The sequence below is a fragment of the Armigeres subalbatus genome, chromosome 2 (assembly GCF_024139115.2).
Source record: "Armigeres subalbatus isolate Guangzhou_Male chromosome 2, GZ_Asu_2, whole genome shotgun sequence".
Lineage (NCBI taxonomy): Eukaryota > Metazoa > Arthropoda > Insecta > Diptera > Culicidae > Armigeres > Armigeres subalbatus.
In genome coordinates this window covers 38,341,458-38,485,636 of record NC_085140.1, presented here as the reverse complement: position 1 = coordinate 38,485,636, position 144,179 = coordinate 38,341,458, and the positions used below count along the sequence as shown (strand labels likewise).

General features: G+C 41.4%; 3 protein-coding genes across 42 annotated transcripts in view; 2 read left to right on the top strand and 1 right to left on the bottom strand.

Moving 5' to 3' along the window:
- LOC134218479 (protein bric-a-brac 1-like) overlaps positions 1 to 11,004 on the top strand; it is a 556,397-nt gene extending 545,393 nt beyond the window's left edge. For all 31 annotated transcript variants that reach the window (XM_062697527.1, XM_062697525.1, XM_062697526.1 and 28 more), the window contains 2 exons: positions 9,149 to 9,558; positions 9,639 to 11,004. In XM_062697527.1, coding sequence (XP_062553511.1) covers positions 9,149 to 9,558; positions 9,639 to 10,616 — 1,388 coding nt within the window. In that variant the 3' untranslated portion in view covers positions 10,617 to 11,004. The remainder of the gene's footprint in view (positions 1 to 9,148; positions 9,559 to 9,638) is intronic.
- A 56,618-nt stretch (positions 11,005 to 67,622) lies between these two features.
- Positions 67,623 to 68,595, bottom strand: LOC134214289 (vacuolar protein sorting-associated protein 29). 2 transcript variants are annotated; one of them, XM_062693696.1, is made up of 2 exons: positions 68,423 to 68,595; positions 67,623 to 68,333 (listed from the first exon to the last, which is right to left on the bottom strand). In XM_062693696.1, exon 2 carries the CDS (start codon positions 68,267 to 68,269, stop codon positions 67,721 to 67,723), a length of 549 nt encoding a protein of 182 aa, XP_062549680.1. In that variant the 5' UTR covers positions 68,270 to 68,333; positions 68,423 to 68,595; the 3' UTR covers positions 67,623 to 67,720. The 2 variants fall into 2 exon arrangements, with proteins under 2 accessions (XP_062549680.1, XP_062549681.1); XM_062693697.1 differs by having other exon boundaries at positions 67,623 to 68,303.
- Positions 68,596 to 69,100: 505 nt separating this feature from the next.
- LOC134218478 (serine/threonine-protein phosphatase 6 regulatory subunit 3) lies at positions 69,101 to 141,491 on the top strand. Of its 9 annotated transcripts, none has more exons than XM_062697496.1 (15): positions 69,101 to 69,307; positions 85,206 to 85,301; positions 92,361 to 92,819; positions 116,126 to 116,205; positions 116,282 to 116,726; positions 116,794 to 116,941; positions 119,890 to 120,034; positions 120,102 to 120,243; positions 120,318 to 120,436; positions 120,502 to 120,667; positions 120,734 to 121,069; positions 121,137 to 121,228; positions 121,647 to 122,360; positions 122,421 to 122,834; positions 138,917 to 141,491. In XM_062697496.1, the coding sequence occupies exons 3-15, from the start codon at positions 92,763 to 92,765 to the stop codon at positions 139,248 to 139,250; spliced, it is 3,192 nt and encodes a 1,063-aa protein (XP_062553480.1). In that variant the 5' UTR covers positions 69,101 to 69,307; positions 85,206 to 85,301; positions 92,361 to 92,762; the 3' UTR covers positions 139,251 to 141,491. The 9 variants fall into 9 exon arrangements, with proteins under 9 accessions (XP_062553480.1, XP_062553479.1, XP_062553478.1 ...); XM_062697495.1 differs by having other exon boundaries at positions 84,821 to 85,301; XM_062697494.1 differs by having other exon boundaries at positions 69,101 to 69,388.
- The last annotated feature ends 2,688 nt before the right edge of the window (positions 141,492 to 144,179 follow it).

Below are 144,179 nucleotides of genomic sequence, written 5' to 3'. Positions count from 1 at the left end.
CGTAAAAAATAACCTTATATGTTATGGAAAAAAAACCATTCGAAAATACTTATACTCTTCATTATGCTACCTAATGAATGATCCCATATCAAAAAGCTAATAACATTCTTAAGTTAATGAAAAGTATAAGTTTCGGAATGTATGTGGTTAATGCGATGTATAAGTTTTTTCTCATAAATATCATTGAGCGCCTGCTTTGGCAAAAAAGTATTAGAAATATTAATAATAAATAACATTAAATTTTCTTACGTGTAGTCAACCATCACGGACTGGAGTGACAGTTTATCAACAGACTTCCGCTTGCCTAGCTGCATGATATTATACTCCACAATTCCCATCAGCGTTCGAAAACGATTCTAATCAGAATACGAGAAGAATTGCTTTCAGAATCATCGAAGTATTCCAATCGAAATCCAGAAGTATTCACACTGGATTTCTTTTGGTGTCGTTGAGGGATACCCTTGGGAATATGTAGGGAATACCCTTCATAATCCATGGAGAATTCGCTTCAGAATCTCGCGTTGATTTTCTTCGGAATTCCTCCGGAGTCGTTCGAAGATTTGTTTTGGAATCATTCGGAGGTTTGCTTCGGAATTCCTTGAAGATTTGTTTCAGAATACGTCGACAGTTTGCTTCGGAGTGCACTTGAATATTTAATTCGGAGTCTCTCGACGTACTGCCTTGGAATCCCTCAATGATTTGCTTCGGAATCCCTCGACGAATTGCTTTGGAACCAATCGACGATTCCCTTCGAAATACATCGACGGTTTGCTTTGGAATTCCTCGAAGATAGTGTTCGGACTCCCACGACGATTTACTTCAGAATTCCTCGACGTATTGCTTCGGAATCCTTCGACGATTTGCTTCGAAATCCTCCGATGATTTGCTTCGTAATACCTCGAAAATTTGCTTCGGAATCCCCCAACGATTTGCTTCATCATCTCCGGAGGATTCCTAACGGAATCCCTGGAGGTTTAATTCAGAGTCCCTCGAAGATTTGCTCCGGGATCCCTCGACAGATTGCGCAGATTGGAATACTTTGACGATTTGCTTCTACATCCCTGGAATATTGCCTACGAAATTCCTGGAACATTCACGTTGAAATTGCTGGGGGTTTTTCGACGGAATCTCTGGAACATTCCTGTTGGAATCCCTGGCCCTGGTGGATTGCCTTCAGAATCCCTGGGGGTTCCCTTCGGTAAGTTTAGAGGTTTCCCGTCGAAATCTTTGGAAGATTCTCATCGGAATCTTTGGAGAATTGCCGTCGGAATACCTGAATGAATGCTGCATTATTTTTTTTTCATTTGAGATAGATAGAATATTTATAGAAATATGCAAATATATTCACTGCCTTGGTGGGAACCTGACGGCGATCCATCACATATTGTCCTTTGAGTGTGCGGGACAAAGCCGAGCGCTACTACACTTAGACGCAATAGCCATACGCCATCAATTTGAGTCGATGATTGCTACATCGACAGGAAAACAAACACACTCCGATACTGTGGGCTACAACAAAAAGCACGTGCTTGAGAAAAGATAATATGCATGAGTGTGATTGATCCACAATTGTGTGAAAGTGAGAAAGACATTTGGTGCGGTTTCGGTTCCTCTCCGGAGGTGCAAATCTTACTGAGCGTCTATTCTTCATGTCAGGATCGGCTCACAACAGCGTCTATTCTCCATGCTAGGGGCGGCTAATCATCGTCCGAGTGCCAGCGAGGGATTTTAAGTGAAACTGTGCACCATGGTCCACCGGGAATAAGGATGAATGGTTCTCCGGGAATTTAGTGGGTTTGGTGTCAGGCCCTGCAAGCCAGCCTTTAAAAAAACACATGCAACGAACAATCAACAAGAGAGTACGGACCGGGACCATCGGCGAAGATCACTGCGACGAAAAGGGACTAGCGATTGAAAACTCGGTTCGTGGAACTGCAAATCTCTCAACTTCATCGGGAGCACCCCTAGCAGCGCACATGTTTCACTTATGTTACTGCATCTCTTATGTGACCAGATTTAGTCCCAAACAAGTTGCTGCAACCGATTTTGCCTGACTTGTGCTGCTCGTGACACGCATACTCGCCGATGTGCCCAAGGACCGTGGATTCGGCATCGTAGCGCTGCAGGAGGTTTGTTGGAAGGGATTAATGGTGCAAACGTTTAGAGGTAATCATACCATCTACCAGAGCTGCAGCAACATACACGAGCTGGGAACAGCTTTCATAGTAATGGGCGATATGCAAAGGCGCGTGATCGGGTGGTGGCCGATCAACGAGAGAACGTGCATGTTTAGGATCAAAGGCCAGTTCTTCAACTTCAGCATAATAAACGTCCATAGCCCGCACTCCGGAAGATATAGAAGATAACTGATTATAAGGACGCATTCTACGCGCAGCTGGAACGTGAGTACGACAGCTCCCCAAGCCATGACGTCAAAATCATCATAGGAGATTTGAACGCTCAGGTTGGCCAGGAGGAGGAGTTTAGGCCGACTATTGAGAAGTTCAGCGCTCAAAGGCTAACGAACGAAAACGGCCTACGACTAATTGATTTCGTCGGCTCCAAGAATTGGGCTATTCGCAGCACCTACTTCCAACACAACGGTACACCTGGAGATCACCACTGCAGACAGAATCACAAATCGACCACGTTTTGATTGATGGACGGCACTGCTGCGACATTATCGACGTTAGGGCATATCGTGGCGCTAACATCAGCTCTGACCACTATCTGGTGATAGTTAAACTGCGCCCAAAACTATCCGTCATCAACAATGTTCGGTACCGACGGCCGCCGCCCGGTACGACCAAGAGTGACTGAAGCAACGTGATGTGGCCACTGCATATGCGCAGCATCTCGAAGTAGACTTGCCGGAAGAGAGTGAGCTCGGTGAAGCCCCTCTTGAGGACTAGTGGATTACAGTTAAAGCAGCCATCAACGACGCAGCGGAGAACAACGTCGGGTATGTTGGACGAAGTTGACGGAACGATTGGTTCGAAGAAGAGTGCAGCCAGATTCCAGAGGAGAAGGACACAGCGCGGGCGGTGGCGGTACCCGGCAGAACGTGGAACGTTATAGACGGAAGTGGAGACAGCATAGCCGCCATTTTCAGGAGAAGAAACGCCGCCTGGAAGAAGCGGAGTACGAGAAGATGGAACAGCTGTGCCGTGCTCAAGAAACACGCAAGTTCTATCAGCGGCTTAACGCATCCCGCAAAGGCTTCGCAAAGGCGAGCCATAATGTGCAGGGATAAGGATGGAAGCATCTTGACGAACGAACGTGTGGTGATCGAAAGGTGGAAGCAGCACTACGAGGAACATTTGAATGGCGCTGAGAGTACAGGCAATGAAAGTCAAACCAGAGGAGGGAATGATTACGTTAATTCAGCGGACGATGGAAGCCAACCAACCCCACCTAGAGTTAAGTTAAGTTAAGGATGCCATCCAACAGCTAAAAACCAATAAAGCAACTGGTAACGATGGTGTCATGTCGGAGCTGAGCTCATCAAGATGGGACCGGAAAAGCTAGCCACTTGCCTGCACAAACTGATAGTCAGAATCTGAGAAGCTGAACAGCTACCGGAAGAGTGGAAGGAAGGGGTTATATGCCCCATCTACAAGAAGGCGACAAGCTGGAGCGTGAAAACTTTTGAGCGATCACCATCCTTAATGCCGCCTACAAAGTGATATCCCAGATCATCTTCCGACGTCTGTCACCATTAGTAAATGAGTTCGTGGGAAGTTATCAAGCCGGCTTCGTTGACGGCCGCTCGACAACGGACCAGATCTTTACTGTACGGCAAATCCTTCAAAAATGCCGTGAACACCAGGTCCCAACGCACCATCTGTTCATTGATTTCAAGACGGCATACGACAGTATAGACCACGTAGAGCTATGGGAAATTATGAACGAGAACAGCTTTCCTGGGAAGCTTACTGTGCAAAACTGTGTGAAGATTTCGGGCGAACACTCCAGTTCGTTCGAATCGCGCCGGGGACTAAGACAAGGTGATGGACTTTCGTGCCTGTTGCTCAACATTGTGCTAGAAGGTGTCATGCGGAGAGCCGGGTGTAACAGCCGGGGTACGATTTTCAACAGATCCAGTCAATTTATTTGTTTCGCGGATGACATGGACATTGTTGGCCGAACATTTGCAAAGTTGGCAGAACTGTACACCCGCCTGAAACGTGAAGCAACAAAAGTTGGACTGGTGGTGAATGCGTCAAAGTCAAAATACATGCTTGTGGGCGGAACCGAGCGCGACAGGGCCCGCCTGGGAAGCAGTCCCGACTAGAAGGTCATATCAAAATTATACCATACTATGTTATTATGTTATACTAATTTTTTTTAACAAAATATGTTAGAAACATGGTGCAGGATGTTGTTAAAATATCTAAATTTCTATCAAAAACTGCACTACTGGAAACAAAAAACTATCAAATTATATTACAATTTTATCATAAAAATAACATATTCTGTTAGAAATTTATAACAGAATCAGATACAAAATATATTCTTTCTGTGCAGTTGGAATTTTTACAGGTCGTGATAGGTCTACAGATTGTGATCAACAATCATATTTTTTTGTTTTCACAAGAATATTTTTCGAGAACATGAAATTAACAACATTACAAATAAGGCAACCTTCTCAAATTAAATCAGCGTTGTGATATACTTATGGCTGCGAGACTTTGCTACATCTATTTTAATTGCCTACTGTTGGGCAATTCGGTGTTAAGCATTTTTCAAATCATATTATGATATAATCCTGTTACAACATTTGAAAGGTAATGGTTACTGAGAACAAAATTGTATCAAAATAAGTTATAAATATCACAATATGTTAAAATTGTGTTAAATTTTTGTTATGCTCTTCTAGTCGGGGTGTTACGATAGACGGGGATACCTTCGAGGTGGTCGAGGAATTCATCTACCTCGGATCCTTGCTAACGGCTGACAACAACGTTAGTCGCGAAATACGAAGGCGCATCATCTGTGGAAGCCGGGCTACTACGGGCTCCAGTTAAAAAAAAGATTCACCACCGCACCAAATGTGTCATGTACAAGACGCTGATAAGACCGGTAGTCCTCTGCGGACATGGAACATGGACATTGGACAATGCTCGAGGAAGACTTGCAAGCACTCGGAGTATTCGAGAGACGGGTGCTTATGACCATCTTTGGCGGCGTGCAAGAAGACAGTGTGTGGCGGCGAAGAATGAACCATGAGCTCGCCCAACTCTACGGCGAACCCAGTATCCAGAAGGTAGCTAAAGCCGGAAGGGTACGATGTGCAGGGCATGTTGCAAGAATGCCAGCAACCCTGCAAAGATGGTGTTCGCTTCCGATCAGGCAGGTACGAGACGGCGTGGAGCGCAGCGAGCGATGTGGGCAGACCAGGTGCAAAACGACTTGGCGAGCGTGGGGCACATTCGAGGATGGAAAGATGAGGCCTCGAACCGTGTATTGTGGCGTCAAATTGTGGATTTAGTGTTATCTGTAGATATAAACTAAATAAATGAAATGAATGAACCGAAAAGCTTTCTCAATCCCTTGAGATTCATTAATTTTCCTAGCCTAATTAAATCTCTCTTTAGAAAGCTTCATTGATAAAAATTCAAATTTATCGCGAAGCTTTTGTGTCTAAAAGAAAGCTTTAGTAGAGTTTAACACGTAACCTACACTATTGCAAATTAGCCCTTCTAACGGCTAATCCTCGGTAAGTTACGAAAAATTACTTTTGGTTTTGAATTCGTTTTTAGATACTTTTGAGTTCGCCAGAGCTGACCAATCAAAAAACCGATTAAACCTACCGAGTAAAAACCGAGGTGGAAATTGCGTCATAGCTAATTGCTTCTTACAAATTTATTCTGGTGAAGATAGTTTAATCGTTCAAATCATTTTTAAATAGTTTTTGAAAAGTGACGCTAAGTTCGAAAAGTGAAATTTATGAATAATTTTTTATAATTTCAAGTTGAACTCAAAGTAAGTTCACGAGTTGAATATTGTTAAAATATTATTGATTTCTTTTCGATAGTTTGCTGAATTTTTTGAGTTCAATTGGTTTGACCGATTTGTTTGAGCGATTTTCTTAGCCATTGTAACTATTCAGGTAAGCCTTTTAGTGGAACAATTCGAACATAACGTCAATAGTGAAAAGTTAACCCGTTGAATAGACGTCGTCAAGCCCATCCAACATGAACGGCCTGGTAAGGATTGGGTCACGTGCTTTCCACGCGCACAGTAGTCGAAGGTGGTGCCGGCTAGTAGTGGGCCTGCGGTGGAAAATCGGGAACCCAAGTTATGCAAGCGCTTGCAAGGTGTGCGTCCCTGATTCGTCGATCCGTGGTCCACTTTTTGGCGATCGACGAACGAAAGGCTCGATCCGTCAAAGCGTGAGGCGTAAGAGCAACACCAATTCGCTCTATCTCAACCAACCTCAGGTTCGCCTCTACCCTGTATCAGCCTTCGCGCGAGCCTACGACGAGCACCGAATTCTAATTGGAAACCAGATTCACTGGATTCAAGTAAAAGAACGCAATGACGTCGTTGGAGCACCTCGCCGAAACTCTATGGTCAGATAGACACGTGTATGGATCAATCAATAAGCAAAAACTGCCGCTATGAAACGAACAGATCGAGCCACCGTAGACATGTTCTGTCAAAACAACACGAATAGAAATATGCGTATACAGTGTCGCCGTTGTTTCGATGCGGTGAGTGCAAAATGAGTTACCTTGATTGATCCATTGAAACTGTCTGGATAAAATCCGAAAAATGTACTCATTATAAATATGCTAGATAAATACGTGACGTTACCAGATAAGGTTTAGGTGCAAGGTGCAACTGAGTTGTCACAATATATGGATATTTCGCTCAATTTGGGTCCCAAAAAGGGTCCCATGCAAAGAACTTTTAAATTCTGTTTTATTTAGAGATTGATGTATTCCGTTGAAGTATAAAGTGTTTACCACGTAGGGGAACGGTTCGCCACTTCATCTCATAGCTCCTATTTCCATCCCATCAAAAACAAAGAAATGGAAAGGAATTTGGTTTGTTTATTATTTTTGTGATTTTTTTCAGCAGTGAGCACGCATGTTGACAAAAAGAAGCGTCGAATTTGGCGCCGTATTTCTTTGTTTAGCGATGAGATTGATATATGTACAGTGAGATTGAGATCGGAGCTGTTCCCCTATTTAGATTGAAATTTACCTAAATTTAGTTTTCGAATCTTAAGTTAATTTAACTTTGATTTTTTCTCAGACGTTTTCTGCCGCTCAGTTCTGGCTGACTTCCATTTCTAAGTTTCTTTTTTTAATTACTCTTTTTGCCTTAGTTGCCACTTAGTTTGTCCTGATTGTGTGTGCCAATTTGTTAAGTTTAGATTCTGTCTATAACTTGGCGACCCGCCCTGAGAAGAGTGGTCTTATACCGGGCTTAGGCAGATGAACGGTCCTTCTGAAAAAAAAGTGGTGCTTAAGCCGTTACTTTAAGAACAGAGTAGATCGTAAAAGTGCAATCGTGTGGAGGAGTTAAACATCAGTAAATAATGAGTTGTTTCAATTTCTACTAAACAATTTCTAAACTTTGATTCAGAAATTCACAATTATTATAAGTATCAGAAGGCAGCCATCATTCATTCATTTCATCCATTTATGCTCTGTCCATTTTGCTCCGCAAACAAAATTTTAATCGTTTCCCATTTTCACACTCATATTCTGCTGTCCATCCGTGGGGAACCCAACCGCACAAGGTGACAGAAAGCCAATTTCCTGTATTTAAATACTTGTTCAATCAATTAATTTATTCATAAATAAATACCTGTTCCTCACGTCCCGAAACCCGATCCCTGTACGTATGTTTGTTGTGTGCATTCGCAATCGTATGCGAGCAACATTGATGCGGTTGTGTACAAATATCCGTGCCATTGACTGACCCGGCACGGCACGGCACGCCGTTTACGGGAATGACGCAGCATCCGCCGACCGAGCGGGCGGGAAATTGCCGGAAAATTGAGCGAGAAAATTTAAAGAATTGCCGACTCCACCGGGAAAACTCCAGGTCGGTTCATATTTTATCGCGAAAATAAATAAACGAAAACAGAGTGGACATTATTTCACAGCATAAACCTGGCCGGTCGAATCTGTTTTATTGGTGGCACACGAACGCACATACACTTGCACACATGCCGGTGAGTAATTCCCGCCCCGCTCAAAATGGGTGGTTCAGATGTGTGGTGTTAAGTTTTTTTTGGTCACGAAAATGTCCACTTATTTTCCGGGAGTATAACAGGAAAGGGTACACAGAGGTGGCAGGGTCAGCCAAATATTTGGGCAGGGTTTTTATTCGGTTCCTTTTTGCGCAGCCGAGACTCCACCGGGCGGCGGAACGACTCTCGATTTCATTGACGAGAGACGTGGTCCATATGATTATTTAATGCGATTTAATTCGACTAATGTGAAAAGCCGAAAATGTGCGGTAGTCACACATGAAAGGCCGAGATGGGTGCTCTTTTTTGCCGAACCTGGACTGGTGGTGCCGGTCGGTTTGAACTACCGGTTGTCGTCAATGCGACACGGCTGTGTGGCGGTTGGCAAAGTTATTAATTTATTGGTAAATTTTGTTGTCGGTATTCGCGTCTCGAATACGCTTGGCACAGATCGGATGTAGCGGATTGTGTGTGTGGTCGGTTGATGTGGTATGATTCGCAAGCGGATTTAAAATTTATTCGAACGAATCGCTTCATGTCGGCGATACGGCTGAATTCCTTGAACAAAATAATCATATCAATTGACTTTGAGTAGGTTTCCGAGGAAATGGTTACATAGCAGAAGAATTGCTCGTGAATTGATTTGAGTACACACTTAGCTTTGCTTTTTATAGCTCGCAAAAGTCCGGCATTGCCGTGAATTGTTAGCTGATGCTTAACAAAATATGTTCATGACTCAGCAAACGAATATTATTTTCACTTAGACCTAGGTAAAACGTATATTCTGAAACTCGACAGTTACTTCTTGAAGAAAGAATCCAAACAAGCTTCTAATCTAAGTCTGTTCTCGGCTACGTTTTATATACCTTTAAGTCTTGTACTCATAATGTGTTACCATCAATAACAAATTAACCAATACCATTTTTTCTTCAATTTCAGCTGAGAGTTACCAATATCAGCTGCAGTCGATGTGGCAAAAATGCTGGAACAGCCAAAATCTAATCCACCATCTGCGCTTCCGGGAACGTGGCCCGCTGAAATCCTGGCGCCCTGAGACGATGGCCGAAGCCATATTCAGTGTCCTGAAGGAGGGTCTGTCCCTGTCTCAAGCAGCCCGCAAGTACGACATTCCCTATCCGACATTCGTCCTGTACGCGAACCGTGTCCACAACATGCTCGGCCCATCCATCGACGGTGGAACCGATCTGCGACCGAAGGGCCGTGGTCGACCGCAGCGAATCCTGCTCGGCATCTGGCCGGACGAACACATCAAGGGCGTAATCAAGAGCGTGGTCTTTCGCGATGCCAAAGATATGAAGGATGAGCAGATCATGTACGGCAGACACTCGGTAATTGACCAAGCTTAAACGTCCCTCTCGACCAATCGTCGAAGACCGTATTGCTCTATCTTTCCCCCTTTGCTTTGCAGCCTTTTACGTTCCAAGCGGACAATCCTCTAAACTACGCACCTAATGCCAACGGTCAACTACCCGCCACAGGCGCCGAAGGAATGACGCCCGATGCTTTGACTGCTGCGACGGTGGCTGCTGTGCGACAACAGATGTGCAACATGGTGGCAGCTGCCCAGCATCATCCGGAAGCAGCAGCCAATCTGGTGGGGTTCAATCTGCCCCAACATCACGCTAATCTCAGTATCCACCCTTCGGGAAACGCCGGCGGATCTAGCGGAGGAATTCCCGTCCCCAAGGTAGGCTCACCTGCCGTCACTCACCAATCCCACAGTAACAATGGAGGCTCCGGAGGTATCCAAATTCCACGGCTTGGTTCCCCTGCCGGATCCAGCATACACTCGAACAAAGAACACGATTTGCACGGTCCTCCCGGTCTTAACCACCCGAGCACTTCCTCCGCAGGCGGCAACGTGAACAGCAATGCAACCGTCATCAGTAACCGTTCCGAATCGTCACGCAGCAGCAGTGGCAGCAATCATTCGTCCAATGTCAACCACCACCACCCGTTGACGCACCTAAACAGCGGCAGTCTAAGCATAACCCGCCTCGGGTCGCCGGCCTCCGCGCACGACCTCCGCATGACGACCCCACCGACAGAGGAGAGCCCGCTGGCATCGCCCATGGGCATGGCCCTGGAACCAGCCGTCAATCTGGCCATTGGCGGAGGTGGCGTCCCCGGCGGCGGTCAAGCTCCCGATCATCTTGGAATGGCGCAGTACGGCGGCGGTAGCAAGTCGTCGTCCCGTGCCGGGTACTCTTCGTCGTCGTCGCCTCCGCGGCCGGAACATCTCTTCCAGGATCAGGACATTGCCGAACTGGTGGCTAGCACGAGGGCTGCGGCGGCCGGTGTTGGTGGGTCAAGTAAGGACCCGGCCAGGCCGTCCGTGGCTTCGGCCATTAAGGTCGAACCGATGACCGAGTGTCGTGGCGACTAAATGGGTTTTTGGGGGGTCGGGGTTAAGCGGGTGGGTTAAGTAGGTTTTTTGTTTGTTAATTTCTCAGTTGAAGGATTATTAGTTTAATTTGTGTAAATCTTTTAGGTTAAACAATTTGTTTTTATTTTGTACGACTCTGCCACCTCGGTAGGATCCTTCAGGCATTCTGATTTGGTTGCATAGGAGAGACGATTTCACACATGTTATTTTTTGCAATATGTGATATATTTAACTTTACGGTGTAGGAAGGGAAACTTCCGTTTCTTTAAGAGGCAAGCGATAGAGGTTACATAATTTTGAGTGGGAGAACTATTATTTATTATTTCCATACTTGGGAAAGAAGATAACGGAAAGAAAAAGATAACAAATATGACACATTTAGACCGTACTGAAATTGCGAACAGGAGAAGTAAAAAAAAGGTGAGTGAGAAGACACGATACCAATCACTATAAAACGTGCAATAACAAATGATGACGGAGTTTCACGGCGGATAGAACGAAAATGTGAGGAATGATATTTTGGGGTACGTAGATCGGAGATTGGACAAAAAAGTACATCAAATCTTTTTCAATATTATGAACAATAATGGAAATTGACAGTTTAGTGGCATATGTTTTTCTTGAATGAAGTTTACTGGTCTGAAGTCAATAATATCCAGATCTTTTGTTAACGATTTTTACACTTTCTAAGCGATTTTTTTCATTTAAACAAACGACTAAAATCTCATCTACGAAGTATGCTAAATATTCGGAAAATATTCGAATTATATAATACGATTTTCGTTAGCATGTCCCTGGTAAGCGCGTTATTTGGGGCTCTCTCACAGTTAGTGTGGTAGTATCTTACATAAGATGTTTTGATTTTCTCCATTTGTTTGCAGGCTGCCTTTATTCAACGCAAGCAAAACTGCTTGTAATATAAACAGCAACCCAACTATATCTTTCACCAGCAACATCTATATCTTTCGTATGTTCGAAATCAACAATCACTCGTCCCAAGGGGGCTGAAAAAACATCCACCTGAGAGCCGCGTTGGGGGTAATGGGTCAACATTTTGTCCATTTCACTCAAGACTTTTGCTAGTTTAAATGAGATATTGTGGACATTCGCCGTTGCTTTCTGCTGTTTGGCTTCAAAACCAAAAGTAAGCAAGGCGGCTATTTGAATAATTTTGGTTGGAACTGTAATATATGAAGATTTATAACGATAAATGTGCTCAACCGTAGCATATTAGGCCAAGGTTTGATCCATATACCCTATGTTGATTAATCCTGAGCTAGCCCGACCAACCATTTTATTAAGTTTCTTCAAAATTCTTCATATCAATCTTTAAAGATTCTCTTACCAACCATCGATAACGATCGATGCCATTTCCTGAAGAATTTCAAATTAAGCAGAAGTTAAAACACGACAAATTTAAAACAATCTTTTCCAAAATATCGATACCAATTGATGCCGTTAAAAAGATACGATTTTTCACCGTTCTATTTTATCGACCTGTCAAAATTTTCAACAAAAATAAAAATCTTCAGAAGTGCTTTGAGAGTATTTTTCATATATTGTCTAGACGCAAAAAAGTTAGAACGCTTTTTATAACGAAGTTGGATTTTTCTCCAGATACAGATAAGTTTCCCAACTTCGGAAGTAGTACGCTGGATGTGCCTAAAGATACGCTAAACAACGCATCAATTAGTTTGACAGATAAAACTCGGAAGAAAGTTCGATTCGTAAGTCCCGACTTCCGAATTCTAAGTTGGTGCTACGCCGACAATACAGAGAATTGAACCTGAAGAACTAATGGTATTGTATTTGCACAGAGAACTTAACCCTCATAGTGTGAACAAAAGATATTTTAGTTACCAGATAAAGATTGTCGCTGTCCGGAACATGTTTTGCTGGCGAGGATAGGGGAGCTGAATGTCAAGAAGAAAAATCCATACGATTTTACAGCTTGGTACCCAACATGTTCCGGACAGCAGAACAAAGGGAACCGAAGCGACAATCTTTATCTAGTAACTAAAATCAGGGTTCTTATATCAGGGTTCACTCACTTCGACAGTAGATGGGAGAGACTAGCGCGGGGGTGAAAATTTCATTTTCAGTGCAAAACATAAACAAACTCGGTGGCTGCTCCATATAAAAATCCAAGATGACTGAATCATGTAATTGGCATACTGCTACACCTGTTTGTATTCACCTTGACTAAAATATCTTTTGTCTGAACGCACGATTCATCCTTTCATATAATCTCTAAAAAAAATCATAACTTCCGCATTACTCAACCGATTATGACAGTCAATCCCTCAAAACAATCGGTCAGATCTCTAGTTTCTGGAAATGAGGTGATATTTTGGATTGTCCACTTGGTTCCGGAGATATTCCGGGGTGTCCTGGGGTAGGTTTTTGGCACCCGTGGGAACACTTATTCATCACTTCTACAAATCATCATGCGACATGTCAAACTTCATGATTTTGCATAACATGTTCAAATGAGACTATCTTAGTAGTTTTTGGACAAGTTGGACATGTCCATTAATGTTCCGGAAATCTGGTGCTCCGGGCAAAATGGCCATTTTCGATTAGTTATAAAACCTAGCTTGCGACATGTCAAACTTCATGATTTTACAAAACTAGATTAATGGAGGTCATTTTGGGGGTTTTTGGGCCAGCTGAACATCTTCCAGTCTTCCAGAGTCTTCCGGAATCTTGGACCACCGGGGAAATGGCCATCTTCGATCAGTTATAAAACCTAGCGTGCGACATGTCAAACTTCATGATTTTAAAAAACGAAATCGATAGAAGTCAGTTTGAGGGTTTTTGGACCAGCTGGTCATGCTTGAGGGTTTTTGGAACAGCGCAGTGGGACATGTTTCGGAATCATCAATATGTTTATCCGTGACAGCCCCTCGGAATATTATTTTTAATGACACCAAGTAAAGTTTTGTGTTGAATATGAGGAGTATTTAATTATTTTTTTTAATTCCTTTCTTTATTTGGTAGGCACTCTGTGTTACTTAACCGCTACTGTGCCGAGATCTAATGTGGTATTCTGCTGCCAGAATCCACACAGAATCTATTTTTAGATTTTCCATTATCCATCTCAACGTGAGTCCATTGTGTCCATTTGTCCGTGTCGTGAATCCAATGATCGTTGTATTGTTCGGTTGCCATTTATCCGGGTACGTTGGAGGAATGCCTCCGAGAAGAACAATTTGTCAGTTGTCATCAGGCAGTCGTAACGGTAAGGGCGCTCCCCAATACGCCACCGTATAGGCTACGCATCCGGCGGCTGACGAGGATTTGGTGGAGGGGCTGGGGATCGAACCCATGACCGTTCGCTTGTAAGGCGAACGTGTAGCCAACTACGCTACGGGACCCCCCACCGGAGTATTTAATTGTATACTGGTAATTTGTACTTTTATTTTATACTTGATTAAGTCAAGCTTCGGCAAACCACAGACATTGATTTCTAATCCATCTGACGTCCATGAGCAATCTGCTCTACTTCTCGATATGCACGAGGCCTAAAATTTCCCACCCAACGTAGCGAATACGTCAACTTGACATGATGATGTTGCTGTTAATATTGAATTTCTAAATGTAAGTTTTGCCATTACGGCAATTACAAAATTTGTATGGGAAGGAAAAAATCCAGCTATTAATGGCATGATCAGAAAGAAGAAGGTGTTAAACAAGCAGGGACGGAGCCACTAAGCTTCTGAGAAACGGTTTCATGCGGGCTTGGGGGCTGCTTCCGTGCAAACTAGAATCTATCCGCTATTGAAAGACCGCTGGATAATTTCATCACCCAACTAATGGATTCCGTTAACAATGTTTTTGCCTTTCTCGTACACTAAGTGTACGTAAAGGCTATAATATTGCTTCAAAAACAAAATTTTGATAGGAGGCCCGGAGGGCCGATTTTCATATACCGATCGACTCAGCTCGACGAATTGAGGTGATGTCTGTATGTGTGTATGTATGTATGTGTGTGTGTGTATGTGTGTATGTGTACACATTTTGTAGACACACTTTTTGAAACTTAGCATTATCCGATTTACTCCCAACAAGTTGCATTCGACGAGGAAGAGGAATGCGGTCCCATTGTTTGCTATTGAAAATTGGCTCGATCGGACATTGCATTTCGGAATTATCATTGTTTTTTACCAAGGGTCCCCCCCCCCTTGGAAAAAAAACTTCAAAACCGAAAAATTTTTTTTTTCAGGAAATGGTGGCAATACATTTTAACTAATGCAAAAACATGCAAAATGATCGAAAAAATGTAATCTATTCTCCTAAAGAGCTTTTTGACCTTTCTAATGTGATTCTTTCAATATATTTTATAATGCACGAGAAAGGCATCATCACTGCTAGGTGGATTAATCTGGGTTTTTTCTCAAACTTTGTACAATGCTGAATAAAGTAGCGTTTTGGTTCTTATATTAGGATTCACTCACTTCGACAGTTGATGGCGGAGATTGGCGCGGATGTGAAAAATTCATTTTCAGTGGAAAACGTAAACAAACTCGGTGGCTGTCCCAAACAAAAATCCAAGATGGCTGAATCATGAAATTGACATACTACAACACTGCCCATGATCGCATATTAAATATATAAATTAAATAAATAATAAATTCAAAAATAAAATAAAATAATTTTAAAAATAAAATTAAAAAAATAAATTTTGTAACAATTGCATTTTGGTCGATTTTGAGATAAGCCCATGAATCATCTCCAAATTGCTTATTCTTCCAGCTGCTCAGATGAAATAAGAAAGTTTGTTCCAAAAAACTCGAAAAAACTACCACGATGTTTTGTAACATTGAGCAAAGTGACCGCATAACTGTAACACTAGAAAACTTTATTGCCGGTATGCCATGTGCTGTGTACAAACATTTTCGAAATTAGTTTGCATTCAAATACCAAGTAATGGAAATGTGTCTACCGAAGATTTCATCTGGATAAAGTGTTTGTGCATTTTTTAAGAATTTTTAGAAAATCATTGAAATTTGCATACTTATGCATATCATAAACTTCATCGTTCCATTTCTTCCATGCCTACTTTTGTTGATTGTTACAAATATGCGATCATAGGCAGAACACCTATTCGTATTCATCAAGCATGTATTTTGCTTACTAAAATATCAATTTATGATTATAAATAGGTTTAAAAACACAATAGACCTGTACAGGAGTTCATCAAATTCACTCACCTAATGGATTTTGACACTTGAACAAAAATTCATTTTGCGTTCATTTACGACCCGCTCAAACGGCATAATTTCTTGGGGGAGTTCATTTTGCGTTAGTTTATTTACCGTAAATAAAACATTATGAGAAAATATTGACATATTGCTAAACCAAACCTTGATTCAAGGCTACTATGATGCTGTTATAGAAATCTGTACACAGCATATGGCATGTATGAATCATCCCATAAATATTTTATGGTTAGCGTAAAACTGACAGCTGTCAGGGCATTCAGGCCTATTTGGACTTTTACCACAAGCGCTCTGATCACTCTACCACTGTAGACAATGGAGGTGTCATCTGCGAACAGAAACCGGATGCCGTCTTCTGGAGGATCTGGCATGTTGGAGGTGAGCAGGTTCAACAGCAGTGGCTCGAGGATACTGCGACGCCTGCGACAATATTGGGCGCATTGCAACTCGCTCCGCTGATTGAAACCCAGAATTACATTGCCGACAGGTAATTGTTGATAATGTTCAACTGGTAGCTTGGAAGACTGTAGCGTTGTAGTTTGTACACCAGGCCATCATGCCATACATTGTCCAACACCATCGAGTAAAGCCGGTGTTGAACTTAATCTATAAATTAAAAAAACACATTAATAAAGAATAAAAAATTTAAAAAAAAAATCGAGTAAAGCCATGGTGGTTGTTTTAGAGACTTGTTCTGTTAGCAACTCGGGTCAGCTGGTGCACAGTGGGTCAACCACGTTGTAAGCCAAACTGTACCTCAAGTAAGATGTTGAAGTGTTCGTTCGGCAGACTCAAGTAGCTGGCTGTGAGTTGCCTTTCCAAATAGATGGATAATCCTGAGAGAAGGCTGGACGATAACTTTTTGGAGAGAATTAAGATTAGAATAAAACCAAACATTATTGGAGTACTAGAATGCCTGTTGATGTATAAACCAATAAAGATAAAGATAAAGATAAAGGGAGAAAGGATTCTTCCCAGGCTTCCAGATGACTTTCGCTGACTTCCAGGACGATGGGAAATAGCTAAGACGGAGACAGTGAAAGGTGCTCGAAAAACGAAGCACTCATGTGTTTGGGTTGGAGATTCAGGATGTTGTCGAAACCTGGAGCCTTCAAGTTTTCTACGATTTGATATAGGCCATCAATTCGACAGCTGAGATCTCCAACTCCTTTGAAAATTCGTTGGGAGTAAGATGGATATTGTTAACGGCTGACTCATGATGTTCTGTCCAAAACTGTGCTAGATGACGAAGTGACGACCTATTTCGGGGACCTTCTCTGCAGGAGTTATCAAGCGATCCTTAGAGCAATTGTTGTCAAATAAGATCAAAGGTGGAATGGACCGAGGCTTGGATTTTAGAATTTTGGTTATTTACCAGAACGGCTTAGCACAGTATGGGAGAGCGTGGATCCTATTGGAGAAATCACTATTTCTAAGATCCACCATTTTAGCCTAGATGATTTTTGTCAAGCAACGTGTTTTGAGGGTAGGCAGCCCGGTACGCTGGTGCTCCCTTCGAGTGACATTTCGAAGACGGATCAAATCATTGGAGGGTGTATCAATAGTAAGGGTGTTGCTTACCTGTCAAGCTTTTGGCACAGTGTCTCGAACTTGACTCGACTTTACGAGTACGAGACACTGAAGATGACCTTACAGTTGAGGTCTAAATACGTATATGTAAAAGTATTACGAGGTGGTGGAATGGAATGGAATTGTGCTAAACTCGTCTTACGACAGTGAAAACATTCCACTAAAAAGCTTGAACAGACGCAGCTGCTTCCACCAGTCGCTTGGCGGTTGTAACAGTGGAAGGATTGGAATCGCTCGTCGGGGAGCCATTATGGCTGGATAGTTCACCTCGTTGAGTGCAAGAACACGGTTCTTCTTCGACAGGGTCCTAGTGGAAGCCTTCTTCCGGATTTCCAGGAACTCCGCTCACTTTGGGCAGCTCTTTGTAGTAGCCCGATGTTTGTCTCCACAGTTTGCGCACTTGGCATCAGCCATCTCCATCTTGTCACACTCGTTAGTCGGATGGGGTTCGCCACACTTGTTGCAGCACGACTTCATGTGGCAGCTCCTGGTGCCGTGCCCGAAGTTGAAGCAGTTGGTGCACTACGTGACGTCGCGGTGCACTGGCCTCCCAGTCAACGACGGTGTAATTTATAACGCCGACCAGCTTCAGATCCTGCCAGGCCTTGTCGTGACGAGCGATCTTGTGTACGGCCGCTGGCTTTAGGCCGCCACTTTCGTGCTTGGAGCTTCTTCTCCTTCATGTCGCGGAGTCCTCGCAGCAAATCCTTGAGCGGCTTCATTCCGGGGTGGTCATGAGTTCAGTACTCATACTTATGGGCCTCGAGGAACTTCACGACGGATTGATGGTGGTCCGTCCTTATTTACCTGCATCACTTCCACGCCTTCGCTGCAGAGCCGAAATGTACATTTCAGCCCCTCAGCTATCAGCTGGCGAATTTTCTGGCGCAAATCTGGCGGATCGTCCTTCACAAACATAGGCGGCCACTTCTCCTTCTCCTCTGGCTCCTCCTGCGACAGCTGCAATTGCTGCTTCCTTCTCTTCGGCGGGTTGCCGGCGTCGTCGATAGGCAACGACTAATATACGTTGCTCTGCAAAAGTTGCTTGGAGGGGTTATCCACGCCTCCAGGAGCAGTCCGCTTCGGCACCTTTCCCGCGACCAAGTTGGCCACCCAGTCTCCCATGACGGGTCTGGGAGAAAACAACAATGGCAAGCGCATGAACGAACGAAAAATCTAAGCTAAAACGATCGTGTTGCTGTCTTGAACTATAAATTACGCTTGAATATCTTCTGCTATTTATTAAATATCAGGCGGCAAATTTTATTTGAAAGTTTGACAGCATGCAGCAAGATATTCGTGCCTGCATACTTGAGTGTCCGATCAAAGCAAACACGATTCGATGACGAAGCTGAGTGTCGAGTTGAAGCAAGAGTAAAATGAAGATTTCCGTCCTTGTTCTTCTCTTTTTCGCGCTTCCGGAGAGTTTTGAGCCTTTTTTTCGGAGAGCGCGTGACCGTGCAAGTCTTCGAAATCCATAACTCGCAGCACCCTCGGCATTCATAGAGTCCATATTTTAATTGGCTCATTTATTGGTTGCTTGATTCCATCACCCTCTTTATCATCCATGTCCTTCAAGCAGTTGGATTCGGTCGATGAAATCGAATTGCATCCGGAATCCGTATCCCAGTGCCCAATGCGCGATGTCTCGTGAGTTGACATTCTTCGTGGTGCACACAGCTTGCACACCGTGACCGCTTCTGCGGCCGTAGTCGATAGAACCCGAGCAGGAGCGACGACCTCGATACCAGAAATTGTTATGAACTTGCCTTGCATAAAAGGTAAAATACCAAAAAATAATACCTAAAACAATATGCAAAATTCTTCAGGTATAACAAGCTTAGGTATTTAAATACCAAAAAATGATAATTTGTAATGCGTTTGGTATTGTAATAAAAAAGTATAATATGCCTGAAGTATTTTACATATTATTATTTTCTCAATCTCTTATGCAAGTTCATAACAGAGTAAGGTATCAATAACAGAATTAAGTATTACCTATTAAAATATTTTCTCCTAATCGGAAAGCCACCGATTTTTCTCCAACAACTATATCCCCCATGGAGCTTGATATCGTAATAAGATGCACCTGGCACTAATGAAGCATTGACGTTGAAGGACACAGGCCGGATAGGCGTCGAATTCTCGGAGTGTTTGAGCGGCAAATACTTTGCTGAGTATTCTGAGTCTGCATCTATTTGATAATTATACTAAAGTCTTATTCTGACTCTGACTCTGATTCGGATTCCGAGTTCGATTGTAGATTTGAGTTTCTAAATCTGAGTCTGTTTGATTTCAAAATATGTTAAAAAATGATTCTGTATCTGATTCTAAACCTGAGTCTGAATCTTAGTCTGATTCTGAATATGAGTCAAATTCTGAACCTGAGTCTGATTTTGAGTCTAAGTTTGATTCTGAAACTGAGTCCGATTCAGTATTCGAGTGTTAATTTAAATCTGATATTAAATCTGTATCTGATTTGAAAGCTTATCTCTGTTTTCGAGTATGAATTTAAATCTGTATTTGATGTTCAATCTGATTTTAAATCTGAGTCTGACTTTAAATCCGAGTCTGACTCTAAATCCGAGTCTGATTCTGAATCGGGGTAAAATTTTGAATCTGTGTTTGATTCTGAGTCTAAGTTTGATTCTAAATTTATGTTTGATTCAGAATTTGAGTCTAATGCTGAATTCGAATCTCATTCTGAATCTGATTATGAATCTGAGTCTGAATTTAAAAAGGAAGTTCCGAAGTACATTCTGTTTCAGAGCATGATTTCATTTCCATTGATTTGATTTGATTTGATGATTTGATTTCGATTTTGCGTCTGAGTTTGATTTTGTTTTCGAGTATGAGTCTGATTTTGACTCTGCATCTTGTGTGGCAGTGAAACAGTACTTGCCGTTCACTACATAAATCATATATTCAATTGCTTTGAAACCATCGAAGTAGGCCTAATGTGAACCACAACTTAGAGTCACATCATCAGCAATCAAAGCAATCGGGGAATGTGTAGTCGAACACATTCAGTGAACAAACAGTGCGATAAGGTGTTCCAAGTGGCTCCCGCTTGCAAATAATCAGAATAAACTCCACATTTGGCAAGTACTGTTTCACTGCCACACACATCTGATTGCAAATCTGAGTTTAAATTTTAGACCAATTCGGAATCTGAGTCAAATTCTGAATCTGAGTCTGATTATGAGTCCAAGTTTCATTCTGAATCTATGTTTGATTCAGAATCCAAGTCTGATTCCGTTTCTAAGTCTGATTTTGAAAGTAATTCTTGTTCCGGTTTAATGTCTAACTTGGAATCTGGGTTTGATTCTGAGTCTGATTCTATAGTACTTATGAATTATGAATCCGAATTTGTTTCCAAATTTGAATCCGTGTCTGCAGTGTTGTCCTACACTCAGTGCGAAAAATTCTGCTCTTTGATTTTACTCCATCTAAACGATTTTACAGTCCTAATTAAGTAAGTGCAACTAATAGAGGGATATTTGAATTTTCTAAATGTCATGTCAAACTATTGAAAAAATGCACACCAGAGCCACAGGAGCGCGCGCACTGAAAATACACTCCAGTGAAAACACTCCAGTGTATTTTCAGCGCGCGCGCTCCTGTGGCTCTGGTGTGCATTTTTTCAATAGTTTGACATGACATTTAGAAAATTCAAATATCCCTCTATTAGTTGCACTTACTTAGTTAGGACTGTAAAATCGTTTAGATGGAGTAAAATCAAAGAGCAGAATTTTTCGCACTGAGTGTAGGACAACACTGCGTGTCTGAATCTGAATAAAAGTTTGATTATTATTAGTCTGATTCTGAAGCTAAGTGTGATTCTGAACATGATTTCGAATTGATTCGAATTTGAATCTTAGTATAATTTTAAGCCTGCCTATATGACCAAAAATAGTCTTTTTCGGCCAGAAAACTAGCTAAAATTGTTTGTTGGGCTCTTTGTCTGATTCTGTATTTGAATCTGATTCTGCGTCTGAATTTGATTCTGATTCAGTGTCCGCATACGAATGTAAATTTTTCTTCCAAAATATGGATCTGAGAATGATTTTTATACTAATTCTGATTCTGTGTCTGAACTTCATTTCAAATTCGGATCTGAGGCTGATTCAAAAGTAGATCTTGATTCTGATTCTGAGTGTTTAAACGAAAAGTCGAAAATCGAAACCACTAACCATCGTTGTGTATTGAAATGGCTGCTCTGGGAAAGAGAGATAGCATTCGTCATATATCAACCTGCATGTGTTTGATTCCATGGCCTTTACTTTCTTTCTTAGCCGTACAGTAAGATGCGCTGCTACAAAGCAAGACCATGCTGGAGGTGACTGGGTTAGATTCCCAGTCCGGTTTCGATAATTTTCGGGTTGGTAAAGTATGGAACATGGTGGAGAAAGCCGCCTGGTCCCAGTCGACTTCCGTCCTTCTTCAAGTGACGCAAATCATCAGGGCTTGGCTTCTCAGTAGTCCGAGCGCGATACTTTACTTTTTGGGGTAGGAATGCTGTCCTGTACGGCGGAGTTTTGTTCTTAATTCTCACCTAGACCTACTCTATCTCCCTAGTCCCTACATGATCGAGGCCACTGTTTTCACTGTCCTCGTTGAGTGCCAGAAGTTTGGCGTTTTTTGCACCAGAAAGCTTTCACAGATAAACCATAAAGCGACCTTTCCAGGGTTTTTTTGTAAACAGTGTCTTCATTTTCCACAACTGTATTTCACCAATTGGTTATTTTTCGACTACCGTGAAGTCCACTCCACATAGATGCCAACATGCATTTTTAAATCGTTATTAGGAGCCGATGGGAACCTTTATTTGATTATTTAGGGTTGGAATTATTTTTCACTCTGCAGTTTCGGAGTACCTGTTAACTGCTGTTAATCCATTCTTTATCTTGATCACAACATTTTGCAGACGTTGTTACTTCAATCCAGCTGGATAGTGATGCATTCTAGTTTTTGAGCAACTCTCGAGGACAAATCCCGAGTAGCACACTTGTCACATATCATTCACTGTGACTTATATGCGACCGAATCCAGTCACATTGGAGTTGCTGCAACCAAATCGATCTAAACTGTGCTACTAGGGATTGTTGGTATTGACCCGATTTCGTGGTGTTTTTTTTATAGCGTGCCACATTCCACGAGCATTGGCCGCATTTTTTCATGAACTTGATTTGGCACTGGTATAAAATGAGACCACGATTAAAATTACACGCCTTGCGATTTCCATTCGTCTGTAATTGACCCTGGCTATGTTGTTATATGTAGAGCTATGTTACTTTTCAGAGCTCTGCTTTTTCTACCTTTTTACTATGTTATAGCTTCGTGAACGAAATTTAAAAAAATATTTGCGTGTTTTGCGAAATTGTTCACTAGCTTCGGTCTGGGCCCATAACCTGAGTGAATTACCGGAATGGAGAAAGAAATATTATTGAATGATATATTACTAAGATTTAAGCGTTTAATAGTTGAATTCCAGCCGTTAACATTTTTGTCTGTGGCAGTGTGATTCAGGTATCAATTAAATATATCCCTGCAGCACTGCCGTAATCTGAAAAAGTGACGTTTTAAACATTTTTTGAAAATAGTGTTAACGAGTATGCTCTTCAACAGAAAAATGGAAAAAATTTGGCGCATACGTCACTTTTTCAGATTACGGCAGTGCAGTCACTAGCATAGCTCGGGGTGAAAATCTTCCATTAGTTTTAAAATACTCTCCATGAAGTCGTATATTTTGTTCTCGTCAATTTAAAAAATGTGTAACAATCACTTGCGGTTTCCATTGTTGTTCAATTGAAATGATCGGTCCATAAAATGAAATTTTGAAGAAATAAAATAGATGCTACGCTTGAGAAAAGAACCCAAAATCAAGATGACTATGAATGTACAAAATAAAACTTACGCGAGAGCAGCAACTGCAACAGTTAAGCTAGAGAATGAGGAGAAATAAAAGCAGCAACTTTACTAGAAGTGAAACAAAAAATACATATATTTAATGAAATTGCCTTCTTGTCATGTGGAAACACAACCTCCATAAGTGAAATTTATATAGTCGAAAACAAAACAAAAAATGAATCAACATTTTTAGGCAAAAAATTAAACAAAATTTTTACCCGTTAACGGAAAATACAACGTTTGGCCTAGAGTGTATTTTTCCTTAAAACTAAGAAAATCAAATCTTTTATTTTAGCAAATGTTGACGACTATTTTGATTGTTCCTTTTGACTATTATTTTCGTTGTAAGAGATCAGTTTATGTCCCTAACAAGAACTGAGAAGAAGACGTACCATCCACCATATTCAACCAGGGGAGCGCATGTGAAAAAAATCGACACGTGGGCAAACATGTGCGTTAAGTGAATAAAAAACATAAAAAAGGGAAAAGGGCTACGAGACACTTGCATTTCTCGATCCCCAGTAGACTACACCCAACGTTTCGGACATTACACAAACAAATTTTTGGCGAAAACATCACACGTTCAGTTGAAAATTAAATGAGTTTAGGCAAATGAACCTTTTAGACTAGCAAAGAACAAAAACAAAAGAGAAGAAGATAAAAATCATTGTAACTTTTCGGCCAATGTGTTCAAAAATGAAAAACAAAATTTAAAGGATACAAAAGAGAGTAAAAAAATATATTTAAATTAAATTAAAAGAAAACAAAAATTTTAGAGAAAAAGTGCCTTCCACCTTTTTATGAGAAGAAATTTAATATATAAATTACTTTTAAAAATCGACGAAAAGAACAGAGCAAACCGACAGTGGAAACAAAACAAATGAACCCTGAGGAGACATGCATAAACTGTTTTTATATCTTTAAAAGAAAGTTTCGGCTATCAAAACAAAATTTAAACGTTTCGGAAAATCGTTAGTTTATTTTCATTTTCATTTTATATCAATTGTAGGACAGCATCAATTTGACGCTGTACTTGCAATTCGTTAATTTTGTTTATGTTGGAAGTGCTTATTTTCAAAATGAGAGGTTGTGTCATTAAACAAATATTTCTTTCTAAGTGTGCACTGTGTAAACAAATGACAGGAAAGAGTTGCTATCATTAAAAAAATCCCAGAAATGCTTTCACATCACACATAACACAAGGCAGAAAATTGAAATTGCACAAGCAAACCCATTACGAAACAACAATACAATGAAATAACCCAGCGCAAGACAAATAGAACCAGAAGCTTGAAACATTTTCTCAACACACTTTCATCAGCAAAAACAAACCGAAATAAACAAATATCAACAAAACAGAAACAAATATTGATGTATTATAGCATAAAATAGAAACTCAAACTGACATATTCCAAATGGAAATAATCACCGAATCCAAAATCAGCTCAAACTAGTAACAACCATCCAGAACAGCGCAAAAGATTCATGGTATCATAAATTCTTCGAAAGCATTATTTAAAAAAATAATAAATTGGACACAAACGATCACTATTTTAAAAGTTTTTTGAACTGAGCCTACGATTGTGTAAGATATTAAGCAAGCAAAGTAAAAAGAGTAACCCGTACTCTGATAATGCGAATAGACTTTAAAACAATGAAAAAAACTTTTTGAGTGATTATATTATTTTCTGACATAAAACTAGAGGAACCGAGCATAAGTCCACCTGTTTTCGGTACACGATTCCTGTTAACTAATTTCGTGATGATCTCAGTTAATTCAAAAATCGAAACTAAATAAAATAGTAGCCTCGGTTCCATCTTCCTTATAAACACAATTGAACTCTTTTAGCGGACAAACCATTGTGACATAGGTCGAGAATTGAAATCCAAAACAAATAAAGTCAGAGATGGAAAAGTCTCACTAGCTTAACTCTTGTGTATGTGTAAAGTGGAATAAAGATACATAAAAAAAATAAGAAAAAAAACTCAAGATAGCAAAACGTGTAAACATTCGTTTGCGATCGGAACACTAATGAATCCATTTAAAATAGCTCATGCATATTAAACAAACAAACCAATCGCAATTATGCATTTACCGATAATGTCTTGTCCAACGACTGATGACTATCAGTCTCTTATGGTTTTCAGTTCTTAAGAAGAGCATTCCAGAACGTAGGCTGAACCAAAAAAAAACTATTGTTTTACTAATGAAGAGAACGCCCATCGGTTCAATGCGCAACGTATTTAACACAAATTTGTTTCATAAAAACTGTATCATTTGTCGGACTATTCCTGTACAGATGCTATGCATGAAATAGAATTTAAACGAAAAATAACCAAGATGCAATAGGTTTTTGTTATTTGAAAGATAACTCTGTACATTATTTTTAAATTAATCAAACTTACCGAACCGTGTAATTTATTAACGTTTAACATAACCAGTACATTTAAGTAAGCAAAATAGAAATCCTAATTAGAAAAAAAACAATAGACAAAAACTCTGTAAACTTTCCACGCTCAGACCTACTGTTTTTAATTTATTACACCATGTATTCTATAAATGTTTTAGCATATTTATGCCCAGCGCATACCATACCGAATAGATGAACGAAGTTTATTTTCTTGTTTTTAGTTTTTAAGAACTGCCTACCTAGCTCATTTATTAGTTGAAGACATCGCAACACTATCTTCATTATTGGAGTAAAAGCAAAAAGAGAAACTAACCGATAGGATTTTTTCATTGACCGGGAGGAATCAATATTATAGTGAAAAAAACAAACATACACAAGCTGACATAATATGTGAAATGATTCAAACACAGCAACCACTCACAAAGAACACACAGGTAGTGAAGCAGAAACAAAAGTAAAATTATAATATGCGGTAAGATTTAACAAATGAGTAAAAAATTAAATCGGAACGAATAATGAAACCGGCAACAGGCAAAAAGAACAGAAACGCAAACAATTTATCAAATAATCATTAGTTGGCTATTTGTCACAGTGTACCAATTTATTCGATATGGAATATAGTTTAAAATAATGCAAAATCGAGTATTTTGAATTCCGGAGGTAGCGAAATATCACATTCCTTTCGGAGGATACCCAGGCCTAGGGTTGCAGCATTCATTATCGTTTACTAATGTACGACGATAATCAAGAGACAAGGGAAAGACTCGGATACAGGGTGTAAAATGAGAATTTCAAAATTGGTGACCATCACGAAATCATGTAAGATTTGTAACATTAAAATGTCCTTTATCTTTAAATGGATTTTAAAGATTTATATATCAATCGTTTTGCAAACTCTCCACCAATTTGCCAGTAGTATTGAAACTTTTGAGTATCAACGCTTAACTATTGAAAATTTTAGTTCTTTCATGCATCATGCTTGGTAATTGCCTACTTCTGGGGTATTATCAATTGTTGAACTGAGGTGTATGAATGGGGTGGCCCAGCTGCTAGATAGTGGGGTCCCTGTCCTTGCTCCCTCACATAGTAGGAGATGCTGTTAAAGATGGGTAGTAGTGTCGGTGGAATAGTTCCCTCTCTTCTATATACACTCCCGGTCAAAAGTTTGGGTTCACCCTCGAAAAATATAGGCAAACGTTTTTGGCCGTATTTTCGCCGCCTTACATCCGATTTCGGGTATTGTTAGCTCAATACAAAAATATGAGTAGATCTTGCATCGTAGGTATTTTAAACTAACAATTTTCAATTTCTTTTATTCATGTTGTAAAAATATGTTGATTTTTCTCAAAGTTGAGCCCAGTTCAAAATAAAAAGTGGAACGGAACCCATTTTTATTCATCTTTGAGATGCATTGATGAAATTTCGGCGAACAAATTTTGTTTTATTTTAAAAAAATCAAAATGTTCACTCAAGTGCATGGTATGCATCGGCCAAAATTGAGGTAAAAGCGGAATAATGGTTCAATGTTGGTTTTACGTAGTTTACGTCGAGTCTTGTATACAATCCCAATTTTTTTTGTCTTTATTTTTGTGATTTTTTTTATAAAGTTATAAGTTCATCATCAAACTCTCTCAATTATTTCAAGCCAAAAAAACAAGTTTATCGCAATCTGATACAAGTGTGAAAAAACGAGCATTGGGTAATGTTTTAAACATAACCGCGAGAAGACGTAGGACTTGTATAAACGTAACGTATTTACATTTAACTTTTAAATCTATGGGGTTTATGATTATAGGTATTGATATTGGAAACGACAACTTTCATACTGTGTAGAATTATTAGCGATTTGTTTTTTTTAAATCTTCTGGAAATAAAACCAATAATTAAATACATAATTAAAATTGCTTTGTTTCTACCTATTAACACAAGCAAATGTAGGGCATTTATAGATTTATTATTGATAATAGTATTTAAAGTTTCAAAATTCTGTTATTAAAATTTTCAGACTTGGGCAAAATGTGCTATTTTATGGGAACTGTCCCGTTTCCCATCTCATTGAACATATATTCATCTTATCGCCAAACAAAGAAATACAGCACCACTTTCGTTGTTTCTTATTGCTAACATGCATGCTTACTGCTGAAAAATCACAAAAATAAGAAACAAGTCAAGGAGCAGTAACCCTACGTGATAAACTCATAAAATAATAAAAAATCTAAAAAAATATATATAAAAAAAGTAAAAAAGAAGAGGTTCTGCTAATACATCAACGAAAAATTATTTAATGTTGTGGCTTCAAAGTCAAATTCTAAGTCAAGCTTAATTATATAATTATTCAGAAAAAGAATACCAAAGAATAAAATAATGTTTATTTAAATATTTTTCAGTAATTACGGCGAAATTTTCTAATCCCAAATGGATATCAGCACCATTGCTGATTATGCATCATTTGAATGCCAATGTCTTCTGCGAATGAATGAAAGTTTTTTTTAATCAATTTTCATCAGTGTTGTTAAATTTTTGCTGGGGAATCAGAACTGTTATAGTATAACCCTGTTTGAATGTACGTGTGGTTTAGTACCAACCAAAACTTAACATAAGGTCAGTCATATGTCATGACTCGTTCGCATCCCGGGATGATGTGGATTATGAAACCAATGATTTTCCCTGGATGAACAGACCAAATCTCTCTGGGCTAATTTTATTCTGTTTCATCCACCAGCGCTGCCTTTAGCCGTGAGCTCCGAGTGATGCGATGGGCTATTGCATCGATCGCAACCGACACCACTGCATCAAGCATAGAATGACGAAAAATAATGCGTCCTCTTCTTTCATGCATACTCGCAAACCCACTGGCCCACTGGCAACTGTATGCTGTGTACGTAAACACAGCAAACGAACGAGAAAAAATGCGCGAGAAAAAGCACGTCAGCACGCACTGTTGTCACAAACTGAAATGACTCGCACACGGGAGGCACAGCTTCTTTTATACACAAATAAAATCTTGCGGTGGACTCGAAGGCACATGGCAGTGCATTCTGATGTCCGTGTTAGAAATGCCCGAGATTGATGATATATGAAATTTTTATTGGCCTTGACAAGAATTGAAGTTTTCAATAGCTTATCGTTAAAAATATTAAGTTTCAATGAAATTGGCAAATTGCTGGAGACTGTCCGAGTCGATTGATACATAAATCTTGAAAATCCATCGAAAGTTAAAGCACGATAAAGGCACTAGTAACGTTCGAAAGTACATGCTTGTGGGCGGAACCGAGCGCGACAGGGCCCGCCTGGAAAGCAGTGTTACGATAGACGGGGATACCTTCGAGGTGGTCGAGGAATTCGTCTACCTCGGATCCTTGCTAACGGCTGACAACAACGTTAGTCGTGAAATACGAAGGCGCATCATCTGTGGAAGTCGGGCCTACTACGGGCTCCAGAAGAAACTGCGGTCCAAAAAGATTCACCACCGCACCAAATGTGTCATGTACAAGACGCTAATAAGACCGGTTGTCCTCTACGGACATGAAACATGGACAATGCTCGAGGAGGACTTGCAAGCACTCGGAGTATTCGAGAGACGGGTGCTTAGGACCATCTTTGGCGGTGTGCAAGAAGACGGTGTGTGGCGGCGAAGAATGAACCATGAGCTCGCCCAACTCTACGGCGAACCCAGTGTCCAGAAGGTAGCTAAAGCCGGAAGGGTACGATGGGCAGGACATGTTGCAAGAATGCCGGACAGCAACCCTGCAAAGATGGTGTTCGCTTCCGATCCGGCAGGTACGAGACGGCGTGGAGCGCAGCGAGCGAGATGGGCAGACCAGGTGCAGAACGACTTGGCGAGCGTGGGGCGTATCCGAGGATGGAGAGATGCGGCCTCGAACCGTGCATTGTGGCGTCAAATTGTTGATTCAGTGTTATCTGTTTAGATGTTAACTAAATAAATGAAAATGAATGAACGTTCGAAATCTTCCATTCCAGCGTAACGCTTTCGATTTCCAAAAATCTAAATGACACCCAGTATAGTAAAGAAAGTCGTAAGTCTTATGTCAAAAGTTTTTCAAGCATATTTCTGCTTCATTACACAAGATTTATGTTTCGTTGTCTTATGCATGCAGGCTGTACTAGTTTTTTCTTTTGCTCAGTAAAAGAGTTTTCTGAATGGACATACAGCTGCTTTCGAACATCAGATGAATGGATAACAACCACACTATGTCAGCTATCATTTCATTTCACATTTTCCATTAGTATAGCGACATAATTAACCAAAACTGTTTTGGACAATATTGGGGGCACCCGTAGCCAAATGGTGGCATGCGCTTTCGATCTGTAGTACTACGTTAGTATAGATGAAACTATAAAATCAAAACATCCATACCAATAACCCGTACAAGAGAAAATAACTGAAAGCTGCAGATGTAATATCCGATGATTGTGATTAGGTTGCTGAAAATATTTGTGAAAAAAGGCGCTCAGCGGTTTCATTCGCAAATTACATAATGCTAAACTTGACCATAGTTAACCCACACCAATTGCAGATTTTAATACAGTTTTCATTTGTCTAAACTTTTTCACTTGCAAATATGGTAAATATTTGGAAATAATAAAATAAATAAATCATATAATAGTATTTTTTTAGCATGTCATTTATAAGCGTGCTATTGAAGGAATCTAGAACGCACTCTCACACCCAGTGTGGTAGTATCTTACATGTAACCAATTAGAATCCACGCTCAATGAGATGTTTTGATTTTCTCTATTTGTTTGCTATTAATTTATTTATTTATTATCAGACTAAGGCCGGAGTGGCTTGTGCAATAAATAAAATCTTCTCCATTCAGCTCGGTCCATGGCTGCACTTCACCAACCATGCAGTCTGCGGAGGGTCCGCAAATCGTCCTCCATCTAATCGATCCACCTTGCCCGCTGTGCACCTCGCCTTCATATTCCCGTCGGATCGTTGTCGAGAACCATTTTCACCAGATTACTCTCCGACATTCTGGCTACGTGCCCGGCCGACCACAGTCTTCCGATTTTCGCGGTGTGAACGATGGATGGTTCTCCCAACAGCTGATGCAACTCGTGGTTCATTCGCCTCCTTCACGTACCATCCGCCATCTGCACCTCACCATAGATGGCAAGCAGCACTTTCCTTTCGAAAACTCCCAGTGCGCGTTGGTCCTCCACGAGCATCGTCCAGGTCTCGTGTCCATAGAGAACTACCGGTCTAATAAGCGCTTTGTAGATAGTCAGTTTGGTACGGCAGCGAACTCTATTCGATCGGAGCGTCTTGCGGAGTCCAAAGTACGTACGATTTCCAGCCACTATGCGTCTTCGAATTTCTCTGCTGGTATTGTTATCGGCGGTCACCAGTGAGCCCAAGTACACGACCACCTCTTCAACCACCTCGATTTCGTCACCACCGATAGAAACTCGTGGTGAGTGGCTTACATTGACCTCTCTTGAGCCTCTCCCTATCATGTATTTCGTCTTCGACGTGTTGATGACTCGTCCAATCTGTTTAGCTTCGCTTTTCAGTCTGATATAGGCTTCCTCCATCCTCTCAAAGTTACGTGCCATGATATCAATGTCGTAGGCGAAACCAAATAACTGGACGGACTTCGTGAAAATCGTACCATTCTGTCGTAATCTGACGTTTCGCCTAGCTACTCCTCCGCGTCAGGACCGTCACCGGCCACTGAAGCGATTCTCATGCTTCGACTGATGGAGCCGGTGCCACCCGCTTACCCGGTCGAAGCGGAGCCGGTCCTCCGAAGGGCTCCCACGCTCAAGTAATAGAGCGGAGCTGGTCCACACGTCGGCTCCCACGCTCCGACTGGCGGGTGCGGTGCCACCCGCTTGCCCGGATCGAAGCGGAGCTGGTCCTCCAGGCGGCTCCCACGCTCAAGTAATAGAGCGGAGGTGGTCCTCCAGGCGGCTCCCGCGCTCTGCCGAATAGAGTAGAGCTGTGGCTGCCTGTTCCGCGTCCGTCGAAAAAGTGACGAGTTCACTTACTTTTTTTTTTACTTAAATTTGTTTATTTTTCAATTTTTGTATAGTACAGTATTTTAAAAACAATTCAAGTGGTTGGCCACAAGGCCCTTCAACTTTAGTCTCTTTTTTAAGGTTATTTTCAATAAAATTTCAAAAGATTATCTAGCTTGATTTACCATATCATCCTTTAGGAGGAATTGATTATTTCAGAAATTTGATAACCTAACTACTATGTACACTAATATTTACAATAAAAATTTGATAACCTAGATTGGAACTAGCGCCCTAATTGGAGCCTGATCCGAATGCAAGCAACGGACCCTAAACTTTTCTTTACACTCACCAAAGCGTTCATGTAAGGTTTTTATTCCGGCCAGACGGTGGACCTCGGATGTTCTTGTCCTGGGAGGGTGTTGAGGATCATCCTCAGGAATTTGTTTTGGACCCGTTGAAGTTTGAGGTGGTGGGTTTTAGCGCAGCTCTCCCAGACCGGCATGCCATATTCGATCACAGGGAGGATGATTTGCTTGTAGACAGCAAGCTTATTTTTCAGGGACAATGACGACCGGCGGTTGATCAAAGGGTACAGTAGTTTCAACAAGACGTTACACTTTGTCACCGTTTTGTCAACCTGTTGCCTGAAAATAAGCTTGCTGTCGAGGGTCAAGCCAAGGTAGCCGGCCTCATTGGCCCATTCCACAGTCGTGCCATTGAGGATGATTTTACAGTCCCCAAAGGAGCGCGCGCGCTGAAAATACACTCCAGTGAAAACACTCCAGTGTATTTTCAGCGCGCGCGCTCCTGTGGCTCTGGTGTGCATTTTTTCAATAGTTTGACATGACATTTAGGAAATTCAAATATCCCTCTATTAGTTGCACTTACTTAGTTAGGACTGTAAAATCGTTTAGATGGAGTAAAATCAAAGAGCAGATTTTTTCGCACTGAGTGTAGGACAACACTGCGTGTCTGAATTTGAATAAAAGTTTGATTATTATTAGTCTGATTCTGAAGCTGAGTGTGATTCTGAACATGATTTCGAATTGATTTGATTTTAAATCTTAGTATAATTTTAAACCTGCCTATATGATCAAAAATAGTCTTCTTCGGCTAAAAAACTTGCTTATTCAGCTAAAATTGTTTATTGGGATCTTTGTCTGATTCTGTATTTGAATCTGATTCTGCGTCTGAATTTGATTCTGATTCAGTGTCCGCATACGAATGTAAATTTCTCTTCCTTAATGTAGAACTGAGAATGATTTTTATACTAATTCTGATTCTGTGTCTGAACTTCATTTCAAATTCGGATCTGAGGCTGATTCTAAAGTAGATCTTTGATCTGATTCTGAGTGTTTAAACGAAAAGTCGAAAATCGAAACCACTAACCATCGTTGTGTATTGAAATGGCTGCTCTGGGAAAGAGAGATAGCATTCGTCATATATCAACCTGCATGTGTTTGATTCCATGGCCTTTACTTTCTTTCTTAGCCGTGCAGTAAGATGCGCTGCTACAAAGCAAGGCCATGCTGGAGGTGACTGGGTTAGATTCCCAGTCCGGTTTAGATAATTTTCGGGTTGGTAATTTTCTCGACCTCCATAAAAGTATGGAACATGGTGGAGATTTGAAGTATCTCTGAGAAAGCCGCCCGGTCCCAGTCGACTTCCGTCCTTCTTCAAGTGACGCAAATCATCAGGGCTTGGCTTTTCAATAGTCCGAGCGCGATACTTTACTTTTTGGGGTAGGAATGCTGTCCTGTACGGCGGAGTTTTGTTCTTAATTCTCACCTAGACCTACTCTATCTTCCTACATGATCGAGGCCACTGTATTCACTGTCCTCGTTGAGTGCCAGAAGTTTGGCGTTTTTTGCACCAGAAAGCTTTCACAGATAAACCATAAAGCGACCTTTCCAGGGGTTTTCTGTAAACAGTGTCTTCATTTTCCACAACTGTATTTCACCAATTGGTTATTTTTCGACTACCGTGAAGTCCACTCCACATAGATGCCAACATGCATTTTTAAATCGTTATTGGGAGCCGATGGGAACCTTTATTTGATCATTTAGGGTTGGAATTATTTTTCACTCTGCAGTTTCGGAGTACCTGTTAACTGCTGTTAATCCATTCTTTATCTTGATCACAACATTTTGCAGACGTTATTACTTCAATCCAGCTGGATAGTGATGCATTCTAGTTTTTGAGCAACTCTCGAGGACAAATCCCGAGTAGCACACTTGTCACATATCATTCACTGTGACTTATATGCGACCGAATCCAGTCACATTGGAGTTGCTGCAACCAAATCGATCTAAACTGTGCTACTAGGGATTGTTGGTATTGACCCGATTTCGTGGTGTTTTTTTATAGCGTGCCACATTCCACGAGCATTGGCCGCATTTTTTTCATAAACTTGATTTGGCACTGGTACAAAATGAGACCACGATCAAAATCACGCGCGCCTTGCGATTTCCATTCGTCTGTAATTGACTCTGGCTTAGCCCTATATGTTACTTCTCAGAGGTCTGCTTTTTCTACCTTTTTACTATGTTAAAGCTTCGTGAACGAAATTCAAAAAATATCTGCGTGTTATGCGAAATTGTTCACTAGCTTCGGTCTGGGCCCATAACCTGAGTGAGTTACCGGAATGGAGAAAGAAATATTATTGAAAGATATATTACTAAGATTTAAGCGTTTAATAATTGAATTCCAGCCGTTAACATTTTTGTCTGTAGTAGTTTGATTCAGGTATCAATTAAATATATCCCTGCAGCACTGCCGTAATCTGCAAAAGTGACGTTTTAACCATTTTCCGAAAATAGTGTTAACGAGTAGTACTCATCATGCTCTTTAACAGAAAAATGGAAAACTAGTATGTTGTAATTTGGCGCATACGTCACTTTTTCAGATTACGGCAGTGCAGTCACTAGCATAGCTCGGGGTGAAAATCTTCCATTAGTTTTAAAATACTCTCCATGAAGTCGTATATTTTGTTCTCGTCAATTTAAAAAAATGTGTAACAATCACTTGCGGTTTCCATTGTTGTTCAATTGAAATGATCTGTCCAGAAAATGAAATTTTGAAGAAATAAAATAGATGCTGCACTTGAGAAAAGAACCCAAAATCAAGATGACTATGAATGTACAAAATAAAACTTACGCGAGAGCAGCAACTGCAACAGTTAAGCTAGAGAATGAGGAGGAATAAAAGCAGCAACTTTACTAGAAGTGAAACAAAAAATACATATATTTAATGAAATTGCCTTCTTGTCATGTGGAAACACAACCTCCATAAGTGAAATTTATATAGTCGAAAACAAAACAAAAAATGAATCAACATTTTTAGGCAAAAAATTAAACAAAATTTTTACCCGTTAACGGAAAATACAACGTTTGGCCTAGAGTGTATTTTTCCTTAAAACTAAGAAAACAAATCTTTTATTTTAGCAAATGTTGACGACTATTTTGATTGTTCCTTTTGACTATTATTTTCGTTGTAAGAGATCAGTTTATGTCCCTAACAAGAACTGAGAAGAAGACGTACCATCCACCATATTCAACCAGGGGAGCGCATGTGAAAAAAAATCGACACGTGAGCAAACATGTGCGTTAAGTGAATAAAAAACATAAAAAAGGGAAAAGGGCTACGAGACACTTGCATTTCTCGATCCCCAGTAGACTACACCCAACGTTTCGGACATTACACAAACAAATTTTTGGCGAAAACATCACACGTTCAGTTGAAAATTAAATGAGTTTAGGCAAATGAACCTTTTAGACTAGCAAAGAACAAAAACAAAAGAGAAGAAGATAAAAATCATTGTAACTTTTCGGCCAATGTGTTCAAAAATGAAAAACAAAATTTAAAGGATACAAAAGAGAGTAAAAAAATATATTTAAATTAAATTAAAAGAAAACAAAAATTTTAGAGAAAAAGTGCCTTCCACCCCTTTTTATGAGAAGAAATTTAATATATAAATTACTTTTAAAAATCGACGAAAAGAACAGAGCAAACCGACAGTGGAAACAAAACAAATGAACCCGAGGAGACATGCATAAACTGTTTTTATATCTTTAAAAGAAAGTTTCGGCTATCAAAACAAAATTTAAACGTTTCGGAAAATCGTTAAAGTTTATTTTCACTTTCATTTTATATCAATTGTAGGACAGCATCAATTTGACGCTGTACTTGCAATTCGTTTATTTTGTTTATGTTGGAAGTGCTTATTTTCAAAATGAGAGGTTGTGTCATTAAACAAATATTTCTTTCTAAGTGTGCACTGTGTAAACAAATGACAGGAAAGAGTTGCTATCATTAAAAAAATCCCAAAAATGCTTTCACATCACACATAACACAAGGCAGAAAATTGAAATTGCACAAGCAAACCCATTACGAAACAACAATACAATGAAATAACCCAGCGCAAGACAAATAGAACCAGAAGCTTGAAACATTTTCTCAACACACTTTCATCAGCAAAAACAAACCGAAATAAACAAATATCAACAAAACAGAAACAAATATTGATGTATTATAGCATAAAATAGGAAACTCAAACTGACATATTCCAAATGGAAATAATCACCGAATCCAAAATCAGCTCAAACTAGTAACAACCATCCAGAACAGCGCAAAGATTCATGGTATCATAAATTCTTCGAAAGCATTATTTAAAAAAATAATAAATTGGACACAAACGATCACTATTTTAAAAGTTTTTTGAACTGAGCCTACGATTGTGTAAGATATTAAGCAAGCAAAGTAAAAAGAGTAACCCGTACTCTGATAATGCGAATAGACTTTAAAACAATGAAAAAAACTTTTTGAGTGATTATATTATTTTCTGACATAAAACTAGAGGAACCGAGCATAAGTCCACCTGTTTTCGGTACACGATTCCTGTTAACTAATTTCGTGATGATCTCAGTTAATTCAAAAATCGAAACTAAATAAAATAGTAGCCTCGGTTCCATCTTCCTTATAAACACAATTGAACTCTTTTAGCGGACAAACCATTGTGACATAGGTCGAGAATTGAAATCCAAAACAAATAAAGTCAGAGATGGAAAAGTCTCACTAGCTAAACTCTTATGTGTATGTGTAAAGTGGAATAAAGATACATAAAAAAATAAGAAAAAAAACTCAAGATAGCAAAACGTGTAAACATTCGTTTGCGATCGGAACACTAATGAATCCATTTAAAATAGCTCATGCATATTAAACAAACAAACCAATCGCAATTATGCATTTACCGATAATGTCTTGTCCAACGACTGATGACTATCAGTCTCTTATGGTTTTCAGTTCTTAAGAAGAGCATTCCAGAACGTAGGCTGAACCAAAAAAAAACTATTGTTTTACTAATGAAGAGAACGCCCATCGGTTCAATGCGCAACGTATTTAAAACAAATTTGTTTCATAAAAACTGTATCATTTGTCGGACTATTCCTGTACAGATGCTATGCATGAAATAGAATTTAAACGAAAAATAACCAAGATGCAATAGGTTTTTGTTATTTGAAAGATAACTCTGTACATTATTTTTAAATTAATCAAACTTACCGAACCGTGTAATTTATTAACGTTTAACATAACCAGTACATTTAAGTAAGCAAAATAGAAATCCTAATTAGAAAAAAAAAAACAATAGACAAAAACTCTGTAAACTTTCCACGCTCAGACCTACTGTTTTTAATTTATTACACCATGTATTCTATAAATGTTTTAGCATATTTATGCCCAGCGCATACCATACCGAATAGATGAACGAAGTTTATTTTCTTGTTTTTAGTTTTTAAGAACTGCCTACCTAGCTCATTTATTAGTTGAAGACATCGCAACACTATCTTCATTATTGGAGTAAAAGCAAAAAGAGAAACTAACCGATAGGATTTTTTCATTGACCGGGAGGAATCAATATTATAGTGAAAAAAAAAACAAACATACACAAGCTGACATAATATGTGAAATGATTCAAACACAGCAACCACTCACAAAGAACACACAGGTAGTGAAGCAGAAACAAAAGTAAAATTATAATATGCGGTAAGATTTAACAAATGAGAAAAAAAAATTAAATCGGAACGAATAATGAAACCGGCAACAGGCAAAAAGAACAGAAACGCAAACAATTTATCAAATAATCATTAGTTGGCTATTTGTCACAGTGTACCAATTTATTCGATATGGAATATAGTTTAAAATAATGCAAAATCGAGTATTTTGAATTCCGGAGGTAGCGAAATATCACATTCCTTTCGGAGGATTCGGAGGGCAAGGATTGCAGAATTTATTCTCGTTTACTAATGTACGGCGATAATCAAGAGACAAGGGAAAGACTCGGATACAGGGTGTAAAATGAGAATTTCAAAATTGGTGACCATCACGAAATCATGTAAGATTTGTAACATTAAAATGTCCTTTATCTTTAAATGGATTTTAAAGATTTATATATCAATCGTTTTGCAAACTCTCCACCAATTTGCCAGTAGTATTGAAACTTTTGAGTATCAACGCTTAACTATTGAAAATTTTAGTTCTTTCATGCATCATGCTTGGTAATTGCCTACTTCTGGGGTATTATCAATTGTTGATCTGGGGTGTATGAATGGAGTGGCCCAGCTGCTAGATAGTCCCTGGTCACTGCTCCCTCACATAGTGGGAGATGCTGCTAAAGCTGGGTAGTAGTGTCGGTGGAATAGTTCCCTCTCTTCTATATACACTCCCGGTCAAAAGTTTGGGTTCACCCTCGAAAAATATAGGCAAAAGTTTTTGGCCGTATTTTCGCCGCCTTACATCCGATTTCGGGTATTGTTAGCTCAATACAAAGAATATGAGTAGATCTTGCATCGTAGGTATTTTAAACTAACAATTTTCAATTTATTTTATTCATGTTGTAAAAATATGTTGATTTTTCTCAAAGTTGAGCTCACAAAATTTCAAAATAAAAAGTGGAACGGAACCCATTTTTATTCATCTTTGAGATGCATTGATGAAATTTCGGCGAACAAATTTTGTTTTATTTAAAATCAAATCAAAATCAAAATGTTCAATCAAGTGCATGGTATGCATAGGCCAAAAGTAAGGTAAAAGCGGAATAATGGTTCAGTGTTGGTTTTACGTAGTTTACGTCGAGCGGTCGTGTCTTGTTTAGGTATAACCCCAACTTTTTTTTGTCTTTATTTTTGTGATTTTGTTTTTATAAAGTTATAAGTTCATCACCAAACTCTCTCAATTATTTCAAGCCAAGAAAACAAGTTTATCGCAACCTGGTACAAGTGTGAAAAAACGAGCATTGGGTAATGTTTTAAACATAACCGCGAGAAGACGTACGACTTGTATGAACGTAACGTATTTACATTTAACTTTTGAATCTATGGGGTTTATGATTATAGGTATTGATATTGGAAATGACAACTTCCATGCTGTGTAGAATTATTAGCAATTTGTTTATTCAAAACTTCTGGAAGTAAAACCAATAATTAAATATATAATTAAAATTGCTTTGTTTCTAACTATTAAACCCTTATTTACACAAGCAAATATGGGGCATTTATTGATTTCTTATTGATGATAGTATTTAAAGTTTAAAAATTCTGTTATTAAAATTTTCAGACTTGGGCAAAATGTGCTATTTTATGGGAACTGTCCCGTTTTCCATCTCATTGAACATATATTCATCTTATCGCCAAACAAAGAAATACAGCACCAATTTCGTTGCTTCTTATTGCTAACATGCGTGCTTACTGCTGAAAAATGACAAAAATAAGAAACAAGTCAAGGAGCAGTAACCCTACGTGATAAGCTCATAAAATAATAAAAAATCTAAAAAAATATATATAAAAAAAGTAAAAAAGAAGAGGTTCTGCTAATACATCAACGAAAAATTAATAATGTTGTGGCTTCAAAGTCAAATTCTAAGTCAAGCTTAATTATATAATTATTCAGAAAAAGAATACCAACGAATAAAATAATGTTTATTAAAATATTTTTCAGTAATTACGGCGAAATTTTCTAATCCCAAATGGATATCAGCACCATTGCTGATTATGCATCATTTGAAGGCCAATGTCTTCTGCGAATGAATGAAAGTAATTATTTTTAATCAATTTTCATCAGTGTAGTTGAATTTTTTGCTGGGAATCAACACTGTTATAGTATTACCCTGTTTGAATGTACGTGTGGTTTAGTAACAACCACAACTTAACATAATGTCAGTCAAATGTCATGATTCGTTCCCAGCCCGGGATGATGTGGATTATGAAACTAATGATTTTCCCTGGATGAACAGACCAAATCTCTCTGGGCTAATTTAATTCTTGTTCATCCACCAGCGCTGCCTTTAGCCGTGAGCTCCGAGTGATGCGATGGCTATTGCATCGATCGCAACCGACACCACTGCATCAAGCATAGAATGACGAAAAATAATGCGTCCTCTTCTTTCATGCATACTCGCAAACCCACTGGCCCACTGGCAACTGTATGCTGTGTACGCAAGCACAGAAAACGAACGAGAAAAAGATGCGCGAGCAAGAAGCACGTCAGTACGCGCTGTTGTCACAAACTGAAATGACTCGCACACGGGAGGCAGAGCTTATTTGATACACAAATAAAATCTTGCGGTGGACCCGCAGGTACATGGCAGTGCATTCTGATGTCCGTGCTAGGAATGCACGAGATTAATGATATATGAAATTTTTATTGGCCTTGAAAAGAACTGAAATTTTCAATAGCTTATCGTTAAAAATATGAAGTTTCAATGAAATTGGCAAATTACTGGAGAGTGTCCGAGTCGATTGATACATAAATCTTGAAAATCCATCGAAAGATAAAGGCACTAGTAACGATCGAAAGTACATGCTTGTGGGCGGAACCGAGCGCGACAGGGCCCGCCTGGGAAGCAGTGTTACGATAGACGGGGATACCTTCGAGGTGGTCGAGGAATTCGTCTACCTCGGATCCTTGCTAACGGCTGACAACAACGTTAGTCGTGAAATACGAAGGCGCATCATCTGTGGAAGTCGGGCCTACTACGGGCTCCAGAAGAAACTGCGGTCAAAAAAGATTCACCACCGCACCAAATGTGTCATGTACAAGACGCTAATAAGACCGGTTGTCCTCTACGGACATGAAACATGGACAATGCTCGAGGAGGACTTGCAAGCACTCGGAGTATTCGAGAGACGGGTGCTTAGGACCATCTTTGGCGGTGTGCAAGAAGACGGTGTGTGGCGGCGAAGAATGAACCATGAGCTCGCCCAACTCTACGGCGAACCCAGTATCCAGAAGGTAGCTAAAGCCGGAAGGGTACGATGGTGTTCGCTTCCGATCCGGCAGGTACGAGACGGCGTGGAGCGCAGCGAGTGAGATGGGCAGACCAGGTGCAGAACGACTTGGCGAGCGTGGGGCGTATCCGAGGATGGAGAGATGCGGCCTCGAACCGTGCATTGTGGCGTCAAATTGTTGATTCAGTGTTATCTGTTTAGATGTTAACTAAATAAATGAAAATGAATGAACGTTTGAAATCTTCCATTCCAGCGTAACGCTTTCGATTTCCAAAAATCTAAATGACACCCAGTATAGTAAAGAAAGTCGTAAGTCCTATGTCAAAAGTTTTTCAAGCATATTTCTGCTTCATTACACAAGATTTATGTTTCGTTGTCTTATGCATGCAAGTTGTACTAGAGTTTATTCTTCTGCCCAGTAAAAGAGTTTTCTGAATGGACATACAGCTGCTTTCGAACATCAGATGAATGGATAACAACCACACTACGTCAGCTATCATTTTTATTTCACAATTTCCATTAGTATAGCGACATAATTAACCAAAACTGTTTTGGACAATATTGTGGGCACCCGTAGCCAAATGGTGGCATGCGCTTTCGATCTGTAGCACTACATTAGTATAGGTGAAACTATAAAATCAAAACATCCATACAAATAACCCGTACAAGAGAAAATAACTGAAGGCTGCAGATATAATATCCGATGCTTGTGATTAGGTTGCTGAGAATATTTGTAAAAACAGGCTAATCCACTCAGCGGTAAAGTTTCATTCGCAAATTACATAATGCTAAACTTGACCATTGTTAACCCACACCAATTGCAAATTTTAATACAGTTTTCATTTTTCTAAACTTTTTCACTTGCAAATATGGTAAATATTTGGAAAATAAATAAATCATATAATAGTATTTTTTTAGCATGTCATTTGTAAGCGTGCTATTGAAGGAATCTAGAACGCACTCTCACAGCCAGTGTGGTAGTATCTTACATGTAACCAATTAGAATCCACGCTCAATGAGATGTTTTGATTTTCTCTATTTGTTTGCTATTAATTTATTTATTTATTACCAGACTAAGGCCGGAGTGGCTTGTGCAATACATAAAAATCTTCTCCATTCAGCTCGGTCCATGGCTGCACTTCACCAACCATGCAGTCTGCGGAGGGTCCGCAAATCGTCCTCCATCTAATCGATCCACCTTGCCCGCTGTGCACCTCGCCTTCATATTCCCGTCGGATCGTTGTCGAGAACCATTTTCACCAGATTACTCTCCGACATTCTGGCTACGTGCCCGGCCGACCACAGTCTTCCGATTTTCGCGGTGTGAACGATGGATGGTTCTCCCAACAGCTGATGCAACTCGTGGTTCATTCGCCTCCTTCACGTACCGTCCGCCATCTGCACCTCACCATAGATGGCAAGCAGCACTTTCCTTTCGAAAACTCCCAGTGCGCGTTGGTCCTCCACGAGCATCGTCCAGGTCTCGTGTCCATAGAGAACTACCGGTCTAATAAGCGCTTTGTAGATAGTCAGTTTGGTACGGCAGCGAACTCTATTCGATCGGAGCGTCTTGCGGAGTCCAAAGTACGTACGATTTCCAGCCACTATGCGTCTTCGAATTTCTCTGCTGGTATTGTTATCGGCGGTCACCAGTGAGCCCAAGTACACGACCACCTCTTCAACCACCTCGATTTCGTCACCACCGATAGAAACTCGTGGTGGGTGGCTCACATTGACCTCTCTTGAGCCTCTCCCTATGATGTATTTCGTCTTCGACGTGTTGATGACTCGTCCAATCCGTTTAGCTTCGCTTTTCAGTCTGATGTAGGCTTCCTCCATCCTCTCAAAGTTACGTGCCATGATATCAATGTCGTCGGCGAAACCAAATAACTGGACGGACTTCGTGAAAATCGTACCATTCTGTCGTAATCTGACGTTTCGCCTAGCTACTCCTCCGCGTCAGGACCGTCACCGGCCACTGAAGCGATTCTCATGCTTCGACTGATGGAGCCGGTGCCACCCGCTTACCCGGTCGAAGCGGAGCCGATCCTCCGAAGGGCTCCCACGCTCAAGTAATAGAGCGGAGCTGGTCCACACGTCGGCTCCCACGCTTCGACTGGCGGGTGCGGTGCCACCCGCTTGCCCGGATCGAAGCGGAGCTGGTCCTCCAGGCGGCTCCCACGCTCAAGTAATAGAGCGGAGCTGGTCCTCCAGGCGACTCCCACGCTTTGCCGAATAGAGCGGAGCTGTGGCTGCCTGTTCCGCGTCCGTCGAAAAAGTGACGAGTTCACTTGACTTAAATTCGTTTATTTTTCAATTTTTGTATAGTACAGTATTTTAAAAAACATTTCAAGTGGTTGGCCACAAGGCCCTTCAACTTTAGTCTCTTTTTTAAGGTTATTTTCAATAAAATTTCAAAAGATTATCTAGCTTGATTTACCATATCATCCTTTAGGAGGAATTGATTATTTCAGAAATTTGATAACCTAACTACTATGTACACTAATATTTACAATAAAAATTTGATAACCTAGATTGGAACTAGCGCCCTAATTGGAGCCTGATCCGAATGCAAGCAACGGACCCTAAACTTTTCTTTACACTCACCAAAGCGTTCATGTAAGGTTTTTATTCCGGCCAGACGGTGGACCTCGGATGTTCTTGTCCTGGGAGGGGTGTTGAGGATCATCCTCAGGAATTTGTTTTGGACCCGTTGAAGTTTGAGGTGGTGGGTTTTAGCGCAGCTCTCCCAGACCGGCATGCCATATTCGATCACAGGGAGGATGATTTGCTTGTAGACAGCAAGCTTATTTTTCAGGGACAATGACGACCGGCGGTTGATCAAAGGGTACAGTAGTTTCAACAAGACGTTACACTTTGTCACCGTTTTGTCAACCTGTTGCCTGAAAATAAGCTTGCTGTCGAGGGTCAAGCCAAGGTAGCCGGCCTCATTGGCCCATTCCACAGTCGTGCCATTGAGGATGATTTTACAGTCCCCAGGCGGAACAAGTTTAGGGATTTGGAGTGGGGGAAAATGATGACCTGGGTCTTCGCCGCGTTGATACAGATCTTCCAGCTGGTGAGGTACTCTGTCAGGGCATCCAGGCCTCGTTGGAGTTTTGCCACTAGCGCTCTGATCACTCTACCGTTGTAGACGATGGATGTGTCATCTGCGAACAGAGACAGAATGCCGCCTTCTGGAGGTTCTGGCATGTCGGAGGTGAACAGATTGAAAAGCAGGGGCGCGAGGATACTGCCCTGGGGAACGCCTGCGACGATGTTGTGCGCATTGGAACTCGCTCCGCTGATTGAGACCCGGAATGTCCTTGCCGACAGGTAATTGTTGATGATTTTCACCAGGTAGCTGGGAAGATTGTAGCGTTGTAGTTTGTACACCAGGCCATCATGCCATACATTGTCAAATGCCTTCTCGACATCGAGTAAGGCCATGGCGGATGTTTTCGAGACAAACTTGTTCCGTCTGAGGACGTTGGTAACTCGGGTCAGTTGGTGTACAGTTGACCGACCGCGTCGGAAACCAAACTGTTCCTCGAGCAAGATGTTGAGATTTTCGGCAGACTCAAGTAACCGATGATGAATAGCTTTTTCGAATAGCTTGGATAACCCTGAGAGAAGGCTGATGGGTCGATAACTTTTGGGGAGGAAGGATCCTTCCCAGGCTTCCGGATGGGGATGACTTTCGCTGACTTCCAGGACGATGGGAAGTAGCTAAGCCGGAGACACTGATTAAAGATCAGCGAGAGGTGCTCAAAGAACGGAGCACTCATGTGTTTGAGCTCGAGATTCAGGATGCTGTCGAAGCCTGGGGCCTTCATGTTCTTCGACGATTTGATATAGGCCGTCAATTCGTCAGTTGAGATCTCCAACTCCTCCGAGAAGTCGTTGGGAATCAAATGGATGTTGTTAGCATGCTCGTTGACGGCTGCTTCGTGTGGACTGACGATGTTCTGCCCAAGATTGTGTGAGCTGACGAAGTGACGACCTATTTCAGCGACCTTCTCTGCAGGAGTTATCAAGCGATCCTTAGAGCCATTATTGTCTAGTGGGATCAAAGGTGGAATGGGCCGAGGCTTGGATTTTAGAATTTTGGTCATTTTCCAGAACGGCTTAGCATAATCTGGGAGAGTGCGGATCTTATTCGAGAAGTCGTTATTTTTTAGGTCCACCATTCTGGCCTTGATAATTTTGTGATTCGATTGCAGCGTGCTTAAGCTCAGGCAGTCCAGTGCGCTGAAACTGCCTGCGAGTGACATTCCGCAATCGAATCAAATCTTTGGTGAGTGTATCGATGTTTAAGGAGTTGCTTACCTGCCGAGCCGTCGGTACGTGTTGCTCTCGGGCCGCCGTGATCGCCTCCTCGATAGCGCACAGCTGGCGGTCGATACTTTCCGGCGTCTCCGGACGCACCTCGTAGTCGACGGTGTTATCGACGCACTGCTGGAAACGCTGCCAGTTCACTCGGTGGTAGTTCCGCCGTAACTGCTGGTGCCGATTGACCGAGGAGCCCAGTTCCGCCACCACCGGATAGTGATCCGAACTGAGCTCCTGGTATACAACCGGCTGCGAGACGTGGTCACTCAGGTTTGTTACGTAGAGGTCGAGCGTTGCGTGGGCACCGGACCGACTCAGCCGAGTCGGGGAATCCGGGCTCAGGATCGTGTAGTGGCCTTCCGCCATGTCGTTGCTCCAGATGGTGCCGTTTCGATTGCCGCGACTGTTGCCCCAGGCTTGATGTTTGGCATTCAAGTCGCCGGCAATGATATACTGGCCTTGCCTCCGCGTCAGCTTGACGATGTCCCTCCGAAGGGCAGCCGATGATCCATCGCCGGCTTTGGCTTGCGTTGGACAGTACGCCGCGATGAGCGCGATTGTGCCGACCGAAGTGGTGATTTCGACACCGATGGCCTCAATGACACTGAGCTGGAAACTTGGAAGCAGACGACAGTTGATGTTGTAGCGAAGAGCGATGGCCACACCACCTCCCTGGTCGGCCGGTCGAGTCGCACGATGCGGAAGTCCGGGATGTTAATGTTTACCTCCGGTTTTAGGTGCGTGTCGGTGATGAACGCCACGTCTATTTGCTTCTCCTCAAGGAAACCCTTCAGCTCTATTGTGTTGCTCTTTAGCGAGCAAGCGTTCCGGTTAACCAGGCCCTCCCTAGCAGCCATCTTCAATGATCGACATGCCAAGTGTGAAGACCTGGTCGAATCGGGTTTTACATCCGCGCAGTCGAGTGGCGAGCTGCGCGAAGATCGGCATCAGTTGCTCCGGAGTGTACAACGGGGCAGATTCTTCCGGTGGGACGGCTTCGTTCTCCGACCGCCGACGGAACCCAGGAGGAGGAAGCGGGGCCATTCGCTGGTGGATGGTGCCGACGATGCTGGAGCTTGAACCGATGCAGCTGCCGCTGCCAGTCGCTTGTGCGGCTGCAGCGGTGGGAGTATTGGAATCACACGACGGGGAGCCGGGATAGCTGGAAAGTTCACCTCGTTGATTACAGGAACACGGTTCTTCTTCGGAATGGTCCTGGTGGAAGCCTTCTTCCGGATTTCCAGGAACTCGGCTCGCTTTGGGCAGCCCTTTGTGGTGGCCTGATGTTTGTCGCCACAGTTGGCGCATTTGGGATCGGCCACCTCCATTTTGTCGCACTCGTCAGTCGGATGGGGTTCGCCACACTTGTTGCAGCGCGGCTTCATGCGGCAGTTCCTGGTGCCGTGCCCGAAATTGAAGCAGTTGGTGCATTGCGTGACATCGCGGTGCACTGGCCGATATCGCTCCCAGTCAACGACGGTGTAATTTATAACGCCAACCAGCTTCAGGTCCTTCCAGGTAGTGGAACCGTGCTCCAGATGGATCAGGTAAAGCTGGTCGCGATATTTCCTCGCCTTGTCGTGACGAGCGATCTTGTGGACGGCTACTGGCTTCAGTCCGCAACTTTCAAGCTCTGCTTGGAGCTCTTCCTCCTTCATGTCGTGAAGTCCTCGCAGCAAGGCCTTGAGCGGCTTCGTGCCGGGGTGGTCATGAGTGTAGTACTCATACTTGTGGACCTCGAGGAACTCCACGACGGATTGATGATGGTCCCTGTTGGCCGGCATCACTTTCACGCCCTCGCTGCAGAGCCGAAAAGTACATTTCAGCCCCTTAGCGATCAGCTGGCGAATTTTTGGTCGTAAATCCGGCGGATCGCCCTTCACAAACACGGGCGGGCACTTCTCCTTCCGCTCCGGTTGCACCTGCGGCAGCTGCGATTGCTGCTTCTTCCTCTTTTCGGCGGATTGCCGGCGTCATCAAGCGGCAACGGCGAGAACACGTTGCTCTGCAAAAGCTGCTTGGAGGGGTTACCCGCGCCTCCAAGAGCAGTGCGCTTAGGCACTTTTCCAGCGACCGAATCGGCCACCGAGTCTCCCATGACGGGTCCGGGAGAAAATAACGCCAACGCGACAAACGAAAACGTAAACAGCGAACGAACGAGAAAAAACGCTTCGAAAAAATGCGCGAGCAAAAAGCACGTCCGTACGTGTTGCTGTCTCGAACTCGAATGAAGTGACGAGTTCACTGTCATGCATGCGCTTTTATACTCGAAGAACATGTACTGTTAGCGATGCGGTAGTCGTACGTCATTTCGTTTATTTTATTTTCAATATGAGCATTGTATGCAGTTCAGCAAAATATGTTTTAGATTCGAATGCAGGTGGTCCGTTTTTAGTAAATAATTTACAGAATCATTTTTTTCGTTTTTAATTTATTTATTTTTTATTTCTTGGTTATTATTTTTAAACATACAGAATTTTCATTCACGCTGGTACATATATATACTACAATACTCCTCTCCTGTACTCTTGCCAAAGGTTTAAAATCTGTTATTATGTTATGCTAAACATTGATACTCGAAAATCGAGCATTGTAATTTTGAATAACAATAGTCTTTATATCTGATCTATCAAATCAGAAATTGGATTAATAATCTTCTCCACATATCAAATCTTATATTTTCGATCTTCAAAACCCAGCCTACAATTGATTTCGATCACGCAATCATGAATAGAGCTTGTCAGGCTCTACAACGACAATCTTGTATCCGAATCAGAAAAGGCAACAATTATCTTCTTCGCATATCAAATCTTACTTTTTCAAACCTTAAAACCAAAACAATATTTTGGTCATGTAATCATGAATAGAGCTTGTCAGGCTTAAAAACTTGCATACGAATCTGGAAAAATCATAAAGGATCTCCTCCTCCTTGCATATCAAATTTTACTTTTTCGAGCTCCAAACTCCAAATACCAAACAAAATGATTTCGGTCATGCAATCATGAATAGAACTTGTCAGGCTCTACAACGCCAATCTTGCATCCAAATAATAAAAACAACAATGAACTTCTTCGCATTTAACATCTTACTTTTTCGAACTCCAAAAACCAGCCTACAATTGATTTCGATCCCACTATCATGAATTGAACTTGTCAGGCTCTGCAACGTCAATCTTGCATCCGAATTAGAAAAAAAGCATCAATGATCGTTTTCGCAACCAGCCTACAATTAATTTCGGTCATGCAATCATGAATAGAACTTTTCAGGCTCGGCAACGTCAATCTTGCATCCGAATCCGAAAAGCATTAATAATATTCTTCGCATATCAAATCTCTCAGGTTAGTACTCCGAAAAGCAATCAACAGTTGATTTCGAACATTCAATCATGGACAGAACGTATCAGGCTCTACGCCAATGATCTTCGCATATCAAACCTTACATTTTCGAATTGCAAAAACCAGCCTACAACTGATTTCGCCAATAATGGAAAGAACTTGTCAGGCCTACCATATTTATCTGTTCACGGCTTTTTGAATCCAACAGGGTCACATCTTTATCTGACCACCGCCTTTTCCATCGGGGTCTCTTATTCATCAGACCACCGCCTTTTCTATCGGGGTCTCTTATTCATCAGACCACCGCCTTTAACATTGGGGTCTCTCATTCATCAGACCACCGCCTTTTCCATCGGGGTCTCTTATTCATCAGACCATCGCCTTTTCTATCGGGGTCTCTTATTCATCAGACCACCGCCTTTTCCATCGGGGTCCCAAATTATCGACATCCGTCTTTTTCATCGGAGTCCAGACTCCACCAAAACTTTTATGTTTTACTCACAAGTTTCCATCGTAGATTCGGCATCTACCGTCGACGCCATTGTCGTAATCTGATGTTTCGCCTATAGGCTACTCCTCCTCCGGGTCAGGACCGTCACCGATCACTGAAGCGACTCCCACGCTTCGACTGATGGGGGCGGTGCCACCCGCTTACCCGGTCGAAGCGGAGCCGGTCCTCCGAAGGGCTCCCACGCTCAAGTAATAGAGCGGAGCTGGTCAACACGTCGGCTCCCACGCTTCGACTGGCGGGTGCGGTGCCACCCGCTTGCCCGGATCGAAGCGGAGCTGGTCCTCCAGGCGGCTCCCACGCTCAAGTAATAGAGCGGAGCTGGTCCTCCAGGCGGCTCCCACGCTTTGCCGAATAGAGCGGAGCTGTGGCTGCCTGTTCCGCGTGGGTCGAAAAAGTGACGAGTTCACTGTCATGCATGCGCTTTTATACTCGAAGAACATGTACTGTTAGCGATGCGGTAGTCGTACGTCATTTCGTTTATTTTATTTTCAATATGAGCATTGTATGCAGTTCAGCAAAATATGTTTTAGATCCGAATGCAGGTGGTCCGTTTTTAGTAAATAATTTACATAATCATTTTTTTCGTTTTTAATTTATTTATTTTTTATTTCTTGGTTATTATTTTTAAACATACAGAATTTTCATTCACGCTGGTACATATATATACTACACACTCGTGTCAATCCCTGCCCTTCGTATTACTCCCTCCAAAGCGATGTTGAACAGCAGACACGAAAGACCATCACCTTGCCGTAACCCTCTACGCGTTTCGAAGGGACTCGAGAATGCCCCTGAAACTCGAACTACGCACATCACCCGATCCATCGTCGCCTTGATCAACCGTATCAGTTTATCCGGAAGTCCGTTTTCGTGCATTAGCTGCCATAGTTGGTCCCGATCGATTGTTTCATATGCGGCTTTGAAGTCGATAAATAGATGATGTGTGGGCACGTTGTATTCGCGGCATTTCTGCAATACCTGACGTATGGCGAACACCTGGACTGTAGTATAAATCCCGCCTGGTACTGCCCCACGAACTCTCTTGCAATTGGTGTTAGTCGGTGGCATAAAATTTGAGAGAGCACCTTGTAGGCGGCGTTCAGCAATGTGATTGCTCGGTAGTTGCTACAATCCAGCTACAATGGGACACACTACACCTTCCATCCACTCCTGCGGCAGAACCTCATCCTCCAAAACCTTGGTAATCACCAGTGCAGCGCTCTAGCCAGTGCCTCACCACCGTGTTTAAACAGCTCTCCTGGTAGTTGGTCAACTCCAGGGGCTTTGTTGTTTTTCAGACGGCCGATCTGCTCCTGGATTTCCTGGAGATTCGGAGCCGGAAGTCGCATGTCCTGCGCGCGTGCTCCTAGGTTCATTACCACACCGCCACCGTTGTCTGCCATATCGCAATTCAGGTGCTCTTCGTAGTGCTGCCGCCACCTTTGGATCACCTCACGCTCGTTTGTAAGAAGATTCCCGTTTATGTCCTTACACATATCGGGCTGTGGCACGTGGCCCTTACGTGAACGGTTCAACTTCTCATAGAACTTTCGTGCGTTATTAGCGCGGTACAGTTCCTCCGTCTCTTCACGGTCTCGATCTTCCTGCTGGCGCTTTTTCCTCAGGAAAAACGAGTTTTGTCTGTTCCACGCCCGTTTGTATGGTACCGTCTACGGGGGTGTCATTGGGCCAAAATGTGGTATGCTCCAAGTAAATGTTACAAAGCTCTAGTAGTTAATATTGGAATCAAGTTGTAATTAGTTAGGTACAAGCTTGAACGATAAATTTACCACTGTGTGAGGAAAAAATAATAAATGAGAGAAATTCTTCAAAGTTATATGTTGTTTAAAATTGGCCCATTCTCACCCCTCGCAGGGGGTGACATTGGGCCACATACAATAAAGTTCAGCGGTGACGATGCAACGATTCAATCGTTCAAAAAAATAATTGCCTACATTACGGCTTTTACCAACTATGTATGGCAAATCAACCAAAGGCTTGGCCCAATCCCACCCCTTTTTAGCATGCATTGCTCGTTGCTACGAAAAAGCAAGACCGCTAAATAAATATTCATAAAATTCGATAAAACAACAAACAGATTATCGAAACATGATCACCAGGTATCCATCGATCTAAAATTTAGTCATATAATAGATTTGTTGGGCATTACTGACACTATTTTAATACGGGTTCATTCGATCAATAGTTTTACATTCAAATTCCAAGCATTATGGTACGAGCACAATTAATCCTTGGAATTTGTTTTGTGATTTCCTAGACGTGAATTTTAATATATTTTCGAACCGTTTGAAGTTTTCATCAAAATTCGTAACAGTTTCTGAGATATTAGGAGTTGAAACATTTTTCGTTTTTGGCCCAATCTTACCCCCTAGGCCCAATGTCACTCCGAACAACGGTACCTCGTTCGCCCTCATGCGGTGTTACAACAATCTCGTCCATTCTTCTCCTCAACTAACTGCTCACATTCGCCGTCATACCAGTCGTTTATCTGATCCGGAGCCACCGTGCCTAGTGCAGCGGTTGCGGTGCTTCCAATGGCGGATCGAATATCTCTCCAGCCATCTTCAAGAGATGCTGCGCCTAGCTACTCTTTCGTTTTGGGTGCCACTTCCAGCTGCTGCGCGTAGTCTTGGGCTAGTCTACCGTCTTGTAGCCGCCCAATGTTTAGCCGCGGCGGACGACTCCTACGCGTTTTGTACACCATCGAGAGTTTTGAGCGCAGACATACTGCAACGAAGTAGCAGCGGTCGGATTCAATATTCGCACTGCGGTAAGTGCGTACGTTCGTGATGTCGGAGAAGAATTTACCGTTTCTATATTAGGTGATTTCCATGTGGATATTCTTGCGGGGAAAGAAAGTGCTTCGGACTACCATTCCGCGGGAGGCTGCAAAGTTTATGCATCGTTGGCCGTTGTCGTTCGATACGGTATGCAGACTATCCGGTCCGATGACCGGTCTTTGCATACATTTCCTCCCTTCCTACCTGAGCGTCCATGTCACCGATGACGATTTTGACGTCCCGCAGTGGGCATCCATCGTATGTCTGCTCCAGCTGTGCATAGAACGCTTCTTTCTCGTCGTCGGGTCTCCCTTCGTGTGGGCAGTGCACGTTGATGATGCTTTCGTCCGCCATTAGCGCGGTACAGTTCCTCCGTCTCTTCACGGACTCGATCTTCCTGCTTTTCCCTCCGTTTTGCCTGTTCCGCGCCCGTTTGTATCGTGCCTCGTTCGCCCTCGTGCGGTGTTGCAACAATCTGCTTCCAATGGCGGATCGAATATATCTCCAGCCATCTTCAAAAGACGCTGCGCCTAGCTGCTCTTCCGTTTTGAGTGCCACTTCCAGCTGCTGCGCGTAGTCTTGGGCTAGTCTACCGTCTTGTAGCCGCCCAATGTTTAGCCGCGGCGGACGACTCGTACGCGTGTTGTACACCGTCGAGAGTTTTGAGCGCCGACATACTGCAACGAAATACGTACGTTCGTGATGTCGGAGAAGAATTTACCGTTTCCATATTAGGTGATTTCCATGCGGCCTTGTGGATATTCTTGCGGGGAAAGAAAGTGCTTCGGACTACCATTCCGCAGGAGGCTGCAAAGTTTATGCATCGTTGGCCGTTGTCGTTCAATACGGTATGCAGACTATCCGGTCCGATGACCGGTCATTACATACATTTCCTCCCTTCCTACCTTAGCGTCCATGTCACCGATGACGATTTTGAAGTCCCGCAGTGGGCATCCATCGTATCTCTGCTCCAGATGTGCATACCCAAGCAACCAAAAGTTCGGATTAGACTTGTGATTTGAACTAAGAAGTTCACATTTAGTTCGATTATAGCTCCATTGTTCATAAACCGAACTTAGCTCTCAATTAATACTATTCATGAACTAGAAAGTTCAAGAAAGTTGCTCATTCCTCTTCATCATGCTACTTAAATTATTGTTCCGAACTTCTAACAAGAAGTTCGGTTCAAGTACTAACCGTACTTCTAATCAGCTTGATAATCAATATTATTCCGAACTATAAAGTTCACATCACTCTACTTTGGAACTTGTTCCGAACTTCTAATATCAAGTTCCTCGATAGCACAAACCGAACTTGTTGTCTGCACAAAAGTTCACAAAATTTTTTTTTTTTCATTTCACAAGTACAAAAAAAAGTTATGAATAATACCTTGTAGGAACTTGAGCATAGGCACACTGCTACAAAAACAAAACAAAGTCAAACTGTTCAAAGCCGCCTATCAGGTCCACATGAACTTTTTATAAACTTTAAAGTTCAGAATCAAGCTCCATACGACCTTTTCGTGAACTTTCAAATTCAGACGAACTTTTTGGGACATTAAGTTCACATTTAGTGCCACCTTGGCATTATACGAACTTTCTAGTTCACATTTTATCCTAATTGAACTTATGGTGAACTTTGAGACAAGTGTCATATATGAAATCAACTCATGAAGTAAAATTTTGCCACTTTACATGTCGATCGTATGGAGCAGTGGTACGCATCCCGGATTATAAGAGGAGGACTGGAGTTCAACACTTGTGGTAGGCGGTGCATCGTCACGTGGAGTCTCGCATCCTAAATAAGAACAGCATCTACATTCTAGTGATCAATCATTGAAAAAAATAGTTTTTCCAGTACATCGCCTTGTGGTTTTTATTTTATTTTGTAAAGTACACTTCAAGTTCATTGTCTAGCTGAATAGCATGCTATACAGGACTCTCACCGAACTTTTTGTGAACTTGATAGTTCGGTTAATTACTTAAAAAGTGAGCTGAATAGAATTCTATTCAGGATCCCTCTTGGGGCTGATTAAGCCAGGAATGTACTGTTATCCGAACTTTTGGTTACTTGGGTAGAACGCTTCTTTCTCGTCGTTGGGTCTCCCTTCGTGTGGCCTGTGCACGTTGATGATGCTATAGTAGAAGAATCGGCCTTTTATCCTCAGCATGCACATACTTGCGTTGATTGGGTGCCACCCAATCACGCGTTGGCGCATCTTACCCAGCACTATGAAGCCGTTTCCCAGCTCGTTGGTGGTGCCACAGCTTTGGTAGAAAGTAGCCGCTCGATGCCCGCTTTTCCACACTTTCTGTCCTGTCCAGCAGATTTCCTGCAGCGCAGTGACGTCGAAGTTGCGGGGATGTAATTCATCGTAGATAATCCTGTCGCAACCTGCGAAGCCTAGCGACTTGCAGTTCCATGTTCCAAGCTTCCAATCGTGTCGTGATCCTTCATTCGTCGGCTAGGTCGTTGCCGATTGTATCGAGTCGTATTATCTTCTATGTCGTTCGTAATGGTTGTTTTTAAAGGCGGCTTATTGGGCCTGCGCAAACCTCCTGTCTCGTCGGAGGGCCGTCGTGTCAGGGCTGTTTAGCACTATTTTTCAACTCTTAGGTTTTAAATTTGGTTCAAAGGGTAAGCACTACGGGATGGTGAATAAAATGCCCATAACTATGTTTATTTCTTCATAAGTAGAGTAAATTGAATAATTCTACTCGAAGTAAAAGTTCAAATATGTGTCATTTGGTAACGTTCTCAATAGAAAATAGAATAAATCTCTAAATAGAATAAATTCTCAATAGAAAAAAATCTAAAGAGGGCTCTCTTTATCTATAATCTCGAACTGGTTCTAGAATGAAGCAAAATTAACGTCGTTTTTTGTTTAGAACATGAATTCATTCTAACTTTAGATGACTGAACAAAATATTTCGAGCCTTCACTCCTTATCACAATGCTTTCACTTATCAACATCAGCAATGACAACCTTGAGGAACCTGATGAAAATTTGGCCGAGACATCCGGTCAATCCTACCGGCCCTACCGATAAAAAGGACAACTTATCAAAGCCCACCGAAGGGGCGGTTACCCTCCAATACCTTCTCCGAACTAAATCTATCACATGTTGTACATATGCATAATCGAGTTTCAGACATAGTAATTAATTTCCACTCCGGGTGGCTTAATACCTGGCATATAGGCAATTAACTTTGAATGTACTGAACTTATTTTCATTTTCCATAGCATTGCAAAACCTTTTCTTTCTCATACGACTCAGATTTCCATATACTGCAATATTAATTTGTTTTAGCATAGCATATGTGATTGTACAAATCGTGGGTGGCTATACAATGCTCAATTGAGTAATCTACTGTATATTGTCGCAAATTGGTACTTGGGATTAGTGCCTTTTCCTATACAGTAGCAGTTGTATACCTGGCCACGTCCTTACAATCACGGAAGGAAGGGAAGGAATGTTAGTTCAACATCTACTAGTGAAGATGCAGGGAACCCATACTACCTTCATAGATATCTCAGGAAGGAAAATTTGCGTTAGGGGCCGTCCAGAAACCACGTGGTCATATATGGGGGAAGGGGGAGGATTGGAAAATTACCACGATAAGCCACATGGGGGGAGGGGGGTGTTGCTCTCGAACCACGTGGTTTTTTTTACACGAAAAACTTTTGGTGAATAACAATAGCGGTGTAAAAAATACAAATCATTAAAATTCAATGATTTAATCATTAAACGCAAAGTGCATCTAAGGGCCGATGCCCACGTAGCGTCTTTTCAACTCAGCGTTAAAAAGACGTAGGTGTGCATCGAGAAAAATCGATAACGCAGCGTCGGTCGCAACGCCGATGCATATCTGCATTATTTGACCATCTTAGCCTAAGATCCTATATCCATACAAAAATAAACGAAAAAACAGGTTGCCATTCAGTCTCAATTTCAACAACAAAAAATTTGAAAAGGAAAAATGGAAAAATATTTTTTTTAAATTCCACCGCAGACGGTTTTTGGCATCACGCCACCGACACTTTTGCATCAGCGGACTGCAGCTACAATTTTGAAAAATGTTCATGTTTTTACAATAATCCAAGAAAAAATCTTTAGAAGAAATTTTCAAAAATTTCTTGTGGATATTCAGGAAAAATCAAGTAAAGAAATTTCCTGTAAAAACTTTGACATTACTTCATACAATCCTGATAAAGTGCTGGCATTCAAATTTTCTTTGAACAATTCTGTAAAAACATCGGAATTTCCTCGACAAATTCATAATTGGTGTTTCAGATGAACTTTTTTCGATTTTCTACTAGAAAATCTTAGGAATTTCCGTCAGAAATATTTTGACATATTCCAAATAATTTCTTTTGGAAATTAAAAAATTGCTGAAAATGTCTAGGAATTTCTTTTGGAAAACGAATAAATTTTCATTGGAAATTTAGAAGAATTTCCTTTGAAGATTCAATAAAGTTGCCCAGGATTTTGAAAAAAATCTTTAGAGATTCTGTAAAAAAAAGCAAGCTGGTTTTTTTTTTTCTTAATTTATACTGGAAATTCTTCGGAATTTGATGTTTATTGGAATTTTCATCGTAAATATGCATTTCGTAATAAATATAGGCAATAAATGTAGGCAATAATTTAGGCTTAAGAAGCCTTAGCCTAAGTTTTTATGATATTGAATAATTAATGATCGAAAAAAATAATAATGCACCTAAATGTTCTGAATGCACAAAATGCTAGTAGTGCGCATGAAAAAGGTTATGAAGCTTGCATTTAAAAAATCAACATGAAATTCTAAATAAAATGCTTTTTAAATTCATCACGGTGTCTCTATGGGGAAACATTATTTTTCAAAAATCAGTATCTCTGAAACACCCACCACGTGAAAGTATATGCTCTCCTCTTTCATATAGTGGGTAAACTAAAATGTTCTATCGGGGGATCTAGAACAATTTTTATTTTTTTCACTATTTTTGATGCAAATTCCATAGAAATCTCAAATGATAGCCGATTTAACCCTCCCAAAAATGTATGGAAAAATGCACTACGAGAAAGCGGAAAACCTATACTTTCGTGTAGTGAGTGTTTTAGAGATACTGATTTTTTGAAAATAAGCCTCTTCGGTCAAACACACCGTGTCATAAAAGGGTCTTAGAACTAAGGAGATTCCTGCGATATGGAAAAAAGTGACAGTGTTCCAGAAAAAAACACTCCAATTCCTAAAACAATCTAGGTTAAAAAATAGTGTTATAATAACGATTGAAATTGAATTCCAAAACAAATTGTCTATAAAATCACAAGAGAGAGCTAGGCCACCATTTTCTTCAGTAAAAGTGTTCATCTAGATATTGGCTATACAGAAAAAATATGGGAGCTTAAATTTGACTGTCCATGAAAACTCAAATATCCGAAACCTTGGGAAGATTTCGATAATAAGAGCATCCCAAGTAACATTTTAATTTTTATAACACTCTTGAAGACCATTATTTACTCTTCAAGAGTATTATAAAACCAGCATAAAGCCAATATGTTACTAGGGATGCAAATAAAGTTTAAAATGTTTGAATCATTCTAAATAGATGGGTAGTCAGATAAGATGGGCCATCCTGAACGTTAAGCCAGTTAAGCCATTAATATTCAGGAATACGAGATGCTCAAGGTACTTCAAAATGCTCTCAAGTTCAGCCCACGTATCTACCAGATCAATCAAGACATTTGCAATGTTCTCATCATCGGTATATACCCAATCCGATGAAATAAGCATATGATTCTAATTTCCATTAACATGAGATCCAAGAGAAAGGTACCCAAAATTATCTTAAATCAACATCAAGTTGCACAATGACTATGAGGTTTGTTCGCAAACTGTTTTTGTAGGGCCTTAGAAGCACTGGGTTCACGGACTTGAATGATCAAGTAGTTCAAACATTACGACTTCCAGGACATTTTGTATAACCTAAAAAGTCTGTAGTAGCTTGTGTAAATCTAGACCAACATTTGAAAAGGGCGTAACAGCCAAAATTTATTCCTTCTGATTTTGCGTCTACATATATAGCTATATATGTGGACGAAGAATCAGAAGGAATAAATTTTGGCTGTTACGCCCTTTTCAAATGTTGGTCTAGAAATAATAATTGAAGTCATATCAACCCAATGGGCCTACTGGGATATTATATCATACATCATTCATAAGTTGGTTAATTGGATAAATCGAATGATCCGAACTCCAAAATAATAATTGGTCTATAATATATTCATTCCTCTATGAGTCGCTCATGAAAGGACCATTGACTGAAGCATATTCGAGATGTGGAATAGAAGTTCCTCGAGAAATTATTCGAAAGAACCATCAGAGTGACCGAGAAAATATTTTTAGTATGGCATCATTGGCTTCCACGAGTCGATATCAAAATAAAATTTCAATGAAGAATTAGAAATTTTGAGAGAGCCAGCTCTGGATTGAAAAAACCCTTTTGAAGAGAAAAAAATTGAAATTTTCCATAATAAAAAAGGAAATTGCCAATAAAGAACAATAATACACACAACAATAATAAATTAGCACTTGTAAAAGCAAAAATTGCAATTATGAAATAAGAATTTTACATAAAGAAACCAAAATGTTCAACAAAAAAATACAAAATTTTCATGAATAAATCAATATTAGCAATGGAGAATTAGAAAAAAAATTATTTTATAATTATTAATTTCTAATATTGATGATTCTGCAAACAATACTGAGAGGTTTTATTTGCATCTCTAAGATTACATATTAACTTTGTGATTCTCTGATAAACTTTTCGTTGTAGGAGTTCGCTGAGGTTAATATCTTAAGAATGTCCAGTAGCTTCAGAGCTATGGAAGGTCCCAAATACTTTAAGGAATCTATAGGGATATTCAGTGATGAACTTTATAGTTATTAAAAAAAAAACAAATAAAAAATTTCAAAAAACATTAAAAATATATTGATTTTCTGGAAAATTTTGAAAAAATTCGCACAAATTCATAGGTGGTACAAGCCAAGACTATTGTATGAGAGTAGCATCACTTTCATCCGTTGCCACAGATATTGAATTGGGGCTAATCACTATCTCTTAGATGGAAGCAATGCACCCTCTAATAGTCGTAATAGGGGAAGGATGGTTAGTTGGACACCTACTTTTTTTTCCTGTTCGGATGTGCCACTGCGACCAATTATTAGATCTATTGTAGCCTTACCCGTATCCTTAGTGTTTAAGTGCATGTCGAATTACTCCAGTGCTATATCGGTTTCGACACAGTTGTTGTTTTGTTTTCTCAAGACCACCTTGACAAGGTCCCGCTATTTAGACCCTTCATAGAGAGCAATCCCATTGAAGGCGCGCCCCTTATCAATAGGAAATCAATCCTTTCTTAACCTTCTTCGGATATTAGAAAAAACTTACGAATAAGATGTTAGGGTCATATTGACCCAGAAATGTAAATGCTTATAAAACAGTCAAATTATAACCGAATTACAAAGTTTATATACCGTTCGAAAGATAAACTCATCAATTTTGTGGCTATGTGGTGATATGCTGGTTCTGGAGACAATGGCCACCGGGAAACGACTTCCACGGGGACCTTGTCGGTCATATAAGGGGAGCATAAAAATCGCTCTATGTATGCCTTTCGATCGCAAATTCGTCATAAATTCTCTTGAAACGGTAATGTATGGTTCATGAGAGGGCTTCCGACGAAAGTGGCCACTCCTGGTGTATGCAAGGTGCCCCCGGGGAACCCGCAGGAGGGGACATTTCCGTTTTAGCACCAAAATATGTCGTGCGACAGCTCCTTCGTAATGATTTTCCACAAAATAGATGATTATGCGCTCGAAATCGCTAAGTGACCACATTGGCCACTCTTGGAGCCTATGAGGTGCCCTCGGGGAACCCGTAAGAGGTGACATTTCCGTTTTAACACCAAAATATGTCGTGCGACAGCTCCTTCGTAATGATTTTCCACAAAATAGATGATTATGCGCTCGAAATCGATAAGTGACCACATTGGCCACTCTTGGAACCAATGAGATGCCCACGGGGAACCCGTAGATGGTGACATTTCCGTTTTAACACCAAAATATGCCGTGCGACAGCTCCTTCGTAATGAGCCTACTCGTATTAGCAACAAAATATGCCGTGCGGCGGCTCAGTCGTCATGATTTTCCACAAAACAGATGATAATGCACTCGAAATCGCTAAGTGACCACATTGGCCACTCTTGGAGCCTATGAGGTGCCCTCGGGGAACCCGTAAGAGGTGACATTTCCGTTTTAACACCAAAATATGTCGTGCGACAGCTCCTTCGTAATGATTTTCCACAAAATAGATGATTATGCGCTCGAAATCGATAAGTGACCACATTGGCCACTCTTGGAACCAATGAGATGCCCACGGGGAACCCGTAGATGGTGACATTTCCGTTTTTATACCGAAATGAATAAGTGACCACATTTTCCATTTTGGAACCTATGAAGTACCGCCGTGGAGCTCATAGGAGAGGACATTTTCGTGCTTACTCTCACTCACTTAAAATTGATTAGCGACCACATTGACCACTTTAGAAACCTATGAGGTGCTTCCGGGGAACCTGTACAAGGAGATATTTTTATTTTTATTCCAAGACATGCCGTGTAGCGGCTCTTTCACTATAATTTTCCATCAAATAATTGGTTATGCTCTTGAAATCTAATATCAACCCGGGGAAACCCCAGGCCCAGTTTCGGTAATTGTGGAGTGCCGCGAAGAATCCATTGAAAGTGTCTGTGCACACAAAATCTCACTCACTTTTTATGAACTTTTCTTAACCAATTTGCTCGCATTAAATAGCATTCGACGCAAAATCCTGCCCTATTGTTTCCTATTAAAAATTGGCCAGATCGGGCTATGGGCTCCGAAGTTATGGCAAAAATACTAATTTCAGCACCTGCATGGGAAAATCACTTTTCTGGCACTTATGCTCATCCGATTGGCTTGCAATAAGTTGCGTTCAGCAGGAAATTGTAGAATGCAAATAAACAAATATGAAAAATAAGTGGTATCTACTTCCCAAGCAGCACGTGCAACATCTTTCAAAAAGGTGTTTGTTCCTAATAAATTGCATTGAAGACACTGGCAATACATCGAGTCTCATTAAAGCCACTTCCCAGTTTCAGAAAATCACAATGTTTCATTTCCGTTTAAGTGGCGTCGCAATATTCTACCCATCTGACTTCTTGGGTGGTTTAAAATTCGATGTGTGTCATATCAGAAACAAAACAGATAAGTTGCAGAATTAATAACACTTCGGTTCATTGCTGTTACGACAATGTTTCTGATATGTTGCAAAACACTTTGAGCTCAGCTGAGCAGTATTTTATTTTTGACAGTCCCCTGCATGTTCCGTATAAGGTACAATGAAGTTACAAATGACTTTGTTGTTTATGTAGTGCACTTGTAGCAGAATCTCCAAATAGAATTGTTGGTGTGATGGTTATAGTAGCAGGTTGCAAATCTGAAGGTCGATGGTTCGATTCCCGGTTGGTTTTTGTGTTTTTATTTTCATTGTAGCCGCAAGATGTTGCAAATAGGCTCCACCTCTTGCGCTTTTTGTGTTACAAAGGAGTTCCAAATACGATGCGTTGTGCATAAGTCAGACCTTTAGTAAGTCACACCACAGTTGTTGTTACTCACTGAGAAATTTATTAGTGTTATATTAAAATAATTATTAGTGTTATATAATAATTATTATTAGTGTTATATTAAACTTTTCTTATATATTTCTCAGCCCTTTTGAACGAACGATAAAGGCACCATTACCACAAGGTAGATTAATCTTGTTTTTTTTTCTATCAAATAGGTCATTCATTCTAAACTTAATATCTACAACCTACAAGGTACCCGCAGGAGTCTCACAGAAGGAGAGATTTTCTTTTTTATATCAAAATGTTGCGTTTTCATATCATTGTCCACGGCGATCGGTGAAAACCTCAAACTTCTATGATTCGATATTGAAGGGACCATCGACTAATGGTAATATCGAGATGTGGAATAGAAAATCCTCGGAGAGCTGTTCGAAGGAACCATCACAATAGCCCAGGAACTATTTTTTTATTTGACTCAGTACTCAATTTCAAATAAAGAACAATTTCAAGCGCATAACCAACTTTTTGAAGACTTGTGGCCAGGGTAGACAATGTGATCTAAATCGATTTCAAACGCATAACCATCTATATGTTGGAAAACATGGAGATAAAGCTGCCGCAAGCGGCACAGTACATTTCATATAACCATGAAAATATCCTCCCTACTGGTTCTCAGGGCATCTCAAAGGTTCCAAGAGTAGACAATATCACTAATCAACTCCAAGCACATGACCATCTGTTTGGTAGAAAATAACAAAGAAAGTGCCACCGCACGGCATAGAACCTCATAGGTTCTAAGGGTGGACAATATGTCAATAATCGATTTCTAGGGCACCTATTTGGAGGAAAATCACGACGAAAGAGCCGCCGCATGACATATGTTGGTGTAAAAATGGAAATGTCACTTCTACGTGTTCTCCGAGGGAACCTCATAGGTTCCAAATATAGCCAATGTGGTCACTTATCGATTTCGAGCGCACGACCATCTGTTTGGTGGGTGCACCTCATAGGCTGCAAGAGTGGCCAATGTGGTCACTTATCGATTTCAACACCCAACCAGGGGATGGCAGATTTTAATACAGTTCTGCATAAGAACCTTACAGAAACTGTATAATAATTGGGCATATACAATTCTGTAAGCTTTTTATATAAATATTGTATTAAAATAATACAGATTTGTATTATTTTAATACAATATTTGTATAAAAAGCTTACAGAATTGTATATGCCCAGATTTTATACAATAATTGTCAGATTTGTTTTTTGGGTGAAGCCCATAATCATCTATTTTGTGGAAAATCATGTCGAAAGAGCCGCCGCATGGCATATTATCGTGCTAAAACGGAAATGTCCTTTCCTACGAATTCCCCGGGGACACCTTGCTTGTACCAGGAGTGGCCAATGTGGTCATATATCGATTTCAAGCGTATAACCATTTGTTTGGTGGAAAATCATGACAAAAGAGCCGCCGCACGGCATATTTTGGTGATAAAACGAAAATGTCCTCTTTTACGAGTTTCTCGAGGGCACCTCATAGGCTCCAAGAGTGGCCAATGTGGTCAATTATCTATTTCAAGCGCATAATCATCTATTTTATGGAAAATCATGACGAAAGAGCCGACGCACTGCATATTTTGGCATTAAAATGGAAATGTACTCCTCTACGGGATCCCGGGGGGCACCTCATAGGTTCTAAGGGTGGAAAATATGTAAAAATGGAAATGTCATCTTCTACGTGTTCTCCGAGGGAACCTCATGGGTTCCAAATGTAACCAATGTGGTCACTTATCGATTTCGAGCGCACAACAATCTGTTTGGTGGGAAAACGCACCGAAAGAGCCACCGCACGGCCTATATTGGTGTAAAAATGGAAATGTCCCCTTTAACGGGTTCCCCGAGGGCTCCTCATAGGCTCCAAGAGCGGCCAATGTGGTCACTTATCGATTTCGAGCAGATTATCATCTATTCTGAGGAAAATCATGACGAAAGAGACGCCACACGGCATATTTCGGTGCTAAAACGAAAATGTCCTCTTTTACGGGTTCCCCAAGGGTACCTCATAGGCTCCAAGAGTGGCCAATGTGGTCAATTATCGATTTGTGGAAAATTATGACGAATGAGCCGCCATATGGCATATTTTGGAGTTAAAACGGAAATGTCCCTTTTTACTGGTTCCCCGGGGGCACCTCATAGGCTCGAAGAGTGGCCAATTTGGTCAATTATCGATTTCAAGCGCATAATCATTTATTATGTGGAAAATCATGACGAAAGAGCCGCCGCACGGCATATGGTGCTAACGGATATGGTGCTAACGGTGCTAACGGAAATGTCCCATCCTGCGGGTTCCCCGGGGGCACCTTGCTTGTACCAGGAGTGGCCAATGTGGTCACTTATCAATTTCAAGCGCATAACCATCTGTTTGGTGGAAAATCATGACGAAAGAGCCGCCGCACGGCATATTTTGGTGATAAAACGGAAATGTCCTCTTTTACGGGTTCCCCGAGGGCACCTCATAGGCTCCAAGAGTGGCCAATGTGGTCACTTATCGATTTCAAGCGCATAATCATCTATTTTGTGGAAAATCATGACGAAAGAGCCGCCGCACGGCATATTTTGGGGCTAAAACGAAAATGTCCTCTTGTACGGGGGCACCTCATAGGTTCCAAGAGTGGCCAATGTGGTCAATTATCGATTTCGAGTGCATAATCATCTATTTTGTGGAAAATCATGACGAAAGAGCCGCCGCACGGCATATTGTGGTGCTAAAACGGAAATGTCCCCTCTTGCAGGTTCCCCGGGGGCACCTCATAGGTTCCAAGAGTGGCCAATGTGGTCAATTATCGATTTCGAGCGCATAATCATCTATTTTGTGGAAAATCATTACGAAGGAGCTGTCGCACGACATATTTTGGTGCTAAAACGGAAATGTCCCCTCCTGCGGGTTCCCCGGGGGCACCTTGCATATACCAGGAGTGGCCACTTTCGTCGGAAGCCCTCTCATGAACCATACATTACCGTTTCAAGAGAATTTATGAAGAATTTGCGATCGAAAGGCATACATAGAGCGATTTTTATGCTCCCCTTATATGACCGACAAGGTCCCCGTGGAAGTCGTTTCCCGGTGGCCATTGTCTCCAGAACCAGCATATCACCACATAGCCACAAAATTGATGAGTTTATCTTTCGAACGGTATATAAACTTTGTAATTCGGTTATAATTTGGCTGTTTTATAAGCATTTACATTTCTGGGTCAATATGACCCTAATATCTTATTCGTAACTTTTTTTGTGGGGTCGTTCCTGTTGCACCTTAAAATACTTTTTTCATGTCAGATGCTTCATTTCCACAAAATATTAAAAGTCAAGAAATTTCAGAACGATCGGATTATCAAGTAAAAAGTTATTCTACTTTGAAGTTTCGTTTTGGGTCATATTGACCCCAACATCTTACTAAGGTTAAGAAAACAGAACAGTTATACTGTTTTTGGCCATGCATCTGAGCCTTAGCCACATCATTGTCTTGCTTCTAGAATATCACCAGTGAAACTCTTAAAACCCGGGATTTAGCTCTGTCTACAAGACCATTTCAAGCAAGAGAATTTGTTCAGTAATAAGAACTTCCGTGTGTTCCTCTTACTACCATTGTTCACCAGTTCAAGAAGAGTTAGTACGTATTTAAACCCCTAACTCGATTTTTCCAGCAGTCAGTTCAGCCTAGGACCGGGTACCGAGGTTTTTAACTAATTGCTTGAAAAGTTGTTTCCGCTGCATACAGTTTAGCCTCAAACAAGAGGAATTCGAGTCTTTCAACTGTCTGCAAGGTAACATTAATTATGTTTTATTTATGAGACTGCTGTTGGTAGCGGGGACTAAATACGATGAATCTTTAATTACCACAACTTATTGCCCTAGCTAGAAAAATGGATTAGGCTAGGGCTCTGTTTGGTAGATCTTACACCGCAACACACTACGTCAAAGTGATCTACCGTGTTACGGGAAGACACCTACTTAAGAAAGATGCAGAGAACACTACGACCTCTCATAGGTGCCACGGGAGGTTTTGGGATTGTGTGGAAGGTTATAACAGTAGGAATCGTTTTGGTAGAACGTGAAACACAGAAAGAACTAAGATAGAAAAACAAAATAGGAAAGGGACGAGCCTGGAATTGAACCCACGACTTCCTGCTTATAAGGTAGAAGCGGTAGCCACTAGACCACCGAGCTCGTCTTTATTATGTATCTGAATAGATTAATATGTTGATAAATTAATGTTAGCTATATGGAATCAGCATCAATTGTAAACTTTTGACGTTTCTGTGAATAAACTTTTTTTTTTCCAAAATAGCAGAGCACACTTTGACCCAATTATAAAAAATTATGGTGAACAACGCAAACGTCAATGGGGGTGATTTAGAATTTATAGCATTGGCTGCGTAAAAAGCTGGATAATAATTCATCGCCCTCGGGGCCCTCCTTAGCCGTGCGATAAGAAGCGCGGCTTCAAATGCAATACCATGCCGAGGGTGGCTGGGTTGGACATTGTCTCGACTTCCCTGGGCATAAAAGTATCATCGTATTAGCCTCATGATATACGAATGCAGAAATGGTAACTTGGCTTAGAAACCTCGCAGTTAATAACTGTGGAAGTGCTTAATGCTAAGCTTAACACTAAGCTGCGAGGCGGCTCTGTCCTAGTGTGGGGATGTAATGCCAATGAAGAAGAAGAAGAAGAGAAATAATTCATCGCATCGTGCTTCAAATTGTAATTAATACCTAATTAATTTCGAAACAAAAATCAGGTTCAGATAGGTACGATTATTTCGAAAATGAAATGAAAAGTAAAGGAAAAACGAACCTTCTCCTTTGCATAACATTTTCTATGCTTAGCAGACAGCGCATGAGGTAAGAAAAACACGCCCACGCAATACACGCGCGTGTATAAATTATTCATATCTCTTTAATATCCTTTTAGTAAGGATATTTTAAGCTCTACAAATGTGTTGCAAGCTTCTCATGATCTGGAAACGCCTTTAGCAAATAAGAAAGTGGAAATAAAATTCAGCCCTTATGAGGCCGTAGTAGTGTTATTTTTGAATTACATTAGGTAAGGAAATAGAATAAAAGCTGGTATTGAAAGGGATTCGGAAAATTACCTATAGGAATATTAAATAAGCGTATCGATTATTTTCAGTATACTGAATTAAACCTATTGGCCCGAATAAAAAGTAGTAAAATCTACAATATGTGATATTTTTCATAGCATTGCTTGAGTTCGAGAATTGAATCCAACGGTCAGTTTTTTCGGCAATTTTCCGACACGCTGACGCTTGCACTGGCAGGTATATGTATTACATTCACGCGTTTTTTAACGTTATTCATTTTTACGCAACTATTTTAAATTTGGGAGCGTTGAGGGTTTTTACGCGGATTTTTTGAAGTTATTTTATGCGGTTTTTTTTATTATAGTCAGGGTACGTAAAAATCGCAAATAATCGATTATACCATGGTTTTTGGAATCTGCTGTTTTGTTACACGGATGTAGGTATAGATCGCATTTGCCGTTCGCCACTTCGCCTCGTGATTCGATTCAGTTAAAAAATGTTTCGTCAAACATTTTACTACCACTTCCAAAAATCAATACACTTAAGTTGTTTTTTTTTACGTGGGGGATGTACCGTTTCTCCCGATCATTTTAAACAACCGCGTAAAAAAAACTTTAAGAAAACCCGTATAAAAACCCGCGTATGTCCCAAAATTTCGAAAATAATTCGTCGAATAAAAACGACCGGCGTAAAAAAAACTTTTGAAAACCGACCCCATCGTATAAACTTTGATTTGCGGTGTTTATTTCAATTCGTAAATACCTTTTACCATTTAGGCAAATTTAAATCCAGGCGATGGAATAACTTTGTAGCAAGCTACTAAATTATCTATACAATGAAACTGAGTACTTTTGGCTAGCAAAGTGAAACGCCTTACAATTTGCGTCAATGATTTATAATACATCATTTATTCTTCGCATATTAGTCAAATAGATTAACATAATTCAATAATAGTATATACATACATCTGAGAGGGTTTAATTTTTCTTATACTCAATTCGCTCTACTTTGACATCGTCCCCGACGAGCTGATAGACGTACGTCACGACGGTCGTGCTCTGGATATCCATCAGCACAAAAGACGGAATGACAGACGAATCCAGCGCCGAGTACGATCCCGTAGCCGAGCCGGGATTGATGTAGAACTTGTTCTCATGCTCGTACGCTTCAAACTTGTGAGTGTGCCCCGAGATCAGTATGTCCACGTCCAACTGCCGTTGGATCAGTGCCAAGGCTTCCGGATCGCCCCACGGTACCACCTGATGGCCATGAGTCAAGCCCACCCGAAACTGACCCACCGTTACGACCTTCTGTTCTGGGTAGTTCATGTTCTCGTCGAAATCACCCCGAACGATGTGAACATCGTTGGCCAAGGTTTTCAGATAGTCGAACGATTCTTTGCTGCACAAATTTCCTGTGCAGAGGATGTGGTGAATGCGACCTGGAACCAGCAGTTTCTTGAACTTGGCCGGCAAGCTGCTGCACCGCTGCGGAATGTGTAGATCGCCTAATACTAGCACCAGCATGTCTGTTTGTTCGTTGAGAAGCTCCTGGTCCTTCCTAGGATGTAAATATCTGAATTAGGTCGATCTGTAATGGGATGTGAGTCAACTTGGTCCTGATTTTTCATCGACGAATTTAATATTACTCGAAGAACAAACTAGCGAATTGGAACTTACCACTAATCAATATTAGTTGAAGCAATAGTAATCGGCATATAACGCTTTCAATTTCCACTCGACACAAGCAGTAAATTATTACCGTGATAACAAAATTCAGCAAAAACAAAACTCCTCCTTTCCTTCGAAACAAATTTGCATTAAAATTTATCAGAAATGATTTTCAATGACGACAGATTGCCATCAGCGACTTGTCAGTGCTATCGGCTGCCCAGTGAGTTTAAGAAGGGATGTTTTGAAAAGCTTACTCCAGAAATGGTTATTGTCCTTGCTAATATTTTCACATAGATGACGCTAATGGTGATTGGTTAAATATTGGAGTGACTTTCAATAAGTGCCTGTTTTGATAAAATGTATATACCAATGAAAGATTATTTAATTTTTATCAACAATCTGGACTATGGAAATCAATTTTACCACTGATTAGATAGAGATAATTCATCAATATGCTTCGTATATATAGTACTTTAATATTCATTGTGCTCAAATTGTTAAGTCACTAAAATGATCGTTCTTTTTAAATATCTTTCCAGACCAGTTTTATTAGTTAGAACAAAATCTGCAAGGTGTCGCTTCAACCTGTTAGGAGAACGATCACTTTGACAGCTGATTTCACTCACACCAACGTAAAACTTGCTCATGTTTTGATTGTGTTGGTCTTTCACTCAAATTCAGAGCGAACTGCGAGCCTTGTGTCAGTTTTTGCAGCCAGCTAGCCATCATCATTACATTTTTATTATAATTTCGATAGTACAGTAGATCCAACAAGCAGCAGCAAAAGTACAAGAGTAAATTAAAACCGCACGGACGGTCAAAGACACTCATTATAATAGGAAATTCAGCAACTTCCTGTCCGTCGACGAGTCGTGCGAAAAGAAGCTGCCAGTGAGTGGTGAAAAAGTGCAAGTTTTTGTGGTTGGAATCGACGAAATCTCTTTCCGGCCAAAGCTGCAGCAGCAGGGCAAGGTAGAAAGAACCGTCGTCATCACTGCCTCCGTCGCGGTCACCGTTGCCGTGGACTTTGTCGTGATTCACTGTTGCTCGTCGGTGGCGGATCGATTTTGCGGTGTTTTGTGGGAAGAAAGAAGAGTTTCAGGTTTTGGTGGAGTTTCCGGATTTCGGATTTTGTCCGACGGATAAGTGAATGGAACTCGTGTCAGACAGAGAACACTATCCGGGAGGTACCAGTGACTGTGATGAGCAGCGTAATTCAGCGCTGGGTGCGAGAGCGGAACATATTTTGTGATTACAAAGGAAAAATTTGCTAAATATTTTCTCGCCTGCCAGCAGCACCTAGAGCAGTGGTTCTCAATGTAGACTGAGTGGCGGGTTGTGCAAGATAATAATAATTTCTATATTTTTGCAAATTAGAGGAGAGGAGAGAAGAGATATTAAATTTAAGTTTAATACATCATTGCCACAGTTTGTAAATACTTCCTTGACCTGATCAAAAGTTTTTGTAAGTAGGAGCTGCCGATGACGAATTAGAATGCAATCACATTTTAAAAAACTATGTGAAACGATACTGAGGACCAAAACTATGTGTTTTGAGGAAGAGAATACTTTATGAAATATGCAAAAATATCCACTGCCTACCGGTGGGAATCAAACCACACCTCCCAGTACGCTAGGCAGCTGCTTTATCACTATGCCACGGCAAACTTAACGCCTTATGCTCATTAAGTTATCCTAGCGGTAATATGTGGTAGATACGGTCCAACCCCCTACGGCGCAATAAATCCATTCAGACAATTAGGCAGGATAGATTGATGTTGGAGACAGATCCTTAAACATATGTGTTCAACGGGATACATTTCTAGAGATGATTCCATCATTTCCTGTAAACATAGAGAATTCAGTCAGATAATATTTGTTTAGACACAACATGCTCGTCTTTGTCTTTTGCCGTGATTTGCCGCGATTTTACTTTCATTTCATAAAAATTGGTTACACCCATTTAACGACAACAGATAAAACTCCGAGTTCTAATAAATCGTAAATTTACTGCCTGAAATAAAGAAATCGGTGTCGGGAACATGAACTCTCGCTTAACTTTTCAGAAGGAGCTAAGTAACAATTTTTTCATGAAATAATTTGAATATTGCAATGCAATCAATAGTCCAATATGGAAGCTTTTGATTCCACTGCTCAAATTAATTCATGAAAATAATGTTACTTAGGTTTTTTTTTGAAAAATTAAGCCAGAACTAACTTTTTTCTTCAAAATTTGATAAAATCTCGGGTACTTATTTAAAAGGACGCATGTTATTTTGTAAACAAAGATTCTCCCATCTGATTGCACACCCACGCAAACCATCACCACAGACATTTGGGGGAGTTGGTGTTGGTTTGCGTGGGAGTACCATCAGATTGGACAAATCGGCGTATGAATCTTTGTTTACAAAATCACATAAATCCTCTTGAATAAGTACCCCGATAAATACAGTCGCCTCTCCACATCGCGATATTGAAGGGACCATCGAGATAAGGAGAGATCGAGGAACCGAATGAAAATTGAAATGTGTACTAGATCTAAAAAAAAATCGTTGCCATGAAAAACGACCATAACAAACTTGTTGTTGATGTTATTTTCCGAAAATGGTCTAGTAGCCTAGAAATATGAATATATCGACATAGGGAGAGTGAATCCTGAACAAACTATGACCAAAACACATCGAGATAGGGAGATTTTCGAGGTTTAGAAAACTCAAAACACCCTCGAAAAATATAGGCAAAAGTTTTTGGTCGTATTTTGGCCGTCTTACATCCGATTTCGGATATTGTTAGCTCAATACAAATAATATGAGTAGATCTTGCATCGTACATGTTTTAAACTATTATTATTTATTTAATCAGACTAAGGCCGAAGTGGCCTGTGCGGTATGTAAGAGTCTTCTCCATTCGGCTCGGTCCATGGCTACACGTCGCCAACCACGCAGTCTACGGAGGGTCCGCAAGTCATCTTCCACCTGATCGATCCACCTTGCCCGCTGCGCACCTCGCCTTCTTGTGCCCGTCGGATCGTTGTCGAGAACCATTTTCACCGGGTTACTGTCCGACATTCTGGCTACGTGCCCGGCCCATCGCAGTCGTCCGATTTTCGCGGTGTGAACGATGGATGGTTCTCCCAGCAGCTGATGCAACTCGTGGTTCATTCGCCTCCTCCACGTACCGTCCGCCATCTGCACCCCACCATAGATGGTACGCAGCACTTTCCTTTCGAAAACTCCAAGTGCGCGTTGGTCCTCCACGAGCATCGTCCAGGTCTCGTGTCCGTAGAGGACTACCGGTCTAATGAGCGTTTTGTAGATTGTCAGTTTGGTACGGCGGCGAACTCTATTCGATCGGAGCGTCTTGCGGAGTCCAAAGTACGTACGATTTCCAGCCACTATGCTGCCGTTATACGCATAACTGTCCCATGTACATAGGAAATCCCAGCAAACATGGGACAAATATGCGTATGACGGCAGTATGCGTCTCCGAATTTCTCTGCTGGTGTCATTTTCGGCAGTCACCAGTGAGCCCAAGTACACAAATTCTTCTACCACCTCGATTTCGTCCCCACCGATGCAAACTCGCGGTGGGTGGCTCACATTGTCTTCTCTTGAACCTCTTCCTATCATGTACTTCGTCTTCGACGTGTTGATGACTAGTCCGATCCGCTTAGCTTCCCTCTTCAGTCTGATGTAGGCTTCCTCCATCTTCTCAAAGTTACGTGCCATAATATCTATGTCGTCGGCGAAACCAAATAGCTGGACGGACTTATTGAAAATTGTACCACTCGTGTTAATCCCTGCTCTTCGTATTACCCCTTCCAAAGCGATGTTGAATAGCAAACACGAAAGACCATCACCTTGCCGTAACCCTCTGCGGGTTTCGAAGGGACTCGAGAATGCCCCTGAAACTCGAACTACGCACATCACCCGATCCATCGTCGCTTTGATCAACCGTGTCAGTTTATCCGGAAAACCGTGTTCGTGCATTAGCTGCCATAGCTGGTCCCGATCGATTGTATCATATGCGGCTTTGAAGTCGATGAATAGATGATGTGTGGGCACGTTGTATTCGCGGCATTTCTGCAGTACTTGGCGAATGGCGAACACCTGGTCCGTGGTGGAGCGTTCGCCCATAAAACCCGCCTGGTACTGCCCCACGAACTCCCTTGCAGTTGGTGCTAGTCGACGGCATAAAATTTGGGAGAGTACCTTGTAGGCGGCGTTCAGCAATGTGATTGCGCGGTAGTTGCTACAATCCAGCTTATCGCCCTTTTGTAGATGGGACACACGACACCTTCCATCCACTCCTGCGGCAAAACTTCCTCCTCCCAAATCTTGGTAATGACCCAGTGCAGCGCTCTAGCCAGTGCCTCACCACCGTGTTTAAATAGCTCTCCTGGTAGTTGGTCAACCCCAGGGGCTTTGTTGTTCTTCAGCCGGCCAATCTCCTCCTGGATTTCCTGGAGATCCGGAGCCGGTAGAATTCTGTCCTGCGCGCGTTCTCCCAGGTCCATCACCATACCGCCATCTTCGTCTGCCACATCGCCGTTCAGGTGTTCTTCGTAGTGCTGCCGCCACCTTTGGATCACCTCACGCTCGTTCGTAAGAAGGTTCCCGTTTATGTCCTTACACATATCAGGCTGTGGCACGTGGCCCTTACGTGAACGGTTTAACTTCTCATAGAACTTTCGTGTATTATTAGCGCGGTACAGTTGCTCCGTTTCTTCACGGTCTCGATCTTCCTGCTGGCGCTTTTTCCTCCGGAAAATCGAGTTTTGTCTGTTCCGCGCCTGTTTATATCGTGCCTCGTTCGCCCTCGTGCGGTGTTGCAGCAATCTCGCCCATGCTGCATTCTTCTCTTCCACTAACTGCTCACATTCGCCGTCATACCAGTCGTTTCTCTGATCCGGAGGCACCGTGCCAAGTGCAGCGGTTGCGGTGCTACCAATGGCGGATCGAATATCTCTCCAGCCATCTTCAAGAGACGCTGCGCCTAGCTGCTCTTCCGTTGGAAGTGCCACTTCCAGCTGCTGCGCGTATTCTTGGGCTAGTCTACCATCTTGAAGCCGCCCAATGTTAAGCCGCGGCGTCCGACTTCGACGCGTGTTGTACACCGTCGAAAGTTTTGAGCGCAGGCATACTGCAACGAGGTAGTGGTCGGATTCAATATTCGCACTGCGGTAAGTGCGGACGTTCGTGATGTCGGAGAAGAATTTACCGTCGATTAGAACGTGGTCGATTTGGTTTTCCGTTTCTTGGTTAGGTGATCTCCATGTGGCCTTGTGGATATTTTTGCGGGGAAAGAAGGTGCTTCGGACTACCATTCCGCGGGAGGCTGCGAAGTTTATGCATCGTTGGCCGTTGTCATTCGATACGGTGTGCAGACTATCCGGTCCGATGACCGGTCTATACATTTCCTCCCTTCCTACCTGTGCGTTCATGTCACCGATGACGATTTTAACGTCCCGCAGTGGACATCCATCGTATGTCTGCTCCAGCTGTGCGTAGAACGCTTCTTTCTCGTCGTCGGGTCTCCCTTCGTGTGGGCAGTGCACGTTGATGATGCTATAGTTGAAGAAACGGCCTTTAATCCTCAGCTTGCACATCCTTGCGTTGATTGGCTGCCACCCAATCACGCGTTGGCGCATCTTACCCAGCACTATGAAGCCGGTTCCCAGCTCGTTGGTGGTGCCACAGCTTTGGTAGAAGGTAGCCGCTCGATGCCCGCTTTTCCACACTTTCTGTCCTGTCCAGCAAATCTCCTGCAGCGCCACGACGTCGAAGTTGCGGGGATGTAATTCATCGTAGATCATCCTGTCGCAACCTGCGAAACCTAGCGACTTGCAATTCCATGTTCCAAGCTTCCAATCGTGATCCTGTATTCGTCGCCTAGGTCTTTGCCGATTATATCGAGTCGCATTATCTCTTATATTGTTCGTAATGATTGGTTTTCTAGGCGGCTTATTGGGCCAGCGCAAACCTCCTGTCTCGTCGGAGGGCCGTCGTGTCAGGGCTGTTTAGCGTCCCACCTAACACCAGGACTTGGGCTTGTGCGCTTTGAGCGGCACACGGTCGCTTTGATGGGGCCTACTTGCGGATACATGCAGCATGCAGAGGTTTAACAGGGCCCACTGTCGAACCCCACCACATCCTAGGCAAGCCCCACAACTCGCAGATGGCCTGGGGAGGGATCGTCAAGCCCTTGGACATAGTCCCTGCTGCCCGATTTTAAACTAACAATTTTCATTTTTATGTGCTAAAATATTACATTAAGATACATGTTTTTCTTATATTGATCACCTATTTTGATCAGGGATCGGGGATCGTAATGCTCCCTCATTCTCACGACAGGGTGTCGACTAGCTGGAAAAACCTGGAAAGTCAGGGAATTTCATTTTCGACCTGGAATGTCAGGGAAAGTCAGGGAATTTTGACTGAGGTCAGGAAAAAATCGCAAAACCTACTAAACTAAGGACACTTCTCGCTTAACTTTTCAAAAGGTCCTAAGTAACATTTTTTTCGTGAATTAATTTGAATAGCGCAATCAACAGACCTATGAAACAGACATATGAAAGCTTTTGATTGCAGTACTAAAATTAAATCATGAAAAAAATGTTACTTAGGTCCTTTTGAAAAGTTAAGCGAGACTTATGCTTAGCTTAGCTTAGCTTGATTGACGTGATAGTCGTGATTGGCCGAGAAACAACAAATAATGCACAGCTCACCAATTGAATAGTTTTCTCGGGACTAGAAAGCTTTTCTCGCTGTACATGCTTCGGAGTCTCTTTAATCCAAGACCAATAACGATGCCGGCCACGTCCTCACAGTCAATTAGGATACGGGGAGGAAAATTAGTTCGACACGCATTGCTACAAGAGACCGAGGAGTCCTCTGCATCTCCATGAGCGCACTGGTAAGGAATAGTATGTTAGTTGGGAAGGAAATATATTGAAAATCGCCTTGGTAAGCGACTAATTATTTCTGTTGAACGACGCCATATACGCCATATCATCAGACTGTATGGCCGATAAACAATACTCCGAGGCAGTTACAGTCGACAACCACCTCCACTATCAAGCTATAAAGCTTATTTTTTGTGTGGCTGTTGGCAGTCTTTAGACTAAAAGTATACTCCGGGCCTTTTTCATATTCCCCATGGTAATCGAGTTTGTTTCTATTGATCTCTAAGCAATAACAGAAGTTCTAAAGCCATGTGCTCAAATGGTCACTGTTGAGACCTGATACAAATAGTCTTTTTTAAAGTCTTCTTTGATATTATAAATTATTTAGTTTGAATGGTTTTTTGTCTGAGTCGTTTTGTTTTTTTTTGCAGTTTCCTTATTAGTAGCGTTTGAGTCATGTTCCGAAAGTTCTGAAAGTTCTTTCAAATACTTAATCATTAATCGCGATAGTCATTCCTTATAAAATTATTTTGAAGTACTTATGATACAGGAAAATTTCATTTAATGCTCCACTTAATGAACTCTACTAACTCTAATGAAAAACCTAATATATCACATTACCTTTTGATAAAAATGTAACTCCCAAATGTTTGAAGATTGTCTAGTGAAAGCAGTCGAAACTGAATCAAATGGCTGCAATAGGCCATACCTCAGAACAGTTCAACAAACAATCATCAAACATGTTCAACCTACAACCAAGAACTAGATATTTGGAATCTTGTTAAACGAAAACCTCAAACATTATCTTTGTTGACCTGTGACGGCACTCTACAGCATCGGCTTCATCTCCAAACATGATTCTGTAGGATATGTTTTAAAAACATTTCGTGAACCTTCATTTGATGATGGTCTTATAAAGTCATTGATCGATTCTCACGTCCTTAGGTGGTCAAATTAATGGTTATGTAGAGAGAATGATAGTGGATAAAAGCATCATGTACGTAGGTGGCGATGGTCTCAATTAAACCACATTAAACGTTACTCGATACTCCATAATTATGCAAGAGGAGGATGATGTTGTTGTCAATGGTAATGTTTCAGTTTTACATTCGCTGCTTTCGATTTTTATGAAACAATTTTATCAGGAAGTGTTGTGATTGATCTTTGAGAATTTTGTCCAGAAATTACTTCAGAATTCTCACTGAAACATAAAAAAATCTCAAAGGATTTAAAAAAGCTGTCTCGATAGTTTTTGTCCTGGAGCTCCTTGATCGATGTTCAGTAGATTTTTCAAAAGCTTCGCTCCAAAAACTTGGTATGGCATTTACTCAAATCTCAATAGAATGTCTTCGTGAAGGGATTCATATAAAAAAAATATGCAAAGGAATCTTCCAACATATTTGCACGAGTTCTTAAAAAAAACTCTATTAGATGTTCCTTATTAAGTTTCATTGCTTGTTGCAGTTGTCTGACATCTAGTAGAACTTTCTATAAATAAAACCATGGTGGAACTCCAAGACCATTTTCGAAAAAACTAAAAATCGATAAAATACATAGAGTAGGTGTAGCTTCCCTTAGCAGTTAAGACTAGTTATGCCCCTTCTTCAAAAAAAAAAAACCTAATTTTTTGGATATTTTTCCATGGGACCATTGCTTTATTTAAACCGAAGGCCAAAATCGACAAACATTAAACGACCTGACTGTGTTCAGACCAAATTATTTAAAGTATTGCAGTGGTTATAATGTTTTGCTGGGCTTACTATAAGTGCTGCATAGATTTATGTGAGCTTGTAGGGATTGGATTCATGATTATCTGGAATTATCTTAACTATTTTTAAAAGTCCATAAACTCCACAAAGAGTGAATAAGAATATGTACTTACTTCGTAAGTATACTTGAGTGCCATTGGAGGTTTCTCGATGTTCACGAAAATAACTAATCCGTAAGATTTTTAACGACATTAGAAGGATTTCTAAAAGCTTCCACGATGGTTGGAAAAGAGTTCAAAAGTCGTGTCAAAAGATACAAGATTTCACACAACTTTCCAGAAAGATAATGAAAACTTCAACGATTTGAAGAAGTCCGTCAGTAGTATTGGAGGTCTATTGCGACTCCATGGAGTCCGTGAGAATTCCCAATGGTGGATGAAGGCACCAGGAACTTATAACATTAATGGGAGCCAATTTTGAAAATGAAAATTTTTCAGGAGTTCTGCGCATTAACTTGAATATTTGTGAACGACCAGAGTTGCCTACGATATTCTCCAAATTCTTTATGATCTGTTACTCATATGAGCTTCAAGGTTTTGTACATGCAGAGATTTTCATGCGCTTCTAGAAAATGAAAAAAAAAACATTTTTCATACCTGGAATTTTTCGAGGAATGGTCTGGAAAGTCAGGGAATTTTATTCTCAAATTTGAGTCGACACCCTGCACGAGCAGCAGAGGATGCTCACTCACGTAGATTTTCGCCGAGAGACCATTTTGATAGAGAAAAAAGTAGCGAGTGAAGGATGTTTCTCGCCACAGACTTCGGAAATAGGGGAATCTATCCAAAAATTGTTGGTTCTCGTCTCATCGAAACGAAAAGTACGAACCCTGATTTTGATCAAAACTCAGGGTAAAAGCCCTGAACCCAGGTTTGATCAAAATACAGATTCCGAAAAGTACATTGTGCTGAAATTTGAAAAAAAAGTGAAGCTTTATGAACCCGTCGAATGATGTTTTGCTTAAAAGTGAAATTATTGATCGAGAAAAAATAAGGCAAGACTTGTGTGACCGATAGTCGCTCTTAACTTCTTCGTGCCTGCAAGTTCCCACTAAAACCTGTGCAGCCTTTTACCAAGGTTTTATTATTAGCTTTTCAGCTGTGGTTAGTTTGGTGGCATTATTCGTGATTTTTTTTTGTTATGATGTAAGCAAACGGGGCCCAGGGGATCGAGCATCCAAATATATCCGCAAGTTCACAAGGTTAACTGCAGATCTTTTTCGAAAACTATCAAATCCCATAACGTAAACTGAATTGTTTAGATTGGAACTTCATAGTGGAGAAGGAAATCAATATTGAGCAAGAAATTGTTGAAATACTCATCAGTCTTCTTCATCTTACTGGCATTATATCCTCCCTTTCCACTGGGACATTGCCGCCTCGCAGCTTAGTGTTCTCTAAGCACTTACAAAGTTATTTACTGCGAGGTTTCTAAGCCATCTTACCATTTTTGCATTTGTATATCATGAGGCTAACACGATGATACTTCCATACCAATGGAAGTCGAGAAAATTTCCAACCCGAAAATTTCCTAGATCCGACCGGGAATCGAACCCAGCCACCTTCAACATGGCCTTGCTTTGTAGCCGCGTATCTTACCGCAATGCTAAGGAGGGCCCTTGGATGAATTATTTTAAAAATAATTCCTGGGTATCAGCAAGGAATCCGTGCTGTGCTTAATTTTGGATCAATATATAAATTAATGCAAATATCATGGTTTTTACAAGATTCTTAGGTTTTAAGAATCAACTAAAATTGTTCGTACTATGGTGTAGTTTTTTCGCAAGTTTTGATGTAGCCCATATACAAAGTTTGTAACTGGAGTGGATTATATCCTGCCTACATAAAGTACGACTTTAGCGAGATTCGTAGGCAACGTGTATATTTGAGAAAAAGCACGCAAAAAAAAATTGCGTAGAAATGTATCCCAGAGTCGTTTGAAACTTTCTTTTAGACGAAATTTAATTTCGATAATTTTTTTTTTAATTGGTTCAGCTTATTTAAACAAAAAATAATCAAGGTAGATAACTAAAATTAAAAGAAATCTCTAATAAGAAATCAAAAATTATAAAGCTCAAATAAAAATATTCAAATTTGTTACTTTGATATTTGCTCAGTTTTCCATTCATGTTCTAAAAACAGTCTTACTTTACAAAATTCTGAATATTTAAGGACATAGTTGGAAGAGTACCACGATGGCAGCCAATATGGCACCGGACCTTCCACGGGCCAACCCCACACCTCCCGCACTCCTCTCCCACCAACATTCGAATGCATCGAACAGCATCGAACAAAAGTTTAATATTCAAATTACTAACCTGTTCACAGCATATTTCCTTACTTCCCGTGATGATGAACATGTTTCTGCAATGAATCCTATGTATTCCGGCTCGAATTGTAGCATAAATCAGCAGTTTCGTGCCAATTTAATAGCCGTTTGCGATTTGGTGGGTTCATCACTGCACTTCACTTCTTCTCAAAGGGCATTGGGAAAATCAAGTTTTTACTCATTGCTCCGCACATGAGCAGCCCGAAATGTTGATAGAATGCAAATGAAACACCACTTTTTGAAATCAGTCACTTATTTGAACCGAAAACTTAGTATAAACTGCTAGTTTTGCCCGAAAAAAAACGATTAAAAACTGATCGCGGAGCGAATGTAAACACCGCGGTGCACCGGCACCGCCAGCAGCAAACTAATAAGTAGGGTGGCTCAAAAAATAATTTTGCTTCGCCACGCTCAGTTGATTATGATTAATAATTTGGGTGTCATCCAATGGTTTGGGCTGGTTTGAATAGAGGCTTACCGTGTCGTTTCAGGTTTGTATGGCAGTTGATATGGCGACGTTGAATTTAACATTAAGGTTCCCCCAAACACACGCGACGCGATTCTATCGCTTGGAGACAGCGATTCTGTCGCCGTTGGTATGGAAGCGTATATAGAACATTGCCTGCAGCGACGCAACGATGGAATCGCGGCGACTAGTTGTCGCCGTCACGGCGATGAAATCGCTTAGGTTTGGGGGAGCCTTTATTCTGATTCTGGCACTCCGTCATTGGGCGACGGCGAGGGGGGAGACCATATGACTGGATGAAATATTTAAGAGCTTCAACTCCATAGACAATCCATATTGAATGGTCGTTCCAATAGTTGGGAGTCGATTTTAATCGAGGTTGCGATTCTTTCACATGATAATTAGGCTTCTCAGAAGGCATCAGTGAAACGTGCAATTCAACAAAATACCCAGAATTTGTCTGTGATATCTATCGCACCAGGGGCAGATACTTATAGTCTAGTCTAGTCTACACTATCGTACCAGGAGCAGATACTTCATACAAAAAGTGTGACATAAGGGTGAGTGGAGTATAAAATGCTATATTTGCGTTACGTAATCAATGGATCTTTCCTGCGGTGTGGTTTTCGTTCACTGAAGTCTCTGGAATGTTGCTTTCAGCTATGTGGGTTCTCTTTTCACCAGCGTTTGGAGGGAAAGCGCCGTAGCCAGTGTAATAAATGTAATAAAAGGTTTAGTTTCCCATTCTAGTTTTCATACAAACTTGAACCGGCTTGCGCTCAACCAGTTTTTGTTCAAATCGGTTTTTTGAGGACACTCGGAGCATGGGACGGAATCGAGTGAGCGTGGTGGTGCTGGGTCGTTTTTTGAACCACCCTACTAATATTCTTTGTTTTTTTTATAAATACGACACCAATACTACTACAGTATATGAAAGTTTTTATTGTACCAATACTATCAAAGCTTTGTTTTGGTACTCAACCCACCTTCACCTTAAAGGGTGTTCAATAAGTTCGAATACAAATGTTTGATCATTGTGTTTGTAAGCCCAATGTACATATTCTGTATAAGTATTGGTGTCAGCGTTAGCGGTATATATACGCTAACGGATGTGTGTGGTGTTGACATTCTGTCACTTGTTGTTTGTTTATTACGCGCGGTGAAAATGAATTGGGGCATTGTAAACAGCATTTTTTGAAGGTCAAAATCATTGCGGTGTACTACAAAACTGAGATTTTGGGGAAGATTGATATCCCCAGTGGCCCGGTGATAAGACGGATATCAGCCCTACATGTTCCAATAGGACGATAACCCTTTATACACGGAAAATGCGATTTAAGCCTTATATGGGGACAATTTCATCGACTTTTTGGACAAAACTTTGTGACCTCCCAGCTTCCCGGATTTGAACCCTCTTAACTTTCTTGTTTGGTCCTTTATTATGTTAAAGCTGTACGAATACAAGGTCAGTAACTTGGACCAGTTCAAGACGTAATTCTCAAAATCTGGAACGAAATGCCCATGCAGACCGTGCGTGCCGCTTGCGTTGGATTCCAGAAACGTTTGAAGCCCGTGAAGAAGTACAAAATAAAGGTCATTCCAGAAGGAATGTTACAAACGTTCGTTACAATTCGAACTTATTGAACATCCTGTATTCGAGTCAATACTAAAATCATTCCAAATCTAATTCAACGAGTCCTCGTGCTCGAGCAAACTGATTTGCGATTTTGAAGAAAAGTATCGCGCTTCAGTTTTTCCTACGGAATCACATATTTTCAGTCAATTACCGAAAAATCCTACGGTGAGTCAATTGGATGATTCGGATAACGCAAGATTCCGCGAATTCAGATTTTTAATGTTTCTCGGCACTGAACGTAAGTCACTATTTGATGACTTTTTCTGCAACTGATAGTCACTATTTGGTCTTTTTTTCGTCAACGTTGGCTACTAAAGTCACTATTTTGCACGGCATTGATCGCTACCAGCCCTGCAGGGCAATTCACCAGCTTGTATTCAAAATCGTACCTAAGGAAGTGTGGGGTTAGGCTTTGCAACCTCCTTACACATGGGTGTTCTCGGTTTTCCATGCCACACGGTGATGGACCATTGCCTGCAGGATAAGGATAGGATAGAAGAAGAGGATGAAAGTGACATTTTGGTCAATTTTGATTTGACTATGGCGAAAAAAGCTTTGGTTTCTGAGCTTTGCGGCAATATGTTGATATAGTTTGTACGTTATTTGTAAAAAATGTAAACATTCACAGAAAACTATTATTTTTTTAAACTTCTATAAGTACCAGCGATTCTCAACGTTTTTCTTGGGAGGTATCCCTTCGATATTTTGCGTTCATTGATTTACTCCCTATGTTTATCGCCCTAATGAAAATAAGCGTAACTAATTAGTATATGATAAACGGTCCTCAAAACTAACGGAATATTCACATAGTTCTATCCAAACATTTTTGGTTTTTCGTGAAACTTTTCAATTCTAGCTATGTTTATACATCAAGACTTTGAAGATCCGAGCCTCTTAAAAGGAGGATTTTGAGACTCTTGAAAGGAGGCTTCCGAACCTCGTGAAAGGAGATCAAGCCTCTTAAAAAGAGGGTTCCGAGTCTCTTGAAAGGAGGCTTACGACCCTTTTGAAAGGGGTGTTCAAGCCTCTTGAAAGAAGGCTTCTGAAACACTTGAAATGAGGTTTCCGTGTCTTTTGAAAGGAGTTTACCAAGGCTCTTAAAGGCAGGTTTCCGAGCCTCTTAAAAACCGTTTGAAAGGAGGTTTTGGAGTCGCTTTGAGGAGGGCTTTAAAGCTTCTTAGCTATTAGGAAAAAAGTCTTTTAAGCCTCTCGAATGGGGATGGATTTTAGTTCAGAAGCATATTCTTAACATATCAATATTTTTCTAACATATACTTATTTTTTGTTTCGATCAGATTTTCAAAATTTGTTCCTTCTTCGTTTGGTCTTTAACCTTTTTGTGATACAGCCCTTCATGTACTGCGCTGGTTGTGGTAGGCAAAATTAACTAGGATTTAATTTGCTGATTGGATTCACGTGTATTTTATGTACAATGCAAAGTTTTTTAATTAAAAATTGAACAATTATCAAAACTTTATCAATCAAGGAATTTTATTACATCCGCCATTGCGTATTTTTTCCGAGGTACCTCCTGAGACCAGCGAAGGTATCCAAGGCTGAGAACCGCTGTTCTATACGATTTCTATGGAACAAAAAAATATTGAAAAACTTTGCAGCCATTTTTCTCAAAACTAAGTTTTTGTCACTTACACCCTTTGCGTTTGATTGTGTCAGCTACGTCGGTATTGGGTCCGCTTGAAACATAGTCCTGTTCTTGCATTAGTCATTGTTCTATAGTAACCAGTATGTAAATCCATCACAAAGGACAAGATTTGTCTCTTATTAATTTTAACGGTCTATCATTTTAAAAATTCTGGTTAACTTTTTAATTTGGTTTCCGAAAATCTATTCAGTGTTCAATAATTGTTACTTCAGTGAACTATCTCCTTGATCGAATTAAGTGTTTTGTTTTGCTTCTCGTCTTACCTTTTCAATGTTTTCTACCACTTTGCTCAGCTTAGTCATTACATGTCCTCAAAGTTTTTCAGTTTTGTGTTCTGTTATTTTGCTGCATTCATGCTATTTGACTTCAAGTCGTCTAATTCTATGTGCTACATACCTCATTTTCATTGTCGGTAATGAAGCATTTTTGGTAGCTGATTAAACTCATTAAATTGATCATTAAAGTTTCGCTTCAGCTTTTATATATCTTTATTAGCGAGCCTTTCAGCGTAAGGCTGGCTCGTCTCGTCACGCTTGAGCTCCAATAAACAAATTATTTAGAATATATTTGATTCCTCCTTAGTTTTAATATGATGATCAGAATAAAAAAAAAACAATAATCTCATTTTAAAGAAGACGCGATAAGTAATTGATGGTTTTCCAGAGTTTTTCAAGGAATTTTTAAAAGATGTTCAGGAAAACTACCAGGAGTAGTTTCCAGGGGAATTACTGGTGGAAATTCTGGTAAAGAGAATATCCGTGATATCTTTAAAAAAAAACTTGGAGAATTTCTTGAAGAAAATTCGAAAGGATTTCTGGAATTTCTGGATTGAAAAGAAACTTCTAGGGGAATTTCGGAGGAATTTTTTTGGAAGATTTTCCGCTGGAATCTCTCGGAGGAATTTCTGAAGGAATTCCTGAATTAACTCGACATCTGTTTTTATGAGCGAATGGATTTTCCAGCAAATGAGTGAAACGATGCGATTTTGCATCGTTTGTGGTTGTTAGATGATTTAAATTAATTGAATAATTTTATCAACACTGATCTGCAGCTACAATAACATCATGGGAAAACATTTGTGCATTTCTGAGCATATAGGGGAAATGCTCCTGGATTTCATCTCATGGCCCCGATGTTCATCCCATCAAAAACAAAGCAATGGATTTATTTCTTTTTTTTTTGTGATTTTTTCCAGCAGTGAGTACGCATATTGACAAAATTGGTGCCGTATTTCTTTGTTTAGCGATAAGATGAATATATGTTCAGTGAGATGAAGATCGGAACAGTTTCCCTATACAAGACACGATATTGGAAATTATTATACGGTGTTGAGAAGTTCGTTATCTAGCATGGAAAGCTCGTAATAAGAGAGAAATTTATTTTCTACCCATCCGCTGCCATTTTTTTAAAAAACCTATAAAAAGAAATTAAAGGAATAATTGAATTGAGGGTTTGTTTTCATGTTTTCAATGATAGTAAATTGATTTAATTTTAGATAGAAAATAAACTTATTTCAATAAAGTAACTCGGAACATCACATAAACTTTGGTACCTTTTACAGCGCATGAAACATTTGAGAACCACTGCCCTTCAAAGCCGAAGCCTGATGTGAATCGCACATTTTCATTACTCCGTCAGCACCCAGAGAGCAGGCAGCTCGGCACGACGCACATTCTCGCGGAAAAAAAACCCAAGTGAAACAGTCGAAACAGTAGTGCAGTTTTGATTTCGCAAGTCGTCGGTTGGATGATGTGCTGTGGAGTCGGTTCGTCGTTATCAGCAGCAGCATCATCACCATCACCATCAGCACCAGTTTGACGGCGTCGCGACGACAATAGAATTATACTTTCTCCGCGGTACGGCGCTTTGCGGTCGTGGGGGACACTGGAAGTGAGCTTATGCGAGGGAGTGCTTGGGAACTGTTCTGCGGGAGTGTTTTGTGTTTTTTCGGACGGCGAAGGAAGTGTCTCCTCAAGTACCTCGCAAAAGCGTAGAACCAAGGCAGTTTCTTGTGTGTTTCTAGATCGGAGTAAAAGTCGACAGCAAGGAAGGAAATTCACTGAAATCGAAAGAAGAATTAAGTTTTCCTTTTTTAGTGCTTATCTGTGATCCTTTAAAGGTAAGTGATAGCAACTAAGTGGCCAAGCAATGTGTGATAGCAGCATTGCAAATGAGTGGGCGAAAATTCAACTCTCAAGGCCTTTCGGTGGGGTTACGGCGGCGACGGCGACGACGACCGACGGTGCGCAATGACTCCCATTCTCGATGGCTTTCACTTGTGGGTGGTTGGGTGTCGGGTTTTGTGTTGGCTTTTATGTCGGTTGCTAAATAACAGAAAATTGTTTTGTTGTGCTTCTTCGGTGCATTGGAGGAAATCAGCTGGACGTCTGTAATAGCCCTTGCCGAAATGGAATTGGCAATGCTACAGCAAGAAAAAAAACGGGGTATCGATTGGTGTTGTGTGTTTGAATAAAGCAGTGATTTTCGTACAATTTTGTAGCGTGCATGTAACAGGTGCGATAGATAAGTACCTAAGAAAATTGCTTCAAATTGTAAATATCTGTAAGCGAAGGCACGTCCACTTTACGGGACGTGAGTAAGATTAAAAGAGGGGTTATTACAATCAGATTTATTATTTGCTTTCTCAAGTAAATTGAACCGGTAGACGCATACCGGTTGACTTTAAAGCTACAATTATGTTCGAATTCAACCAATTGTGCCATTCGGCTTTTGTGCAGTTATTTAGAAATACGACTGTAGGCAAAGATTAAAAAAACATATTTTTTTATAACCCTCGTCGACTTCTTAAACTGTGTAAACTTAAATCAAGAGCGAAGCAATACGGACATTGAGGAAATTCTTATAACAGATATAAGGATTCATGATGAACAAATATTTATTGTTTTCAACGAATTGATTTCGATTTATGGAATTAGAGATTTTTGTAACAATTGCATTTTTGTCGATTTTGAGTTAAGCTTAAGTGGAATCGAAAAGCTTATTCTAGTAAACTTTCTATCATATTTTCTGAACAATGGGGTGGATCGATTTATGCAGCTGCTAACTTCTAAATTTCAGAAACTTGACCGGGATCTCGTCCTTCCCGGTAGCTTTACTGTTTTTAGAGCAACGGTTCTCAATCTGAGGCTCATGTACCCCTGGGGGTACTTTTGCAGGCTTCAAAAATGCGTAAACTAATTGATAAAGTTTAAAAAATTTATACAAAATGTGCATGGCGGTCAGAAAATTAAAGACTTCAAAATCCTGCTGACCCCATCCAGCACACTGTTTGAAGGGCTGTGGGACAAAATATCAAAAGAACAAAATATCGAATGAAGAAATTTGAAATTTTTTTTAATGACATCTTCCTAATCGAGACAAAATGTTAAATAATATGTTTAGAATATGCTTCTAAACTAAAATCTAGAATCTAAAGCTTCGGAAGCCTATATTTGAGAGGCATGAAGGCCTTTAACGAAAAACTCAAAAGCTTCGTTGCAAGAAGCTAGGAAGCCTCTTTCTAAGCAGCCCGTAAGCCTCCTTTTAAAGGGCTTCGAAGCATCCTTCCAAGCAGATCGTAAGAGGCTCGGAAATCTCCTTTCAAGACGATCGGAAGCCTCCTTTCCAAAGGTCCAGAAGCCTTCTTTCAAGCGGCCTGGAAGCCTTCTTTCAAGCGGCCCGGGAGCCTCCTTTCAAGAAGCTCTGGATCTTCCTTTCAAGAAGCCCGGAAGCCTCCTTTCAAGAGGCTCGGAAGCCTCCTTTCAAGAGGCTCGGAAGCCTCCTGTCTAAAAGGCTCGGATGCCTCCCCTCAAAGGCTCGGATGCCTCCCCTCAAAGGCTGGGTAGCCTCTTTTCAAAAGACTCGGAGGACTCTTTTCAAAACGCTCGGAAGACTCTTTTCAAGAGGCTCGGAAGCCTCCTTTCAAGAGACTCGGAAGTCCCCTTTCAAGAGGCACGGAGGCCACCTTTCAAGAGGCACGGAAGCCTCCTTTCAAGAGGCTCGGAAGCCTCCTTTCAAGAGGCTCGAGAGCCTCCTTTCAAGAGGCTCGGAAGCCTCCTTTCAAGAGGTTCAGGCCTCCTTTCAAGAGGCCCAGGTGCCTCCTTTCAAGAGGCCCAGGTGCCTCCTTTCAAGAGGCCCAGGTGCCTCCTTTCAAGAGGCCAGGTGCCTCCTTTCAAGAGGCCAGGTGCCTCCTTTCAAGAGGCCAGGTGCCTCCTTTCAAGAGGCCAGGTGCCTCCTTTTAAGAGGCCAGGCCTCCTTTCAAGAGGCCAGAAGCCTCCTTTCAAGAGGCCCAGGTGCCTCCTTTCAAGAGGCCAGGAGCCTCCTTTCAAGAGGCTCAGAAGCCTCCTTTCAAGAGGCCCAGGCCTCCTTTCAAGAGGCCCGGAAGCCTCCTTTCAAGAGGCCCGGAAGCCTCCTTTCAAGAGGCCCAGAAGCCTCCTTTCAAGAGGCCAGAAGCCTCCTTTCAAGAGGCCCAGGCCTCCTTTCAAGAGGCCCGATGCCTCCTTTCAAGAGGCCCGGAAGCCTCCTTACAAGAGGACTGAAAGCCTTCTTTCAAGAGGCCCAGAAGGCTCCTTTCAAGAGGCCCAGGCCTCCTTTCAAGAGGCCCAGAAGCCTCCTTTCAAGAGGCCCAAGCCTCCTTTCAAGAGGCCAGAAGCCTCCTTTCAAGAGGCCCGGAAGCCTCCTTTCAAGAGGCCAGAAGCCTCCTTTCAAGAGGCCAGGAAGCCTCCTTTCAAGAGGCCCAGGCCTCCTTTCAAGAGGCCCGGAAGCCTCCTTTCAAGAGGCCCAGGCCTCCTTTCAAGAGGCCCGGAAGCCTCCTTTCAAGAGGCCCAGAGCCTCCTTTCAAGAGGCCCGAAGCCTCCTTTCAAGAGGCCCGGAAGCCTCCTTTCAAGAGGCCAGAAGCCTCCTTTCAAGAGGCCCAGGCCTCCTTTCAATGAGGCCAGAAGCCTCCTTTCAAGAGGCCCGGAAGCCTCCTTTCAAGAGGCCCGGAAGCCTCCTTTCAAGAGGCCAAGCCTCCTTTCAAGAGGCCCAGGAAGCCTCCTTTCAAGAGGCCAGAAGCCTCCTTTCAAGAGGCCAGGCCTCCTTTCAAGAGGCCCAGAAGCCTCCTTTCAAGAGGCCAAGAAGCCTCCTTTCATGAAGCCCGGAAGCCTCCTTTCAAGAGGCCCAGGCCTCCTTTCAAGAGGCCCAGGCCTCCTTTCAAGAGGCCAGAAGCCTCCTTTCAAGAGGCCCAGAAGCCTCCTTTCAAGAGGGCCAGAAGCCTCCTTTCAAGAGTCCCAGAAGCCTCCTTTCAAGAAGCCCAGAAGCTTCCTTTCAAGAGGCCCAGAAGCCCCCTTTCAAGAGGCCCAGTAGCCTCCTTTCAAGAGGCCCAGAAGCCCCCTTTCAAGAGGCCCAGGCCTCTTTTCAAGAGGCCCGGAAGCCTCTTTTCAAGAGGCCCGGAAGCCTCCTTTCAAGAGGCCCAGAAGCCTCCTTTCAAGAGGCCCAGAAGCCTCCTTTCAAGAGGCCCAGAAGCCTCCTTTCAAGAGACCCGGAAGCCTCCTTTCAAGAGGCTCGGAAGGCTCCTTTCAAGAGGCTCGGAAGGCTCCTTTCAAGAGGCTCGGAAGGCTCCTTTCAAGAGGCTCGGAAGGCTCCTTTCAAGAGGCTCGGAAGCCTCCTTTCAAGAGGCTCGGAAGCCTCCTTTCAAGAAGCCCGGAAGCCTCCTTTCAAGAGGCCCGGAAGCCTCTTTTCAAGAGGCCCGGAAGCCTCCTTTCAAGAGGCCGGAAGCCTCCTTTCAAGAGGCTGGAGGCCTCCTTTCTAGAGGCCAGAAGCCTCTTTCAAGAGGCCCGGAAGCCTCTTTTCAAGAGGCCCGGAAGCCTCCTTTCAAGAGACCCAGAAGCCTCCTTTCAAGAGGCCAGGAAGCCTCTTTTCAAGAGGCCCAGAAGCCTCCTTTCAAGAGGCCCAGAAGCCTCCTTTCAAGAGGCCCAGAAGACACCTTTCAAGAGACTACGAAGCCTCCTTTCAAGAGGCTCGGAAGGCTCCTTTCAAGAGGCCTGAAGGCCCTTTCAAGAGGCTCTGGAAGGCTCCTTTCAAGAGGCCTCGGAAGGCTCCTTTCAAGAGGCCTGAAGGCTCCTTTCAAGAGGCTCAGAGCCTCCTTTCAAGTGGCTCGGAAGCCTCTTTCAAGTGATCCGGAAGCCTCCTTTCAAGTGGCCCGGAATCCTCCTTTCAAGAGGCCCGGAAGCCTGCTTTCAGGAGGCCCGGAAGCCTGCTTTCAAGAGGCCTTGAAGCCTCTTTTCAAGAAGTCTAGAAGCCTATTTTCAAGAGACCTAGAAGCCTCCTTTCAAGAGGCCCGGAAACCTCTTTCAAAAGGCTCGGAAGCCTCATTTCAAGAGGAACAGAAGCCTCGTTTCAAGAGGCCTAGAAGCCTCCTTTCAAGAGACCCGGAAGCCTCCTTTCAAGAGGCCTCAGGCTCCTTTCAAGAGGCTCGGAAGGCTCCTTTCAAGAGGCTCGGAAGCCTCCTTTCAAGAGGCTCGGAAGCCTCCTTTCAAGAGGCTCGGAAGCCTCCTTTCAAGAGGCTCGGAAGCCTCCTTTCAAGAGGCTCGGAAGCCTCCTTTCAAGAAGCCCGGAAGCCTACTTTCAAGAGGCTCGGAAGCTTCCTTTCAAGAGGCTCGGAAGCCTCCTTTCTAAAAGGCTCGGATGCCTCCACTCAAAGGCTGGGAAGCCTCTTTTCAAAACGCTCGGAGGACTCTTTTCAAGAGGCCCGGAAGCCTCCTTTCAAGAGGCTCGGATGCCTCCACTCAGGTGGCTTAGAATCCTCCATCAAAGGCTGGGAAGCCTTCTTTCAAAAGGGTTGGAAGACTCCTTTTAAGAGGCTCGGAAGCTTGAAGGCTTTTTGTACCAATGACAGAGCAAATAAGGTCTCTCTTCCGATCTGCACGTCTGCATCCCCGATGACAATCTTTACATCGTGCTTTGGACACTCTCCGTAGACCTGATCAAGGCCCTCATAGAACGCACCCTTTTGCTGTTCTTGGTAACTGTAGGAATTTCAGTAGGCTACCTTACCAGGATTGCGTTACCTACATCGCCTTGAAGGAGCTGCCTTCTCGATGCTGAGCACAGTGTTACAGCAATGTTTGGCTTAGAGTCCCTCGCTAGCACTCGGACGACGATCAGCCGCCCCTGACATGGTGGACAGACGTGCACTGCTGTGAGCCGCTCCTAACATGGAAAACAAACGGTCGATCAGATTTTTACCTCCGAAGAAGAGCAAATCCCCCAGTCCCTGTCAGCATACGACCAAAGTATCCACCAGGATTAGGTAGCCAGTCTTCTCTGAAGATGCTCGTTCCCCGGACGGCATCACAAGATTTTTTTTAACCGAAGTGCAAGCAGTACGCATTGCCCAGCATTTACTAGTTTGTAATGGCTGAGAAAGCTTTGGACAATGAATTATTGGCAGTGACTGATTTTCTACCCGCCGCTGCCACATCCAGGCGCTATCGTATATGCGCAAATAGCCAGCATGAGTTAACCGCCAGAAATTTGTATGGCGAAAGACATCTAACGCGGGTTTTCTCAAAATTAGGAACTTTTCATGAAAAACTATTTGGTACCGATTATGAAGGATGGTGTCCGCTACTACGCCTACCAAATATTTTTTTGATTACGGTGCTTTATTTTGAGAAATCGAACCTTAGATGCTTTTCGCCATACTGATTTCAGAAAGTTAACTCCTAGTGTGCCGCTGTAAGCATGCTCAAAGAAGGCGATTCATTATAAAATTGCACAATTCTTACGAAAAATGAACAAAATACTTCATCTAAATAAATATCAATTATTCAAAAATGTATGCAGATTTCGGATGAACAACTCATCTTTTATATTCGGCAAGCAGGTTCAACAGCCGAGATACAATATACACACGATCAAGTTGATTTGTTTGATTTATCAATCCCACCAATTTACAGGATCGTGACTACAGATTAAGATCAAGCTGCACATTGGAAATATTATTCTGTTTACCGGTTTAAGGTGAGTTTTGATATGATTACTCACTTCGGTGAACTCTTAAAAATTCGTGTGAATTTGTTCTATGCGTTTATCTTCTACACGGGGTACATTTCTTATCGCTATGATTTGCCGCTATCGTACGACCTGAGCTCAACGCTACATTTGAAAACCTTTTTTCAATCAGCTACGCAATATGAAAGTAGACTTTGACACAAATTATAAAAAAATGAGAAATTCGAACACACTTCCGACCAGATCGGGATCTTTCGCTGTTTGTTCAGACCTGTTTCTCCCACCCCGTTTATTTCTACCCGCCTCTATTATCTATTCATTATCTACACCTATAGGAAAGGAGATACTCAAAATGTCATTTCAATTCACCGACTCCCCGTCCAGGCACATAATTGCTGTGAGGGTGGATTCTTCTCTTTCAGGAAGAGCCGAACAACAGTCAGTCGATAACGACAACCGGTCGCGATTCGCGCTTGAATGATTGATAAAAATGACGTCATTATGGGGATAGTATCTGGCAATGCAGCCGCCACTAACGAGGAGCTTCGGTGCCGGTTTTATTTCGTCTGCTGTGCACACTGTTGCCTGAGGCTCACAATTGTAATCGATAATAGTTTTACTCTGCTTTTCCCTACTTTTTCGGTTAGAATTTGAAGAATTGGATGTACAAACAAAAGGGGTTTAAGAAAATGATTGCGTCGTCGATGTTCTTTTGTCCGTTTCACGTTTTTGTGTATCTGAATAATAAAATATGTTTTAGGTGAGAAACATTTCCATCCAAATATTTGTCACCCGGGAAGCACTGTGCTGCGGTTGTTGTGGTTCCCAGTTATTCGTAGTAGATGATAATGTTATTTCTGTAATTTCATTCTTGACTGTTCGAGTTCGATTTTTGTGATGTTTTAAAAATAAGCCCAGAAGGCCTTCTCTTTCCACTTCATGGCCTTCATTGCTGCCCACCACAACACGATCTCGGTTGAGATTCACTCGATGCTGCACCATGGATGAGACTCGGGTGTTGTTTCGTCAATTAGCAGTAGCAGACTATTGAATCCGCTCGCTTTGAAGTTCGACGTTTCCCAGCAGTCCGAAGTAAATGAACTGCCCGTGGGATGTGGGAGCGCTCACTATCTCTTTTTTGAGCATTGATAAATAATTCAGCTTTTTTCTCTTTCTTCCATTTCAGTGCTGTGTTATCACCATCAACGTGTTATATTGAATGAAATTAAAATTTAAACTAGTTATATCATCGCAAAAGAAAGTGCGTGTGAGATAGTGTAGAGCAAAGCAGAGCAGTCCGCATAAAAATAAAGTTTGTGTGTGTTCAAAATAGTAGCTAAAAAGTGCGGCAACTAGCATAGATATACATATTGGAAACGATATCCTCTCTGTCTCTTCCCTCGGGGTTTTATTTTGGTTGTCATCGTTGGAGAGTGCAGAAACATCTGGACACCGCCATCGGGCTGGGCCGTTCGATACACCATCAGCGGCCAAAAGTAGTAGACATCACCTTTGCCAGCGCCGACCGACTGCTACCGTCATCATCACTATCGCCGCCGGTTAGCCGGGAGGACACATTACCGTCGTCATGTTTTGGGACTCGGCGAACTCCGGTTCGAATATAGACAGTTTGCTCAGCAGAGAGGTGAGTAATCCTTGCGTTGTAGATTGGGTTCAGAAAGTCGACGTCAGTCGTTCAGTGATGCTAAAGATTAAATTTCTGTTATTAGATGATTTGCCTTTATCTTGATACTTTTTCCAAACTTTGTATGTATGCGCTCTCTATCGATAGACTATCCTGGCTATAACTGACTTGACTATGCAAATCCTATGAATTCAAATAAATAGAAAAATATCGTCATACAAGACATATCAACCCAACGCTGATGATGACTAAAATGTGCAAAATTTCTTCCAAACTAGTTTAATGTGGCTTTGGATATTTGCCATTCGTTCTGGGTACTGTCACTTCGATATATCCGGGCTGTTTTTGATAGCTTATACAAACATTGAAATTGTACGGATGAAATTTTACTTTAAGGATCCAAATTTCATACGTAAAACTGAAAGCATTGGCCGAGGTTCTGCCAGTAGAAGCATAAGTACTAGAACGCTAGTGGCGCTGTAGTCAATTAAATTATTTTGTTAAATTATGCTTAAACAACCTTCAATTGGCATCATGTTGTAGTGTATGTTTTGTTTCATCACCAACATCGGTTTGACACTTGTAGTACCAGTACTTTGGCTGGCAGGTCGAAGTGACCTAGATGTTAGTCACGCGAACAGGAGCGACATTAGTAATCTAATACTTATATATCTAAACTGTTCTGCCAAATCTCAGCAAAAGCGCAAACGAAAAATTTTCCATTTTTTGCCCAAGTTTTCGTTTAGCAGATTTAATTGATCACTAATCTTATCTGCTATCCCTCAACCTCATAACTAAGCTCCCGTAATCTGTGACATATGTATACGCATTTTTCCAAAAATGATGTTAACAAGTAGAACTTATCGAATTCTTTAACAGAAAAATGGAAAACATGTAGGGTTGTTATTTGGCGCATACGGCATTTTTCCAGATTACGGCAGTGAGGATGTCGTACAACAAATGTACGTATGAATTAAAATGAAATGATTTCCGTTTTCCTTTTACGAACAAAACATTACAAGTTAGTCAAAAAGCCGCTTGGTGCGGTTTGGCAGAATCCCGGCCAACTGATCTTACTGATCCCACTGATATCTAATTTTTCTAATCACTTATTGAAAATAACATACTTTGTCAAATTTTTCGAAATAATAGCAGTTACCATTTTTGAGATATGGTACATGTTCTTAGTGATATAAAGGTCACTGACAAGTAAAACAGGGCGGCAGATCATTAGTCGGAGGAAGGATCGTCAGTTGGCAACTTTTAATATGGACAAAAATTGCACACGAATATCGCGCATGAACGATGCTATTGCTGTTTTTTCTCAAAAATGTACCCAATACTATTTTAGAGATGACGAATCATGAATGCAGACAATATTTTTACAGATGTTCTAAGTTTTCCAAACCATTCTGGATTTTAGGGCCTTGGTCTACCAGGGTAGCCACTGAATCGGGAAAACCGGGAGACCCGGGAATTAATCGGGAATCCGATAGAACCGGAAAAAACCCAGATTAATCCACCTAGCGGTGATGGTGCCTTTCTCGTTTTTTTTTTCGAGTGAGTAATTTCTACGCACTTTTGGAATGAAGAAAAACATATTTTGGGCATATCTATCGAGCCCATAGTCCGATCTGGCCAATTTTGAATAGGAAACAATGGGACATGTTTTTGCGTCGAATGCAACCTGTTGCGAGGAAATTGGTTGAGGGTAAGTGCTAAAAAAGTGAGCTATAAATTTTTACGCGCTTTTTTATGAGAAAAAGTATTTTGACCATAACTTCTGAGCCCATAGTCCGATCCGGCCAATTGTAAATAGGAAACAATGGGACAGGATTCTGTGTCGAATGCAACTTGTTGCGATCAAATCGGTTAGGGCTAAGTGGCTGAAAAGTGGGCTAGACTTTTCCACTCGTTGTTGCCTAAAAAAAAGTATTTTGACCATAACTTCTGAGCCCATAGTCCGATCCGGCCCTTTGTCAATAGGAAACAATGGGACAGGATTATGCGTCGAATGCAACTTGTTACGATTAAATCGGTTAGGGCTAAGTGGCTGAAAAGTTGGCTAGACTTTTCCACTCGTTGTTGCCTAAAAAAAGTATTTTGACCATAACTTCGGAGCCCATAGTCCGATCCGGCCAATTGTCAATAGGAAACAATTGGACAGGATTCTGCGTCAAATGCAACTTGTTGCGAGCAAATCGGTTAGGGCTAAGTGCCTGAAAAGTTGGCTAGACTTTTCCACTCGTTGTTGCCTAAAGAAAAGTATTTTGACCATAACTTCTGAGCCCATAGTCCGATCCGGCCAATTGTCAATAGGAAATAATGGGACAGGATTCTGCGTCGAATGCAACTTGTTGCGAGCAAATCGGTTAGGGCTAAGTGGCTGAAAAGTGGGCTAGACTTTTCCACTCGTTGTTGCCTAAAAAAAAGTATTTTGACCATAACTTCTGAGCCCATAGTCCGATCTGGCCAATTGTCAATAGGAAACAATGGGACAGGATTCTGCGTCGAATGCAACTTGTTGCGAGCAAATCGGTTAGGGCTAAGTGGCTGAAAAGTGGGCTAGACTTTTCCACTCGTTGTTGCCTAAAAAAAAGTATTTTGACCATAACTTCTGAGCCCATAGTCCGATCTGGCCAATTGTCAATAGGAAACAATGGGACAGGATTCTGCGTCGAATGCAACTTGTTGCGAGCAAATCGGTTAGGGCTCAGTGGCTGAAAAGTGGGCTAGACTTTTCCACTCGTTGTTGCCCAAAAAAAAGTATTTTGACCATAACTTCTGAGCCATAGTCCGATCCGGCCAATTGCCAACAGGAAACAATGGGACAGGATTATGCGTCGAATGCAACTTGTTACGATTAAATCGGTTAGGGCTAAGTGCCTGAAAAGTGGGCTAGACTTTTCCACTCGTTGTTGCCTAAAGAAAAGTATTTTGACCATAACTTCTGATCTCATAGTCCGATCCGGCCAATTTTCAATAGGAAAATAATGGGACAGGATTCTGCGTCGAATGCAGCTTGTTGCGAGCAAATCGGTTAGGGCTAAGTGCCTGAAAAGTTGGCTAGACTTTTCCACTCGTTGTTGCCTAAAAAAAAGTATTTTGACCATAACTTTTGAGCCCATAGTCCGATCCGGCCAATTGTCAATAGGAAACAATGGGACAGGATTCTGCGTCGAATGCAACTTGTTGCGAGCAAATCGGTTAGGGTTAAGTGCCTGAAAAGTGGGCTAGACTTTTTCACTCGTTGTTGCCTAAAGAAAAAGTATTTTGACCATAACTTCTGAGCCCATAGTCCGATCCGGCCAATTGTCAATAGGAAACAATGGGACAGGATTCTGCGTCGAATGCAACTTGTTGCGAGCAAATCGGTTAGGGCTAAGTGCCTGAAAAGTTGGCTAGATTTTTTGCGCACATACACACACACACATACACACACACAGACATCACCTCGATTCGTCGAGCTGAGTCGATCGGTATATAACACTATGGGTCTCCGAGCCTCCTATAAAAAGTTTGTTTTTGGAGCGAACATATAGCCTTTACGTATACTTTGTATACGAGAAAGGCAAAAAGGGAAATAACCGGGAATTTTATTGACGCTGAACAAATTTCATGTTTTGTTTCGACGGAATAAATAAAAAGCTAAATAACTGCTTGTATTTTTATAAATCTTTTTGCTAATTATTTGCAGTTTATTCAAATCCTAGGATTCATGAAATGCCGTTTGAATAAGTTTTCTTATTGTGGATTTACTCGATATCAAGATTTTCCCGATTACTTTTACGGCTACTCAGAGGAAGCGCAAAAAGTCGAGGGAAAAAGCCAATGTAAATATTGTAAAAAACTAACTAAATTTTAATGATCACAAATATCAAATCAAACAAATCAATTCTAATCAGTCGCGAAGCTTCATGAAATTATTTCGATATTTTGTGCTGTTTTTTTGGCAAATATTGAACATTTCATATCTCAAGATCAGACAAACGCTTGACTACTCTAACCAATTATGTCCACCTAGCAAGGATTTAGGAGTCACGTCTTGATTTAATAATTATTTTAACAGAAATTTATCAATATCTTCCAAAGCATGGAATTTTATTTAGAATTTCTGGAAATCCAAAATTACAATCTTAAAATATATTCCATGAAAAAAGATTAAAGATTAACCCTTTCCCGCCCATGACTTTTTTCATAGCCAAAATTAATGGAAAACAAAAAAAAAGTTTTTGATTGTAAATCAATAGTTAATTGATAATTTTCAATAGTTTCACTATTTGTACACAAAATTGATTATGTTTGCAGTCTAATGGAACCATAAAGATGTGTCAAATATTCCTTTTTGTTGTTGAAACAATTCGATGAAGGTTAGAAGGTGCAAAATTCGATGGTGCTCCACAGACACCATGGGAGGGAGAGGGTTAAAGTAACCCTTTTTTCTAAAGATCGTTTTATGAATTCCAGCTTTTTTTGTCGAAATACAAATACATAAGCTCTGAAATCTGCGGCGAAATGCTTAGCTTTATTTGTTTATTTGCCAAAATTTTAAATTGTTTCTATTCAAGGAGACACACTGAAATCTGATTGATAATTTCTGAAAATTCTATCGGCATTTCAGATTTTGCAAAATATCAAAAATCATTCTAAGAGTTAGATATTTAACTGGAATCTTAGAAGTATATCTGCATTTTAGAATGTCTTTTGGACACATGATGTTGTATGAAACCATTAGCAATACTCCATTTCTTGAGAATTCCATTACTAGAAACATCAAACATCTTAAAACCCTCTTCGAAGTTCTCCAAGAAATCTAACGAAAAGATTTTTAATATTGGCCTTTTAAAATTGATTTTAGGTGCTATATTCATTGCACTTTACAATGCTCATCAGTCAGTAAAATGCATTACCAGTTAAACTTGAATTGTTCCGTTACCAAGAAGTAAGGATGACCGAGAAGCAGCGCGGTGGGCTCTCACTCAGTGGACTCGAGTCCGATCCTCATGTTGAACTTTTTTTTTTTAACCCTTACAATTAAATCGTAAAGCATTGAATGCGTTACTTAAAAATAATATATGAAATCACGAAGTTCGTTCATGGTGTATGTTCATACATGTGCAATGTGCATACATCTAATTTTAAGGAACAGCTTTTTACCCGTGCATAGTGGCGAACACCTTCCTACATAACTGGTACCACATACTTTTTCGTGAACAGTTGATTATTTTTTTTAGAAAAGTCTTTTTTAGTCTTTCGCCATGCAAATTTCTTACGGTTAAGGTCACTCCTGACGGAATCCAAGATTAAAAGTGCTCGCGTTTTCGGGGGCACACCACTCGATTCAGAGGCGGCGCACAACTGTCATTTTTGTTGATTTAGCTTTGCTGCATCGCAGCATGCGTGAAATAGTAAAAATGACAGTTGTGCGTTGCTTCCTTATCGAGTGGTGTGCCATCGAAAACTCGAGCATTTTATATCTTGGATTCCGTCAGGAGTGACCTTAACTTCTTGCTGCTGTTCGAGCATATGCTGGCACCAGCCACTATTTGTGATAACTTCAAACAGTTACTGCTAGAATGATGAAAACTGTCTGAAATTGAACCCATGGCCTTCTGCGTGTTCACACATGACCATATTGTTTTTCTTTGGTTTATTTATGATGTATTGCAATATATTCCATAAATTTTGATGGTTAACTCACATGATCAGAAATACGACTGAAAAAGTGTCGCGTACAACAAGCATCTTTGTTCTACTGATTGCTTGGCCGAATGAGTGCAAAATCCCATTCATCGATTATTTCTTTTTCGATACATTTCTGCCGGAAAAGTTTCAAAATATGAACCGGGAAAATCGGGAATTTGAAAATGGAAAATTAGTGGCCACCCTGAGGTCAATTACGTTTAGTACGAAACCAAACAGCAACTCATGGTGCCCATACAGGCCCTTAGAGTCCATGCGCATAATTTACGATCTAGATATGTCCAAACAGAATGTTCTAAGTTCTCCAAATCATTCTGGAGCTTAGACGAATTGGTATACCAAGACAACTGGACTTGATATCAAGCCAATAACAATCCAATAAGTTTCAAAATATGAACCGGGTAAATCGGTAATTCGAAAATGGAAAATTAGTGGCCATGAGGTCAATTAAATACGTTTAGTACGAAACCAAACAGCAACTCATGGTGCCCATACAGGCCCTCAGAGTCCATGCGCATAATTTACGATATACATATGTCCAAATCGTATGTTCTAAGTTCTCCAAATCATTCTGGAGTTCAAACCTTTTGATATACTATGTCAACTGGGCAAAATACAAAGCCAATAGAAACCTATGGTGTCCCTTCAGGCCCTTAAAGGCCGGATCCTACGAGGAGGTCGACGGGCGGGAATGGCCAGCATATAAAATGATGACGGATGGCCGGAGGACGGTTTACGCGACGGAGTTAGCTTTGCCGAGTGTAATACTCCACGGAAGCCAGTGATTGAAATTAGGTGGCATGAAAAGCTCACACGACACGACACACACATCCGCCGAAAGATACAATAATTCTGGAATTCCCCGGCGGCTAGTAGTGAGACGTCGCTGGTTTATATTTTTCCAAAATCTCCACTCCCGGTCCGAAACCAGATTTCAAACGCGGACTAGCGAATTATTGGGAAAACGGTCGAAACACTTCTTCTTAGAGTAACGAATGTATCTCGAATGGTCGCCTTTTTTTTCCTTCTACCCCACCGGCTTTCCAGTGGAGGCTTACGGCCCATATTTCCTCCTCTGTAGCTGCATATTGTTGCTCACTTTGGTAGCCAAATTTGATAACAATCAAGACCACATCATGTGTTCATCCATATATAGATCGCCCCCCCCAATTTAAAATGTCGGTTGAATCTAACTTCACAAAATTCGTCCTTATCTTTCCATTCTATACAAATAATAAATAAATGTTACCGTTGAGTACCAATATAAAAGTGGCCAACTTACGATTTTTCCTCCGACGATAACAGGATGTAGGTGTGGCCTATAAACAATGTCAGTGTCGGAAAATTTATGAGCTGAAGATTATTTTTAGTATATAAAAATGTGAATTTGGCTGAGAAATGCCTGAGATATTGCTACGTCAATTCCGGGTCAATATGACCCGAACATCGTAAGTGTGAGTTTTTTAGCACTGTAGGAAGGTTAAAAATATCTGGAAAAACAGGCAGATAAGTGAACGCACCAAAATACGAATGTTCAACTCTTATGTGAAATCCGTGCTGTTATACGCTAGCTAAACATGGTGTGTATCAGTAGAGAACACTCAATGGCAGGTGTTCACCAACAGATGCCTGCGGTACATAATTCGGGCCTGGTGGCCTCACAACTGGATCTCAAACCACGAGCTCCATCATCTTTGTCACCAGACATCGGGATTGGAAGTGGGGCTGGCTTGGCCACAGCATTAGACTGGAACCCAGCGGGACATCGCAGCAGAGGCAGACTTTCATGGAAAATGCGGGAAAAAGTAGGGAGTTTTTTGAAATTACACAAAAAATCGGGGAAAAAAGTCATCAGGTGTTCATTTCATTAAATCATGTGTAATTATTCTAGTAAACATGAAAAATTATCACTTATTATTTTAATCGATTATGTTTTGCCACGTAATATTTGAAACTATTTGAGGAACTATCCGGCTTTGTCAAATGTATATTGAAAATGATATTGAAACTAGAATTCTTTAATATCGAGTCTTAACCCCTTCTCGGTAGTGATGATGGAAAGCAATATGCCACCTACGCTTCAGCAGGTTCCTAAGAGCAAGGATATCTCCAAAAGTCCAAGAAAAAGCTAATAAGTGTTTCGTTGCAGCGTATTCGAAGGCAGGCTTCGTCAAAGATACCGTGTGCCACGCAAAGCGCGCAAGCCCAAGTCCTGGTGCTAGATGGGAAACTAAACAGACCTGACACAACGGTACTCTGGCGAGACAAAAGGTTTGCGCAGGCCCAATAAGCCGACAGTACATTCACAAATTACGAACGGCATGGACCGAGTTGATTGCAGAAGGCTTTTATCTACTGCACAGCCTACTCCGGGCTTAGTCTAAGAAATAATTAATGAAAAAAGGCTTCCGAAAAGTTCAGTAGCTTCGTTGAAAAACGGCTTGAAAACCACCCCCCAAATATATTTCAGATCGTACAACCATTCTCCGTGCTAATCAAAACAAAACACGTTCAATCGCGCATTCAACAACCAAATATCGTGAAAGTTCTGCGTCTTACACGAAACATGGCAATCCACACTAATTAATTTACTTCCCGATCGCACAAAACACACTGATTGATTAAGAAATACCAATAAAAATGAACAAATTTTGCAATATTGAATAAATATTTTATCTTGTATGACGCGGGCATTGATACAACTGTACATAGTTAGCTGCTGTAGTTTATCGAAAATCTTTCTCGCCCAAAAAAATCCTAAAGCAGTTGAGAATCGAAGCTCGTTGCCTCCGTATTAGCTATCCAACGTCTTTGATTGCAAGGCTATCTGGAAAACCCCATGCTAATACTATTCAATTAACCTAACCGCAGTCACCTTCGTGTATGTATAATTGATAGACCTTTACCCATTTCACTCTGTGATATACACAATAATCAAATTATTCAAATCATCACAACACGCAAACTATCGTCTGATTTGTAATCAGCCGCAGGTTATATTTTCCTCTCCCTTCACTGTACGTTTCTATTTCAAACAATAACAAATCATTCCGGTCTTTTCGCTTTTATGATGATTACTGGCACCGCTGCACGAATTGGCAACGTGCTACACTTTCACGACTCGTACACCGCCAAAACAAAACAGCGGTAGTCTGGTCTGTGTGATGAGGTGATTTTCCTTCTCCTGTTTTTGTCAGCGTTCTGGTCCAGCGATGAATCATCGCAAATATACTCACGGGATTTAAAAACAAAAACTTCATGTCAAATATTTCATACGGTGATAATTGGCAAAGAGTAATCACTGTCTGTTTTGGGTTTCGTAAATTATATTTAATTAGGTTTTAATCAACTAATTATAAAAAAAAAGTATTAGTGTTAAGTAAGCTACTCTGCGCATTGCAATTTGACTGAAGTTTCAGCAATTTATATTTAAAAACATGAGAATGATAAAAGGAATCAAAGTTTTCACAAATTTTAGTTTACTTGATTTTTTAATGCCATATAAGACAATATGTATAATTTATTGTGAGCTACGTCGGACTAGGAATAAAAATTGCATTGACGTTCTGTAGTGAGTTTCACAAATCGTTTTTGCCTTTCTCGTACAACGAAGTTGTACCGAAAGGCTATCATTTCACTCCGAAAACGAACTTTTTATAGAAGCCTCTGAGACCCATAATGTTATATACCAATCGACTCAGCTCGACAACACATGTCTGTCTGTCCGTGTGTATGTATGTGCACAAAAGCTAAAAAAAAACATTATACAACTTTTCGTATAGTAATCATTAACCGATTGTCTCGCAACAAGTTTTATTCAACAGGGGACAAAGCCTTGTTGATCACTATTGAATTTGAAAACGATGGGTCACTGCATTTAAAAATTATGAAGAAAATGGTACATCGAACCATATAAGCCTCATATAAGGTTGGTGTCTTGACTAAATGCGAGAAAGGCATCACCAACGCTAGGTGGATTAATCTGAGTTATTTAATTACTATTGTACATAATGTAAGTAAAATTACAATTCAGAAGATATGTATTTCTTTATTTTCCTATGTTCCTGAACAGTTAAACGGAAAAGGCTTTCTTGTTAACCCTTCTTCAAGCTTTCTATACGATTGATCTGCGTTTCGTTCGACCGAACTACATATCTGTTTCCAGGTGCGCTGGCAAATATAGGTGAACGTATCCTCCGATAAGAACAGGCACCTGTTGTAGACTTATCGCCACTCCTCTTTTCATTTCCATAGACCTCGGTGGAATGGTTGAATTACGACTACGAGTTCAACAGAAACGAACGTAAACAGAACAAGTTATTACAAGTCATGTTTGTATAAATTTCGCACTATAGAATGGGTATAGATTCCCCCATGATAAAAAAAAATGAAAACAGTGAGAAGCATTATGAGATCAGCGAACTGAAACCAGCTCTCACGAAGTAGAGTGCATCGTTTTACGCTTTTCTTAGGTGCCGATAGGAACGTGTCGTGGGGGTGCTAATGTTGCGGTGGAAGCGCGCGGCGGCAGTTGTCACGGTTCGATTAGTACCCGAGTTTGGCTGGGCTAAGCGATTCGGTGTGCAGTAGGGCACGCAGCATTTTCGTCATCTTAGTCAGCAGCAGCGTGCGATGCGGTTGTAGAACGTCGTATCATGAATGGCAGTGGTTGTCAAACTGGGGTTGATCATGTCTATTGGTATTTTAAATTATTATGTTCCTTGCTGGGCCAACAATGAATATTCAAATCTACATATTCTTTTAATTTTAATTTTCTTTTTCTTTCATTTTCATTTATATTTTGTTTCTTTCATTTCTAGTTTTCTCTTTCTTAATTCTTCTTTATTTATTTTTTGTTTTTTTTTGTTCTTCATGTTTTCTTCTTTTTCTTTCTTCTTTTTAAAATATTTTTCTTTCACCAACTTCATCTTTCATGTTCCTTTTTCTTCTTCCTATCCCTTTTTTTTAAACTTTCTTCTATCCTTTTTTAGTACACTAAATGCGCTTAGGGCCAATTTCTTCACCTCCGCTTAACTCTTAAGCGGTGCTTACCCATACGCTTAAACCTGGTTTAAGCACTAAGCGGAGGTGAAGAAATCGGCCCTTAAAGGCCTAAAAATAATCTAAAAATTGATCTTTTACTAAAAGGTGTTATAAACCAAACGGTTCAGTTCGACGAATTAAGGTGTATGTGAAAATGTGTGTACAACAAATTGAAACAAAGTTTTTGAGACTAAACTTTATCTGATTTATTCGTAACAAATTGCGTTCAGCGGGCATGTAGTTTTTTTTTGCTTCTCTGTCATTGCGTTCCGGAGTTATTGAATTTTTCACCGTTTCAATTTTCGTCCCATTAATATCAATGTTTAATTCTGTGTTTAGACAGCTTTTATCTCCAGATTTAGGAGTACTGCTTTTTTGGAGAACTCGTTCAGAGATCCCTGTGCTGTTTCTGTATTTTTTTCCTTGCGTCAGAAAACAACAATATTCATGGTTGTTTTTACATTTCAAAATGCTGTGAAACTAATTTATCGGCAATACAATGATATCAAAAATAAAAAATAAAAAAGTGGCGGTAGCAAAATCGAACTTGTTACATAGAGAGTAAGAGTCATCCACCTAACCTCTGTTCCATGCTTGCTTCACGTAGCCAGGATTATTTATGTTGATCAGCTTATTCAGTTTTTCCATATTATTATTGTTATTATTGTTATTATTTTTTATATTACTGTATTATACTATTATATTATTATTATATTATTATTATATTATTTATTAAATTTATTATGTCAAATGAAAGATTAAATGACTATTTTCTTCCTTTTACTTCCACTAATTAATAAATTTATTTAGTGGAAGTAAAAGGAAGAAAATAGTCATTTAACAGTGTAAACATTACCCCTAAGACGCTCGCAAATAATTAATCGAAAGAAAGATATTATGTTCAACTGAATGAAGCAGTGAATCAGTATCAAAACAATTGAAGATTGAAACAATAGCACGTTACTTAGTGCAACAATCGGAATAGTTGTTTCAATCGTACAAGATTCCTCTGCGTGTAGACTTACCAAATAGTTTGATATAAAAATTTGCAATACTATTGGCTGAAGAAATTCTAACTAAGTTTCAAATGCAACATTCTAAGGACAATAACTTGCACGTAAATATTAAGAATTATAAACTTTTGACAGATTTCCAAAATTTGGGTATGAATAAATTCAGAACCTTTTTCCTCTGATTCAGAACATAGTCATGATCTAAACTTTTCAGAATATCTCCAGATATTTGAGATTCCACAGAGTGCCCTGTGCAGTAAATAACAGTCGTCTCTGTTCAGCTCGGTACGTCGCCAGCCACGCTGCCGGCGGAGGTTCCACAAATAGTTTCCACTTGATCGATCCATCTTGCTCTCTGCACACCTCGCCGTCTTTTGCTCGTTGGATCGCTATCGAGAACCATTTCACCGGGTTATTGTCCAAAATTCTCGCTACCGGTCCCGGCCCACCGCAGTCTTCCGATTTTACAATGGATGGTTACTCCAACAGCTGTTGCAACTCATGAATCATTCGCCGTCTCTATGTATCCTCTTCTATCTGCACCACACCATAGATAGTACGCAGCACATTCCTCTCGAAAACTCCAAGTGCGCATCATCTACGAGCATTGTACAGGTCTCGTTTTGTTTATAATCAGTGTAGTACGGCGACCAGGGCGTTTTCGGAGTCCAAAGTTCAATCTCGTGTCAAGATGCGTCTTCGAATTTCTCTGCTGGTATCTTTACCGGAGGTCACCAGGGAGCCCAAATACAGGAATTCTTCAACTACCTTGATTTCGTCACCACCGATACAAACTCGTGGTGGGTGGGTTACATTGTCCTCTCTCCGTCTTCGACGTGTTTATGACTGATCCGATTTATTTCCTCCATCTTCTCAAATTTTCGTGCCATAATATCAATGTCGTCGGCGAAACGGACTTCGTAAAAATCGTACCATTCGTAGCAATTCCCGCGCTTCCATTCCAAAGCAATGTTGAATAGTAGGCACCAGAGACCATCATCACCCGAACTGCATTCTTATTCTGCCGAAACGGGGGCAATGAAGTATCAAATGTTCCGACGTTTCCGGTTCTCCACACAGTTCAAACTTCGCATCATTCGATATTTTCATACGATGTAACCAATATTGCGAATAATCGTGGCTTGTCATCAGACGGTTAATCAGTTTCACGTTACTGCCCTTCATGTCAACTTTTTTGTACCAAGCGGCATTGTAGAACTCAGGTTGCGCCGCAAAGAATTTCGTCCCTTTTTCCTCCGAATATGTTGCATACCATTGGTTCGTGCGTTTTTCCAATGAGCTTTTGACGTAAACTACGTCTAAGGGGAAGACTCGAATACAGGGTGTAAAATGAAAATTTTAAAATTGGGGACCGTCACGAAATCATGTAAGATTTGTAACATTAATAGGTCCTTTATCTTTCAATGGATTTTAAAGATTTATATATCAATCGATTCATAAACTCTCCACCAATTTGCTAGTACTATTGAAACATTTGAGTATCAACGCTAAACTATTGAAAATTTTAGTTCTTTCATCATGCATCCAATGTGCGGCGCGTTCCAATCCTTGGTAATTGCCTACTTTTAGGGTATTATCAATTGTTGAACTGGTGGGTGTATGAATTGGGTGGTCCGGCTCCGGAGTGGGAGATGCTGCTAAAGCTGGGTAGCAGTATCGGTGGGATAGTTCCTACTCTTCTATATAGAGCGGAATAATTGATTCTGTGTACTACATTTAGCTTTACGAAGTTTACGTCGAGCGGTCGTGTCTTGTATGCAACCCCATAATTTTTTGCATTTAAATAGGCGTCTTTTAGTTTCCTTTGTATAGGAAGAGGTTCAAGAGAAGACAATGTGAGCCACTCACCTCAAGTTTGCATCGGTGGTGACGAAATCGAGGTGGTAGAAGAATTTGTGAACTTGGGCTCACTGGTGACTGCCGAAAATGATACCAGCAGAGAAATTCGGAGACGCATAGTGGCTGGAAATCGTACGTACTTTGGACTTTGCAAGACGCCCCGATCGAATAGAGTTCGCTGCCGTACCAAACTGACAATTTACAAAACGCTTATTGGACCGGTAGTCCTCTACGGACACGAGACCTGGACGATGCTCGTGGAGGACCAACGCGTACTTGGACTTTTCGAAAGGAAAGTGCTGCGTACCATCTATGATGGAATGCAGATGGCGAACGGTACGTGGAGGAGGCCAATGCAACCACGAATTGCATGAGTTGCTGGGAGAATCATCCATCGTTCACACCGTGAAAATCGGACGACTGCGGTGGGCCGGGCACGTAGCCAGAATGTTGGACAGTAACCCGGTGAAAATGGTTCTCGACAACGATCCGACGGGCACAAGAAGGCGAGGTGCGCAGCAGGCAAGGTTGATCAATCAGGTGGAAGATGACTTGCGGACCCTCCGTAGACTGCGTGGTTGGCGACGTGTAGCCATGGACCGAGCCGAATGGAGAAGACTCTTATATACCGCACCGGCCACTTCGGCCTTAGTCTGAATAAATAAATAAATAAATTAGTTTCCTTTGCAAATTTGTACCTCATTCTGTTCTTCGTATTTTCTACAAGAACACCTATTCCGAAGACTGATTCTTCTTTCGACGCGTCTGTAAAAAATCTTCTTCTTTCTTTATTGCGTCCGTTCATTACAAATAGTGCAATTTGTTTAAGCTTTCTCGTGTCGTCTTTTTTTGCTGACTACAAGATCTCCATGTGCGGTTCGATTACCACTTTGTCAATATCATCTGCCGCTGTCGTTGGCGGACTGATAGCTTCAAAAAGTTCCTTGTTGATCCAGTACAATCTTTCTTGGTAGGTAAATGCGTTCCATTTGTCACGGTCGTCGGGTAGCGTTGTACTTTTTAACTGTTTCGCGATCACATCATTTCTTGAGAAGCGAGAATCCGTACTCCAAAACGCTTCTGCACATTACTACGTACATTTGACCTAGCGTATCCGGGTATGCTCCGCTTTTAGTACCGCACAAGATTTTCACCATATTAAGCCTGTGTTGAACTTTTTCTCTAACCTCTATAATATGTACTCTTAAACTAAAGTAGCGGTCAATCGTGATTCCCAAATAGCGATGGTTTTTCACCGCTTCAATTTTCGTCCCATTAATATCAATGTTTAATTCCGTGTTTAGGCGGCGTTTATCTCCAGATTCAGGAGTGCTGCTTTTTCGGAGAACTCGTTCAGAGATCCCTGTGCTGTATCTTTTAGCTTATCCAACGTCTTCGACGTCATCCTTCTCGATTTTGTGTAGTTCTAGAGTGTGAACGTTGAATAATGTGGGGGGCAGTACGTCACCTTGCGGAAGCCCATTACTGATCTTCTTGTTATGGTTCTATTCCTCAAAAACTTGAGATCCACATAAGAATGTCGTGTGGTACACCTACCCTTGATAGGATTTTCTCTAACCTGTCCGATCGAATTGCATTGAACGCCTTAGAGAGATCTATGCAAATCAGTGCCGTTACCATGTTCGTTTACTTTTTTTAATCCAGTTCGTTGCGAAGGAAATTCAGGTGTTGGTGGACAATCCCTTTCTAAATCCAAACGAGTTTTCCGGTAGTGCACTTGTGTTGTCAAGTATTTCTTTAAGTCGCTCCAAAACAGCTGTGATAGCTACTTTAGTAAGCGTTGGGACTAATGAAATCGGCCTTTTCCAGACGGTGTATTCTGGTCACGCCCTGGCTTGGAGATTGTGAATGATGTTCCGTTTGACGTTCCGTTTTAACTCCAGTAGGTTTTCCATACATGCTACTCGATTGAACTGTTGTCTCACCCTATTCTCCTCCTTCTCCTCGCTTATTGTAGAGATATCCTCGGCGTGTAACTCAGAAATTTGTTCCCCTATTGCTTTCTTGTCAAAGAATTAATTGGATCGAACTCTTCTATAGTTTCGATTCACCAACGACATCTCTTCTATAGTTTCGCAAACTTGCGACTATTGATTGGACATCGTTTCGGAAATCCACTGCTGTGATCGTCGGACTAACGTATACCAACATAACGATGATATCTAGGTGTAAAATGTGTATACTTACTACTTGAGTTAGGCTTGATGTTGTTGCCATTGCGATTTGAGCGAAATTCCATTTGTTGGATAACAGCACCCCTGCTCCGCCGTATCCGTCATCTCTCGAGTGAGTTACGAAATGGAAACCAGCAACGTTGTTTTTGTTGATGTTCTCCAAATCTGTCTGAGTCCACGTTTCAAAAAGAATAGCTTCTGTCGAATTTTATCCCGTCACTAGTCGGTGAAGTTCTGCCTTATTTTTGTAGAGACTTTAAATGTCAGTTCGTAGGATGTATCTATCGTTGAAATCCATTTAGCGGGCTTGGTAGTCATATGGCTACTGCTTCTGCCTCATACGCAGGAGGTCGTGGGTTCAATCCCAGGTCCGTTCCATTCTCCTACTTTGTATCTTTCTCTTTATTTCTCATGTTCTAGTAATTGCTAGAACTGGAAATGGACTTCCATACCGTTTCCATTACTATTCCTATACCTTCAACTGGAGTATTCTAACAGTAATCTGCTAGAATTGCATTCTGACGTGGCAGGCGCCAGTATGACCTAACAAATGAGATCACCAGTACTTGTACATTGAAGATGTGTGCTAGTCCCAAGCAAACATCTGTTGGTTCCCTGTGCAAGAACAGCTGATCTGGTCATAATGGAGTAGCAACTACGAGCAGTCAATCAAGCTCAAGCTCAAGCTGTATCTATCGTTGAAATCCATTTCAATTGTTAAAGTTGACTGTATGTTGTTGCGTTTCTGTGCTGCATACTACCGTACGAGCAGCACACATGTTGCACAGAGATCACAGTAACTTATGTGTAACCAGATATGGTCACAATTAGGTTGCTGCAACCAATTTCACTTGACTTGTGCTGCTTGGGCGTGTTGGCGAGATTAAAATGTTTTTTGGTGCACATGTTGAACAAATTCTTTACATCATCGCGTTGTCGGAGCATTTCAATGAAGTCCGAGTAAAAAGTCATCATTGCTTCTTGGTGTGTTCGATTCGATTTTGAGTACGCTTCCTGCATTATGGTTTCCCTACGCTCTTTCTCCATTACGCTGAAAGGATTTTGTAGGGCCACACCTGTAACAACATTACTTGGCAAGTTCTTGACAAGTTGATTCCTTTCCACTGTAGTTTTGCTCGTCTGGTTCGGTATTGTTATTCTTGGTTTCTTTCCGCATTGTTTATCCTTCTCCTCCTTTTCAATTTGCACTGCTGCCTGTACCTTCTTCCTTCCTTGGTTCGTTTGTTTTCACTGCGCACGGAGCGGGTCTTTCCAGGTGTATTGGCCGCTTGCCATTGTTGCATATGTTTGATCCACTGTCGGGAACCCGTCGATGTTCATCAAAGGCTCGTACAGGTTTTGTGATAGTGTGGGAACTTCCTCCTTGGCGTGTCGGTATAGGTGAGATTTCGCCTCGCCATGAGGGATTAGATTTTGAGTTGTCGTTTTTTCTCCTGGGAGTTTGCATCGGTTGAATCGTGCTCGGTACTACACACTTCTGAGGGTGCATCGATCACACTGTCTTGCACTTCTACTGTTGTCCGTTCGATGTCTATACCTTATGCAACGTACACACCAGTCAAGCAGTTTGACGAACATTGACTCCACCCCAAGAAAACGCTTCGGTTGCTGCTTTGTTTGAACGTGTGTGAAGTTGTTCGAACAACCATTTGACAGTTGGCGGCTCGGTTGGAAAAATTAAAACGGTTTGATTTTGGTTTGAGTTGTCGGGGGTGGAGTCAGGGTTCGCCGAACATGTTTGAGCATTTGTAGTGAAGTTGCACAAACCCCCATATATTTTTTGATGGTTGGTGCTCAAGTTGGCGCTTCGGTCGTTCGTGTGTGATATTGTTGGTCGAATAAATTGATTGTTCGTGCCGCTGTTGGTAAAACTCGATGGATGTTTGAATAAACGAGAGGTGGAGTCAATGTTGGTCAAACTGCTTGACCGTGTGTACGTTCCATTATGAAACCATCAAAAAATATATGGGGGTTTGTGCAACTTCACTACAAATGCTCAAACATGTTCGGCGAACCCTGACTCCACCCCCGACAACTCAAACCAAAATCAAACCGTTTTAATTTTTCCAACCGAGCCGCCAACTGTCAAATAGTTGTTCGAACAACTTCACACACGTTCAAACAAAGCAGCAACCGAAGCGTTTTCTTGGGGGTGGAGTCAATGTTCGTCAAACTGCTTGACTGGTGTGTACGTTGCATTATGGAACGTACACACGGTCAAGCAGTTTGACTAACATTGACTCCACCTCTGGTTTATTCAAGCATCCATCAAGTTTAACCAACAGCGACACGAACAATCAATTTATTCGACCAACAATATCACACACGAACGACCGAAGCACCAACTCGAGTACCAACCATCAAAAATATATGGGGGTTTGTCAGGGTTTGCAGAAATCGCTCTCAATAGATAACGAGCAACGATAAAAGAAAGGCAAAAACTGTTCCGAATCATAACAAGCCATGATAATAAATTTATCAAACTTGTATACAGGTGCGAAAAAACAGAATCGGATAGGAAGCCCCCACAAAAAAATGGTGATTCTCGCTTTGTTTTCGCTTATTTCGTATTGCTTACTGCACAGCTATGTAGAACAAGTTGAAATGCATCATCAGGACCAGGGCTCCCCGCATTTGGAGCTTTCTAAAAGAAATTTATCATGGGGTATAGCCTCAAGGATCAGTTCTCTATCATGACAGCTTGCGAAAAAAGTCTCTCGCGGTATGCTACATATCGTATATGTATACAGAGATGATAAGTGAGAGAATTGTTCTTTCTCTTTAGGATTCAATCCCTGGGGTTTGTGCAACTTCACTACAAATGCTCAAACATGTTCGGCGAAACTTGACTCCACCCCGACAACTCAAACCAAAATCAAACCGTTTTATTTTTTTCCAACCGAGTCGCCAACTGTCAAATGATTGTTCGAACAACTTCACACACGTTCAAACAAAGCAGCAACCGAAGCGTTTTCGTGGGGGCGGAGTCAATGTTCGTCAAACTGCTTGACTGGTGTGTACGTTGCATTATGGTACGTACACACGGTCAAGCAGTTTGACGAACATTGACTCCACCCCTCGTTTAGTCAAGCATCGACAATGTTCTACAAACCTCAACACGAACACTCAATTTATTCGACTAACAATATCACACACGAACGACCGACGCGCCAACTTGAACACCAACCATAAAAAAATATATGGGGGTTTGTGCGACTTCACTACAAACGCTCAAACATGTTCGGCGAACTTTGACTCCGCCCCCGACAGCTCAAACCAAAATCAAACCGCTTTGATTTTTTCCAACCGAGCCGTCAACTGTCAAATGGTTGTTCGAACAACTTCACACACGGTCAGACAAAGCAGCAACCGAGGCATTTTCTAGGGGGTGGAGTCAATGTTCGTCAAACTGCTTGACTGGTGTGTACGCTACATTAGGCCGTTCCTGAAGACCACAACTTTAGGAGTGAATGTCTTATAGAACGTACACACGGTCAAGCAGTTTGACCAACATTGACTCCACCTCTCGTTTATTCAAACATCCATCGAGTTTTACCAACAGCGGCACGAACAATCAATTTATTCGACCAACAATATCACACACGAACGACCGAAGCGCCAACTGAGCACCAACCATCAAAAAATATATGGGGGTTTGTGCAACTTCACTACAAATGCTCAAACATGTTCGGCGAACATTGACTCCACCCCCGACAACTCAAACCAAAATCAAACCGTTTTAATTTTTTCCAACCGAGCCGCCAACTGTCAAATGGTTGTTCGAACAACTTCACACACATTCAAACGAAGCAGCAGCCGAAGCGTTTTCTTGGGGGCGGAGTCAATGTTCGTCAAACTGCTTGACTGGTGTGTACGTTGCATTAACTCGAGCAAAAGTTTTAAACAAGCGTTGGCAGCTCTTTGGCTCGGAACGTAATGCTAAGCCGGTACTCTTTCTAGTCCATCCCACCACGTCATCCTGTTAATTTCTAAGATAGGAACTTCGCAGAGAATGTCCGCCTTGATGTCGTCAACATGGAAGTCCGTTGGTATTCCAGGGACCTCCCTCTGATACTCACGAGATGCTTGGGCACGTAGGCGCGATTGATATTGCATCCACTGTTGATATCGTTTACAAAAGCATTCGCCTTCATATAGATGCTCACAAAAACAATAATTATGTGCAATCCGACATTATATCATATCCGTGATGAAATATTGTCCCGTGTCCATGCTTGTGTAGTAGGGCCAATGAAAATGACATTTTCGAATTTCAAAAAACCACATTGCTCACAAGTTTCATTACCCTAAAATATGACCCCATGTAAAATTTGAGCTCAATTGGACATGATTTAGAAGTGCCTAAAATTTATCAAAATTTTGGAATTTTTACCCATGAAAATTTTCCCAAGGGAGAGCAAAGGAAAAGTCGAAAATCGAATTTTTGTTTTCGATACCAAATGACTTAAAAATGCATGAAACGTCGAGATCTGATGTTATTTTAAAAAAAAAATTGAAAAAATCGATTTTTTCTTTCAGAACATTTTTGGGACTTTTTTTTCAGATGATGAAAAAAATTTCATCGAATTTTAACACCGGCCGATACGCAAACGTTTTCGGTCGCAACCAAAAATATCCCCCTGTGGTACCGCATGAATTCAAAACACAACGTATAAAGATCAAGTTACAAAAAATACAAAGTTTTGATAGCAAGATTTTGAGCACCACTAAATTATGTCCGATGGAGCTCAAATTTTGCTTAGGGGCATATTTTGGGGCTAAGGAAATGTTTGCGTAACGAAATTATTTTCGAAGTCCCAAAACAGTCGATTTTTTTTCAAAAAATTAATTCTCAAAGTTTCATGCATTTTTAGTCCTTTGGCATCAAAAAACAAAAACAAAATTTTACCCCTTGTGAGAAAAAATTAAGTTTTGATTTATTTTGAGCACCCCTAAATCCCGATTTAGTCCGATTTAGCTCAAATTTTGCATAGGGGGATATTTTTGATTACGAAAACGTTTGCGTATCGTCCGGTGTTAGAATTCGATGAAAAAAAAATCCCAAAAATGTTCTAAAAGAAAAGAAAAAACGATTTTTTCCCATACATTCCATTGGCACCCAAGATGTTTGTGTACATTCCCTGCTGCCGCTGCAATGTCACGTCCAGTATCCATTGGGTTTTGTGATCCGCCTACCGCCCCCAGATCGGGGGGATCTTCGTTCCCGTTTTTCACTTTCTTCTCGCTTTATGCTTCTTCTATTTCTTTCTCATCTCACGCACTGATCAGTTTCAAATATGGCGGCAAATTGGCTAAAACCACAATACAAACTTCAAATCAAATGAGTTAGCTGATACAGCAAGCAATTGAGCTGAAATTTTCAGAGGTTGATTTTCTCATCTAAAGGCACAATCTTGGGTGAGAATTCGACAACTTTTTGCTTCCTGGGTCAGTCTAGAGAGGAGTGTTCATGCTCGATTCATAGACACTACGAACAATGTGATATCGTTGTACTTTGCACGGTTGAGAAGTAAATCAATTGATGCGCGTTTGATCTTTGTGTTGTTGGATCGTACTGCTCATTGTGCAGCTGGTAAGTTCTGCTTTGTGTGACCGAATCATAATTATTTAAAATCATTTTGTAAAAAAAAGTCGCATCGCTTATCAGAGTGAATCCAGATCCAACGACGCCTACCGACTAACTGATAATCCTTCCTGTGGTTTTTGTGGAGGCGCAGAGGTAACCACAGTATTCAAATAGCAAAAATAACCTAATAATATTCCTTCCCTCTTCCTTGCTGACTACAAGGACGTGGCCGGCGCCGTTATTGAACATTTGAATATTTGAATCACTGAAACTTGCACACCGAGAATGCTTGAACAATCCCAGTCAATCATTCAGTTGATTCTTTGTGCAATTTCACTGATTCTGGTCAATCAAGAAGTAGCAATCATAGATATCTCGGATACTTATTCAAAAGGACGTATGTGATTTTGTAAACAAAGATTCAAACGTTGTTTTGTCGAATCTGATAGCACTCCCACGCAAACCAACACTACCAACAGGTAGCCGGAGGCTTCCCCTACCTGTCTGTGGTGATGGTTTGCGTGAGAGTGATATCAGATTGGACAAATCGACGTTTGAATCTTTGTTTACAAAATCACATACGTCCTTTTGAATAAGTACCCGAGATATGTGTAGTCAGTCAATGCTAATCTAAGCTAAGCTAAGTAGAACAAAAAGATTTTTGAATACTTACGGAAATTGTCTAGAGTCTCACAATTATTCAAGCCTTTATTCTTTAATTTCAATATACCCTCAAGATTGTCCAAGTTCCCTTTTTCCTCTGATTTGTCGAAATCTGTTACAGATTTCCTAGACTTTACAGATTCGTTACGGAATACGAGACGTTTTTCGGGACGCTTGGCAATGCGGGACAAGTAGGCTGAATCCGCGACTGTCCCACATAATCCGGGACATCTGGCCACTTTATATTAGAGTAAAAAAAGTCAATTGATAATTTTTATATACTTTACTAACAATATGTGCTTATACGTCTATGCACACACATTGCGATGACCATTTTATTTATTCATCGCGCTGAGTCGTATGATATGTATTGGAGGCGGATTCTTTGCTAGGGATACGTGCCGCGTGAAAAAAAAACGTTTAAAGGCCAAAAACACATGGGAACGGTCCCCAGAGTGTCATATATCGTGTGAGTTTCCTATCTATAAATATTTTTCGTAACCTGGTACTGTTGACTAGATTTTTCTTTAATTTAGGTATAATCTAGTTGTACAGGGAAGGCAAAAAACTCCTTCTTACTTCCACGACCAAGGGTCTCGATGCTAGTCTTTCGCTTTAAGGTGCATTCAAAATGCAATAAACCAAACCAAAACGCCGGGAAATATGTTTTAGATACTGCACAGTTGAAGTGTTTGTTTGTGCAATAAAGCATATCTCCCGAATAGAAGAAGATGGGTTGCCTCATCGCCCTAAACTCCACAAACGACGAATGAGTGATTATGTCTGGCTGATTTTCTAGCTCCTGGATGCGCTTTGTGCTGGTTCGTTCGCTCGAGACGGACGGAACACGAGAGCAATGTATGGATCGGTTTCATGATGCGTGGTCGGTTTGTTGCTGTCTGCTCTGCCAAAATGTGGAAACACACCTCTTTGGCATGATGCCCTGCAGTCTGAGACGGCCATCGGCCAATATGCACATTTATTTCAGACGGTTGATGGTGGCGATGATGATGAGGGATGATGATAAAATCCCGAGCAGCACAAGTCAGGCAAATCTGGTTGCAGCAACTTGATTACGATATATTCTGGTCACATATGAGTTACAGTAACCTATGTGGAATGTGTGTGCTGCTAGGGATACAACGTGAATGAAAATATATTTTACAATTCACAACTAATCATTAACCATGCTTTCTGTTTCATTTTCTTCGGCTCTTACAGGGAATCACACTTCAAGATGTGTTGGATTATGAAGACGTCTTGCAGGAATGCAAATCCCAGAACACGAAACTACTTCAATAGTAAGTTTGTTGAAAAATCGATTCACAATTTCAGCAAAATTATTAACTATTATTATCTCACTTTCTACTATTGCAGCTTAAATCGCACAGAAGTGTTCGATGAGCTTATAGACCTCATCATTCAGGAACCACCAGCAGATCTCGACGACAACGTCCGATTTATGCATTCCAACATGGCGTGCGAAATACTTACCAGCGACGTGCCGTCCTTCAAGACCCACCTGGTCGAAAACCAGAACTTCCTGAACAAGTTGTACAGCTTCCTGCACCGCGAGCCCCCGCTTAACCCTCTGCTGACGTCGTTCTTCTGCAAAACGTTCGGGATGCTCATATCAAAACGTAACGAACAAGATTATTTTTCTTATAAGTCAGTGTGCCTACAAGTATTAGAATTTATCAAGTCTAAAAAAGGTTTCCTCAACACAATGCTGAAGCACTTTGGCAATCAGGTCATCACCGATCTGCTGCTGTGCTACATCACCGATATCGAAGACGCCGAGCTCAAATCGGAACTACTAGAGGTTGGTTAAGGACACCATTGCCTTTCCGTACAAGTCGATTCAAATTGTGACTGACTTCTATTTTCAGTGGCTTAACGAGCAAAATTTGGTTGCCGAAATAATAAACCTGCTAAAGTTACCAGGCGAAACGCAGAAACACTACAACGTCGCACAATTTTTAATTGAACTTATCAAAATAGGAAGATGCAAACGACAGAACGAAAGGCAAGACAAAGGTAAGTACTCGCCTAGAAAGGTTCTCCATTGTACAGCTTTGTATAATTGAATGTTTTTGGTAACAAATATCAGTCGCTATCTATTGTATAATTGTGACTGTTTTTGTTTCTTATGTGTTATTCATATCAGACGTATCAAAGCGTAGGAAACATCGTACGTTTTGAATACTGTAATTCGTATAAGCGCTAGAGAAGAAACATTCAAATTCAACAACTTAAAAGCCAAAATTCTAAATTTTTCAACGGTTTCAAAACGATACATCAGCTTTGGTTATTTTTCTCTTGTCTTCCTTTCCCCTACTGTATGATAACCTGCGATCAATTGTTCAATGCGATCAATCAATCATTCGTTCACCAAACTACGAATATCGATAAAACACTACATTTATCAAATTGGTTAACATTGCTCGACGGTTTACAATGAACAAAAAAATACTATACAACCATCAAATCGAAGGCAACTACAAACTGCACTCGACCTTCAAACGAATCGACAATATCAAGTCCAAGATCCTCCCCACCATTAATAATCCGAACAAGAAGACGAACGCACTGTTCAACTTCCGGCTGAGCAAAACGATACCGTCCCTGCTCGGGAAGATCTCCTCCCACTTCCAAGGTAAATCGCAAATCAAGCAAAGAACAGAGAAAAATCATGTACAGATCCCCACATGTGTCGGCTTCGTTCATCCGTAAATATGATCCGTTTTCTTTATTGGTATTCTTTTTCGATATTTAGTACCTATTTTCCTGTTGCATCAGCGCTATACTATCGATTTGAATTGATATTTTTTTTGAAAACTATGTAAATCTGCTCAAAATGTAGATGATTTTGGCTGTGAGATTTTATTTTGTTTCATTCATTATGTTTTTTTAATTCATTATGTTTGTTACTTAAATTTCATTGTTTTACTTGAATCTTCCTAAATTATGGTAACATCTTCAACATATGAAATTTATTGGCTACTGTGAATGCACCATATCAAAGTTTGGTAATGATTTACAAGTACCTCTTGAATTGAAGTTTTTCTAGAAATCTGACAATATAGCATAGCATAGCATAGCATATGTGATTATACAAATCGTGGGTGGCTATACAATGCTCAATTGAGCAATCTACTGTATATTGTCGCAAATTGGTACTTGGGATTAGTACCTATTCCTATACAGTAGCAGTTGTATACCTGGCCACGTCCTTACAATCACGGAAGGAAGGGAAGGAATGTTAGTTCAACATCTACTAGTGAAGATGCAGGGAACCCATACTACCTTCATAAGTGCCTCGGGAAGGAAAATTTGTGTCAGTGGGAAAGGTGAATAATAGGGAGCTCTATTCGACAATATAGAGCGTTTGTCAATAACAGTATATGCTGTAAAAATAATAAAATATATTCATCAATTTACTTACGAACCGTCCTAAGGAAAAACAAAACAAAACACAAAATTTCGGCAAATCGCGCGATCGTTCTGCCGTCCGAAACAAGAGCCAACACGCACTGAACTAATTAACTTTATTACCGGCCGCGCAATGCAGAACACAAAATTTCGGCAAATCGCGCGATCGTTCTGCCGTCCGAAACAAGAGCCAACACGCACTGAACTAATTAACTTTATTACCGGCCGCGCAATGCAGAACACAAAATTTCGGCAAATCGCGCGATCGTTCTGCCGTCCGAAACAAGAGCCAACTCGCACTGAACTCTTCTAGAAATCTGACAATATACACAAAAATTAAAAAAGGAGCCAAATATGTGTTATTAGAAAATGTTCTCGTATTAGACGTGATTTTCACTCGTCAATTATACGATCTACCATTCAGAAGATCAAAAACAGTAACGCCGAGAACAGTCAAAACTTTTTTCTCCATCATGATTTTCTTTAAAATGAAATATTGATTGTTCGATCGCTCGCGTATTAAAATAAAGACTAGTATATCTCCTTACATGATCTGCAAATCAGCTTATTCGGTAACTTTGTCCCATTTTTCATCGCTAGTTTAGTACGAAAAGTTTGCTGATCGTTGCTAAATGTTTGATAGACAGAGTCCAACTTTGTTCTTTATTTTACTCTCATTAAATTTGCTAGATTCTAATGCACAAAAAAACTGATGATAAGAAGTTGTTTTGGCGATTACGGCTTTCTTGAAAAGCATAAGGCTGCAACTTGTATACATTTGATAATTGGACAGGAACTTTTTTTTTCTTTTGTATCACCCTTGATTTTTATGGCCAAACTTCAATATTTGAGGGAGAAATCTTATTGGAAACATGAAAAAATATTGCGCTTTCCCATAACATTTTTTAAGAAATCCTATATATTTTTGATTTTGTCATTTTTTAAATTTATTTTCTCCCACCCCTTCGTTATGAAAAGACCAACTAAAAAAGAATTAATGCGATGGCCACTTGACTTTTTTTCATTCTTTTTTTTGTCTAGATCATCTTATTCAGAACCTTACTTTTGATTTCTTTTCAATCTCGAATAAGTTACATAATGAGTAAACCAATTTTGATTTATGTAGTGTTGCTAAAGAAGGGCAGACATTGAATGCTCTTGCGAATGATTGTTGATGATAAAATTATGGTTATGGCCGTTTTTCCATTCGCTTATTCTAATTTGTTAGACTCAAAATAAATACGATTAATTTAAGAGATTTTGTTCACAGCTTAGGCTTTTTCAAAGCGCTCTTTTGACATATTTAAAAATATATAAATTTTTGCTTAGCATCAAGATTTGAATTGCAAGAAACAAATAAGGGAGAGTGAAGATGAGCAATAGCAACAGCAACTCTATCTGGTTGTTATAATTTCAGTTTCATTTGTTTTTTCTTTCTGTCGAGTAGATAGCGTTTTTTTGTGATTTGAATAGATCAACAGCTCCTTCTTCAATTTTTAATCATCAGTCAGCTGTAAGGTCATTAATTTAAGAAATATTTCTTGTTTCTTCAGTTACATCTGACCCCATCCTGGAAACGCTGGAAAACGAAGCCACCACTCAAATTTTGTTGGACATCATTCTGAAAGAAAATAGCGAGGAAAGCGCCATAGTCGGTGGTATCCGGATCATTTTGCGATTACTGGAGAATACGATCATGTTAGTTTTTCCTTCCTTCCAGAACTGTATTGCATAGAACTAACTTTGAACGTTTACCTTATTTCAGACAAGAGCCGGTCTCCGATACTGCTCTCCAGATGGTTATCGACGCTGAAAAAGAACATCATGACACGGTCGTGCTACGCTTAGTCAAGGTCATATACCCGAGAATACTTGAGTTTATTCACATTTTAAAGAATCCGCCTCAGGTTGGTTTAGTTGGCATTCATGGACGTTCATCAAAATCCAAATTCAACTTTGTTTTGTATTTCTTATTTTACAGAAACCCGACATTATTACCACAGTCGGCGTACTTTCACCACCTCTAGGAAACGTGAGACTTCAGATTTGTAATTTATTTACAGTATTAATAGAAACCGAGAACAGTGATGTTATCAAGACGTAAGATGACTTTTATTCAGTGCACTGACTTAGAAGTTCGCTAATCACACATTCCACTTCCCTAGAATATGCGGAACAGATTTTTATAGTACATTGCTCAATCTTTTTAAGCAATATTGTTGGAACAATTTTTTGCATCATCAGGCCAAGGTGTGCGTCAACTACGCCATTCAATCTTTCGACCAGAAGGAAGGCGAAACTTTGCTGCTTACCTCCGATTTACAGCGACATGTTAGTTTTCTCTCAAATTAACGGACAACAATCATTAAACAAATCTAATAATTGAATCCTTTTCAGATTATCTGCGACTGCAAGCTTGCCTCCCAGCTGGTGGACCTTTGGTACTACAACGAGGAAATGCAGACCCCAAAGAAGCCAGACAGCGACGACGACGACGAAGAAGTCGCTGGGGAGCAGGAACAATCGCCACGCAAGTGCCGCCGGCTCGGTTACATGGGCCATCTGATCGAAATGTTCGAGATCCTGGCCACGAACATGAACGTGTCGGAGGAGTTTTGTGCCTTAGTCGAATCATCGCTCGAAGAGGACTCCACGAAAGACCGCTGGCGGCAAGTGACCGAAACCGAGGACGGCGAGCTGTCGAAAATACTGGCCGTGCAGAAGCGATTTTTGGTGCGTTGGTGTGGTGGCGTGTTCGTAGATTTGGCCACTTTCTAACTTCTCGCTCTTGATTTCCCAGGCTGATCATGACCCATATCAGAAGAAAGACTATTCGTCCGATGTTACAATATTCCCGAAAGAGATTGAAAGTAACCTCAAGGATTATATTCAGTGAGTATAACATTTTTTAGATTTCCAATTCCTCTATGGCAATGTATGAGTTGACAAAACCTCTCACTTCCACGAATGCGCAAATGATTTGTATGTTATCGTTAGAAGTTTTTCAGTTCGAGTATTTTTTGTGTCCATAAATTTAGTAATAAAGAATTACTGAAAAGTTTTTCTATGCCATTTGATTCAGCAAGGCATTTGATCGAGCCAAATTTCTTGTAGGAACTAGTTCTTATATGGACGCTCAAAAATGGCATATCCTTTTTCTAACTGTTCTATTCTTAATTATTTCACTTATTCCGGGAGAAGCGTGCTTCCAAAAAAGAATCATTTCCAATTTATCCTCAATATTTGTTCCAATATTTGCAATAAAAAAATTCTTTTCAAAAAGCTTTTCACTAACAGTCGACGAATAAAGTTTCTCCCTCGATAGCAATGCCGTGATAGACCTGAGCAGCATGAACAACACCTCCACGTTTGAGCTGTTGGGTTTCACGAATACGGTGGAACACTTGACCAAAATGTTCGACGACGCTGTGGGTACTGCCAACGCATTCATCATGCCCGGGATGGACACTGACATGTTCGGCGAGGAAGATGATGACGACGGCCAGGGAGGGAGTGCAGAAGAGGCGCGTAACTTTTACACCGGTCGTGGTAGAATACCGGCGCAAAGTGATGACGACACCGAGGGTGGTGGCGGTGGTGGACATAGTCCCTACGATGATGATCTCAAAAATGCAATCGATTTGTTCATTAACAAGAGTGCCTGGCCAACGAACGCAACCTCAACGGAAAATCCCGATCCTTGGGGTTCCGGCGACGAGCCCAGCAGTGGTATCGATCAGCACGCGGAGGGTATGTCCGATGCGTGGGCCAATTTTGGCTCGGACAGTTTTGCCGACTTCGATTCGCATTTCACGGATTTCCAAATGGCGGCGCCTGCAACCAAGTCTGATAACGACAATGACACGTCGAAAACATTTTTCGATAATAATGAAAACATTGCATTTGAAGGCTTTACTGACAAAAACAACGATGCATTCGCCAAGGCCGACATGTTCGATATTACCACGACGCAATCTACACAACCTCCGCCTAGTTCGACAACTGAATCCGCCAGCAGCTCAAAGTAAGCAAACGATCAATTTTCTGAAATTGTCAATTCATTAATCATTTAACGGCTTTTCAGGACTTCAACCAACGATATCCCCGTACAGTTAGATCCAATAGCTGCTAATACAATTGAAGCAACCAGCACCACCAATGATGAAACTGAGGACGCTAAAAATAGTAACGTAGCAGCAGTAGCAAACAATGTGCCATTAATCGTAGCAGAGCCACAAAGTAGTTCTGTCGAGCCGCAAACGACAACCGAAGAAACGAGAGGCCCAATCAACAGTAGATGTGAGCCGGCCGATACCAACAGAAGATTGGAACAGGAGCCGACACTCCAATCCAGTTTAGTGTCGACTACCGTCACCGAGGTGATGGAGATCTCCGCCGAAGGCACCCCCAATGGTCCCGTGACAAGCGTTGAAAGTGATGATGGGGCCGAATTTGAAGACGCTAGAGAATCTTTCGCGGATATGGTGGTTGACGATGGGTGAGTACGCACCAATTTTGTGGATTTCTGACGTAGGCTTACGTATTTCGGGAAGATAGGGGGGTCAATCTGCGTATTCAAATTTGTGACCGTCACGAAAAGTGGTAGGAAGTATGGGCTAATAACTTAGCCGTCTTCCAACCGATTTTGGGAATTTTGGTAGTAATCGAGCGACGAACTCTTTAAGATTTTACCCAACTATTAAAAACAATGGATTAAAAGCGTTAAATTATTGAAAAGTTGATTTCTCCCAGATAATGGTAAAATTTCTATATTTATAATAAACTAGTCGACCCGGCAGACGTTGTCCTGCATAGTAGGCGAAAATGCGCGTTGTGAACTTCCCATGCGAAATTCCCATACAAATCTTCATTTTAGCTTTTCACGATTTAATCAACTTTACTAATGATTTCCGAATGAGGAAATATCATATAAACCCGTCGGAAATGATAACGAACGTAACTGCTGAAGAAATGAAGAAAATCCGTCCAGCCGTTTTCGAGTTATGCGGATACGAACACAGACCATTTCATTTTTATTATATAGATTTCCTACATTCCTCCATTTCCTGTTGATCGAATCCCGCATCCACTATAGCACTACACGTAAGTCTACGCTGAGTTTGCGGTCGTGTCTCTGATACAACCTAATGCCCCTGTCAAAATACCTTTGCGCTTCCAATCGCGTTCAAACGCGCACTAATTATATTCGTTCCGACCGCACAAAGCAGAACAAAGTAACGTGGATCTCGAGACCGTTCTGCGCTTCCAAACGCGTTCGATCACGCACTAATTATCTTTTTTTTTTCAACCACACAACGCAGAACAAAATAACGGTCGTTTTGCGCTTCCAAAACACGTTTGATCGCGCACTAATTATATTGTTTTCGTCCGTACAAGGTATAACAAACCAACGTTGGTCTTGAGATCGTTCTGCACTTCCAGAACGCGTTGGATCACACGCACTTATTGGGTATTTTGGTAGAATTTCATGGAAAGGGGAACTATTTTGAAAAGAGTCTGAAAAACTTAATAAATTTGAATAAGAAACACCCTGATTTAGGATTTACTATATAAGACAAGCTGTTAAACAGTGCACTAACTGGCAAGGAGTGAAATCATAATTATACCTTGACAATTATTTTTATATATCAAAATTAGGGTTTATAAGCTAGGATGCTTTTGAAATAAAAAGAATAAGGCTGATGACATAGTAACGGGGCGCGTAATGCAATGCGCAACGCATATGTCGATTTTATACAAGCGTCGAGCAATGCGATATATGGCATAGTAACGCGCGTGATGACCTGCTTCCATATTCATTGAAAGCTTTTTTTTTCTTGATCTATTCATTACAAAAAATCGCACAATGATATCCTTAGAATAGTTTTTACTAAGTATGGAATCTGTAACTAAAGTTTTCTTGCCATGCTTAATACACCCAGGTTTTTTTTTACGAGGGGGATACGTACCTCGCAAAAAAAACCGTGTAAAAAAAAACCGCGTTAATTCGAAAATCCGTGTAAAAAAATACCATCGAAAAAATTTCTAAGTCCTTTTCATTGAAAAAGACTTAGAAAATTTATTGATAAGTGAAAAGTTTATCAGTCTATTTGATTGACAAAACCTAAGAAACTGGGTATTGCCGGAACGGGCTCGATGAGCGAAAGCCGGAAATTGGTGTTTGGCGTTATTTTGAAATTTAAGATGGCCGACTTCCAGTTAGACCTGTGATTTTCTTATACCGTCGCCGCGTCGGCGTGCCGCTGTATGTGAATTTACCACGCCACCGAATATTTTCTACCATATCGATGGATATTGGAGAACTGTTAAAGAAGTAGGTTGAAGGGTGTTGTACAATTTTGAAGAGGATTTTTACTGTTAAGTTCAGTTTTATCTAGCAGCATGAAGATTATTTAATTACTTACTTATGAATCCTGTACGCCTCCGGTGGAGCAAAGGGCCGACTTGAAAGATCTCCATCCTGAGCGACGACCAGCTATCGCTTTTACCTGTAGCCAGGTTAGATTAAGGTCGACTTCTTCTATGAGCCGTCATGAGCCTCTGGGTTTGCCTCTGCTGCGATGTCCCGCTGCGTTCCAGTCTAATGCTAGTTTGCATATTTCGTTTCCGCTCCTTCGTGAAGTGTGGCCGATCCAGCCCCACTTCCGATCCCGAGTTTCCATTACTATCGGACAATGGAGCTCATTGTTTGAGATCCAGTTGTGAGGCCACCAGGCACAAATTATGTACCGTAGGCATCTGTTGATGAACAACCGTATAACAGTACAGATTTCACGTTAGAGTTGAAAATTCAGTTTTTGATGCGTTATATCTGCCTGTTCTTCCAGATATTACTTAAACTCGCAAAGGCAGCCCTTGCTTTCTTGATCCGTGCGCCTATGTTGATCTTGGTACCGCCGTCTGACGCCACATGGCTTCCAAAATATTCGAACTTTTCAACATTCTCCACTGATTGTCCAACTACTGTAAAACTGGTAGAGGTTGCCGTGTTTACGTCCTACGATTTGGTTTTGTTGACGTTGATGACTAAACCTGCGGAAGACGAGTCGTTGAGCTTACTCTGCATATCAGAGCACCGTTGAGTGAGAAGTTCACGTCATCCGCCAATTCGAAGTCATTTAGGTGCTCCATGGTTATAGGCTGCCATAACAGCCCGCGGTTTGGTTCACGGTCAATCGCATCTACCAGAATCTCGTCGATTACGATGAGGAATAGTAACGGTGATAGAATACATCCTTGCCTCACACCAGCTACGACCCGGATAGGGTCGGACAAGACCCCATTGTGCAGCACTCTACACGAGAAGGCCTCGTACTGTGCCTCGATGAGGCCGATGATTTTCTCAGGAACCCCCTTGCGTCTCAGTAAATGTAAAGTAGTAAATGAATACCAAGTAAAGGGACTCTTGGAATTCGTCGACCTGCTCCAGAATGATACGGAGCGTAACAAAAAGGTCCACACAGGATCTTCCGGCACGGAACCCGGTCTGCTACCGCCTGAAAGTCGCATCGATCTTTTCCTGAATCCGGGCTAGGATAACTTTGCATAGAACTTTGAAGACGGTACACAGCAACATCATGTCTGATAACTGACGAGTACACAGTCAGGTCATCCTTTTTGGGCACCTTCACTAAGATACTTTGCAACCAGTGGACCGGGAAGGTTGAGGTGTCCTTTATTACGAAATAAACGATGCAGAAGATGAGCAGATGTCATGGCAGATGTTTGAATCTCTAGCAGTGATGGCGCTTCGGTGTTGACGCGCGTTACACGTCGCATCCTGGACAGATCATGCTGAGGTGGTGGTGGCCTGGTTGGCACTTGAAAAAGGGTCGACCAATAGCTGACCATTCGCGTCTTTTACAGGCATCGTTGCATTCATCTTCGCCCCGCTTAAGCGTTGTGAGATATCGTAGAGGAGGCGAATGTCCCTGGTTGCTGTGGCTCTCTCTCCCCTTCGTCGGCAAGCGAGTCCGCCCACGCACGCTTGTCCCGTCGACAAGCATAATTAAGTAAAATTTTATTTTTATTAGAAGCTTGCATTCTTGGCGCTTTTTTTAATTTCTAGTTTTTTGTAGTAAGGAGGAATTTCAGCAGGAATCATCGGAGGAATTTCTGGAAGGAATTCTTGAAGAGTGTCTGGAGAACCTTCCAGAAGATTTCCTGGAGGTACTTCGGATAAATCTCCTGTGCAGCTTTCGGAAAAAAATCTTTGAGGAACTTCCGCAAGAATTCTCGGAGGAATTACAGAAAAAAAACGCCGGAGAAATTCCTTTGAGGAACTGCTGAAGGATTTTTTTATTCATATATTTATTTAGAAGGCACTCCGTGTTCTTAAGCGCTACTGAACCGTGATCTACTGTAGTATTCTGCTGTACAGAATCTATGGATACCCGTAGTTCGATATTGTTGTCGTTGCCGATATCATTGTGAGTAGTTGTGTCCATTTGTCCATATGGTGAATCCAATGATCGTTGCTTTGTTCGGTTGCCATTTTTCGAAGTACGTTGGAGGAATGCCTTCGAGATCAGTTTTATCAGTTGTTGTCTGGCAGACGTGTCCGTGAGACGTTACCTCAAACGCCACCGTTGGGACTGCGCTGCCGGTGACTGACGAGGGTTTGGTGAAGGGGATGGGAATTTAGCCCATGTTCATTCGCTTATAAGGCGAACGTATAGCCAACTACGCTACGGGACCACATGCCGGAAGAATTCCTTTGAGGATCTTCCGGAGGAACTCCTTTGAGGAACTTCCGGTGGAATGCTTTTGAGGAACTTCCAGGGGAATTCCTCTAAGGAACTTCTGGAGGAGTTCCTGAAGGAACTTCCAGAGGAATTCCTTTGTAGAACTTCAGGAGGAATTCCTTCCAGCAACTTCCGAAGAAATTTCTTCGAGAAACATCTGGAGGAATTTCTCGCTTAACTTTTCAAAAGGACCTAAACAACATTTTTTCAAATTAATTAATTTGAGTACTGCAATCAAAAGCTTTCATATTGGTCTGTGGATTGCAATATTCGAATTATTTCATTAAAACAAATGTTTCTTAGGTCCTTTTGAAAAGTTAAGCTAGATTTCTCTGAGGAACACTCGGAGCAACTCTTGGAGGAAATTCTGGAGGAACTCTCGGTAGAGTTTCAGGAGGAATTCCCGGATAAAATTTCAAGATGAATTTCCAGGGGAGTTCTTGGAGGAACTTATGAAGACATTTCAAAAAATATTTCTGGATGATTTCCTGAAGCAACTTTTGGAGGAATTTCTGGTGGAGCTGGTGAAAGAATTTGTGATGGAACTTTCGAAGGGATCGTTGGACGAACTTCCAGAGGAATTCCCGGAGGAACTTTCGGAGCAATTCCCGGAGGAACTTCCGGAGAAATTCCCGGAGGAACTTCCAGAGGAATTCCCGGAGGAGCTTCCGGAGGAATTCCCGGTGGAACTTCCGGAGGAATTCCCGGAGGAACTTCCAGAGGAATTCCCGGAGAAACTTCCGGAGGAACTCCCGGAGGAATTCCCGGAGGAACTTCCTGAGGAATTCCCGGAGAAACTTCCGGAGGAACTTCCATAAGAATTCCCGGAGGAACTTCCATAGGAATACCCGGAGGAAATTCCAGAGGAATTCCCGGAGGAAATTCCAGAGGAATTCCCGGAGGAACTTCCAGAGGAATTCCCGGAGGAACTTCCGGAGGAACTTTCGGAGGAACTCTCGGAGGAACTTCCGGAGGAACTCCCGGAGGAATTTCTGGAGGGACTTCCGAAGGAATTTTTGTAGGAAGGAATTTTTGACTTCCGGAGGAATGGGGGAACTTCCCGATGAATTCCTGGAGGAACTTCCTGAGGTATTCCATAAGGAACTTCCAGAGAATTTCTTTGAGGAACTCCCGAGGGAGTCCTTTGAGGAACTTCGGGAGAAATATTTCTGAGGAACTTTCTGAGGAATTCTTCTGAGGAACTTTTAGAGGAATTTTTGTGAGGATCTCCCGAAGAAATTTTTGTGAGGATCTTCCGGAGAATTTTTTTTCTGGAAGAAATGCCGGAGAAATTCTTATAATGTTTTCTGGCCATTGGTATTGAAAGGGTTTCCAGTCGTGTTATCGAACCGGAAAACGGCGGCAAATAGATTTCTGGCTTCTACTCGTCGAGCTCATTCCGTTAATACCCATATTCCAGGGGTTTCCAGTCGTTTTAACGAACTCAAATTCGGCCATCTTCAAATCCAAAATGGCGCCAAACATTGATTTTCGGCTTCTACTCGTCGAGCTCATTCCGGCAATACTCATTTTGCATGGGTTTCCGGTCCTTTGATCAACCAGGAAGTCGGTCATCTTGAATTTCAAAATGGCGCCAAACATCGGTTTCCGGCTTCTACTCTTCGAGCTCATTCCGGCAATACCCGTATTGCATGGGTTTACGGTGCTTTTATCAAACCGGAAGTCGGCCATCTTGAATTTTAAAATGGCGCCAAACATCGGTTTCCGGCTTCAACTCGTCGAGCTCATTCTGGCAATACCCATATTGCATGGGTTTCCGGTCCTTTTATCAAACCGGAAGTCGGCCATCTTGAATTTCAAAATGGCGTCAAACATCGGTTTCCGGCTTCAACTCGTCGAGCTCATTCCGGATATACCCATATAGCATGGGTTTCCGGTCATTTTATCAAACCGAAAGTCGGCCATCTTGAATTTCAAAATGGCGCCAAACAGTGATTTTCGGCTTCTACTCGTCGAGCTCATTCCGGCAATACCCATATTGCATGGGTTTCCGGTCCTTTGATCAACCCGGAAGTCGGTCATCTTGAATTTTAAAATGGCGCCAAACATCGGTTTCCGGCTTCTACTCTTCGAGCTCATTCCGGCAATACCCATATTGTATGCAGTTTTATACTCTGCAAAACAATCGTTCCCATATCCATAAAATTATAAAAAGTGTTTTCCATTCAAAAAGACTTTGAAAATTTTGATCTGGGTACCGCGTTAATTCGAAAATCCGTGTAAAAAAAACCGCGTTAATTCGAAAATCCGTGTAAAAAAAAACCTCGCAAAAAAAAACGTGTAAAAAAAGACCTGGGTGTATTATTGAAAATGGCGTGATTTGATATGTCCCATGAAATGGGTTTGTTCATGTACGAATTTGGTATGGCCGTAAACTGGTATGAAGTCACCCATAGTTCAGTGCAACAATTCATGCAATGCAACTGTCAAAATAATATCAAACTCTAGTGTTGTGTCAAAATCCATTAGGTGAGTGAATTTGATGAACTCATGCACAGGTTTACACACATCTTTTTTTTATGTCTTTATTTGTGTGTTTTTTTAATTTTACATTAAGTTCAACACAATCTATACACATCGGTGAAGCCCCTTGCAAAAGATGAATCCCAATGTTCCAAAGACATAATCAATTACATAAGAAACATGATTCTTGAATGTTAGCTGCGTACCCAGAATAACGCCAAAATCCTTTATGCAGTCCTCGCGTTGCATCACAGCTCCGTTGAGCTCGTAGTTGTGAATTATTGGCTGACGTACAATCATCCGGTTCAGTATGCACCAAGCGGCAAATGAATTAATATCATGTTGTAGGTCCATTGCTTCGGCGATAGACCGTACCAGTTGGCTTTAGATCAGAGTAGGCTATGCTGGAGGTGTGAAGTTGAAGGACACAAGCAAGATGAATACACCACTAGGTGTTCCAATCTGCCAAATTCACGATTCAGCCATCTTGGATTTTAGTATGGGAGAGCCAGCCGGTTTGTTTATATTTTGCACCGCAACAAACAAACCAAATTCCTTTCCATTGTTTTGGTTTTGATGCGATGGAAATAGGAGCTATGAGTTGAAGTGGCGAACAATGATGTTATCGATCATTTAGTAATTTGCGTTCGATCATTTAGTAGTTTGCCAATAACTCATTCCAGAAGCTGAATTTCAAAATGTGTTGTATGGTGGACTTCTAGTGCAAAGATTTTTCTACAACTCTGCCTAATGGTTTATTGTTAGAATTCAACTAATAAAGGCACTTGAAGCTGTGTACAATGTCAAGAAATTGACCAGAATACACCGGCTGATGTGTCTACGGATCGCAAGCGCATACTGCACCACATCATATGAGGCGGTTTGCGTCATTACTGGGACGATGCCGATAGACATACTTCTGGATGAAGGTGAGCAGCCTTGTTGCTCAAATGGCAAAGAGCATGGGATATCGCAGTCAAAGGTCGTTGAACCCATTGTCTAGTTTTGGATGTATCGTGTTGGGTCAATAGCAAGCATAGTCAGATCAACTTCCACCTTACACAAGTGTTGTCTGAAGATGGCTGTTTCATAAATTTTTTGCATAGGTTCGGTTTCGCAGAATTTGCGGTGCCCGCGATTCGATATTGAGCGGAACGGCATGCTGTTTGTCAGCGTCACGGATTTGATCCAGGACAACTTCTTTGAGAGGATGTGCCGGGACGAGGATATTCAAAATGTGGTGATCACAACACCTCAACAGATTATGTCGGAGCTGCAGCGATGGTAACGTTTTCAACAAAACCAACAGCTGCAGTAGAGACCTATGATGGGGTCCACGACGTAAGGCATAAGTACGTTAGGCATAAAGACGTTAGGCATAATGGACGTTAGGCATAATGAACGTTAGGCATAATGGACGTTAGGCATAATGGACGTTAGACGGACTGATGGCCACAGCCACCATCTCAACCAGAGAGGTCGGAGGGAGAATCAGCTTCTATACGTGGTGGGCAACCGAGGTGGCAGCAGATGAAGGAACCAACCGAGATTGAATGAGCATCCAGGTAGAACGCTTGCAGCTTCCACAAACAGAACGCCACCGGCTTGGTAGCAAATCGTTCCGACGATGACGCAGCAAGATGGCGGATTGAGTGCAGCAAATGGCAAGCCTTCGTCGCCACAAGCGATCACTGCGTGTCTCACTGTCCGTCGCACATTCGCTATGCTTTGTCATAGGTTCTGATAAGAACCTGGATATTTTAATTAACTCTTAATTAACTCTTGGAAGCAAGCGAATGGCCGGAATGCCAGTGAACACCGCAACGAACAAGTGGTCTCGCCAACAGGAACCTTGTTGCAGCGTCGGAAGAGTCAAATTCTCAGCGGAATCTCCATCGATGTTTGGGACTAAATCAGCACACGGTTTGATCCTTTCACTTTGGAATATTTATTTGAACTGATCGACTGTACATGTTGACAATTTTCTTATATAGGAAAAATGTATGGTATAAAGAGGAAAGAAAATAAATAAAAAGAAGAAGAACTGCGATGAACTGTTCTATGGAAACACGGCTTCGTGTGCAATGACGATACAACTCGTCTTCTCATTGGTCGGCGGATTGTCGGCTCATATTGGTGCACTGATGATGATTTTTTGATGATGATGGAGTTCGGAAACCGGGAAGTACGTTCGTTACACCGAACATTCTCCCCCACGCATTTCACCAGTAGATCGGCATTGGCTCGATGGATATGTTGTTACGTTTTCTTCGATCGGCAGCAGTGAAATCTTCACTATTGATCGCCGGTAAACAGTGTCTCCCACTTTTACGTCTACAACCCTCACTAGACCGTCATCCCCAGGGTATACTTGGACAATCTTTCCCAATTTCCAAAATTGTGAAGGCAAACCCCTGTCCGTTAGAAGAACTACATTTCCAGGCTTGACGTTAGACAGAACAGTGCGATTTTTTGATCTGGGCTGCAAACTTGTCAAATAATCACGGTGCCATGACTTCCAAAATTGTTCACGCATGGATTGCAGGAATTGCCATCTGGACAAACGATTTTGCTTAATTCCATCAAAAGATGGTTCAGGAACAGCATTCATAGGTCTACCGATAATAAAATGCGCAGGGGTTATTACTTCTCCATCGCTTGGGTCATCGGAAAGTGCAAAAAGAGGGCGCGAATTTAAAATTGCTTCGACTTGACACAATAGGGTACTAAATTCTTCATACGTTAAGGGAGTAGCTTTAAGAAGACGCTTTAGGTGGAATTTAGTAGATTTTACAGCGGCCTCCCATAGGCCGCCGAATTCTGGTGATTCTGGAGGAATAAATCGCCATGCGATTTCCTTACCTAAACAGAACGATTCAATTCCCTTAATCGCGGATTCATCACGGAACATTAAGAACAATTTGTGTAACTCTGATGTGGCGCCACGGAAATTGCTTCCATTGTCGGAATGAAGTTCGCGAATCAAGCCGCGTCGGCTGATAAATATTTGAAGAGCCGCGATAAAAGACGAAGTGGTCATGTCTGAAACGAGCTCAAGGTGAACTGATTTAGTCACGAGACACACGAATACAGCTATATACGCTTTGATAACAATCGGTTTTCTATTTCCCTGTTTGACTAGAAAGGGACCGGCATAGTCGACGCCAGACACCTCGAAAGGGGCAGCAGGAGTGACTCGGCTAGCTGGCAGATTACCCATATACTGAGAAACAGCCTTTGGTTTTACGCGAAAACACTGAACACAAGACCTAGTAATTTTTCTGACCGCAGATCGTGATCCTAGAAGCCAATAGCGCTGTCGTAGAGCAGAAAGTAATCCTGAGGGGCCGATGTGCAAATTTTCTTCATGATACGCCCTGATAATAAGATCAGTGAGCGGATGGCGGGGTAGTATGTATTGATGTCGCGACTCGTAAGGTAGTGTTGATTTTTGTATACGTCCACCGACTCTCAAGGCTCCATCTTGGAGAAAAGGGCCTAGTGCCCCGATACGCTTGCATGTTTCACCATTTTGTACTCGCGTTAACTCATCGGGAAGTGACTCATGTTGAATAATTTGGACGATGGTATGCATAGAGGCATGAAGTTCAGGAATGGTAGGCAAATTGTGCTGAACACGATTCTTGGGATCTTTTTGTCGACAGTTATGAATGAAACGTTTCACGTAAACGAGAACACGCTGCAGCTTTCGAATCGATTGAAACCTTGTAAACAACGGGAGTTTGTCGTTGTTTAGAACAGGCATAACGGTTGCATTTACAGGACTTAGATCTGGAAGATCGGAATCAGGAATCACATCAACACTTTGAGATTGGAAATGAGTTGAGCGTAGGAATACAGGGCCGTTCCACCACATGTCATTGGTGTTCAGAACGCTAGGCACTTGGCCGCGTGATACGATGTCGGCGGGATTCTCTTTAGAACGCACGTAGTTCCAATTTGTGTGAGAATGTTCCTGTACGATCTGCCCGACCCGGTTACGAACGAAAGGCAGCAATTCTGATGGAGATTTCTTTAACCAATGAAGCACAATTTGACTATCAGTCCAAAGCTGAACAGTAGTGAAATTCAACTGCAGAGCGGACACAACCTTGAGAGTCAATTTTGAAAGGAGCAAGGCGGCACACAGTTCTTTTCGCGGTATTGTCATATCTTTTATCAGGGCAATTTTCGATTTACTGCACACGAGTTTGACGGCCACAGTACCATCAGATTGAATGCTTCGCACATAAAGACATGCCCCAAATGCCATATTTGAGGCATCGGAAAAGCCGTGCAGTTCCAGAAGCACGTAGTTGGGTAGGGTAACTGCACGAGGGATCTGTATTTTATTCACGTCGACAAGGGAACTACTAAATTTCAACCAGTTTTCAAGAAGATCTCCTTCCAAGGGGGAATCCCACTTGATTCCTGCGATCCATGCATCCTGAATTAGCCTTTTTGCCAACACGATTACAGGTGATAGAAGCCCTAGTGGGTCGAAGAGTCTTGCGATACTCGAAAACATACTTCTTTTGGTTGCTGGAACGACTTGATTAGAGGCGAAATTTACGGCAAACAGAAAATTATCATTACAAGGGTCCCAGACAAGGCCAAGCGTTTTGATAACTTCGTTGGCTGCAAGTTGATCCAGCTGAATAAGTGTCTCTCTTTCTGATATTGGAACATCTTGAAGAATAGGCTCGTAATTGGTGCACCATTTGTGCACAGGAAATCCACCTAACGCTAGCAAATCCTTTGTTTGCCTTTGAATGTCTTTTGCATCTTCGAATGAGTCGGCGCCTGATAGGACGTCGTCTACATAGCAATCCTCACGAATGACGCGGTTCGCCAACGGATAATTATCTCCCTCATCATCGCAGAGTTGAATTAGAGATCTTGTTGCTAAAAATGGCGCTGCAGCCGTACCATAAGTGACTGTAGACAGTTCAAGAACCCGCAGTCTCTCGTATGGACTTGTGCGCCAGAATATTCGCTGAAGGGAAGTCTGGGTGGGATCAACCGTCACTTGACGGTACATCTTTTTTATATCTGCTGTTAGTACGAAACGATATTTTCGAAATCTCAAGAGAATACTCATCAGGTCACTTTGAACTGTAGGGCCTACTTGTAAAGCATCATTGAGAGAAATGGCCGGAGACTCCTTGGCTGAAGCATCAAAGACTACTCGTAGCTTTGTGCTCGTGCTATCTGGTCTGAGGACAGCATGGTGCGGCATATAGTACTTTAGCATGTTAGGTGAATCATCAATCTCGAAAACCTCCCGACAGTGGCCTAACAACTCATACTCTCGAATAAAGTTTGAATACTGCGAATAGAGAACAGGATCCTTATTAAGCCGCCTCTCCAACAAATGAAAGCGACGTAGAGCTAGAGATCGATTACTTGTCAGCTGAGTGTAATTCTCTTTCAAGGGAAGTTTAACTATGTATCTTCCTGTTTTATCACGACGATGTGTTTGGCGGAACGACGCTTCGCAATGCTCCTCTTCTTCGGAGCGCAAACTGATTTCTTCTACCTCCTCTACTTCCCAAAATTTCTTGATGCTTCTATCGAGCGACGTTAGCGAAACTAAGTGAACTTGCTGACAATCAACGTTCGTATCCGAATTCATCATGATTTCACCTGATGCAACCCAACCGAGATGAGTTTCGCGAAACTCTGGCATACCTTCGGCAATCACAAAACTGCCCGGTTTCAACAAACTGAAGAAATGTCGATTGCCGATCAGAAGATCAACTACGGAAGGAAGATGGAACTCGGGGTCTGCCAATTGCAAACCGCAAGGGATATTCAAACTGCTAGTGTCGATGGGTTTGCTGGGTAAAAGACCAGTAATCTTTGGAGTAACCAGACAATCGAGGATAGGCGAAAATCACTGTACAAGGATTGCATATTCACTGTCACATAATGATTGGATTTACTTTGAGTGTCGCTCACACCGAAAATATTCACATTTACAGATTTGCCTTGCAGACCGAGTCTCTCATACATCGATGTGGAAAGAAGGTTGACTTGAGCACCACAATCCAGAAAAGCCCGACATGTAACGAGCTGACCATTGCAATCGAGCAAATTCACCTTTGCTGTTAGAAGCAACACATTTGGGAGAACGGCAGGATTAGTGAGTGAGTAAGACGAAGAGACAGTAGCAGATTGAACACATTCATTGGTAGGTTGGATTGGGATCGGAACCGAATTTGGATTCGCCATAAGACAGTTCTGAGCTGGTTCAGTAGCAGCACTAACATTGCTATCAGATTTAGCGCCTTCGTCGTGAAGGAGTGAATGGTGACGCTTGTTACACTTAGCACATGCTCTTTTCGATGAGCAGTCGACTGATCGATGTCCGTGACGCAAACAGTTAAAGCAAAGACTCGCTTCTTTCACTTTAGCAACGCGGTTGGGAATAGACAGTTTTCGGAACTCTGGGCACTGATAGTTAAAATGCGTTTTTGAACAAAAATTGCAAGCGACAGATTTCGAGTCTGGGGTAGTGGCGTGTACTTTCACACTTGTAGACTTATTCGAACACTGGGGAAGTTTGGCTGGCACTGATTTCGGGAGAATCGGGTGATCGGTTTCACACCTTTCTAGCACTTGGCACTGTTCTTTGAGGAATTTTAGGGTATCGTCAAGGTCTGGTAGTTCCCCATGGGCAAGAGTTCGTTCCCACAATTTACGGGTGTTTGGGTCAAGGCAAGAAATCAAAATTTTATTAACAATTAGACCGGCTGTCCCATCTGCCGATTGATTCATAAATTTCAAACCCTCAATGTGTCGTGTGCAAGAATCAACTAATTCCCTTAGTTCTTTGTGAGATTCTTTGCACATTTTTTTCATTGATAGAAGCCCACCAATATGAATGTCCACAATTACCCTGGGGTTTTCGTAGCGCTCCTCGAGTATTTCCCACGCATGGGCATAGTTATTGTCAGCTAAGGTTCTCGAATCAATGATGTTGGCAGCTGCGCCAACGAGAGATTTTTCCAAATGATGCAACTTAATTGCATCTGAATCAGAGCAACGCCCAACAATGTCTAAAAACATCGATTTGAAGCGGGGCCAACTCTCATATCGACCATCAAATGTCGGGATGGGAGCTTTCAAAAACTGCTGCTGCACAATAATTTGATTTTGATTGGAGGACGGAATCAGGTTGCCAGGAGAGACAACGGGAGTGGAAAGTTTTTCAGTTAGGCACTCAAGACGTATCATACACTCCGTATGAAGCTTGTCAAATTCGATTAATTTGACATCTTGCTCCTCAAATTTATTGTCAGGAACAAGACTTAAAACCTCCTTGTGCAGTGCAGTATACTCGAGATAGTGAGCGTCTAGCTTTCTGGTGTAAACTTTGAGTAACGGGAGACTCACCTGTTCATCATCCTCGGCTTTCTCGAGCGCGTGGGAGATTGCTGTTAACTTTGCCTTCACCTGGCCGCGCTGGTGAATAATCGTCTTCGCCTCCTCCATTTTGGATTTGCTTGGCGTTCGGTCGACCGGCATCACCACGAGAGTAGTTCACTACAGAGAGAGTAACTCGAAAGAGATCGGTTCCGCCGGGACCCACATTCACGTTTAGCACTTTTAGTTCTTGTCTTCTTCTTCGGTAGCACTTCGATAGCTTCACTACTTTTTATCACTTCAGTTCTTTTCCTTGTCAATGTCAATGTTTTTCTTGTCACAACACATCACTTCACTTATTAGTTTCTTTTTTCTTGCATCCGGGGTTGAAGGACCAAAATGATGGCCACAGCCACCATCTCAACCAGAGAGGTCGGAGGGAGAATCAGCTTCTATACGCGGAGGGCAACCGAGGTGGCAGCAGATGAAGGACCCAATCGAGATTGAATGAGCATCCAGGTAGAACGCTTGCAGCTTCCACAAACAGAACGCCACCGGCTTGGTAGCAAATCGCTCCGACGATGACGCAGCAAGATGGCGGATTGAGTGTAGCAAATGGCAAGCCTTCGTCGCCACAAGCGATCACTGCGTGTCTCACTGTCCGTTGCACATTCGCTATGCTTTGTCATAGGTTCTGATAAGAACCTGGATATTTTAATTAACTCTTAATTAACTCTTGGAAGCAAGCGAATGGCCGGAATGCCAGTGAACACCGCAACGAACAAGTGGTCTCGCCAACAGGAACCTTGTTGCAGCGTCGGAAGAGTCAAATTCTCAGCGGAATCTCCATCGATGTTTGGGACTAAATCAGCACACGGTTTGATCCTTTCACTTTGGAATATTTATTTGAACTGATTCACTGTACATGTTGACAATTTTCTTATATAGGAAAAATGTATGGTATAAAGAGGAAAGAAAATAAATAAAAAGAAGAAGAACTGCGATGAACTGTTCTATGGAAACACGGCTTCGTGTGCAATGACGGTACAAGTAGACTTCTCATTGGTCGGCGGATTGTCGGCTCATATTGGTGTACTGATGATGATTTTTTGATGATGATGGAGTTCGGAAACCGGGAAGCACGTTCGTTACACCGAACACGGACTCAGTATGAGAATATAGAGGTAACTGCGGCCCTTGCGCGATTGTTGTTGCCGGGGTGCTCGTCCCCTACGTGAGTTATTTGATAGAAATCGTTAGGTTACTGCCGTGACTTGCGATCGGGTAATGAGGTTCCCATATATGAACTTGCGTGTTTTTAATGCCTTGTGCGTTAGCATAAGGGTGTGCGTTCTCAATAGTCACCCCTGAAGTATTGCTTGCGGGCCACGGGCATGGACTGGCGAAAGGGTTTTTGTTTTAGGTCGGGTGTTCGCAGATTTCCGTTTAACCTTGCTATAAATAGGTTTTTTCTTATAAATAGGTTTTGTGATCTTTTCCTTCTACTTTTTTTTCGTAGATTCTGACCATTAGTATGTGTAGATTAGTTCTTAACAACTACTTTATTGTTCTCAATCTGTTGGATGGCATCCTTAACTTTCCTCCAAATGGGGGCAGGTTGGTTTCCATGGTTCACTGATTTGGCGTAGTCATTTTCTTCGCTGTCTTGATCATCACTCACCTACTATGTTTTTAGCGCCATTTAGGTGTTCCTGGAAGTGCTGATTGCACTATTCGATCACGTCATGTGTGTCCGTTAAGATGCTGTTATCCGTATCGCTATATATCTAATATGTTTTGTGAATTGTTGGTATACCGAATGTAAAACTAATGAAAGATCGTGCGTTTGGCTGAATTAAAAAAAAAAGCCAACCCCTCTGTAGAATGCTGCATTTTGGGAAAGTTTTCTGAAGACTGATATTCTAATGTTTAATCAATCTATTTATCTTTTCCGCCATTCCAGCAATGATGTCGCCGATTCCGTTCCCCAGCCCGACAGTAGTTCATCCCGAAAGACCTGCCTTGAAAATAGCAACGAAGCCACAGCAGCGACCGCAGAAGCAACCGTAGTAGAAACGTCCACAGCAAAAACACAGACTTCTGACCTCGTAGTAGTATCCGCCACAGCAGTGGAAACGACAACCGGTAGCTGCGCCAAAAGCAGCAGTGATAGCGACAGCAACAGCACAGCACCGACCCTTACCTCGTCGTCAATTGATCCATCGAAGGTCCCGGTTCAGCCTCAGCCACCTCAGCCACCACCACCAACTGTGCCATTAGAGAATGGGTCAGTCTAAACTAAGATCAAGAATGTGAACTAAGCCTATTGCATGCGAAAAATGTCTTGATGGGAGCAAGAAAGTGAAACATAACTTGTATGATATCATGTGAAAAATAGAAGCTTCTAAAGCTCTACATAAGAATACAGGATGAAAGCAGTTTTTGTTAAAGGGATTCGTGACCTAAGTGGAATCAATCGGGTTATGCTGGTTGTTTGTACTACATATTTAGAGAAATGTGCGCTTACAAGCTGCAAGAAAAGCCAAGGAAAATATTTTTATCTTTCACTATATTTTTATTACCGACTTCGAACGAAACGTATGTTTGTTACCCTTGCGCGTAAACTGACTGGCATCTCTTAATGGCTAGATAAATAGTAGTCTCCTAAAACTCGATTCATTCGCTTCTTGACCTATGATAATTCATAGAACGGTGGTGCTGAAGTGTTAATATATTCTGTGAAAGCAAAACAGTTGTAGGGCAAGTAGCTTCGGAAGGCAACCGTCCACAACCATGAATGTGTTTTGTATTTTCGTTTCTCCGGTCGTAGAAATATAGTTTTCCTCATTGGAGTACAGGTTACTCAAAGCTCCAATTCCGATCGGATTCGAATTCGAAGCTACTGCCATATAATACCTACTACTACTACTACAATTGACTATACTATAGCAAATGGTATAAGACTAATGAAATTATTATTTAAAATTAAGGGATACAGCGCTGTGCTAGTGTTTCTGGTGGGGAATTTGATCCTCAACAAAAAGAAGAATAATAGCAATTTAGTTACACACAATTATCAAAACCTTTTAATTATTATTTCTGTTTTATACAATTATTCAACTTAGATAAACAAAAAAAAACAGTAAAGCAACAAAAACCAACAACTCAATGTATTTTTATGCATGATAAAGCCAAAAAGCGCAGGAATAGTAAGGAATGAGTAGAACGCGAGAGTGGGAGTGTCAATGAGTCAACACAGAAAGCAATCAATTTTGATCCAGAGATTTTTGTGCAAGAGAGAATGTGAGATATCAATTTAAAAAAAAAGTACACACAAAGCTTCCGCCAAAACGAAAACAAAACATCTACAATGAAATTAATGAATTTAGGTAGCACTATTTTTCAGCTGAGCATTAAGCTCAGTGTAATTAAATAAGACAAGATGTATGTGGGAGCAATGGAAAATGCAGTCCTTATGCCTATTGTTTATTTGTCACTGCACACATTACAAAATCGTGACCGCTTGTTTGATTATTTGTTTTTGTAGTAATGTTTGTGTTAATGTTCTATAGTGTAGTAAGTCATTGAAAAATTATTATTAATTTTAATATAACGCCTATCAACAGTTCAAACAGCTGTATCTTCTTATTTGTATATTATTTATAATATTAAGTTACCGTAGTAAGTTTATTTTCTTTGATACGCTTATTTTAGACTTTGTGTTTTGTTCACTTTTGCCTTAATCGTCGTTGGTACATAAATTGTTAAAATTACTTTCATTTTCTTCCTAAGTTGATCACGAAATGTTGCTCAATATTGCAGTTCATTCTACCCTTGGTAATTGTTAGATTTTGCCGTGTGAGCAATAGCTCATACCAAAAGCAAGCATCTATTAAGTACGTCAAGCAAAAATCATCCTCCCTAACCCCTTTGTTAACGCATTTTGTAGAAGGCATCTGACAATTTCGTGCGGATAGTCCTCCTCAGAATGGCATCACGCTCTTTATGGATAATCCTAAAAACAGTGAACTAAGAAACCAGAGTTTATACATATCCCTTCGCTGTGCATTAATGTATTTTTAGTTTTTTTCTTCCATTGAAATTCCTTCTCAATTTCTATACCTACATCTTGTTGAAGCCGTTGAGCTACATTTTGATTAAAAACAGATCGTTCGAGATGGTGATTTGTTTCAGAGATAGCTTTAGAATCGTAATTTACAAAATACACGACACACAGATACGCAGATATCACTTCCATCATATAGATTCACGCAACACGCTCACACATTCATGTATTAACTATTGATATAAACTTACAACATTCAAATACACTCACTCACGCAAATACACCCACAAGTACATTCACACGTGCAGCGTATCTCTCATCAGAAAAAAAGAGACATGATTAACAAACAAATAAAAAATGGTGCAATGTTCTGATACATATATTAAAGAAAGAATCAAATGTAAGCTAGTGCCACTTTCTGAAGTACCATGGATAATAGATCTAATAAAGGAATGTGAACGTCCAAAAAATATTGCTTGGGTTTTATTTTCTTTGTCGAAATTCATATGAATTGAAAGAAATTTCTCTCTCGAATGATTATTGTTTTTAGGGTTCTATATATTGTCCATTGTAAATTGGGTTTTGACAATCCTAAATCTAATAGTACTTAGTGAACATTGCACCATTTTCCATTGTGTTTGATGGAGGCAACACTTCGCCGAGAACCCTAACCTGCAGTATCAGTCCTGTTGTGCATAAAATGCGTAAGGAAATATGCTTTTTTTTGGATTTACGCGCATTTTATTTACGCGAAACGAATTCTCCGCGTAAAAACCATCTCCAGTTTACATATTTTATATACACCCAATATTTTTTTTACACGGTTGGTATTCCTCAATTTCTCGGTTCAACTGATTTTGCACAGCTTTGTAAATACTACCTGAATTTTCTTTGATTTTTTGTGAATTTTTTCATGGGGTTAAGTCATTGATTCATCAACGCTAAAGGTCGTAATCTACTTAAACCTACCCGTGTAAAAATAGAACCGGGTGTAGAAGATACTACACTATTAGATTGGATGCAAAAAGTTGTCGGATTCTGAGGCCTACCCGTGTGAAGCCTTCCTTAGCCGTGCGGTAAGATGCGCAGCTACAAAGCAAGACCATGCTGAAGGTGGCTGAGTTCGATTCCCGGTCTGGTCCAAGACATTTTCGGGTTGAAAATTTTTCTCGACTTGCCTGGACATAAAAGTATCATCGTGTGTTAGCATCATAATGAATGCAAAAATGATAACTTGGCTTCGAAACCTCGCATTTCACAAATGTGGAAGTGCCTGATAAATACTACGCTGCGAGGCGGTAATGTTCTAGTGGGGGATGTAATGCCAATAAGAAGAAGAAGAAGAAGAAGTGTTGGGGACCACACAGTTGTGTAGAACAAGTTGAAATGCATCATCAGAACCATTGCTCTCCGCTTTTGTAGCTGTTTAAAAGAAAATTAACAGCTTGTGAAAAAAATCTCTTGCGGTGACGCACAATGGAACAACTCTGAAAAAAGACGGTCAAAACCTCTTTGAGACGTTTGATTCATTTCATTTTTTCATTTATTTAGTCTACATCTAAACAGAAGCGAACACCATCTTTGCAGGTTGCTGTCCGGCATTCAACATGCCCTGCCCATCGATCCTTTCCGGCTTTTGGATACTGGGTTTGTCGTAGAGACGGGCGAGCTCGAGGTTCATTCTTCGCAGCCAAACACAGTCTTCTTGCAAACCGCCAAGGATGGTCCCAAGCATCCGTCTCTCGAATACTCCAAGTGCTTGCAAGTCCTCCTAGAGCATTGACCATATTTTATGTCCTTAGAGGACTACCGGTCTAATCAGCGTTTTGTTCATGACACATTGGGTGCTGTTGCGAATCTTTTTTGACCGCATTTTCTTCTGGAACCTGTACTGCCGTGAATCGCATATCTGTCCCATCTTTGCTGGGTTTCCTATTCATATGGGACAAATATGCGATTCACGGCAGTGTAGTAGGCCCTACTTCCACAAATGATGCGCCTTCGTATTTCACAACTAACATTATTATCAGCCGTTAGCAAGGATCCGAGGAAGACGAATTCCTCGACCACCTCGAAGGTATCCCCGTCTATCGTAACACTGCTTCCCAGGCGGGGCCTGTCGCGCTCGGTTCCGCCTACAATCAAGGAATTTGCCTTTGACGCATTCATCACCAGTCTAACTTTTGTTGCTTCACGTTTCAGGCGGATGTACAGTTCTGCCACCTTTGCAAATGTTCGGCCGACAATGTCCATGTCATCCGTGAAACAAATAAATTGACTGGATCTGTTGAAAATCGTACCCCGGCTGTTACACCCAGCTCTCCGCGTGACACCTTCTAGCGCAATGTTGAACAACAGGCACGAAAGTCCATCACCTTGTCTTAGTCCCCGGCGCGATTCGAACGAACTGGAGTGTTCGCCCGAAATCTTCACACAGTTTTGCACACCATGCTTTGATCAGTCTGGTAAGCTTCCCAGGGAAGCTGTTCTCGTCCATAATTTTCCATAGCTCTACGCGGTCTATACTGTCGTATGCCGCCTTGAAATCAACGAACAGATGGTGCGTTGGGACCTGGTATTCACGGCATTTTTGAAGGATTTGCCGTACAGTAAAGATCTGGTCCGTTGTCGAGCGGCCATCAACGAAGCCGGCTTGATAACTTCCCACAAACTTATTCACTAATGGTGACAGACGACGGAAGATGATCTGGGATATCACTTTGTAGGCGGCATTAAGGATGGTGATCGCTCGGAAGTTCTCTCACTCCAGCTTCTCGCCTTTCTTGTAGATGGAGCATATAACCCCTTCCTTCCACTCCTCCGGTAGCTGTTAAGTTTCCCAGATTATTACTATCAATTTGTACAGGCAAGTGGCTAGCTTTTCCGGGCCCATCTTGATGAGCTCAGCTCCGATACCATCCTTACAGTTTCACTTAGAGTCCCTCGCTGGCACTCGGACGATGATCAGCCGCCCCTAACATGGAGAACAGATGCTGTTGTGAGCCGATCCTGACATGGAGAACAGACGCTCAGTAAGATTTGCACCTCCGGAGAGGAGCAAACCCTCCTTCCCTGTCAGCATACGACCATAGTTCCCACCGGGGTTGGTTATCCGATCTTCCCTAAGATTGCTCGTATCCCGGCCAGCACCACGGGGAGG

Coding starts and splice junctions, on each gene's coding strand:
- LOC134214289 (XM_062693696.1), bottom strand. CDS start 68,269: ATGCTGGTGCTAGTATTAGGCGATCTACACATTCCGCAGCGGTGCAGC.
- LOC134218478 (XM_062697501.1), top strand. CDS start 92,763: ATGTTTTGGGACTCGGCGAACTCCGGTTCGAATATAGACAGTTTGCTC. Junction 116,727..116,793: donor TCAAATCGGAACTACTAGAG/GTTGGTTAAGGA, acceptor TTCTATTTTCAG/TGGCTTAACGAGCAAAATTT. Junction 120,668..120,733: donor CCTCCGATTTACAGCGACAT/GTTAGTTTTCTC, acceptor AATCCTTTTCAG/ATTATCTGCGACTGCAAGCT.